The 144,179-nt window shown below is 41.5% G+C and overlaps 1 protein-coding gene across 2 annotated transcripts; it reads right to left on the reverse strand.

The window, feature by feature from the left end:
* Nucleotides 1–30,652: 30,652 nt before the first annotated feature.
* Nucleotides 30,653–32,371, reverse strand: LOC133798666 (two-component response regulator ORR9-like). Of its 2 annotated transcripts, XM_062237101.1 has the most exons (5): nucleotides 32,179–32,371; nucleotides 31,983–32,074; nucleotides 31,718–31,866; nucleotides 31,544–31,614; nucleotides 30,653–31,435 (listed from the first exon to the last, which is right to left on the reverse strand). In XM_062237101.1, the coding sequence occupies exons 2-5, from the start codon at nucleotides 32,068–32,070 to the stop codon at nucleotides 31,222–31,224; spliced, it is 522 nt and encodes a 173-aa protein (XP_062093085.1). In that variant the 5' UTR covers nucleotides 32,071–32,074; nucleotides 32,179–32,371; the 3' UTR covers nucleotides 30,653–31,221. The 2 variants fall into 2 exon arrangements, with proteins under 2 accessions (XP_062093085.1, XP_062093084.1); XM_062237100.1 differs by having other exon boundaries at nucleotides 31,983–32,367.
* Between the last annotated feature and the right edge of the window lie 111,808 nt (nucleotides 32,372–144,179).

Raw genomic sequence — 144,179 nt, forward strand, 5'->3', positions numbered from 1 at the left:
TAGCAGGCTCTTTTGACATGCCTGACTTTTTGGATGTCACATTGGTATTCTTGGGCGCCATTTCGATACGATATTCGTGTGTTTCTTCTCTTTAGGCTCTCAATGACGTGTAGACGTCAAAACGAAAATAAACCTTCAAGAGAAAAATACGACACAGACAATTTTTATAGTGGTTCAACCCCAATGTGTTGGTAATAGCCTAATCCACTTGGAGTTGTGATATATTTAGCCTACACTTAAGATCAGATGAACTTGAGCCAACTGAGTTTCTTAAGTGCAAGTAGAAAAATATAGAGTTTCTCTCTCTAGAGAATACAAGCTTTATCTCTCTCACCTCTCATAAAATGCCCCAAGAATGCCCCAAGTAACTGTCCCCAAAATCTCAAAACAAGAGAGCTTTCTCAGTCTAAAATGATTAGCCCCCTAAAATGATACCATGAGCCATTTATTTATAGGCTCATGGATGGTACATCAGATATTCCCTTTCACTGGGTCCTTTCTATTATTCTCACAATATTTAATTAATAATAATATTTAAAATACAACAATATGCGATTCCTTGGGATAATTCCCGTGCAGGTATGACCAATTCTAGCTGAAGCCATTACTGGGATCTCTTGCGTAGCAATGATCTATTTAGTCGGTCCACATCACACCTAGAAGGAAAATTGGAGAGCCAAAACACTTCACCGGTCGGCCAAACCCTCACTGGTCGGCCAAGACAAGTGACTGGTAGGCCAAACACCTTTCTGGTCGGCCAAACACTTGACTGGTCGGACAAGCACCTGACTGGTTGGACAAGCACCTGACTTGTCGGACAAACACCTGACTGGTCAGACAAGCACCTGACTGGTCAGACAAGCACCTGACTGGTCAGACAAGCACCTGACTAGTCGGTCATGACACTTCTCTGGTCTAACATGACACATCTCTGGTCTAGCATGACACTTGACTGGTCAATCAAAAATCTTCACCGGTCGGACAGAAATTCTATCAGATCGGTCAGAGCACTTTATCACAACTCCGAAGAGCCAACACATTTATTAAATATTAAAGTTCCTTTTACTGACCATGCATTGCCACTTGTCACTTCTGATTGCCACGTCATCGAACTAAAATTTTGGGGATAACAATAGGATTCTTAGCCAGTTTTGTTGACACCACTCAGGTCATGCCAGTGAGACCAGAAGAGACCAGACTAGTCTGTGAGTTTCTGAATGTATTTCCAGAAGATTTACCAGGGTTGCCACCACACAGAGAGATTGAATTTGTGATATCTGGCACCAGGGATGGAGCCAGTGTCTAGAGCATCTTACAGAATGGCCCCAGCTAAGTTAAAAGAATTGAAAGTACAGTTGTAAGAGCTGTTGGATTTGGGTTTTATCAGACCTAGTTTCTCACTTTGGGGTGCGCTAGTTCTGTTTGTGAAAAAGAAAGATGGTTCTCTGAGGATGTGTGTAATGCCCCGAATTCTCCGATGTGGTTTAGTGGCGGTTTAGTTGGCCGGGAGGGCCGTAATTGTTTAATTGCACCATTAAATGAATTTATGCATGTTTATGTGAATTATATTATGATATAATGATATATGCATGCATGTGGGTCCACATTTGATGTATTATGTTGTTTTGATAATTTGGCCCATTGAGGGTAATTTGTGTATTAGGGTGCATGATGTGATTTGTGAATGAGATTCCATTATTATGGAGATATATTCGACATGAGATGGTCATTTTTAGAGGATTAGCGGTTTTTTCATAACGGGGTCAATTTTGGGGTAATTGGAATGTTTATTCGATGATAAATTAGGAATATTTGAGATCAGGGTGAAATTTTGGAGGTTTTGACTATAATGTCCCCGGGGGTGTTTTCGGGACCCCGAGCATTAGGTTTTATTTGAGGTTACTTAAGCTTGAAGTAGCTGTCAGATAGAACGTACGATTAGAAAAACCTCTCATTCTCCTTCGTTAGTTCATTTTTGTCACCCGGAGCATATTTGAAGAAACCTCGAGTTCTAGGAGTCGGAATCGAGCGAGGATCCAGGCATAGCGATCCTAGGAAAGATTAGAAGCTTCTTGACTGAAGGATTTAATGGGAAACAACCTAATCGAAGGTAATCTAAGTTTAAAGTTTTGAGTTGTTAGAGTTTCTAAGCTTTGAATTGGACTTTGTGAATTGTTGGGTTTTCGATTCGTTTGAACCTTGGGTTTTGAGGGTTTTGATGCATTGGGAAGCTTGGGAACCTTGTTTTGATGATTGGGGAAGGTTTAGGGATGATTTTGGAGGATTTGAAAAGCTTAAAACGCGTTTGAGAATGGCCCAGGGTTGGGGGCCGCGGCTCTATTCTTGGGCGCCGCGGCCCTAGCTCGAGGTAGGGGAGAGGTTCTGTTTGCGCTGGGCGTCGCGGCCCTTGGGTTGGGCGCCGTGGCACTTGCCTCTGGAATTTCTGGGGGCTACGGCACAAGGTGCCAGGGCCGCGGCTCAGGTGTAGGGTTGAGCCCATTTGCATGTTTTGACCCCGGGATCATGGTTTTAGGCCTTGGGATCACTCCTACTACCCGGATTAGTGGGGATTGATGTCTCAGAGGCTAAATCTTGGTTTGTGAACCCTTGATTATCATGTTATTGATGGTATCCTATGATGTGTTATGATTAGGTAACTGCTAAAGGACTTAAAGCTAAATCGTTCTCAAGGGTCGTTCTTTTGTTCATTCAAGATCGAATCAGAGGTAAGAAAACTGCACCCCAGATGTTACATGCATGGTTATTCAGGAGGCATGTTGGTTGTATTAATGTGGACATGAATTGATTGTGGAATACTTAGCGAATGATGCTCACTTGTGCATGGTACTGACTCATTAGTCAGATTTGGCAAAGGTGCTAGTATCAACTGTTAAGCTGTGACTTCTTAGTCAGGTTCGGCAGTGGTACTGGGCACTGGTCACATTGGGCTGACTCATTAGTCAGAACGGCCTTAGCGTGTTAACGCAAGCCAACAAAGATTAGATCTAATCGACTTTCTGCATTGGATGACTCAAAGAGCATTAATGCCAATATTAAAAGCGTTTGTCTAGCCAAGGGCTAGCCATTTAGAGCCAGGGCTAGCGAGCCCCGTGACTGTTATGTCACATGGCTATGGGCACCGGCCCCACGGTGATGTGCTTGTCAGTCACTCAGTATGGTTTACCAGAACCTGTTGAAGGCTAGTGGCTTACCTAGTAGCCACTCTTCCATTTGAATTAGTGACTTGCTTGTCAGTCACTCAGTATGGTTTATCATAACCTCAAGTGATATTCACTCATCTGTTTGAAAGCTATGAGCTCTGTGTGATTATAATGATAATCATTTGATGATGTTTGCATATAATGTTATGTTTTCTTGCTGGGCTTTGGCTCATGGCTGTTATGTGGTGCAGGTAAAGGAAAAGAAAAGCTCACCTAGCCTTGAGTGGAGAGCTTAGGTGGTGATGTGTACATATGCAGTCGCTTGACCACCACGGCCAAGGAGTTCTCAGAGGAACTAGGGGGTTTACCCTATTTTGCCGCTTAGGTCGGTGGGGTTTGAAATTTTGGAACAGTAATGACCTTTTTGAGTTGTAAATAACTTGTAAATGTTCTTGTGGGCCCATGTACAGTTTTATGTATTAATAAAACATATCCTTTCCTTTTTATTGGTTTTCACCTTAACCTGTTAATGACACTTAGAACACATTTTTAACCAAAGGACTCAGGCAATGAGTCAAATTTCTGGTTCACCATAACTGTTCTGGGGTAACCAGGGCGTTACAATGTGTATTGATTACAGAGAACTGAATAAGTTAACAATTAGGAACAAGTATCCTCTGCCAAGGATAGATGATCTGTTTGATCAGTTGCAAGGTGAAAAGGTATTCTCAAAGATAGACCTTCGTTCTGGTTATCATCAGTTGAGGCTCAAGGAGGGAGATATACCAAAGATTGCTTTTCGCACTAGATATGGGCATTAAGAGTTCTTAGTCATGTCTTTTGGATTGACTAATGCCCCAGCTGCTTTTATGGATTTGATGAACAGAGTGTTCAAGGATTATTTGGACCAGTTTATGATCATCTTCATCGATGATATTCTAGTTTATTCTTAGTCAAGGATTATTTGGACCAGACTGTTTGCAAAATTCAAGAAATGTGAGTTATGGTTATCTCAGGTATCTTTCTTTGGGAACATTGTCAGTAAGGAGGGGATTAAAGTGGATCCAGCCAAGATTAAGGCAGTCAGCGATTGGCCAAGGCCAAAGAATGCTTCTGAAGTTAGAAGCTTCCTTGGATTGGCAAGTTATTACAAATATTTCATGGAAGGTTTCTTTAAGAATGCTACTTCATTGACTGAGCTGACACGCAAGAATCAGAAGTTTGTGTGGTCAGACAGGTGTGAGAACATCTTCCAATAACTGAAGCAAAGGTTGATTACAGCACCGGTTCTAAGTCTTCCAACCGATCAGGAGAAGTTTGTGATATACTGTGATGCCTCACATCAAGGTTTGGGCTGTGTTCTGATGTAGTCAGGGAAGGTGATTGCTTATGCCTCACATCATCTGAAGGAGTATGAACAGAGATATCCCACTCATGATATAGATTTGGCAGCTGTGGTCTTTGCTTAAAATGTATGGAGGCATTACCTTTATGGGGAGAAGTGTGAGATTTACACTAACCACAAGAGCCTGAAGTACTTCTTCACGTAGAAAGACCTGAATATGAGACAAAGGCATTGGCTGGAATTAGTAAAAGATTATGATTGTGAGATTTTGTTTCACCCAGGAAAGGCCAATGTGGTAGCTGATACTTTAAGCTGGAAGGGTCCAGGACAGATTTATAGTGCGAGGCTGATAGCCGGAGAATTAGCAGATGATATGACTAGAACTGATATAGAGTTGCTGGTGGGCCAGTTGACCAACATTACACTACAATCTACACTGTTGGAAAGAATCAAGGAAGGTCAGTTGGGTGATCCACAGCTGATCAAGATTAGAGAGGATATTTTGGTTGGAGCATCCAGAGATTATATAGTGTCTGAGTTGGGTTTGTTGAGAGACAAGGGTCGGATATGTGTTCCGTTAGACACTACTATGAGAAGGGAGATTATGGATGAATCTCATATCCTTACTCTTTGCATCCAGGCACCATGAAGATGTATCAGGATGTGAGATCATTGTATTGGTGGCTGAGGATGAAGAAGGATGTGATGGAATATGTGGCAAAGAGCTTGACGTGTCAACAAGTCAAGGCTGAGCATCAGAGGCCGGCAGGGCTATTGCAGCCTCTGGATATCCCAAAGTGGAAATGGGAGGACATCACGATGGATTTCATGGTGGGGTTACCCAGGACTGTTGTTCAACATGATTCAGTATGGGTTATTGTGGATCGCTACACCAAGTCAGCTCACTTCTTACAAGTGAGGACTACTTTTACAATTGACCAATATGTATATCTCTATGTGAGAGAGATCGTGCACCTCCATGGAGCACCGAGGTTGATCATGTTAGATCGGGACCCCACTTTTACTTCCAAGTTCTAGGGGAGTTTACAGAAGGCCATGGGAACATAGTTGAAGTTCAATACTACTTATCATCCTCAGACAGATGGACAATCTGAGACGACGATATAGATATTAGAAGACATGTTGCGAGCATGTGTGCTGGACATTGGTGGATCCTGGAGTAAGTATCTACCTTTGATGGAGTTTTCCAACAACAACCGTTATCAATCTACCATTGGGGTGGCACCTTATGAGATTTTGTAAGGTAGGATATGCAGATCTCCCATTCATTGGGATGAGACAGGTGAAAGGAGATACTTGGGTCCTGAGGCAATTCAGAGGACCAGTGAGGCCATTGAGAAGATTAGAGCTCGGATGCTCGCTTTTCAAAGTAGGCAGAAAAGTTATGCACATCCTAAGTGCAGGAACATGGAGAGTTCCAGGTAGGAGACTATGTCTTCCTTAGAGTCTTGTCGTGGAAAGGGGTGAGAAGATTTGGGTAGAAGGGCAAGTAGAGCCCTAGATATGTATGTCCATTTGAAATCTTGAAAAGGATTGGTCATGTGTCTTACAGGTTGGCCTTACCACCGGCATTGTTAGTCATGCATAACGTATTTCATGTTTCAGCTCTTCGGAGGTATGTATCAGATGTGACTCGTGTCTTGAGTTACAAAGACATGGAGCTTAAGGCGGAAGTCTCCTATGAGGAATAACCTGTCCAGATACTTGACAAAAAGGACAAGGTCCTCAAGAATAGAATGATACCTTTGGTTAAGGTACTATGGAGGAACATCAAGGTTGAGGAAACGACCTAGGAGCTGGAGTGAGATATGAAGAATCAGTATCCCGAGCTGTCCAGGTAAATTTCAAGGACGGAATTTCTATAAGGAGGGGATAGTTGTAATGCCCCAAAATCCCTAATGAGGTTTAATGGTTGGATTAGAAGAACGGGAGGGCCATAAATGATTTATTATGCCATTACATGATTATATGCATGTTTATGTGAATTATATTATTATATGATGATAAATGCATGCATGTGGGTCCACATTTCATTATAAGGATATTTTGGTAATTTGTCCCATTGAGGGCATAATTGTATATTTGCGTGCATGTTGGTGATTATTGACGAGGCCACATTATAATGTGGATTTGTTCAAGCTATTCGGCATGAGATGGTCTTTTAATGCAAGTTAGTGGTTTGGTCATAATGGGGTTAAATTCGGGGGTTGGGGTGAGTCTCGGGGTAATTTGGTGATTAGAACATTACTAGGAATTAAAGGGTAATGAGATTTGATTTATTAGCATTTGAGAATATTGGGAATAATGGGAATTGGAGGATGTTAGTTATAATTAACGAGATAGACGGGAAAGGACAATTTCGCCCATGGTGGCTGTTAAGGGTTTTACTTAAGCCTAGGGGTATTTTTGTCTTTTTACCTAAGGATTATATCAGCCATAGAAAGCTGTAGAAACTTGCAAAAAATAGAGCTTCTTTTTCTTCTTCTCCCGACCAAATTTCTTCTTCATTTCCTTTGAATTTTTTAACTTCATTTAAGGAATCAAGCTAGGGAACCAAGCCTTGAGGGTCTAGGGTTGTGTTCAACCATTGAAGAGGGTTCCATATTGAGCTTGAGGTAAGATTCTAACCATAGAAACTCTGGTTTTATACTCTGTTATAATTTGGTTTTCAGCTTGAATTTTAGATTGGATAGTTGAGAATAGATGGGAGATTTTGGCAAAGATTGATTGGGTTATGATACCTAGGACTTGTATGTATGGCTTTTGGGTTCTTTTGTGAGTTTGGGTGGAGTTTGGAATCAAGTTTTGAAGGTGGGAAAGTGGAGAAATCGAAGGAGGAAAAACCAGGGCAGATCAGCCTGGTTCTAGCGTTATAGTGCCCAAGGGAGGGCGCTATAGCACTAGCCAAGGCAAAGCTTCCTTGCTTGTAGCACCTAGGCGCTAGGGGGGCGCTACCCTATTTTTCCAGGGTCCTATTTTGGGCACTTTTGAGGGTTTTTGGCTCAGGGTTTCAATTCCTAAGGCTCGGGATCGAATCTACTAGCCGTTTGGGTACGATTCGAGGTCTCGGGAGTGAGGGTTAGGTCAGTAACCTTTTATTGTTGATTTTCATTGATGGAAGTTATATCTGGTTATGACTAGGTGACCGCTAAGGAATCAAAGGATCAATCGTTCTCAAGGGTCGTTCTTTTATTATTTCTCACTCGAACCAAAGGTAAGAAAACTGCACCCAGTATGTGACATGCATGGTTTTTGATGTAGCATGTTGAGTGCTCTATTTGTATATCTAGAATGCATATCAAATGCTTGGAAATTGGCTTATCTGTGAATGGTACTGACTTATTAGTCAGAATCGGAAATGGTGTCCGTATTAAATGTGAAGTTGTGACTTATTAGTCAAGTTCGACAGTAGTACTAAGCACTAGTCGTATGGTATTGGCTTATGAGTCAAGAACGGTATTAGCGTGTTTAACGCAAGCTGAAAACATTAGATCTAATCGACATAAGCATTATTGTCATAAGCATGAAATGCTTGACCGACCTTAAGTTCGATGAAAACAAAAGCGCTTGTCTAGTCTAAAGGCTAGTTACTTAGAGCCAGGGCCAGAAGGCCCAAGTAACTGCATTGTTACATGGCTATGGGTGCAGAGCCCAAGTTCGTGACTTACACATTAGTCACTTATCTGATTCAAGTTTGTGACTCCATAGACGCTCATCTAGTTTAAGTCTATGACTTACTCAACAGTCACCATCTGATTTGGGCTACATGCCCCAGCATGATTATTAGAATCTTGATACCATTTGATTAGGGCTACACGCCCCAACATGATTATTAGAATCTTGATATTATCTTTTTAGGGCTACAAGCCCCAGCATGGTTACTAGAATCTTGAAGTAATATTCACTTATCTGTTTTGGGCTATAAGCCTAATATGATTATCATAATCATCAACTGATATTGTATACATGCAGTAATGAGTTTTCTTGCTAAGCCTTGGCTCGCGAGTACTATGTGGTGCAGGTAAAGGGAAAGAAAAGCTCATTGAGCCTTGAGTGGAGAGCTTAGGTGGCAACGTGTACATATGTGGCCGCTTGACCACCACGGCCAAGGAGTTTCTAAGGGGAACTAGGGGTTAACCCTATTTTTCCGCTTAGGTCGGCGGGTTGTAATTTTTACACTGTAATGACCATTTTGGATTGTAAATAACTTGTAAACGTTTTTATGGGCCCATGTACAGTTTTATGTTTTAAATAAAATATATCATTTCCTTTTGATCGAGGTTTTCCACCTTAGCCTATTAATAACACCTAGATGCACGTTTATAACCAAATGACTCGTTTAGCGAGTTAAGCATGATTTAAAGTTCACAATAACAGTCTTGGAGTAACCAGGGCATTACAACTATCAACTGTAGCTACTCTATCAATCTTGATTGTTACTTTTTCTGACTTTACTGTAATCAGTAGCGTCTTATCCAAACTGGCACAAATCTTTCCAACTTAGGAGGTCAACTTCCATACTAATTTTCCCTTATGAAATCAAGGGTTTCCTATATGTATCAACCATTAATTTCCACTAGGGCTTGGTCTCAAGGTTATTCCTCTACAGATGACCAAATGCTTAAATCCTTTGTGCTAATACATTCACTTCTATTCCTTGGGTGCCAGCACTACCCCTTAACCATGGCTATCTACCATTAACGTCAACTTAACGCTCCATCTATAACATTTGTATTCTTATTCTTTCTTCTACCGTGAAAAACGAACAACCACCCTTTCAGTCTATACCTGGGCGGGTCTTAGCCTTTGATGCACCGCCTTATAGTTTCATGTCTCAAGCAAAGACAATATCCATCATATTGCCCTTTCGTATCCATCCATTGCATAAATATGCTAATACCATAGGGTGCTAACCAATCCTTATTCTATCTTCTGAAAATCTGATACAAAACTATCCATTCAGTCCAACTTTAGGCTCTTGTTTCATCCCAATCTTGGGTGTAGCTGTCTTCGAAGATGCTTCAAGTAGTAATTGACGTGTCTTACTAGTCTCTGTGGATGCTCAAAATTCAACACCGGTAAAGAACCCACATCTAATGCCTAAGGTCTCCGGAAGGTCCAAGGCAACCATGTTTGAAGTCCATTTGAACCCTCAAATTATTGCTCAAAATGACCCTGCTCAAATTGACCAAAATGACCCAAGCGTCTCGCGCACGCTGCCCGCGCGCGCACCCCACGCGCACGCCGCCTCGCGCCCGCGCGCCCCGCGCGCACGCCGCCTCGCGCCCGCGCGCCCCGCGCGCCTCACGCGCCTCGCGCCCGCGCGCCGCGTGCCCGCGCGCCTCGCGCCCGCGCGCCGCGCGCCCGCGCGCCTCGCGCCCGCGCGCCTCGCGCCCGCGCGCCTCGCGCCAGCGCGCCCGCGCGCCTCGCGCCAGCGCGCCCGCGCGCCCCGCGCGCCCGCGCGCCCCGCGCGCCTCACGCCCGCGCGCCCGCGCGCCCCGCGCGCACCAAGGGCTCGCAGTAAGGTCACCTCACCTCGCCCCCAAAGGCCTCGCCCAAGGGCCACGTGTGCCTCGCTTCGCTCACCGGCCACGTCAAAGGCCTCAAGAGACATAGCCTCCACTAAACACCCTTCGGCCATGTATCAGGAGCCTCGTAGTATGGGGGATGCAAAGTTATGGTTTCACAAGATAAGCCCCTCATCTCATTTGTAGGTGTCATGCCTCCTCACACACGCAGCAGGCCCCGTTGAAGAAGCCTTATCTCTTTTCCTTAGCTTCCCTACCCTTAGTAGGACGAGGAATAACCATTGGGTACATGGTACCCGTACGTATACGGGTGCATGACGCACAACCATGGGGAGGACAGGAGCATGACCCTGACACCTGTACCACACAGGTAGTGGAGGTACGGATCAGTCCAGAGAGTGGAGGCACTATATGCACGCCTCTGACTATGTACCAGGCTGACACTATGATCCTCTGCTCCACCACTCTTCCCACACCACTGCCACCTGTGCTATTACCCTGACAGGGTACTTTTGTACTATTTTGTCTCACGGGACCACCATGTATAAGGGGCCATTAGAGCCCAGCTATAAAAGGGGCTTGACCCCTCAGAATGAGGGGTTGGAAAATTCATTGTAAGGAGAGGCTATTGAGAAATATACCAGGACTTGCTCCATCATTTATCTGTGTTTACTTTTCCTTAAAGTTTATTCTTAGTTCTTATATAAACATCACATAACTTACCTTTGAGTTTTCCGATCTAATTTCGTTGACGAGATTTCACCATCAACAGTCTCACTGTACTTCTCACCCGTCAGGCATTTTTTAGTAATTTCTTTATGACTTCTGATTGAATTCCTTCATACATGAACCCATCACTTCCAATAACGTGACCTTGAATACCTTTGGAGAAATCGAAACTTACACTTTCTGGAACCTTACCTGAAACCTTGCTTTATCATTCTTAGTATTATCAATGCAATAGTCGTTCGGGTGCTGCTTTTAACTAGGAATAGACCAACACATTCCTAACCAATCTGGATGTGGCTCATCCAAGCCGTTCCTGTACTCTTTGCTTGTCAAACCTACCTGTGTCATTGAAGCATTGGACAGTTAAGAACCTTCACTGATAATCTATCATATCCTACTTGGCGGAAGATGTAATTCCTAAAATGTGTCTTTCCTTGATCCTCAGCTGGTAATAACTAGATCGAAGATCGATTCAACTAGACAGTTGAACCCTTCATCCATAATAGGAGATGTCGATGTGTCTCATGATACGATGCTCTGTCTGATCCATCCTCAAATCAAATACCTCTTCAACTGAACCATTAATTATTTCTGGCAGGCTAATATCATTCTTCATGACGTAGCTGATATCGAGTCTATCCATACCCAAAGTTCATAGCGTACCCAACAATTCTTTGTGCACCCATCTGAAACCTTACTGGCTAATCAAATTTCCATTCATTCTAACTAAATATTCTAGGTGATATCTACCCCAATGTCTAGGCATCCCGTAGATGCAATCGGGTCCTTCCCTTTCAAATCCAGACATCATTACCATCTCTTGGAATCCATGGTTGTCCCTTATTTAATCGATTAGCTCCTACTTAGACTCATATCAAAACTCTCATATGACGAGCTCAATCACTTTTACTATAAACCTTTTACCACTTGTATTCCAATTCTTCTCTTAAAAGCTACCAGCTCTTCCACAGCATGCACTAATATCTCAAGCCCCAATGTATAACAACTTTGAGGCATGTACTTCATATATGAATCGTTTCTGGGAGATAAGCAACATGAAATTCTTCCAACTCATTATATAACAAAGAATGAGGACTAACTAGTCAATCAGTCGCCTCCGAGGGACTATCCTCGAGCTCTGACTGTAACGAGGCAAACTAGTCCTCCCTTCTCTAATCTAGGAGAATCCGCCCTTACGTTCTTAACTATTCCATTTAGAAAGCATGCCTTCACTTAGCGACCTCCCAGATGACATCTTCTGCTTCTAGCACAAACTAAATAACTTTACTAGGCCTCATCTCTGCCCTGGCGGCTAACCTATAAATTATAATCCATTCTATCAAAACCAGGAGTAGTAGAACTATCAGGGGCCCTTTTCTGGTTATTGAGCCTCTGCCCTTACTTAATCCCGCAAAGGGTAATACCATTACCTACGCTTCTTGCCCTATGACTTTCACACTCCATGTCTCATTTCTTATGTCTTTAATAACAAGGTACTCCCTACTACCTGAGCATAGATAGAAGTCTCATGCACTAGAGCGACCCTAAGTCTCTAGGCCATCCCAGAGTTTAGACCTCATCAAACTAAAAGTGGATCTAACCATCCCACCAAATTCATTGACATACTCTGTCGCTGTCTTACCGTTCTGAACCGAGTTTGTAAACTCATTAGTCTTCGTAGTTCAAACTATATCGTAGTAGTCTCTTTTATCAAATCACTGTTTGAATTTCCTCCCAACCCATCATGACAACATTCCAAGCCTGGAGTATTGTTTCCCACCACATCAGGGCATCCTTCTACTGCATATGCATGGTGCAACTACTCTATCCTAGCCCACCATTCTCATATCATCAAGGACGGAGCTAAACACGCCCATCCACTAAACCTTCCTCGAAAACTAGAGGATCATGCTTCTAACGTCATTCGTACGATAATTCTTATCTATTTCCATCCTCAGGTTGAACCAAAACTGGTGCCCTTACTGTCAAGACATATGAAGCAGCATTTCCCCGATGAAGCCCACTGTCTCAACCATCCAATCTCCTTATCCTGATCTAGGAGCCTTACTCGCCTACCAGAACACATCTGCTGCAAATTCTAGAGGCGGATTGAGGGTTCTGACCCTAACTATCATCTTCAGCCCCCATTCTAACAATACCATGTCCAATTAACTATCTTCAATACATACATTCTGAATCAGTCTGCAATCACCGACTTAACCATTCAGCCCTGATGCTCATATCAAGAATCATCCCACAGGAAAATCCAGATAATCACAATAATCACACGCACAATATACATATCAAAGCACCAATCTACATTACTCATGTTTTAATTAGCAAATCCCATTACTACCAAATATACTCATACACATCATGCTTCCTATACTAGCATGCAAATAAGGCACATATGTTCAATTTAAACAAGTAACCACGTAATCATGTTATTAAATACCTAACCATGAGTTGAGCTTATCTTTAGCAGTGAGTGTACACGTCCAACCAGTCTTCATGAACCTTTAAACCTAGACCACTCTGATACCAAGTTGTAACGCCCTCGATAATCAAGACCGTCACACTATGTGTTTAAAATAGTGCTTAACCTGCTAAGCAAGTCGTTTGAACTTAAGTGTGTAATTAAAAACTAAGTCAAGGTCAAGTAATAAAATATTTGGTTAAAAAAATGATTATTTTTCATTAAAATATTAATTTTGTACACGGGATCCCAAAAATCAGTTTACAGACTTGTAAAAGATAAACAGATACAATTTAGCTGCCTAAGTGGCAAAATAGTGTTTAACCCTAGTTCCTCCCAAGTTATCCCGACCATGGCGATTGAACAGGCTGCATTTGTACACACCACCCCTGAAGTTCTCCAACTCATGGCTAGTCTAGCTATCAACTCCCTTACCTGCACCACGTAGCACCCGTAAGCCAAGGCCCAGCAAGAAAACTTAAAAACAACAAACATATATAGCACAAGAGTGATTAATAAACTTCAAACCAATTAATTAAATTAATCAACAGAATACAAGTATCAAGTTAGGTAATGATTAGTATATACTTTCACATATAACTCAAACTATAGACGAATACTTAGGTGTTGGCGCCATTGGGTCGAGGCCGCTGGTTACTTAGCTAACCCCGACTCGCTTACGCCGAGTCCTCTAATTATTTAGTTGACCCTGGATCGCTTAGGCTGAATCCTCTGATTATTTAGCTGACCCCGACTCACTTAGGTCGAGCTGCGTCCAATACGCTTATCGTCATTTGCCTTAAATGGCCCCAAGGGCAAAATCTTCATTTGTCACATTCCCCAATAATTCCTCGAGTAGACCTAAAAATTCCCAATTAATTCCAACATGCCCATTTAATCACCAATTACTTACCCATTACTCAATAAACCTCAAATACACATTAACTTTCCAAAATACCCCTAGGCTCGCCCCGAGCCGGGTATTAATCCCCGCGGTGACTATTCTGCCAATCTGCTCACTATGATTGCCTCGAGCCATATACTTCAAATATATTCACATAATAATGTGATCTCAATCATTTACTCACATATATTAACATTTATGCTTGCAACGAGCTAATATTACAAATATGCCCCAACTATCAAGAATGGGCCCACATGCATATTTAATACTCATAAACATGCATATAATCATACTCACATTATCATATATATATATGATGCATGCAACATAGTCACGCATTTAATCAGTTAATCACACATATATCCAGTTATGCCCTCCCGACACGCTAATCAAGGCACTAAACCCTATTAACATTTTTGGGATGTTACAACTGCGACCCTAATTGAGCAGCACCGCGATGCAAATAGAGGATTTGGCCAAGGAGGGTTTTCAGTGCGAGAACTCAAACCTAAGGGCCTGGGATCGATCCTACTACCCATTTTAGTAGAATTCGACGTCTCGAAGGCTAGGATTCGATCCGGAAGCCTTTATTCACTCATTATTGACGAGATTCTATACTTGGTTGTTACTAGGTTATCGCTAGGGGCTCAAAACCAGGATCATAATTGAGGGTCATTCTTGTTATAAAGTACACTCGGACCTGAGGTAAGAAAACTGCACCCAATACGTGATGTACGTGATTAGGGCTTGGCCTGAATGATGAATATAAATTTGATCAGGTCTTGGGCCTCTGAGAATGTGCATGATTATGATTATGATTATGCTTGTCATTGTTGATTATGCATGTTGAATTCTCTGTATTTGTATATTTCATATATGATATATTCTTTTTGCATTATCTGATTGAAAAGACTTGACATATAAGTTAAGAACGGCAATAGTGCACTGAGCGTTGGTCGAAAACATGGACTCATAAGTAGGGGCGTTGGTCAAATGGTTAAACTAACTAGGGGCACATCATATGCTTGTCCTACCTAATGGTCATGGAAAATTCAGCGGTAGGTACGTTGGGCCAGCTCTAAGGCTGGTTATACATAATATAGGGCAATGGACCTCGAGGTGACTTATTAGTCCCATATCATAGGGCTGGGCCCTGGACTTGACTTATAAGTCAAGAACGACAATAACGCTCGAGCACTGGTCGATATGGTTATGCCTAATTAGGAGCGCATCATACGCTTGACCGACCCATTGATCATGGAAAATTCAGCGTCAGGTACGCTGGGCCAGCTCCAAGGCTAGTTATATAGAGGATAGGGGAAAGGTCTCCGGAGTGAGTCATTAGTCCCATATCCTAAGGCGTTGATTCCTTGTATTATTCCTTAATCATGTATTTTGGGCAATGGGCCATGGTATGATTCATTAATCATTTAATTAGGGCAGCTGGCCCCATTTGACGTTGTAGTCATTTATATGAATTGTATGCATGCATGAGTAGGGTTATTACTGCTAGGCATGCTTATTATGTTTTGGTAATGTATTATTAACTGCTTATGAACATGTTTAAGTTTTCTTGTTGAGCCTTAGCTCACGAGTACTATGTGGTGCATGTAAGGGGAAAAGGAAGATGGATCATCCTTGAGTTGGAGAGGTTCAATGACGATGTGTACATATGCGGCTACTCGACCACCACAGCCAGGGTTTCTCAGAGGTACTAGGGCCAAACCCTATTTTGCTGCTTAGGTCTACTGGTTGTAACTTTTCAATTCTAGTTAACCTTTTTAAATGTTAGTTTGGGATCACATGTATTGAAGTAAACATTTTGTGAAATGGTCATACCTTTTGACCAAAAATTTTAAACCTAAACCATTAATCACGTTTAGTCACACAGTTATGGACAAATGACTTGTTTACCGATTCTAGCACTATTTACAAAACAAAGTGTAATGGTCCTTGATTAGGAGGACGTTACAGATACCCTCTGTTTTCTATTCATACATAGGATTGCAAAATCAGGCAGCGAGGCGGGTCACTGCGGTACCTTGACCCTAATGGGGCGGGTTTATAATGGTATACAAATACCTACAATCAAATGACCGTATTGGAAAACATAGCAAAAACAATACACTAAACTATTTCCATATCCAAAAGAGTCACCATGTCGCACCTCAAGATCTTGACCATCCACCAAACAAACACCCATCTCACCAATGCTGGAAAAGGCAGCTACTCCTAGATCTCGACCACAAAGCCCCCAAACTAAGAGACCTCTGACCACATAAGACAAGGACAACTACCGTAGACACCCACGCCACCATACAAACCCCAGCTCCACCACAAGAAAAACCAGATCCCTACTCTCCCTGACCCCCAAAACAAAAAGGCCCATGAAGTGCCTGAGATGAGAACAGGTCGTCAGATGAAGGTTTTCCCATCACCACGCACAGTAACACCACCAGAAAGGAAGGAGAGCTATCCTATCTCTTCTAGAAAGAGGCATGCCAGTGGCAGCCCCTGGCTGAGTAAAGAATAGAAAACGATATGAAAAAAAACCCTAGCGTAAGACGGAGAGAATTATGGCATAAAAAATAACATATTAGTCAAGGTAAATACACTTAATTTCTTATAAATTGAGGCGTTAATTGTAACAATATTAAACTTTATAACTTTACATTTCACAAAAAAAAAAAAAAAAAAACGGAAACAAAAACGGAAACAGAAAATCGATTGAATGTTAAGCTAAGAAAAACGATTTGATAGCCTCATTATATATTATCATATATAGTAGTTATTAATAACCTAAAAAACAATCGTGGGTTAGGTACTAATTTAAAAATACCACTTTTATGTTACCATTTAAAACACCTCATACAAAATTTAAGAAAAGATATTGATACATGTTTACCCAAAAACGGCTGTTGATGACGTGGCAAGGATTTCTCACACGTGGTTGACACGTGGCAGAGTCGAAATAAGGCGGTGCTGTTCAATTATCGACCAGCTGTACATTTCTTTATCAAGCCTGACTATTAGATACGACCAAGCAGGTTGTATGATTCAGTTTATTTCCTTCTAAGATTGTAATCTTGTAATAACTACGTTGATTATTTCCTCTTTATTGCCTTGATACACGGATATTAAGGATAGTTAAGGCCCATTGGCCCATGTAACCCTCCTTGAGCCTATAAATATGCATGAAATAGCTCAAGGAGGGGACTTTTGACCTTTGAATCTTTTTCCTGGATATTGAGAGAGAAAGCATATAGTGCGATTATCCATCGTCTTGTTGTAATTGTCCCAATGTCTGTGAAACTTAAGAACCCTAGTTCTTTGATCACGGCGTTGGAATTCAATATTAATAATAGCACTAAATGGACGTAGGTCATTACCATTCATTGGGGCCGAACCACTATACATCGTCTGTGTTTATTCTTTACCATTAGATTAAACTCCTAATCATCATCTCATTTCCTGTTGTATTTTTGACTCCGTGTCGTTGGCCAAATTGAGGGTCAACATTCTGGTGCTTTCATTGAGAGATTGATCAAAAAACTGTAAGAAAATCTAATTGCAAAGACATCCAAGAGAGCTGGACAGACCGTTGGCGTTGCATCATCCCAACCTCCTCCCCCAAATGTGGCTGAGAATGAACCACATTTAGAGTTTGAAGAGGAGAAGTTAGATTCAGAAACGTTGAGGGAGACACTGGGGGTGTTGCAGGACGAGTTAGCCAATCTGAGGGCCAATCAGAAGAATGCAACGGAGACAATGGCGTTACAGCAGAGAGAAATTGAACATCAGCGCCAGGAGCTGAGTGAGCGGCAAGCGGACATGGACCATCGGTAGAGGGATGCCATGGCCGCTCTCGAAACAGCCATCCAATTTGCTCGAAGTCAGGATGCGCCGGCCTCTTAGCTAGATCAGCCACTGAGTGCGCCACCTTAGAGGGCTCCCAATCCTAGTCCTCCATTCTAGCCAGCAAGCCCTCAAAAGCTAGAGCAGCCACCTGTGGCTCAGGATGATGTCCCAGCTAGGGATCCTGAGTAACATCCTCTATCTCAGGCTGGTTGAGGCAATCCCCAGAGCCAGAGGCAGAATAGGGCCGGGCAGCCGCCCTGCAGCCCTAGATGCCCAAGGGATGAAGAGCCAAATCCACCGAGCAGGGGGCAGCGTCCTTCTACAAACAGAAGGAACAACGAGCTAGGCTCTGCGGTTAGGGGCCCCCAACGGCATAATAATGCATGGGGACCCAACGACCAGCGCAGGCCTCCCCCTAATGCTCGGGAAATTCCAGCCCAAGGAGGAAATAGCGTGAATAGTAGGTAACACCGTAGTCGGCCCCAGTTTAGAGACAGCTACGATTACAATGAAGTTGACTCTGACAGAGGGAATGTTGATTGGAGGATCGAGGAAAGAGGTGGCGACAGGAGTCCCCTATCTAGAGAAAATAGGCCAGCTGGCCATAACGCTGGGGGGCAACCTAGGCAGCAGAACGTCTTTGTTCGGCTAGAAGTTAGCGAGCAGAGATGCAAGGATGATGATTTAAGGGACATACTCAAAGACCATCATGAGAGGCACGATGAGTACACTCCCCCGGCACCGGTCGCCCCAGCGGTCCCAGAAGTGATTCAGGCTCAGATTGATGCCTTGAACCAGGCAGTACAACAGCTGGTCGGGGGACGAACGTCCCACATAGAGTACGATAGGAGGAGGGGCACTCCATTTGTACAAAGGATTGCTGCGGCAGAAACCCCCAATAAATTCATGATGCCGACACTGCAAAAATTTGATGGGTACGAAGACCTAGTATCTCACGTTAACAAATTTGAGGTACAAATGGATATACAGAAAATGTTAGAAGATGCAGGATCTTCCCTGCGACACTATCTGACACTGCCCAGGAGTGGTTCTTTAAGTTCCCTCCTGCTAGTATAGTATCCTGGGAGATGTTCGTGAAGGAATTTTACGGACAATTCTATGAGGGTCGTATACACCCCACTGAGGCCAACCAGCTGGTCGAGATACGCCAAAAGGAGGGAGAGCCCTTAAAGGAGTATGTCCAGCGTTTCATGCGAGCAGCAGCTGGAGCCAAGACAGTGGTGATGAAGGCAAGATGACGGCCTTAACTGCTGGGGTTAGGCGCCATTCACCCCTCTGGAGTAGCCTAAGAAAGAATGGAGTAAGAAGCACCCAAGAGTTTTTGGATTGAGCTGATCGATATATCAAGCTCGAGGACGCGATTTCCAATGAGGGTAAATCGCCCACTAAGGACAAGGGGCCAAAGGGAGAACCCGCCAAGGCCGCCAACAGGTCAGAGAAACCCAATGGCAATAGCAAGGGCAACGAGAATGGCAATGGTAGGAACGGTGGAAAACGAACGAGCAATGAACTCAAAGCTTCTGAGAATAAATGCCCCAAAGGCAATCGATACGAGCTGAGATTCACCAACTACACGGCACTTGTCGAAATTCGAGCGGAGGTCTACCTGGCGACTAGCTCTAACCTACCTTATAAACGGCCCGCGCCTATAAGGAAGGATATCTCTAAGAGAGATACGACGAAATTCTGTCATTTTCACAACGACTATGGACACGACACTAACGAATGCAACCAGTTGAAAGATAAAATTGAGTTTCTGATTAGGCAGGGACATCTAAGGAGATATGTGCAAGACGCAGGAAGGTCTCAATGAGAGGCTCAAGGTGGAAACGAGCAAGCGCCTGCACGCCAGCGCTCGCCACCTTTACATCTAGCTCATGTGGCAGGCACTTTACTCACCATCTGCGGTGGCCCACACCTTGTAGGGGACAGTGGGAAGGCAAGGGAACGATACGCTCGAACCCTATGTCACGACCAGGACATCGAGACGGTGAGTGTGGAGGATCGAGCACCAAAGAAGGCTCGGACAGAGGAGGAACTGATAACCTTCTCTGAAGACAATGCTGAGCACGTACGATTCCCACACTCTAATCCGCTGGTCGCAGACGTGCAAATTGCCAACATGATGGTGAAAAGGGTGTTGGTTGACACAGGAAGCTCGGTCAACATCCTATACAAGTCTTCACTGGAGAGAATGAAACTCTCTGTCAAGGACCTGGAGCCATGCAACCAAACCATCTATGGTTTTTCCGGCGAAGGGCTCGCCCCAACTGGGTCGATTAGGCTTCCAATTATAGCGGGTACTGCGCCTGCTAACAGGACATTACTCACTACTTTCATAGTAGTTTATTGTCCTTCGGCATATAATGCTGTAATTAGGAGACCAATTCAGGTCCACCTGCAAGCCGTCACTTCAATATGGCACCTTGCCATGATATTCCCAATAGACGCAGGTATAGGATGTGTGTTGGGAAATCAGTGGGAAGCAAGGGAGTGCTACAACGCCTCGTAACTAAGGCGAAGAAAGGTGTATCGAGGGAAGTTCCGGGAAAAGAGTTGCAAATGGCAGTTGATGTACAAGCCCAATCAAGTGATAATGTCACCAAATAGGGCATTGCCCAAAGTGAGGATAGAGACTTGGATCCTCGCTTTGGGGATTTTGAGGAAGAGATAGGACCCATCGAGGACCTTGAAGAGGTCCAACTCGATGAAGAAAATTCGACCAGGGTTGTGAAAGTCGGGTAAAACTTAGAGACAACAACAAAACAAGCACTGGTGGAATTTTTTAAGGGAAATCAGGAGGTCTTTGCCTGGTCGCATAAAGACATGGTTGGAATAGACCCTGCAGTCATTAGCCATGTCCTTAATATAGACAAAAGTTTCCCACCGGTATAACAAAAAAGGAGGCTGCTCGACAAAGATAGATCAAAGGCCTTGAAAGAAGAAGTAAAGAAGCTTAAGGAAAATGGATTCATCAGGGTAGTGTTTTATCCATCATGGGTCTCTAATCCCGTGCTAGTTCCCAAGCCGAATGGCAAATGGCGAACATGCGTGGATTTCACAGACCTCAATAAAGCCTGCCCTAAGGATTGTTTCCCACTCCCCAGGATCGACCAACTGGTCGATGCCACTGCAGGGCACGAGATTATCTCATTCATGGATGCATACTCCGGGTAAAATCAGATTAGTATGCATCCTCTTGATGAGGATCACACTAGCTTTCGGACTGACACAGGGCTTTACTATTACAAAGTAATGCCCTTCGGTTTGAAAAATGCTGGTGCGACTTACCAGTGATTGGTCAACCACATGTTTAGGAGGCTGATCGGCACAAACATGGAAGTCTTCGTCGACAACATGCTGGTTAAGTCAGAGAAGGCAGAAAGGCATATAGAGGATTTGCAAGAGTGCTTCAACGTCTTGAACAAATATCAGATGAAGTTGAATCCCCTTAAGTGCTCCTTCGTGGTAGGATCAAGGAAGTTCTTGGGATTCATACTTAACTCGAGAGGAATTGAGGCCAATTCCGAGAAGATCAAAGCCTTGGTCAATATGAAATCGCCAGAAAAGATCAAAGATGTTCAAAGTTTGATAGGAAGAATTGCTGCTCTTAGTAGATTTATTTCCAAATCAACAGACAAGTGCGTCCCAGTTTTTAATCTATGTAGAGGCAGCAAGAAATTCAAATGGACGGAGGAGTGTGAGCAGGCTTTCCAAGCATTGAAGACTCACATGACGCAATGACCCATTCTATCGAAGCTGGTCGATAAGGAAACTTTGTTTGTCTACTTGGCGATCACAGAATACACTGCTAGTGCTGTCTTAGTAAGAGAAGAAGAATGGGTGCAGAAGGCTGTTTACTATGTAAGCAAAAGGCTAATTGGAGCGGAGCTGCGGTATCCACCCATTGAAAAGTTAGCTTATTGCTTCATTTTGGCCTCTAGGAAGCTGCGACCTTACTTTCAAGCTCACCCAATCACAATTCTTATCGATCAGCCTCTACGACAAGTTCTTCAAAAGCTAGAAGCCGCAGGGAGATTATTGAAATGGACGGTAGAACTTGGGCAGTTCGATATCTCTTACTTGCCATGAGCAGCGATAAAAGGGCAAGCCCTGGCTGACTTCATTGAAGAGTTCACTGGACTTCCAGATAGCAAGCTGCCCGAAGATCCTGAAGAGCCTGAGTCTCAAAACCGAGCTCCCTCATGGAAGTTATTTACAGACGGCTCCTCTAATGAGCATCGCGTAGGGGCAGATGTGATTCTAATTATGCCTGAGGGGCATCGATTTCACTGCGCAATCAGGTTTGACTTCACTGCTTCTAACAACGAGGCTGAGTATGAAGCGTTGCTCGCTGGGTTACGATTGGCCAGGGACATGAATATAAAAGTACTTGACATCTACACTGACTCTCAGCTGGTGGTAAATCAAGTGATGGGAGAATACCAGGCCCGAGGTTTAAAGATGGTTGCCTATTTAAAAAAAAACCAAGGATCTATTAGCACAGTTTGACAAGTACACCCTTCAGCAAGTACCTCGCGACCAGAATTCAAACGTTGATTCTTTAGCCAAGTTAGCAAGTGCGAAGGATGCTAATACTCTGAAGATAGTGCCAGTTGAACGGCTATCTGTGCCAAGCATCCAAGCAAAGGAGGCTACTCTGGTGATCCAGGTGGCAGATACATGGATGGCACCATACATAGAGTATCTGACACAAGGTGTGTTACCAACGGACAGAAACAAAGCCAGGACCCTTCAGTGGCAGGCTACTAGGTATATCCTGGTCGATGGAATCTTGTACCGTAGGGGATACTCGATGCCACTCCTCAGATGTATTTCGAAAGAGAAGGCCAAAGAATTGATGAAAGAGCTACACGAAGGTTTTTGTGGGGACCACGCTAGGGGAAAAGTTCATCAAAAAAGATCCTGAGGCAAAGGTACTTCTGGCCAACAATGAATGAATACTAGATGGAATTTGTGCGGAGGTGTGAAAAATGCCAGAGGTTCTCCAAAATCCCACTAGCAGCCCCTAATGAGCTGAAGCAGATGCAAAGTCTGTGGCCATTCGCAGTCTGGGGTATAGACTTGATTGGATCTCAACCCACAGAAAAGGGTGGCATCAAGTATGTTATGGTTTCCATCGATTACTTCACTAAATGGGCCGAAGTCAAGCCCATCGCAACCACAATGACCAAGAAAGTGCTGGATTTTGTGGTTAAAAACATCGTATGTCGCTATGGATTGCCAAGGATAATAGTCTAAGACAACAGCACGCAGTTTGATAGTGATCAATTCACGAATTTTTGCGAACGACATGGGATTATCAAGAGCTTTTCTTCAATTGCTCATCCCCAAGAAAATGGACAAGTTGAAGTAGTCAATAAAACGCTAAAGGATACTCTAAAGAAAAGACTTGAAGAAGATAAGGGGGCATGGCCAAAACGATTGCTCGAAGTCCTTTGGTCGTACAGAACTTCCCACTGAACAGCAACAGGTCATACCCCATTTTCCTTGGCTTATGGGTATGAAGCTATGTTTCTTGTTGAGTTAGATCCACCTTCGCATCGCAGAATAACATACGATCAAGGCTTTAATAGTCAACTATTGATGGAATCCCTGGACTTAATCGATGAGAAGCGTGAACAAGCCCAACTCTAAGTAGTGGCTTACCAGCAAAAAAGTCGCCAGGTATTTCAATTCTAAAGTGCGTGAAAGGAAGTTCAATGTCGGAGATCTGGTACTTCGAAGAGTTTTCCTAAACACCCGCAACCAGGCTGCTGGAGTACTCGGACCTAATTGGGAAGGACCATACTAGATTGAAGAAGTCCTCCATCCAGGCACCTATAAACTTGCTTGTTTAAATGGAGATCTCATTCTTCATAATTGGAATGGAGAACACCTACGCAAGTACTATCAATAAACAATTATTCTTAAAGAATTGGCTTGTATTAATTTTACTTTTTACAAGTTATGAAATAGGATTGGTCATTTTACATGACTAATCGCTTATAAGTGTAAGATCTTATTGATCACTCGTACATACATGTTTTGTCCATTTATTACGAGAAATATAAGGGACTGTGCGCAACCAGTCATTCTTGCCAATTATTGTATTTATTACAAGTATTTGCTCATTACGTGTGTTGTTTTGCTATATTATCATTTTAATTCCTTCGCTCCGAGCAGTAATGTTCGAACAGGTCTTGGTCAGGCAAGTGACTAAGGACCTAAAGCTCCTCAATCACTTGAGGGGCATATAAGGCATCTAGTAAGCAAAGCATATCGAAAGGTATGTAAACACATGAGCAAAATAAGTGAAAGAATGCTAAGGAACTTAGAGTATTTTTCAAAATTTTGTATTTTGTTAAATCAAACCAAAGTACTATGCTAGGTTCGGTCATGCGAATAGATGTTATGATAAAATGCAAATATTATAATATCTAGAGGAATTCCTTTACACCGTGAGCAGTCGCTGCTCGGATGTAATTGTTTGTTAAAAGGAAAAAGTAGCTGCCCGCGCAGCAATAAAAATTATATTGTCTTTACATCACGACCCGTAGGTCATGTATTTAAAAGATAAAAGAATAAAATAAAATTAACAGACTACGAGGCAGGAAGATCTTGAGGGGTGTCCTGATCGACAACAGTTGTAGTTTCATTTTCCACCCCTTCAACGCCAGTGGCCAAGGAAATTTCAGGCGAGGCAGGTATCTTTGCTTTCTCTTCTTCCGCCAGGCGAGCAATGCATCGGACTATCTCAACATGCCTCATGCGCTCAGGAAGATAGCTGAAGTTGGCCTTCTGGTTATGTTTCTAGAAGTCATAGAAACACTTAACCATGGCATTCTTGTACCTCTCTAGATTACTGGCATTGGCTTTTTACAGTTCCTCGATCCGGCCTTCCAGCGTTGCAGCCTCTTGTCTGCTCGCAATCAGGTCCTCCTTGAGCTTTTTAGTCTCGCGGTAGTTGATGCGGTTAGACTCCTTATAGTGGTCTCTTGACTCAATGACCTTGTCTAGAGCAGTCTGCTTCTCCCTTAACTCCGCAGCCAGCTTGTTTTTCTCCTCGAGCAATGCTGCGTTTGTCTTCTGAACTGCCTCAAGTTGCTTGACATGTTTTGCTTCGACAGCCTTGAGCTCCTCAGCGTGCCGTTGCTCGGATGTCTTTGACTACTCGGTGATAACTCCCGAGCGGTGCCGGCCAGCAGTAATGGTTAGCATTGTCTGCGATCGGCACAAAAATTAAAATTGACTGTAATATATAAAAGGATTTAGTCTCCACTGAAAAAGACAAATTACACTTGCAAACTCGTTTAGTGCGCGGGTTAAGATCTGGTCGACATCCATCGTCTTTGCCCCAGCCATCGCTTCTCGGCAACGCATGTGCCTTTGAATTTTTTCCATCCATTCTTTGGTCGATCTTAGGGCACGGCTCGTTATGTCGCCCCCTGTGGAAGTAGGGGCCCTGCTGAGTTTGCGGCTGGAACCGATGGGGAAGGTGTCAACCCGACCGGAGCAGGCGGAGTTTGCGGCTCGAGGGTAGAAGGAGGTGGTGTTGCATTTGTTGAAGGTCCGTCTGCCAGAGGGTCTGCAGTATGGGTTTTCTTGGCCGGAGGCACTTTACTGCTTTCCCCGGGATGCCGCCTGCTCACTTTCTTCTTGCTCGCAGGAGCTTCAGGAGCTTCAGGTGCACTGTACATATCGAACACGTTTTCGGATTCCATGTTTGGAAGAAAGCAAGTACACAAACAGTGAGATAGTACAAACAAATAAGTGTGTTATGTCAGAAAAAGAAACAAATAAAATTGTAAGTAAAATACCCGAGCTATCATTACTGGTCCCTACATTATATACGCTACTAGTGTTACACTCACTCTCTAGCATGAAGAAGTCTGAATCTAAATTGGGAGTGTACTTAAAATTGTTGTCCCCGTCAAACAAGTGACAGGGAATTGGCAAACTATCTAAGAGCGAGAGATTGGTACCGTTCTCATCCGAAGATTCATCGAGAGGCTCGAGGGGTTCGGTGGCTTTTTTTTTCCCTTTCCCAATGGGGCAGGGGGAGCAGTAGCTCGTGGGGTGTTGGAGGGTTCCCTGATTGTCACTCCAGTTGTCCTCCTCCTTTGAGGTTGTGACACGTCTGGGTGCTGCTCGGGAATCTCCTCGCCGGTGCCACTTCCCACTATTGACTCCCTCACATCCTAGTGAGCTGCCAAAAGCCTGACCAGCCTCAAGTTAGCCTCTATGACCAGATGCTTGACGCTCTTCTCAACGTTAGTCAGGCTGGCCAAGAGTGCTGATTGGATTTCCATGTCTGGAGTGGGATCCGATCGCAGCCATGGGCCTGAAATGCACTAAATTTCTAAGGGAAATACAAGGAGAATCAAAGGAAAATAATAAACGACCAAAGGTGCAAAGATATTACCTCCTTGTGTGAAGGCTAGGTTGTTAGAGACCGTGTCGGTAGTCAGAAAGTACTCCAGATGGTACTTCCCCACGTTTGATATGAAAGTAGTATCACTCAGGAAAGTGCGTGTCATTTCCTAGTGGCAGAAATGGAAGAACCCCGTGTTTTCTTGGTTGGGATTGGATTTTAGGTCGAACAAATAGTTGACCTCATGTGGTGTGGGGACCGGCCACTTCTTGTGACTATAAAGGATATAGAGTGCAGAGAGCATTCTATATCCATTTGGGGTTCTTTGAAAAGGAGCGACCCCAAAATAGTTGGCCACTCCTTGGAAAAAAGGATGGAGAGGAAGTATCGCTCCCGCCTCAATATGATACCTCGAACAGGCGCTGAAAGCGCCTTCACGAAAATTCGCCCGTTGGTCTCTGGTGAGTTGGACTAGGGTCACTCCAGGAAGTCCGTATTTTTTAATGTAATTTGCAATCATCCTAACCGTTACTCGTCTAGGAAAGGCAACGTACCATTCAACATCTGGTTGAATGGCGTTTCGAAGTTGGGCTTGAATTTGGATTCTAGGGTCACGGGTATTTCTTTCTCGACCACTGGTCAAGGGATTTTCAACCTTAGAAGTAGGCTAATTTGAAGGGTTGGAAGGTTTCTTTTTCTAGGCTTTAGACTTAACTCGACCCATAATTTGGCGCGGGGACGATGAAATTTTTGGGGTAGCTCGAGAAAAAGGAATTTCTAGTATCAACAGCGACAGTTGCTCCTCATCCTCAAGCAATTGGGCTAGCAAGTCGTCGTCGATAGGCCTCTCACCTCCCCACGGATCTTGCATGAAAAGCTGCGAACAGAGAAAGGGGGAGATGAGAACGTAAAGCCTAAAAACCTGTGTTGAGAGTTAGAATAACGTTGCTTGCGTATAAAAGTTAGGCTTTTATACGACCAGCAGCATTCTAGCAAACTAAATTTTATTCGAGCGGTTTGAGAAACAGAAAAAAAGCGAAAATAAATTTTTTTTCAGAAAAAGCTTTTTCGACTCCGAAAGGGCGGGCAAAACTCAGTTTTTCAGCTAGCTTAAAAATCAAATTTTTACTTTGATTTTATGCCCTAAATCTACAATCTCGAATACCAAACTACTTCCTAACTCCTATGAAACGTTATTTCACTACCCTATATTTACCACAAGAAAGTTTCGGTCAAGAACAGCCAAGAACTCAGATACGAAAAGAATAAAAAATGATTTTGCATGGAAACTCAAACGACTAAAAGGTTCGTAAAACTTACTTGGATGAAAGGTGGAGTATGAGCACGAAAGCTTTGAGCGTCTGAACGGAAGTTCCTTAGGTCAGCAGCAGGAGCTTTTGGGATTTTCTTGGCTCTAATGGTCGAAGTTCTTCAGAGTTATTGAAGAAGAGAAGGCAAGTGAAAAGTAAAAAGTGAAAATATGAATTTGGGGTATTATTTATAGTGATTGTGACACCATAAAAGGAGTAATCATGAGATTAACTTTTTCAAGGCATGGGGAAGTGTAGTAGTCGTCAGACAAGTTTTTGGGAAACTGAAAAAACTTAATTGGACATGATTGGTTACTTTTTTCGAGAAGGCATGGGTGGCTTTGACAAGTTTGGTGGGGTAAGCGAAGAGTCAGTTTCCTAAGTTTACTTTATGCTGGTCGCAGTTAAGTAAACTTGGGGGGCAAATGTTTACCCAAAAACGGTTGCTGATGACGTGGCAAGGATTTCTCACACGTAGTTGACACGTGGCAGAGTCGAGATAAGGCGATGTTGTTCGATTATCGACCAGCTATACATTGCTTCGTCAAGCCTGACTATTAGATATGACCAGGCTGGTTGTATGATTCGGTTTATTTCCTTCTAAGATTGTAATCTTGTAATAACTACGTTGATTATTTCCTCTTTATTGCCTTGATGCACGATATTAAGGATAATTAAGGCCCATTGGCCCATGTAACCCCCCTTGAGCCTATAAATTTTAGTTAAATCATAGGCGCGGTAAGCCATGAAAGTTCTAGCTAAAGTGCGATATCCGCCGTTCTTTTGCGCTAAAGCAAGAGAAGCCCACGGAGCGGTAGGAGTACGTCGCTTCCTTCTTTTTCATATCTGTTGTCCCAGCTGGGTTCCGCTATCAACTAATTATAGTCGCATAGCAAGCGATGAAATAAATCACTGAGATCTTTTTCATTTTATGTAAATCATAGATAAAGCATTAAGTAGGAGCGGTAGCTTTCTGCTTCGGTTGGCGCATTGCAGTAATGAAGAAAAGATTGAGATTGGTTCGGTCTTAAGTCTTTGGGCATGAAATAGCTCAAGGAGGGGACTTTTGACCTTTGAATCTTTTTCCTGGATATTGAGAGAGAGAGCATATAGTACGATTATCCATCGTCTTGTTGTAATTCTCCCAAGGTCTGTGAAACTCAAGAACCCTAGTTCTTTGATCACGGCGTTGGAATTCAATATAAATAATAGCACTAAGTGGATGTAGGTCATTACCATTCATTGAGGCCGAACCACTATAAATCATATGTGTTTATTCTTTACCATTAGATTAAACTCTTAATCATCATCTCATTTCCTGCCGTATTTTTGACTCCGTGTCATTGGCCAAATCGAGGGTTAACAATACAGCACATAATAAAAAATGTAGAACATATTGTTGTAAGAACTTATTATTAAAATCAACACTACTAGACATATAGGCTTTTACTTCAGTTTTTTTGTAAAAACTGAAGTAAAAGCCTTATTAAACTCTTTTACTTTGTTTTTGGATTTGGCGCTAAAAAAAATTGAAAACTACTTCACTTTCTAAATATATTACTCAGAACCTACAAATATATTCAATGTTGCATGTCCAAAATAACTACAAAGTCATGAATGTGGTTTTATGTGTTAAAGTACATTAGAGATCTTGTACGAACATAAAATGGAATAGAAACCCTAAAAGAAAAGGTAAGTTCGTTTTTTTATAACTTATGTTGATATCGATAACCTATAAAATAATCAATGTTGTTATTAATTAATTGATATTTATTAATTTTATAGTTTGATGGGAAGAAGGAATATTGTGAGATTGCAGACCTCTTACCAATCCAACACGAATAGTGAGGTCGATTGATGATATACATTTATTAGTAAGCCTATTTTGTTTATGAGTTCGTTTAGTTCTAAGTTTTGTTTTATGTGAATATATTAATGTTAAGCCTAGCTATCTTACTTAAGTACTTGTATTTATGCTTATGTATGACATTTCTAATTAATGAAAGTTAGCATATTTTCATTCAAAAAAAATCATAACTAATTCAAATTGCAAAAATCTATATAACTATAAATTCATATAATTAGATCATTTAAAAAAATTAATGCAAAATATATATATAAATTAAAAATTGGGTAATTTTAAAATAACCAAAAATAATTATTCCAAAAAAAATAGGGAGGAGCATTCTACTTTAGTGATTATGTAAAAATCGAAGTAGAATGTATCCAACAAGGAAGTGTACACAACTTTCTACTTCGGTTATTATGTAAAAACCGAAGTAGATTCTCCACTTTCCACTTTAGTTTTTACATAATAACCGGAGTAGAAAATCTATATTTCACTTCGGTTTTTATCTACATTTTACTTCGCCCAGAATTACTGCGATTGCGAATTTAAGCAAAAAACAAAGTAAATCTAGCATAAAAACTGAAGTAGAAACCTTCTTTTTAATTGTAATGCAAACTCTTTGAATATGATTAAGTGCGCACGCATTACCTGAATCCATGGCAAGAATGTACGAAGGGACGATGATATTCTGAAATTATATGGTCTCACTTGGCATGAAGAGCAATGGAAAGATCGAATAATATTAAACCAATGAATAATTAGCAATTAATATTTTAATAATTCAATTTGGCAACATTTTAATAGTATTAATTACTTCCACAAGTAGATAAGAAAAAAAATCATGAAATTTTATCGAGCCTATTTTTTTCCATTTGCAATTTTCAAAAGCCGGAAAAAGGCACTAGCAAAAAGGAAAATGAAAAAGAAAATGATTTCGTTGAAACTCGGAATCATTGTGGTATTGCATTCCTTAGGCAAAAGGATCTAAACCCACTTTCCCCTTGTAACAAATAGCAATTGGCAAACCTAATCTTGTTTCAGAACCCAAGAATATGAAAAGTACTTGATACAAACAATAAACAGAAAATAAAAATAAAAAATTAATTGGAATAATATGACAATTAAATGATAAAAAACACACACATTAATATATGTGAGTGTAAGTCCAGAGGCATTGTTCTAATGAATTTATCTTGAAATAGGCCTTACACAACGCTGGCTAGAAATAAAGCTAGCTTGAAACAGGTCATGTCCTCGTATAATTTCTCCCTAGTAGATCTCGAAATAAGTTCAACAAATTATGTGTTGAACATTGAAACTCTTGAATTCTTTGGCTTTGGCCTTTACCGGCGGCAAATAATCATATTAGGCAGCAACGTGTCAATTTATCAAATTTTCTTGAAAACTCAATGATTTCAAGTACTAATTAATGCCACCTGCTACATCCCAGGCTCCACAGATTCAGCTCAAGCTTTTGTTGAACATATATAAGACTTTGTTAAGGTCGACAACGTCATCTTCTTTGTAGCAGCATAGCTCTTTTCGAGTGAAGGTGCTGCTTCTCCCGCTTGGAAAGAGCTTGGGGGTATATATAATAAATATATAACTATATCCCAATTGGAAAACACATAAGAGTGTCTCATTCTTAGATCACTTCCAAAACCTTGCATATTTTTGTTGCTTTACTGGGTGAAAGGTTTTTTCTCATGCTACTGATGGTTTTTCTTTTGAAGATTTTGGGCTCTTCTTCTTCATGATTCTTTGTACTGCAACCCTTTAACACATGAGGCTTAAGCTTATTCACATCTGACAACTGCACTGGCTTCAAAAAGAATTCTTCCGCCCCTTCCTCCAAGCATCTGATCAACAACGCCCATTCATCACTATCATATATCAGTAAAAGAAAATCATTTCAAAATTTTCAAGCTAGAAAATAGGCCATAATTAATCTGTTTGAGATTTGTTACCTGTTGATTCTTGATGGAACATTCTCTGAAGACATAATAACAACTGGTACATCTTTGAGATTTTTAGACTTCTGCAGATCATACATATCAATCAAGTCAGTTTCTGAAACTATTGATGAAAAATTCTAACACAAATTTGCTACAAAGAAAAAAAATTTAACACCAACTTTTCACCTTGATCTTTCTGAGGAGATCATAGCCAGTCATTCCAGGCATAGAGTAATCTGTAATGATCAAACTTGGAATAACAACTGAACTATCATCTTCACTGTCACATAAACCCAGAAACTCTAAGGCCTTATTTCCTGAATCAACTGCTGTAACTGTTTGAAATATAAAAAGATTATTAGAATTCATAATCCAATCCAAGCAAATTACGAAGATTCAATTTTCAAAAGTGTAATCCAAAAACTCATGATGATGTAACTTAATTTATTACCTTGATAGGAAGAAGTCTTGAGAAGGGTCTCAATTAACTTTCTGTCAATGATGCTGTCATCAACCGCAAGCACATGAAATTGAGCCATGATTCTATGAAGAAGAAGAAGAAATTGACAAGTTCGGTTATGGAGAGATGAAAACAACCGAATGGTTGTGAGACTTTTAAATGAAAAGAGATAAGTTGGGGAAGATACGATTTTTGACAATCGGGAAAGCAAGATCTGACAGATCTCAACAAAGAATCTACATGATCTTCTAGGTAGATTTTACGATTGCCTAACAAGCAATGAAGCTGCACCTCTTTTTCTTTACATTATATATTTGATTTATTCGCTACTTTTTTATTTAAATTTTTAGTTATTATGACTATTGACCTTTCTTAATATTTTTTTATTATATTATAAGATACGGTCTATATTTTCTTTGAAACTCAGCAAAAGTATACCACTAGAATTGTATTTGTGCAGTGGTTTCTAGTTATCTCCACCACGTGCAAGAGGCGTTTTCCACTTCCTCAGAATATCTCATATAATGTGATACTACTTTTTCCTTTTGTTTTTTCAAAAGCATTTTGCAAGGAAGCCACAAATGTTAACTTATTAAGGAAAAGTTTTTTAAAATTTAAAAGCTAAAGTACTTAGGCCTCTGCAGAAAATGTTCTGCAACTAAAGTGTATGGTAATTATGAACGGATTTAAAAATTTATGGAGAAGTTATAACTAAAATGTAAAGATGGTATAGCCGAGTTTTTAGCTTTTCTAAATGGAGTTCTTTGAAAAAACTTTGGACTAAATGCATTTTTTATCTAAATATATATACTTTTTTTTATTATATATTACTCAAAATAAAAATATTTAAAAGTAAGGATAAATACTTTTGGACATTGTGTTGTGCAAAAGTTACATAATGGACCCTCTGTTTTGCTAAATGACAATTTGGACCATGCGTTTCGCAAAATAGAATAAAAGAGTACCCTCGACCAGATAATGATAATTTTTTTTAAATATGACCAAAATACCTTCAAATTTTAATTTTAATTGAATTTTCTAAATCATAATGTGTTTTGTTAATCATAACAAATAAAAACAATTTAAAAAATAATTTTCGAAAAACAAAATAAAAAGGTTAAAAATTAAATCAAATAAAAATATTATATGTTCTTTCTCTCGTGTTCATCTCTCTCTCTCTCCCCCCTCTTTATTTCTCGCAATAATTTTCACATATCTTCATCTCTCTCTCTTTCCTTCTCTTTCTCTCCCTCTCGTGTTCATCTCTCTCTCTCTCTCTCTCCTCTTTCTTTCTCACAACATTACTGACGATTTGCATGGAGCAAAGTAGATCTCGCTAGAGGCAAGAGATCTTAATCGTCTTCATGTTCTTCTTCATTTAGGTCGTCAAAGGCGGTTCTAGTTAGGCATGGAAGCTCTCGTGTCTGGCCTCCAAATCTAACGAGGATGGAATCGCAGACCCAACCTTGCTAATCTAGTCGTTCGCCAATCTAACTCCGCGAAGAGCTTTCCTCCCCAGTTCAAAGCCTCGCGACACCGTGACCTTGACCTCTGTTCTAAGCCCCACCATGACCTAGATCTGAAAAAGAGGAAGCCCCACCGCAACCCATCCCCATCACCGTTTGAATACCACATCTGAGATGGAGGGAGGAGGAAGCCCCACTATGGTCGAAGAAGGAACATAAGTTAGATCAAGAAAAAAGGCCCAATTTCGTGCAATAGAGCTTTAATTATCGTGGTGGCTGAGACTTCCAATCTGATGGGAACGGACAAGGACAGAGTGTTGACCATGGAAGCCAAAAGCCAATGTGTTGATCATGATTTTGGCCAACAACGAGTAGACGTCAAAATGACAATAAGCCTTGAATAGAAAATACGACACTTATAATTTTATAGTGGTTCAGCCCCAATTTATTGGTAATAGCCTAATCCACTTGGAGTTGTGATATATATATCATACACTTAAGATCAGATGAACTTGAGTCAACTGAGTTTCTTAAGTGTAAGTAGAAAAATACAGAGTTTCTCTCTCTAAACTCTCTCAGAAAATGCCCCAATAAAATATAAATGAATTTAAATTACAATAATATAGCTATTATTCTGGGATATCTGAGAGATTTCCGCGACAGTTGAGAATGATTCGGGTTGAAGCTGTTACTGAGGCTTTTCTGAAGAGTCACTAGACGGTAACTTTTGAGATTCTGATCCGTGGACCAACCAAATCCATCCCCGAAGTGACTGATCGGCCAAGACAACTCACCGGTCGACATAGGCAAGCACCTCTCGTCGAAATAGGCAAAGCATACCTCTAGCACACCTCTGGTTGGTATAGGCAAAGCAGTCCTCTAGCACACCTCTGGTCTAGCATGACACATCTCTGGTCTAGCATAACAAATGATTGGTCGACCAGTACATTTTACTGATCGCCCAGAATATTTTACTGGTCAGTCAAAAATCTTTACCGGTCAGACAAAAATTCTACCTGGTCAGTCAAATCACTTCTAAACCAGATAAATAATTTTCATGACCAGTAATATCACAACTCCGAAGAGCTAATACATGTATTGACTATTAATGTGCCATTTACTGACCATGCATTGTCACTTGTCACTTCTGATTGCCACTTCATCGAACTGAAATTTTGGGGATAACATTTTCCCCCCATGTTTATTATATGATTTACTCGTATGATAAACTTTTTCTCTAGCAAAATATTTTTGAGGTCATCCAAAAGCTTCCATCCGGTCAGTAACTTTCACTTTTGTAGTAAACCTACGATTGAACTTTTCTTTTGAATTCTTCTAATCCCATTTTTTGTTCTTGTTGTAGTACCCCATGAGTAAGAAAAACATGTTTGTGTCCCATGCCCTAAGATTTGTGGAAAGCATGTATATGGCCGATCGATCATCTTCTTTGAGAATCACCATGGGCAGCATAACACATGCCTCCCAAGCCGCTCGGGTATGCCACCGTCAGCTTGGATGTAATGGCACCATCACTCGGACACCAAGGCACCATCACTCGGACACCAGGGCACCATCACTCTGGCACCATGCATCTGCTCGGGCACCACACCATCTGCTCGAACCACGCCATCCGCTCAGACCAAAGCCTAGCCGATCTGACACTCTTCCATCCATTCAGAAACCACAAGAACAACTCGGACGCACGCCATCTACTCGGACCAGCGCCCAAATGATTGGACACCCATGCCTATTCGGACATGCTACTCCTCGGAGGCACCCCATCCGCTCGGACACTACCCCAGTCGCTCAGACAGCCGTGCCTATTCGGACATGCTGCTCCTCAGACGCACCCCAGCCTCTCAGACTTGTAGCCTCGAATGTGCCAAGCTCCTCTCGGCGTGCCTGTCTCCTCGGATGCACACCTACCCACTCGGACGCGCACTGAGCTGCTCAAACACACGCAGTTTCTCGGATGCATGTAGCCGCTCGGACATGGAGCTCCTCGGATGCGCACGCGCCAGCAGCTCATCGACGTGTCTATCGAGTCATCAGGACATGCAGCCTCAGAAATGCGGCACAACCGCTCGGGCATATGGCATAGCTACTTAAGCATATGCCTAAAACTTATCCCACTGAACACCATTAAAACACCTTATTCGAATCTCTCAAAAGTATTTTGAGAGATTGATTTCTCTCAATCAATCTTGGGGAAAATTGATTTCTCTTCTCAAAGAAATTTCTTCACTGTGTAGTAAATATTTTTACTTTGCATTCATTTGTTCATGTTTGTTTGGTTCACTCTAGGGACTCATCGCTATTAGTTATGCTCAACAACAGAGTTTCCTACTCGACCAGTGATATATGCTCAGCCGACCAGGGAAGTTGTATCTGCTCTCCCGACCAGGAAAACTTTGCACCTCATCAGCTAAACTTTGTACCTGGCCAGTAGTTTATTCTTTTTTCTTGTGAAGACAATTGTTGCTTAGCAGCTTAGATATTTTTCTCGTACAGCCGAGCTGTTGGCATTTATACTTTACTTTTCTTTGCTAACTTGAAACATTCTAAGTCTTTTTAGACTTAAAACATTATAAGTATTTTGTGAATATTAAAATCACTCTGATGTATGCCTTATATTTTCGCATGAGTGCTTAGTTTTCTAACTTAGAAATTCTAGATATTTCATAAGTCCCTACTAAGTATACTTTCTCACACTCTTATTGCTCTAACATTTTATGAGCATAATGTTTATTGTCACACGAATATATTCTTCTAACTTGATTTTTTTTTTTTAAATTCCAAGTTACTTAAGGTTTGTCAAACAAGTTAGCTTAATGGCCTTTCTTTATTTCAAAAATTTACAAGTCAGCCTAAAAACATATCTCTTAACTCGTGCTCTTATTTCCTGTGTTAAATTATATACCATTATACCCCATGTGCCTCCCAAGTGATCAAGGGTTGAAAGATCCTTGGTCACTTGCTACTTGACTGAATCTGTTCGAGTAGTTAATTTCTCGTGAAATACATACAATATATTGAAAATATTCGAGTAGTTGAACACTACTTGAACGTACCGACCAGTTGAACACTATTCGGATAATTAACACACATGCACATTTGTAGCAAGAATCGACCACGCTGCGCGTAATCTCTTTTATTACTCGTAAAAAAAAAAGGACAAAACGTGTCTAATAACGAGTCTTAAACAACAAAAATTGTTCAAAAATAAATAAATAACTGGTTAGCAAATAACCAGCTCATAAACCAAACTCAAATAACAAGTTAAACAACTTGAAATTAAGCTACCACTCTGAAAGCGGTATTTTAGTGATAATATATCATCAGATGCTCGCCATTCCAGTGGTTCCTGATCAGGCTCCGTTCACCAAATCTAATCCTAGCACTCCCGCTCATGTCGAAGTGTCTAGGCATACCTCTCCCTTGCTTTGTTGCTATCCTCAGCCAAGTGTGGACCTCCACATATAGTGTCTAAGGTAAAGTCCACAGGCCCGGGTTGCAAGGGTGGAGATCTTTGTCGTTTGAACCAAGGATTGGTGCTGCCTCCATCTCCTTGGGGTGTCTCTGCCCTGTACTTTTTCAACTGGCCCCACCAGTGAAGAAACTCTATCTCGTCTTTGAGGTGATTGCATTCATTCGTGTCGTGACCATGATCTCCATGGAAACGACAAAACTCCTTCATGTCTCTCTTACTCATCTCTTTCATGATGGGTGGAGGTTTCTTGTAGGGAACCTATTCATGACTAGTAAGATATATTTCCGCCCGGCTGGCCGAGAGAGTGGTGTAATTAATGAACTGAGGCTCATACTTGGTTGGCCTTTCCTTTGAAGTCGAATTAGCCTTCTTTTCTTCATGGTGGTCAGACCCGTTATTCCCACGTTTCTTTCCACCATTTTGATCGTTTCCACTATTCTTTGGAGGGCCAGCTGATCCTCTCGGATTGTTTATGCCATTCTCTTCTTTCTCAATTGTATCATCCAATTTCATATACTTGTCTGCTCGATCAAGAGATTGTTGAAGTGTTGAAATTGGATTTTTATGTATACTATCCCACAAAGGGCTCCGATAAGTGATTCCGGAGGATATGGCAACCATCTTCCCCTCGTCTCCGACAACAGTTGCTCTATTGGCTTCTCTCATGAATCTTTGTATATAATTCTTTATAGATTCATCCTTCCCTTGTTTGATATCAGCCAAGTGGTTGGCATAGACTAGTGGAATCCGAGCAACACTGAATTGTTTACAAAACTACTTCTTGAATGCTTCCCATGAGGTAATGGAGTTCAACCTAAACTTCCAATACCATTCGTGGGCAGTATTCAACAATGTGGTTGAGAAAACTCTACACCGATAATCATCACTTACCCTGAGCAGTTCCATCTGGTCCTCGAATTTCCCAACATGTCTAATGGGATCTGCCTTTTCTGTATATACTGGCAGCACCGGTGCTTTATATTTTGCCGGCGACTGGGCTGCTCTCTCCCACTACACTGCTTGCCGGGGTGTAGTGGAGGCTTTTCGGTACGTCCCAGTCAGTCTTTTCCTCCTTGTGGGTTGTTGTCTTCTTTATCCTTTTACTGGTCAGTGTGATGACTATAAGCCTCATCACGACAATGCCCATCTTTGAACTGTGAAGTCGTCTTATCTCGAGGAGTCCTGGTCTGATCCTATCTGGGTGAAGTCTTTTTGCTACCCGATCGGTGACTCCCTGATCTAGAAGTTTCTGATTAGTGGCTCCTGGAAGGGGTTCTAGAGTTCTCCCTTTGTGTCGAGGCAGTTCTGGATCGGACCCCCTCATCTTCTCGATCAAAGGGTTACTCCAGCTTCTGTCCGGTCCCTGAGAATCGGCTCTGTCAGTGGTCCTCTGACCAGCATTATTATTTCTTTCTCCCTGGGTGGCTGCTTGTGCCGCAGCTTGAGCATTGGCTTGGGACAATTGGGTAGCCGCTTCTAGAGCAAGTGCTGCTTCACGATGTCTCCGGTCGACTTCCTCATGTCGTTGTCTGATCTCTTTGCTTCTGGCCTCCATATCACGCCTTTGTTGCTCTAATGCAGCTCTCTGCCTGGCCATCTCTTCAGCGAAAGACTCCTGCCAAGCATTGAATTGCATCATCTCCTCTTGGAAAGCTCCTATTGTTTCCTGGAGTTGTTCAACTTCTGGAGTGGTCTCCTCGAGAAAGAACCTGGGCTTAGTCTCTGGGTTCTACGATCCAGGACCTTCTGATCTAGCAAGCTCTTTTGACGTGCCTGACTTTTTGGACCCCACATTGGTATTCTTAGGGGCCATCTTGATATGATAGGCGTGTGTTTCTTCTCTTCAGGCTCTCAACGAGAGCACCAAAATGTTGACCACGATTTTGGCCAACGACGAGTAGACGTCAAAATGACAATAAGCCTTGAATAGAAAATACGACACCTATAATTTTATAGTGGTTCAGCCCTAATTTATTGGTAATAGCCTAATCCACTTGGAGTTGTGATATATATATCATACACTTAAGATCAGATGAACTTGAGTCAACTGAGTTTCTTAAGTGTAAGTAGAAAAATACAGAGTTTCTATCTCTATACTCTCTCAGAAAATGCCCCAATAAAATATAAATGAATTTAAATTACAATAATATAGCTAATATTCCGGGATACCTGAGAGATTCCCGCGGCAGTTGAGAATGATTCGGGTTGAAGTTGTTACTGAGGCTTTTCTGAAGAGTCACTAGACGGTAACTTCTGAGATTCTGATCCGTGGACCAACCAAATCCATCCCCGAAGTGACTGATTGGCCAAGACAACTCACCGATCGACATAGGCAAGCACCTCTCGTCGACATAGGCAGAGCATACCTCTAGCACACCTCTGGTCGGTATAGGCAAAGCACTCCTCTAGCACACCTCTGGTCTAGCATGACACATCTCTGGTCTAGCATAACAAATGACTAGTCGGCCAAAATACTCCACTGGTCAGCCAGAACATTTTACTGATCGGCCAAAACATTTTACTGGTCAGTCAAAAATCTTTATCAGTCAGAAAAAAATTCTACCTGGTCGGTCAAATCACTTCCAAACCAGATAAATAATTTTCAAGACTAGTAATATCACAACTCTGAAGAGCCAATACATTTATTGACTATTAATGTGTCATTTACTGACCATACATTGCCACTTGTCACTTCTGATTGCCACATCATCGAACTGAAATTTTGGGGATAACACACTGTCATTTTTGTATTTTGAGAATTTTTTTTCGGTATTTTCATATTGATAATTGTGGGTTTGTTTGTTGTAATTTGTTATGATGGTGATGATAAACAAATAAAGAAGAGAAAATGTTTCATTTTGTATGGATGATTTCTGGTTTTGATGGTGATGAAGAAAAGAGATTAAGATTGTTGACGCGGTTCTTCGCCAACAGGTAATTAGGAAAAGAAGAGAAAGGGATTAGTGCTAATGTTGAATCGAAGCAGATAGATGATCTTAGAAATGAAAGGGTGACACAAGACACGCTTTTTAAGTGGTTCAAAGGTTAAAATCCTTCTACTCCACTAGTCAATATTATTGCTATATATTGGGCATTTGATTACAGGGTATATCTTACAAGAGATCATCCAACCCCTATTAATTCCCAGGGTCTCCATAATATATAGGAGAAGGCACTTGGGAGTTGGTAAGAAGGTCATCCTGTGACCTTCTTACCTATCATATCAACTCTGTGACATTCATGATTAATTCCTAAACCTGACACATAAGTGTGGTCAAATCAATAGGTAAGGAGATAATGGGCCGCACGGCCTAACCTAACCGTGGGTGTCTGAATGTTGTGTGTCCGAGAAGTCAGGGGCATATTAGACACGTGATGTCTGATATATGCACGTTTACCTTGCGTGCGTTGACTTTACAAAGGGTCACAGCCTCTAGATCCAGCCCGTACTGCGAGCTGGAGACTTGACTCGACCTTCGACCTTCAGAGCCTGGGCTCAGTCCTTTAGCAACCCGAGGTGAACACCTTGGGTTACCTCGAGCTAAGGAGGTACGATCTGACGAAGGCAGCTCCGATTTAGGGATGTCCACGAGATAATCATGATTCGGCCGCAGCTCAGCCCGAGGGAAAATCAGGGCGTACATCTGCCCCCCAAGCCCTTGCTCGTGGTATACGACGTCGGATAAGGCCACAGTAGGGACTTTTAGGCTTCTCCATGAACTCTTCACATTCCACATCTTACGCAGGCGCCTGATACGTGGAACATCGTGGTTGGTGACGGTACATCTTACGAGAACCGCATTTAATGGCCTAGCCTATGCCCAACCGTCGTTTCGTATTTCTAGTGGAGGGCCTTGGATCCCACATCAGAGCCATCCAACGGCCCTCTATACGTGACCCTTCACGTATATAAAAGGGGTGGCCACCCTATGCATGGGCCACCCTTTCATTTGAAATTTCTCAAAACTTCTTTCCTTCTTCTCTCTTCATCTCAGAAGAAAAAGAAACCCTCTTCTTTGCGACCTCCATTCTCAGTTGTTCAAGAAGCTCAGGCATAAGGACTCCTTCAAAGCTTTGGGAACAAACACTCCGACGAAGCTCCCACCTAGGCGACACCTTCATCCACCTCCCAGCCAAACATTGTAAGTCTCTTGACCATGTGTGTTTTGAAAATATTTTTCACTGTAGCTTAGGTAAATATTTACTATAGCCACATGCAAGGGTTTACTAGTTTTTGAGGGTATGAAGGGCGAAAGCCTTTTAGGTTAGGGTAGTTTTGCTGTAGGAAAACGTTTGGGAGTACGGTTTACAGGATGCATTTTCTGGGGAAAATTTCTGGGTAGGAATTTTGGTATTTTAGTTCAAAGATATCCAGGATTTAGGTGCAAAACCGGGTAGCTTAGGGGACACGCCTCACAGGCGGTTTTGCCTTCCTTGCCAATTGAAACTTTCCCCCCAAGGAAAATTCTATCCTGACCCTCCTGACACACGAATTCCGAGTAATCTGGGATTTGTTGGGAGCACAGACGCGTGTTCATAGAACCGCGTGGTCTCACTCTCCACGGGCTGGGCTTACATCAGCTCGTGCAAATAACACTTTGATTCTTCCTCATGCTTAGGTTGCCTTTTCTAAAATCTTTTCTTTTGTTCGCTAGGCGACCAGATGGCACCAAAGAGGAATGCCCCGCAGAAGACCGTCGGCAGCTCGGCCTCCCAGCAGGACAAAGGAAAAGCGATGATGCCTGACTCCCTGATCCCTCGCTTTGGGCCGGCAATGGAGAAGGAGGTCGAGGTGGCTCCTTATGCGTTTTTTGAGGCAGAGAGGATAATCTCCAAGATTACCGACCATACGAAGATCAATAAAATATTCCTCTCCCACAACATCGAGCTGGGGAGAGCATCAGTGGTTGTCCGACCTCCTGCAGAGGGCGAGCGGAGCTGCGCGCCGCTCGAAGATTCGTTTGCGGCCTGGAGCGGCGAGCATTTCAAGGCGGGGGCCTTCATCCCATTGGATCAGTATTTTGCTGACTTCCTCAATTATGTGGGGTTGGCCTCATTTCAGCTCCCCCACAACTCCTACCGCTTGCTGGCGGGGTTGAAATACTTGTTTCAGAAGCACGAGTGGGAGGTCCCCACTCCTGCGGACATTTTATACTTTTTCTGCCTCAAGGCCAGCCCGGATCAGCGGGGGCGAGGCAACGGGTTTTATTACTTAACCCGGTTTCCCAATACGGCTGCGGTCATCGAGCTGGCCAACCACCCCAATGACTTCAAAGATCAATTCTTTATGTCAACGGGGTTCCGGAGCTGCGAGCACCACTACTTCAATCGCCCTCGTAAGTTTTCTCCGACTTTAGCTCGTACGTTAAGTATCATACAGTTCCTCATGTATCCATTTCTGACTTAGAATAATCCTGCAGCCATCTTCGCGGGGACAGAGAAATCTGTGACCCTTGGGGCCCAATACGAGACACTGGCGGGCTTGCCCCCCAGTGAGAAAAATTATCGCGTGCTCGTGAAAGACGAGACGATGGTGGCCTGCAAGCTGATTTTCCCAAATCAGACTTTGAACCTAAAAAGGCCCCGGGGGCTTCCCCCAGCTCGCGACACCAGACCCATCATCGTGGAGGAGGTCGTGGGAGATGAAGATGAGGAGGACGAGGACAATGAAGTTCCGCTCATGAGGAATAGGAAGCAGGCTTTGGAGGTCGTCCCGGGGACGGGCGAGGAGAGGACCCAGTCCGGAGCAGCCGCGGGTCCTTCTGGCCAAGGTAACCCTTACATGTTTAGGAGTCTAGATAGGGCCACAGCAGACCCCCGGCTGGCTAGGTTCAATCCTAGGCAGCTCGTCCATCGTCACCGAAGTGATCCGGACCTGAACACAATCCTGCTCCATTGTGTTGACCGGCTTGTGCTGGACTACCAAGATAGTCGGCCTAGGGGTACCGTAGTAGTAGATGACACCCTAGACTTTAGGTCAATCCTATTCGATGAGTATGGGACCAACCTTCATACATGGCCATCACTCCGGAGGGGTGTCGTAGCTCCGGGGCTTAGGTAATATGTAAAGGAATCTAGCCCTGAGTCAGACTTGGACCCAGAACTTGCGCCAGCTCGGCAAGTAATCGACTTAGATTCTTCTTCTAGCTCGGGGGGTAGGATTCCCTTTAGTATACAGATACTTGACTTTCTCTACCCTTTTGTTTTTGTTTCTGCATGGTTGCTAACTCGTACTAACCATGTTTTTGTTTTGACAGAAGAGATGTCTTAGCCCGAGGAGAGCCTGCGAGGTGCGGTCTTCGGGGGGAACCCCCCAGCTGGGGCCGCTGGGCCAAGAATGAAGAGGCTCCGGACGTCCAAGCACGCCGTCGGGACCCCCACCAAGTCTCCTGCAAAGGAGAAGGAGCAAGCCCCAGCTGCCCAGGTCGCGGGAGTGGTTCTTCCTGCTGCAGGGGGAAGCAACATGCCTCCACCCCCTCCGCGAGCTCCGGCCGCCGCCCGGGACGCAGGAACGGAGCTCGGGACTTCGGCGATTGTACCCTCCGATGTACGCATCCCAGTCAATCCCCAGGGCCTGGGGAAGATCCCCGAGGCCTTTCGTGGAACGGTGTATGAGTTGGCTAACTACGCCGTTAGCCATATATACAAGTTCACCGAGAAGGAGCTCCGGGCCATCGAGACAATGAGCCCGGTGGGCGTGCTGGAGTCTTCACTGGGCATGGCCATGACGGTAAGCTAACCAACTATTTTGTGGTTTTTATCATTACACTTTGCCCTGCTTTTCTCTTTTTTCTAAGGAAATTGTCTTTTCACCTTCGCAGAGCACCGTTGCCCTTCATTGGAGCATCGCCAGGACCAAAACTCAGCTCGAGGACATGAGGAGCGAGCACCAGACTACTCTGCAGGTGGCTATGGATGCCTTGGCAGCCTCGCAGGTCGAGTTGGAAAAAACCCGCTCGAAGGTCCAAGAGCTCGAGACCTCCCTCGCCACCTCGCGGACATACCTAGATGCCGCGAAGGCTGAGGTCCAGGCCACCCAGGCTGCCCTAGAGGCTGAGCGGACAACTTCGGAATAGTCCTTGGAAGATCTATTCTATCATTGCTGGGCCTACAATCCAGACGCTTACTTCTCCTTCATGTCAGCGAGCCTTTGGGAGCGCTTGCTAGTGAAGTTCCAAGCTCGGCTTGATAAAGAGGCGCCCTCTGAGACCGGGGAAGGCTCTGGCGCAGCTGAGCAAGGCGAGACGTTGACCTCCAAGGGGCCACCTGGCAGAGCTTAGGGCGTTTCTTCTCTTGTGCCCTTCACTATTTTTTAATATTATATATATATATTTTTTATGTAACCCTTGCATGAGGTGCTTCCACCTCAAGACAATTTGATTCAATGCTTTCAATTGATCCTCTTTCTTGCCTTTATGCGTTTTGGTTACAATTTCTTGAAAAACTTAGTTCGCGCTAATCTTTATCCATATCTCGAGCTCTGTAGGAAGAACAACGATCAATAGATTTAAATCAACTTCTAAGTTTTACGACCCGGTTAGGACCAGGAACTTAATTTGAAAACATAGTTCGCGTTAACTTTTATCCATATCTCAAGCTCTTTAGGAAGAACAACGATCAATAGATTTAAATCAACTTCTATGTTTTATGACCTGGTTAGGACCAGGAACTTAATTTGAAAACTTAGTTCGCGCTAACTTTTATCCATATCTCGAGCTCTTTAGGAAGAACAACGATCAATAGATTTAAATCAACTTCTAAGTTTTATGACCCGGTTAGGACCAGGAACTTAATTTTAAAACTTAGTTCGCGTTAACTTTTATCCATATCTCGAGCTCTTTAGGAAGAACAACGATCAATAGATTTAAATCAACTTCTAAGTTTTATGACCTGGTTAGGACCAGGAACATAATTTGAAAACTTAGTTCGCGTTAAGTCTTATCCATATCTCGAGCTCTTTAGGAAGAACAACGATCAATAGATTTAAATCAACTTCTAAGTTTTATGACACGGTTATATCTAGGATACGACTTAGTTAGCGTTAATCTTTATCAATATCTCACATTTTTTAAGAAAAACAACAGTCAATCGATATGAATCAACTTCTAAGTCATTAAGGAGACCTGGTTATATCCAGGTACCATATGCCCCCTAAGTAACTTGGAAAGGGTCTTTCGTGGTTACTTTAGATCACACTTGAAAACATGTACAAAAAACAGATTCTCATTGCTTATTACATGAAAAATGGCCTTCCAGGCCTTACAAGTGAATCACTGATAATATTTCTTTAAATGGATGGCGTTCCAAGTCCGCGGGACTGCCCCTCCATCAAGCCGAGCTAACTTATAAGTTCCCTCCTTAATGACCTCAATGACTTGATATGGTCCTTCCCAGTTTGGTCCCAAGACTCCATCTTTGGGGTCCTTACTGGCTAAGAAGACTCTCCTTAGGACCAGGTCGCCAACGCTAAAGGCGTGCTTTTTGACTTTGGAGTTGAAATAGCGAGTGATCTTTTGCTGATAGTGGGCGAGCTGGAGTTGTGAATCTTCTCGCCTTTCATCAACTAAGTCAAGGGAATTGCACAGTAGTTGTGGTTGCGGTCCTAGTCATAAGACTGGACCCTATGCGAAAGCACCTTAATTTCCACGGAGAGGACTGCCTCACTCCCAAAGGTCAAGGAAAAAGGAGTATGACTTGTAGGAGTCCGATGCAAGGTCCGGTATGCCCATAGGACCTGGGGGAGCTGTTCTGGCCAGACCCCCTTCGCTTCATCTAATCTCTTCTTGAGGCTCGCCTTTAGAGTCTTGTTGACAACTTCGACCTGGCCATTCTCCTGAGGATAGGCCACGGAGGAGAAACTTTTCACAATTCCTTGCCTTTCACAAAACTCGGTGAACAGGTCGCTGTCGAACTGAGTGTCGTAATTGGAAACGATCTTCTTGGGCGGGCCGAATCGACAGATAATGCTTTTAACCATGAAGTCAAGAACTTTTTTGGATGTTATCGTTGCCAAAGGTTCTGCCTCAACCCACTTAGTAAAGTAGTCGATGGCTACCATGGCGTAACGGACCCCACCCTTTCCAGTGGGGAGGGCGCCAACCAAGTCTATCCCCCAAACGGCAAACGGCCATGGGGACGAGATCATCTTTAGCTCGACTGGAGGAGCTCGGGCAACTGCGGCGAACCGCTGGCATTTGTCGCACTTCTTCACGTATGAGATCGAGTCTTTGGACAGAGTTGGCCAGTAATATCCTTGTCTCAGGACCTTTAAGGCCAAACTTTTCCCCCCAATGTGGTCTTCGCAAAATCCTTCGTGCACTTCCTGCAGGATGGCCTTTGATTCATCTAGAAGAACACACCGGAGGAGAGGTAGGGAGTGCCCACGTCGGTACAACACCCCATCGACTATCGTATACCTAGGAGCTTGATACAGGACTCGACGTGCATCATTACGTCCTCCAGGCAGCTTGCCCTCGACAAGATATTCAAGGATGGGGGTCATCCAGGTCGGCTTGGTATCGATCATCTCGATCTCCGTCCTGACTTCTTCTATACTTGGTTTTTCCAAGAATTCTATTGGTACTAACCCCAAGGTCTCCGTCTCCCCAGAGGTGGCGAGCTTGGCAAGAGCATCTGCATTAGCGTTCTGCTCCCGAGGTATATGTTCGATCGAGCCTCGCTCAAACGTGGACATCTCAGCTTTTACCTTTGCTAGATAGGCGGCCATCTTGGGTCCCCATGCTTGATATTCGCCCAGAACCTGGTTTACCACGAGCTGGGAGTCACTGATGCATTGGACGGAGCTCGCCTTCAACTCCTGGGCTATCCTCAGCCCGGCCAGCAAAGCTTCGTATTCGGCCTCATTGTTGGAGGCTTTGAATCCGAATCTCAGCATCGAGTGGAATCTGTGTCCCTCGGGGGATATCAAAATGATTCCAGCTCTGGAGCCGCTCTCGTTGGATGAACCATCCACAAAGATCCTCCACAACAACTGGGGCGAGGTGACTCGGGGTGAGTCTTTTGCGGGATCCTCCTGGAATCCCGCGCATTCCGCCATAAAATCGGCCAGGGCCTGACTTTTGATAGCAGTTTGCAGAGTGTACAAAATCTCAAACTGACTGAGTTCGATTGCCCATTTCAACAAACGTCCCAATGCTTCAGGTTTTTGCAAAACCTGCCTTAGAGGCTGATCGGTCATGACGTGTATTGAGTGGGTTTGGAAGTACGGCCTGAGCTTTTGTGAGGCTGTGATAAGGCAGAACACCAATTTCTCCATCAATGGGTATCGGGATTCAGCCCCGAGAAGTCTCTTGCTGATGTAGTAGACTGGCTTCTGAACTCGGTCTTCTTCTCGGACTAACACAGCACTAGCTGCATCCTTAGTGGCAACTAGGTAGAGAAAGAGAGGCTCTCCTGCCTTTGGTTTGGATAGTACGGACAGCTCGGCCAGGTGTGCCTTCAGGTCGAGGAATGCATTTTCGCACTCTTCTGTCCATTCGAACTTCTTGTTTCCTCGGAGCAGGTTATAGAATGGCAAACACTTATCGGTGGACTTGGACATAAACCGATTGAGGGCTTCCACTCTCCCTGTCAGGCCTTGGACATCTTTTCGTGACCTAGGCGAAGGAAGCTCGAGCAGTGATCTGATCTTGTCGGGGTTCGCCTCGATTCCTCGTGTATTGACTATGAACCCAAGGAATTTCCCTGACGCGACTCCGAAAGTGCATTTCTATGGATTGAGCCTCATGCCATATTCCCGTAGTATCTTAAAACATTATTCTAGGTCGGAAACATGGTTATCGGAAGTCTTTGACTTGACTAGCATGTCATCAACGTACACTTCCATGTTTTTTCCGATCTGGTCTGTTAACATTCTATTTACTAACCTTTGGTAGGTAGCTCCGGCGTTCTTCAGCCCGAACGACATGACCTTGTAATAATAGACATTAGTCGGGGTCATGAAGCTGGTGTGTTCCTGGTCCGTTGGATTCATCGCGATCTGATTGTAGCCTGAGTATGTGTCCATAAAGGACATGAGCTCCTGCCCTGCCGTGGAATCCACCAACTGATCAATCCTTGGCAATGGAAAGCAATCCTTGGGGCAGGCTTTATTCAGATCGGAGAAGTCGATGTAGGTCTGCCATTTCCCGTTAGGCTTTGGAACTAGCACGGGGTTGGCGACCCAGATCAGAAACTTGGCTTCACGGATAAAGCCACATTTTTTGAGCCGGGCTACTTCTTCTTCTAAGGCTTCAGCCCGGGTTGTTCCTAAATGTCTTTGCTTCTGAGACTTGGCAGGAACGCTTTTATTCGGATGAAGTGTGTGCATGATGACACTCGGGCTAATTCCCACCATGTCCTCGTGTGACCATGCAAATACGTCCAGGTTATCCCGCAGAAACTTAGTCAGCTCCGCCTTCCTCTTGCTACAGAGGTATTTCCCGAGCTTGACCTTCTGACAAGGGTTCTGCGGATCGATACTCACCTCCTCAAGCTCCTCAATAGCCTGGAGCTCGGATCTGTCCTCGCCTACTCGGGGGTCAATATCCTCACTTAAGACGACATTTTCCCCCTTCATGGAAATGTTGTAGCATTCCCTGGCAGTGAGCTGATCGCCATGGATAGTGCAGATTCTTGTCGAAGTAGGGAATTTCATCGCGAGGTGGTGAATGGAAGTGACGACCTCGAAAGCTATGAGCGTAGGTTGTCCCAAAATGGCGTTGTAGGCAGCGGAGCAGTTAATGACCACGAACTCAAGGAGTTTGGAGACTGTCCAAGATCCTTCTCCTAGGGTGATCACCAGCTCGATCGTCCCTATCGTTGCTGATCCTTCTCCCGAAAAACCATACAACATCATGGAGGTAGCCTTCAGCTCGGCGACAGTCAAGCCCATCTTCTCTAAGGTGGATCGGAATAGGAGGTTCACCGAGCTCCCATTGTCTATCAACACCCTCCTTACTCTCCGGTTGGCGAGCTGGACTGCTACGACCAGAGGATCATTGTGAGGGAACTGGACATGGCCTGCATCTTCTTCTGTAAAAATGATTGGTTGCCTCTCCAATCGCTGCTGCTTTGGCAGGCGCTACTCCGGGACGAACTCTACTCCGTTATGAGCCTTTAGTTTGTTCATGTATCTCTTCTGGGCACCTCTGCTCGTGCCGGCCATGTGCGGACCTCCAGAGATGGTGGATATCTCTCCTCCTACCACGGGAGGAGGGAGATCCTGATCTATCCGAGGCCCTGGCTGACTGGTCGGGACTTCTGGAGCAGGTCGACTCGCTGGAACCCTGTTCCGTGCGTATTGAGCCAAGGGGTCGGCTCAAATGAGAGTCTCGATCTCATCTTTTAGATGCCTACAATCGTCGGTATTGTGGCCAACATCATTATAAAAACAGCAAAACTTTGAAGTGTCTCTCTTCCCCTTGTGGTGCTTTAATGGCTCCGGCCTCTTCCAGGGGACTCGAGTAGAGTTGGCTAGGAAGATATTCTCCCTAGACTGGGTGAGCTCGGTATAAGTCGCGAAGACGGGCTTAAACTTGTCTATGGACTTATTCTTCTTTTGACCGTGTTGGCTGCCTTCACCATTCCCCTTTCTTTTGCCTCCGCCGAGTTGGTTGTTCTGTGTGACGTTCTGGGCTGCCACGACCTCCGTCCCCACTCCAGCGGGCTGCTCAGGGACCTGGCTGGTTCCTGCAGAAAAAGCTTCGGCTTCTTACAAGTTGATCCATTCGTGGGCTCTGTTAAGGAATTGGTTAACCGAGCTGACTCCCTTCCTTTGTATATCCTTCCAGAGGTCTCCTCCGACGAGGATTCCAGTTCTCATGGCCATGAGCTTGGAGCTATCATCCTCGTCTCTGGCTCGAGCAGCAACGTTCGCAAATCTGCTCAGGTAGGCCTTCAGAGTCTCACCGGGCTGCTGCCTCACGTTAGCCAGGGAGTCGGCCTGAACACGGGCGGCCTGGGAGGCTCGGAATGCCCTTTTGAAGTCAGCTGAGAAGGTTTTCCAGGAACTGATTGACTGTCTTTTGCCTTGCTTGAACCACTGCCTGGCTGGTTTGGTCAGTGTGGAAGGGAAGATTAAACATCTCAGCTCGGGGCCAACGTTATGGGCCATCATGAGGGTTTTGAACATCCCCAGATGGTCATATGGGTTGCCGTCCCCATTGAACTTTGACAGGTGCGGCATACGGAAACCAGGTGGGTACGCCGTTTCCATTATGTTGGGGGCGAAGAGCTCCATCTCGTCCCCAGAATCATATTCATCTTTCTCCTTCTCCGATAGGAGCTTCCTCATTAGCTCCTCCATCTGAGCCAGACGTTCGAGGGTTTGGTCCTAATGTCCTTGGTTATTCCGGGGCTGTTCAACAGCTCCAGATCCGTTGTACATATTTGGTGGGTTATTGCCCCTCCTATCTTGAGATAGATTATTTGGGGCATTCCCTCCGTTACGTACTTCGGACAGGGCCCCCCCTGAGAGAGCATGGCTGTCTCCCCCCACTTGCTCCCCTCTATGAGAGTTGAGGCGATCTCGCAGGTCGCCTCCTTGGGTGGTTTGATGACTTTGTGCCGAACTCAAACGCTGACGCAGGTCTCCCCCAGAGAGATCATTCCGGTGACTGCCGGTCCAGTGGCTCCTGCTAGATAGGCTTGGAGTCCGCCTTTGACGGTGAGGATCTGGGCTTTCCCTCGGCGCCCTGCTACGCCGGGAAGGTCCAGCTGATGGCGGATCTCTCCTGATACTTCCGTAGGCAGGAATGTCTTGAATGGGCTGAGGAGGAGATGGATATCTGATTGGAGACGGAGGATGCCTGACTGGAGAGGCGATCTAGGTTCCGTTTGGATGGATCAAGTTCGGTGGCGGCCTTTCGGCCCTGCCAACCTGCTGGTCCCGCGCCTGCACGATCTGGACGAGGTGCAGGACGGTTGTTGGGGACGGGCTGATGTCGCGAGCCCTCCCCAGATCTCCTACGGGAATTTCTTTGAGCTCCTCTGGGCATTCTCGAGGATGGTTGGGAGCTAGGAGTCGACGTCCTGACCGAACGGTTGTACTGCTGTTGTCCAGCTCTAGGCATTTCCTTGAAGTTTGCCTCTTGATGGTGTGATGAAGGGGTGGAGTTGGCTATCAGAAGTCTGGCCAAATGGCTATGCCTGGACCGATTACCCCGGTGAGACTTAGGAGCCTCACCATGCCTCTCTCCGATGTTAGCGTCGGTTGTGAGAGGGGGTAGTCGGGCCAGCACATCCTTGATTTGTTGGTTAGCTGTTGCTAACTGGCTCCTCAGCTGAGCGTTCTCCATCTCCACCGCAGTATAATAACATGGGTTCGGATTAGGCGGCTGAGGCGCCGAACTTCCAGTGTCATCTTGGCCCGCCGGTTGTTTTGCTGACCGCTGCTGGACTTCAGGAACTTGTTCACCAGGGATGGCAGATGATGAGCCTCCTGCCCATCATGTTATTCTGTCTCCTTACTGTGCCTGGACCGAGTAGTCACCATAGTTGGATGTTTGCAACAGCACTAATCGAACTTTCCCTCAATGAAAGCACCAAACTGTTGACGCGGTTCTTCGCCAACAGGTAATTAGGAAAAGAAGAGAAAGGGATTAGTGCTAATGTTGAACCGAAGCAGATATATGATCTTAGAAATGAAAGGGTGACACAAGACACGCTTTTTAAGTGGTTCAAAGGTTAAAATCCTTCTACTCCACTAGTCAATATTATTGCTATATATTGGGTATTTGATTACAGGGTATATCTTACAAGAGATCATCCAACCCCTATTAATTCCCAGGGTCTCCATATTTATAGGAGAAGGCACCTGGGAGTTGGTAAGAAGGTCATCACGTGACCTTCTTACCTATCATATCAACTCTGTGACATTCATGATTAATTCCTAAACCTGACACATAAGTGTGGTCAAATCAATAGGTAAGGAGATAATGGGCCGCACGGCCCAACCCAGTCGTGGGTGTCTGAATGCGCACGTTCCTGCTGGGTGTCCGAGAAGTCAGGGGCATATCAGACACGTGATGTCTGATATATGCACGTTTACCTTGCGTGCGTTGACTTTACAAAGGGTCACAGCCTCTTGATCCAGCCCGTACCGCGAGCTGGAGACTTGACTCGACCTTCAACCTTCAGAGCCTAGGCTCAGTCCTTTAGCAACCCGAGGTGAACACCTTGGGTTACCTCGAGCTAAGGAGGTACGATCTTATGAAGACAGCTCCGGTTTGGGGATGTCCACGAGATAATCATGATTAGGCCCCAGCTCAGCCCGCTAATCAGCGCGAGGGAAAATCAGGACGTACAAAGATAAACAAAAAAAAAGTTGAATTGATTTTGTATTTTTATTTATGGTAGATATTGATTTTTAAATATTATTTTGTTTATTTTTAATTTTTTTTACTTAAATGTTGTTGAAATCTTTATCTGGTTTTATGTTACCGAAAAGAAGAATAAGAAGAAAGAAGGAAAAAATTGTTTAATTTAGTTTAGGTTAGATTTAGGGTTTCAATTATTTTAATTAGATATTTTAATTTTCTATTATTTAAAATTGTTTTTTTAATTTTTTTTTATTGAATGTTTTTTTAATTATTTTTATTTTAAAATATAATTTTCATTATTTAATAAAACTTGGGATATTTTGGTCATATTTAAAAAAGTTGTACTAAAATCTGGTCCAAGATACTCTTTTGTTCCATTTTGCAAAACATAAGGTCTAAATTGTCATTTAACTAAACATAGGGTATGATCGATAACTTTTGCAAAACTCATGGTCCAAAATAGAATTTACCCTAAAATAAATAATATTTAAATTTTAAATAGATTTTATTTTATAAATTTTCTATTAACAAAGCACTTCAATATAGAGTTTATTATACATTATAATATATATTTTTGCTTCTCATGGTATTTTGAAAATATAATTTATCAAACTTATATCAAATTCATGTTTTACAAAAACAAAATAAAGGGGTATTGACGGCCATAATACCCAAAAAAATTTCTAAAGTTACACTTTAATACCCAAATCTTTTTTTTTTTGCGACAATAATACATAATTCTACAATTTTGGTGCAACCGCTAGTACTCACCGTTAATTGTCATTAAGTATCCACGTGACACATTTTTATACTCATAAATTTAGGTATTAAAGTGTAACTTTATAAATGATTTGGGTATTATCGCCGCCAATATAAATTCTTTAGAAACTATAAAAATCATTTTAAATTATAAAAATCTAAAAGATTATTTGAAACTAATTAATAAAACTAAAATTTGCAAATTCGAAACAACCTGTTATCCCCGTTTCCTTCTGGGTGCCCGGGTCCACGCTTCAAGCTCGCGGGCCGCCCGAGTGAGTTTGGGCCCAGATCGGGCCTGTTTGGAAAAGAGTAAAATAGAGGTTGTCAGCCCAAGTCTAGATGAGGCCCAAAGGGCATCCGGGGAGTGTCATCCGGGACAGTTATACGGGAGATCGTACGAGCGTGGCTTCCGATAATGACAGTCAGGATCGCAGTGGATGATCTCATTAACGCCCCAACTACATAAAAACCTTGTCTTTATTCCATAAATCCTTTCTTCTAAGCTCTCTAATCTTTTATTATTCTAGTTTCTGAAAAACTCGGTAAACATGCTTTCATTGAGAGCCTGAGAAAGCTAGAGTTGATCTCCAACATCTGCGACAATGGTGAACACAAGACACACCACTTTTGATCCTACTAACCAAGAGCCGGGTAATGGAGAACCACTGCCCAGCCAGCCTCTTCCTCGGAGTCCACCTGGGGACACTCCCCATCAGATGTCCCAGCCCAACGAGTCGCAGAACTATGAAGGCGGAGGGGAATACGAAGAGGACTACTATGAGGAAGAGGGAAATGAGGGGGAATACCACGACCTAGAGCCTGAGGATCCCGAGATCCCAGAAGGAGTGGACCCCAACTAGGAGGATCCAGAGGTGACTAAACTGAGGCAGCAAGTTCTAGACCAAGAAGCCAGGATTGCTGAGCAGAAGGAGGCCACTCGGCGGACGCAGAAGTCCCTCCAAGCCTTACAAGCTTTCATAGCCGCCCAGAGTTCAGCGGCTAATCCCCCAGTTGTCCTGCCTCCGGGAACGCAACCGCCAGCTTCGCAGGCCAAAAATGGCGCCCCTGAGGATGCGAACTCGACCCCTCCTTAGGGACAAGCTCCCGAGCAAGGCTCGGGAAACCCGGACTGAGAGAAGAGGAAGACTGGGCCAATCCCCCATAGGAAAAACCCTCCCATCCAGAAAGCCAAGACCTGTCCCCAGCCGCTCCTTAGGAAAGAGAAGGTGCGCCCCGTTCCAGGACAGGGCCACCCGACCAATCCGCAAGGGACGTGGCCACAGGGTACCAGGCCCTGGTGTGCCCCAGGGCAGGCCGGACGGGAACAGTCTTTACATCCCAGCGCTTTAGTAAACAAAAGCCTCCGGGAGTGCCCACGTAACGACGAGCATCACACCCTCAACTCTGGGGACGATACATCCCGGGTAGACCTGCGCGACAGGCTAAATGCTCGAAAGGAGTGGGCCCGCAAGGAAAAGATCCGCCCCCGAGATGGCGACCTTAGAAATGACCTCAGCGACAGGAGGAACAAGAGGGTTCCCTTTGAAGATGGTGTGGCCAGGCAGCTTATGGAGCAGTTGGCCACCTTGAAAAAAGGTCACAGACCGCCTGGTCCTAAAACAGGAAGGAGCGGACACCCATTCCGACGAGGAGGATAAGGCACATTCTGGGCGCCGTGCTCCCCAAGGGATTCAAGATGCCGAGTCTAACCGCCTACACTGGGAACACCAACCCCAGGGATCATTTGTCCCAGTATAACCAATTAATGATCGTGGCCCATGTCAGTGACGACAACAAATGCCTCTGTTTTTCAATCACTCTAGGCGGGCCTGCAGAAGAATGGTGGAAGAGACTGAAACCAGGATCCATCCAATCCTGGTCAGGACTACAGTCGGCATTTTGCAAACAATTTGTGGGTGCCATTAGAATGGACATGCAAATCAGTACCCTCGCCAATATTAAACAGCTCCCCACGGAGACATTAAGAGCCTACATCCATCGTTTCACAAAAGAGGCCTCCAAGACCAAGGTGGACGATGGGCAACGCCTGCTGTCACTGCAATCTGGGATACGGATCGGATCCCCCCTCTAGGACGATATGCAGCATAGCAAGGCAGTTACCCTAAAGGAGTTCATAAGGAGGGCCCAAGGATTTATTAACTGGGAAGAGGCCCAAATCCAGGAGTTTAGATGGTAGCCGGCACCCGGGCCTGGAATGCCCTATCCGTCAGAGACCGCGCACCCCCGAGTAGATGGCCATGTGGCCACCATCTCAGGCGGACCTCATCTAGGAAGGACGTCCTGGAACGATAAAAAATGTTACCTTAGCGAGCTAAACCACGATCAAGAGGTATGCGCTCTGGTCCAGGCCCCGACTCAGTGTCCGAAGCTGATGAACCTCCCTATCACCTTCACGGAAGACGATGCCCATAACGTCCATTTCCCGCACCATGACCCTCTGGTCATAGATGCCCAGATCGCCAATAAATTGGTGTCCTAGGTGCTGGTGGATGACGGAAGCTCCGTCCATGTTCTGTTCAAGCCCGCCTTCGTCGCAATTGGCTTAACCAAAACAGATCTGGCCTCATGCGCAACCCAGATCTACAGCTTCAACGGGGATACAATACTCCCTATGGGAAAAATCCAGTTGCCCATAACTTTGGGGAACGAGATGCAATGTTCGTTCAAGTTCTGTACGTTCGTAGAAGTGGAATGTCCCACTGCTTATAATATCATTTCGGTCGGCCCGTATTGGTCGAGTTCGGGGCTATCACCTCCATCCGTCACCTATGCATGAAGTTCCCTTGCGATAACGGAGGAGTGGGAAAAATCCGGGGAGATCAGAAGAGCGCCCAAAAATTCTACCACCTGTCCGCCTAGCCTGTCTACATGGTCCAGGAAGAACCCCACGAGGGAGTCGTCGGCCCGGTTCCACCTCCTCTAGCTGGGAGGACTGTTCGGGAAGAGGACGAGCTGGACCCACGGATAGGAAATGACCGCGTACTGGAACCCATGGACGAGATTGAAGAGGTGTGCATTAGTGACAACGACCCGACCAGGGTAATCCCATTCGGGAAGAATCTGGCAGAATTCTGGGCCGCAATCATCACCAAGGTAAAGGAGAACCAGGATATCCTAGCCGGGTCTCATTCGGATATGAAGGGGATCGACCGCAACATCATCTGCCATGCCTTGAACATCGACAAAGATTTGACCTAGGTCTGGCAAAAATGAAGGCCCCAGGGAACGGAAAGGGCAGAGACCCTCAAGTTAGAAGTTGAAAAGCTGTCTACGATCAACTTCATCCATAGAGCTATATATCCCGTATGGTTGGCCAACCCAGTTCTGGCACCAAAGCCAAACAGGACTTGGAGGACATGCATCGATTTCACGGATCTCAACAAGGCTTGCCCTAAAGATTGCTTCCCGCTTCCTTGGATCGATTAGATGGTGGATGCAACGTCCGAGTACGAGATTTTGAGTTTCATGGATGCCTACTCAGGCTACAATCAGATCTCTATGCATGTAGCAGACCAGGAGCATACTAATTTCCAGACCGACAAAGGGGTATACTACGACATCGTCATGCCTTTCGGGCTCAAAAACGCTGGAGCCACCTATCAGAGGCTAGTCAACAGAATGTTCCGGGCCCAGCTGGGGCGGACACATGGAGGTCTATATTGACGACATGCTGGTCAAATCCAAAACCTCTGGCAAACATTCTGACGACTTGGTCGAGGCCTTCGCGATCATTCGAAGATATGGGATGAAGCTGAATCCCAAAAAATGCACTTTCGGCGTGGCATCCGGGAAGTTCCTGGGGTTCATAGTGAGTTTTCGGGGGATAGAAGCTAATCCGGACAAGATTAAGACACTGCTTGAAATGCCCTCTCCCCGGAAGCATAGAGAACTGCAAAGTCTGACTGGGTGGATAGCCGCTTTAAGCCGTTTCATCTCGAAGGCCACGGACAAATGCATCCGGTTCTTCAACGTTCTTCAGGGAAGCCAGCATTTTGAATGGTCAATCGAGTGCAAAGAAGCTTTTCAAAAGCTGAAGGAGCATCTTGCCCAAGCACCAATACTAGAAAAACTGGTGGATGGGGAGTTTCTATACCTCTATTTGGCTGTGACTGAACACACAATCAGCGCCGCACTAGTGCGGGAGGATGGGAAAATCCAACTCCCAGTGTACTACGTGAGAAAGAGGTTATTGGGGGCAGAGTCACGATATCCGAAAATTGAAAAATTGACATTTTTTCTACTAATGGCATCCTGGAAGCTCCGGCCTTACTTTCAGGCCCACGCCATAAAAGTTCTGACCAACCATCCTTTGCGGCAAGTGTTGCAGAAACTCGAATCATCAAGAAGACTCTTGAAGTGGGCTATGGAATTGAGTCAATTTGATATAGCTTACATACCTAGAGTCTCGATCAAGGGGCAGGCCCTAGCCGAATTCATTGTGGAGTGCTCCGGGATCACAGAAGGGGACGATCCCGCAGCCCCCGCGGCGCCCGTATGGAAGGTGTTCGTGGACGGAGCCTCGAATGAAAATGGAGCAGGGGCCGAAATCATCCTAGTGTCACAACAAGGGCACCAGTTACAAAATGCCTTGCGCTTCCATTTCAAGGCGTCGAACAATGAGGCTGAGCACGAGGCCATGCTGGCTGGATTGCGTCTAGCCCGGGAAGTAGAGGCCGCGAATCTGGAGATCTATAGCGATTCCCAGCTGGTTGTCAGACAAGTCTCGGGAGAATACCAAACCAAAGGGGAAAATATGGCTGCTTACATGACTCAGACGAGAGAAATTTTTGCAAATGTTCAAGAGTCACTCCATCCGCCAGATCCCCAGGGAACAAAACGTGTTCGCAGACAAGTTGGCAAAATTGGCCACCGATGCCGAGACAGAGCTGTCTAGGCTGGTCCCGACCAACCATCTCCCCATCCCTAGCATTCAAATCTCCGCGATCAACGCCATCGACCACTCCACATCCTGGATGAGACCCATTATCCACTACTTGAGAACTGGAGGGTTGCCAGTAGACAGGGCTGCAGCCAGGAAGCTTCAGTACCAGGTCCACAGATACGTCATGATGGACGGAAAGCTATACCGCAGAGGGTTATCCATGCCATACCGCGGATGCGTATCTGGGACCAAACTGAGCACAATCATGCATGAAGTGCACAAAGGCTTCTGCGGAGATCACACATCCAGACTCAGTTTCTCAATAAATATCCTGCGCCTAGGATATTTCTGGCCAACCATGAAGAAAGACTGTGCGATTACGTCACAAATCCGAGCAATGCCAAGGTACGCAAAGATCCCATGAGCCTCTCCAACCGAAATAATCTTGATGACGAGTCCCTGGCCTTTCGCGGTATGGGGAATCGACCTAGTAGGATCGCTCCCGACCGGGAAGGGAGGGGTGAAGTATGCCATTGTGGCCATCGAGTACTACACCAAGTGGGTTGAAGTGGAGCCCATGAATACAATCACCTCAAAGAAGGCCTTGGATTTTGTCATCAACAACATCATATGCCGGTACGGGCTCCCCTACAAGATTGTGTCCGACAACGGAAAGTAGTTCGACAGCATCCACTTCACAGATTTTTGTTAAAGACATGGTATCGTCAAAAGCTTCTCCATAGTCGCCAGGCCTCAAGTGAACAGGAAAGCAGAGGCCATCAACAAAATCTTGAAAAGAACATTGAAGAAAAAGCTCCAAGCCTGCAAGAGCAAGTGGCCCGAAGAGTTGCCCCGCGTGCTGTGGGCATACCAAACCACCGAAAGAACGTCCATCGGACACACTCCTTACTCCATGGTGTACAGGTGCGAAGCCGTCATCCCAGTAGAAACGGCCATCACGTCCCACAGAAGAGACACGTAATATCCCGCCCAGAACCACGCCTTACTCAAGGAATCCCTTGATCTCATCGAGGAGATTCGGGAAGAGTCAAAAGTTCAGTTGAAGATGTACCAAGGCAAGATCGCGCGACATTTTAACTCAAAGGTAAAAAGTCAAAGGTTCGAAACCCCTGATCTGGTCCTGCGAAGAGTCTTTCCTACAACCCAAGATCCGGGAGTGGGGGTTCTGGGCCTGAATTGGGAAGGGTCGTACAAAATGCAACACGAAGTATGTCCGGGAACATATCGTTTAAAACGGCTCGATGGCACGGAAGTCCCAAGGGTCTGGAACGCGGAACATCTCCGTAAGTACTATCAGTAGTCTGGAGAGCATGTTTCAGTTTTATATTTTCATTGTAAACAATGTACGCCTCAGGGAGATTCTTTGCATAATAAAAATGGTGTGTACAAAACGTCATAAAGAAATATTATCAAACAATGCAAATTCCAATCTGCTTCCCTAATCAAGTGACCCAACACCAGTCTTCGCTCACTTGGGGGGGGGGGGTATCTCCAGTATGAACTAATACGAGAACAAAAACAAAGCAGGAAATTAAAGGCTTAGGCCTAGTCCCGACCCAAACCGACAAGGTCTGGGGGTACAAATCCAGTAGGACCCAAGGCTCAGGCCTAGTCCCGACCCAGACCGACAAGGTCTGGGGGTTACCAACCCTGTTGTACACAAGGCTCAGGCCTAGTCCCGACCCAGACCAACAAGGTCCAGCGGGTAAGGCTCAGGCTAGTCCCGGCCCAGACGTACGCGGTCCAGGGGTACAATATATAGGGCCTAAGGCTTAGGCCTGGTCCCAGCCCAGACATGCATGTCCCAAGAATATAAAATATCTAAAACTTGGTTGACCGCACGCGGTCCCAAATAACTAAATACCCGTTCGCGTCATTCCTACAACAACATAAGATTATAAGGACGCAGACCCCCAGGTATAAGTTGTCTAAAATTAGTCTTAGAAATCGCCTAACTCATGGGAACCTAACCTAGGGTTCAAAATAAGCTAATCAACTAATCTTCGACGGTCCAGACCGTCAAACTTTCAACACAGGGAACTGGGCAAAGAAATTCAGGAATAATCATCAACTCCTTAATGGCCCAGGCCATTGGAACCTGAGCAGCGGGATTAAAGCAAGCTGATAGGTTAAAAGCATGAGTAATCTAGCCTAGGCCGTTAAGGTCCGAAGACGGATCACCAGGAGAGTCCCCAGCCGTTGGAACCGGGACCAAACACTTGGCTCATTCAAGCATAGTGGTAAAACACTTAGAGAAAGCTTAAACGAATGAGAACGGGAAAGAAATATAAAAAAATATATATAACGTGGGTAAGAACACAAAAATTGTCTTAGATGCACCCGCGTCCGTAAAAGTGTTACGAAATTAAAGAAAAAGAAAAACGAAAAGAGGTCCCGGGCCTAAGCTTCGCCCTGCCCTGACGTATCCGGGACAGCTTCATCCGTCTCTTCCTCGTCCAGGGGATCCACGTCTACTTTCTCCTTGGCCTCGAAAATGATCCCTCTTCGCGATAGGGTCAGGGTAGAGCAGGAGGTTCATATTCTTGTCCTGGATCCACACCATGTAGATGGCCTCATCGAAGGTGACCTCCAACATGGCATCCACCTTTTCTTTCTCGCGGTGAGTCTCGTCGTGCTCCTTCACCTCCTGCTGGAGCATTTCGTCCAATCCTTTGACCTGGGACTCCAGGTCGGTGATCCTCTCCCGATCCGGGGTAGATTAGGCTACTGTCACCTCCTGCAGATCCTTTACTTGGAGGAGCTCCACCTCTAGACTGGCCACTAGCTTGCCGGTCTCGGCTTCTCTTCGGGACATAATCTCTTCGATTTGAAACTTAGTCCGGGCGACATCTTCAACCTCCTTGGCCAGGGATTCCTTAATGGATTCCCGCTGGTTCACGGCCGTCTCCAACTCCAACTGGATCGTCTCTATCTTCATGGAAATCTCGGCCGCCAAGTTGACATTCTGATGAGCCAGTAGAGCATCCAGGAACAAAGCGAAGTTAGAAATAGTCCTAACTAAACAAGAAGAAGAAGAAGAAGAAAAAGAAGATGCAAAGAAAACTTACAGTGGTGGTCTGATGGCGGAGGGCCTAGGAGATGAACAACATGTCTTGGCTGGCGATGGTGGCGTACCGTTTCAACTGGAGGTTGGACACGGTATTCCCCACCTGGTCCAGTAAGTCCGTCGCGAACGGGGCCGTGTCCTGCCCCAATTTGGGGCAGAAACCCATCTCGGCGATCAGCCGATCAACAATTGGATGGGGGGCACTGAATGCTGCCAGACGCTCAACAAATTTGACCTGACGATGAATCACCAAGGCCTTGTAAACCTCCTCCCTTTTTTTCCTGACCACTCTCCTAGGTCCGGGTAACTAATTTGGCCTGCCCATCTTGTAGGACTGCCTCCCCCTCCTCAAGTAAGGCCGGATGGACAGGGAGAGGCAGTGCTACCGGGAGTTCCTTGGCGGTAGGGCGACTCTCCCTAGATGACTCCCCAGCCGAACTAGCATGTCTAGTCCTGGCCCTCTTGGTTCTGTCTCCACCGCGCCCAAGTCCGCAGCTTGTTTCCCGGAGCTCCAGCTCGCTGTGGGTTCCCGCTCCAAGTCAATCACCGGAGGGTGAGTGGGAAGATCGGGGACAGTTGCCAGGTCAACTGTCGTGATCAGAACCGCTGCCAGAGCCACCTCGGTGGATTGAAGCTCCAGCATTGGCGTCTGCTTAGGCGTATTCCTAGCGACTTTCTTGGCCGTGACCCTTTCCTTGGCGGCCCAGATCTCGAGGGCCTGCTTCATCTTGTCCACTGTGTTGGACATGTCAGAGTCTTCTGAAATATACACAAACAAAAAAGAGTTAGTAAAATGAATGAGCGAACAAGAAAATCAAGACTAAAAGTGATCTGGGACGCACCCTTATCTGCGCCTCGTACCCGACTTAATTCTCCTATGGCAAAAGAGTAGACTCAGTCCCCCATGTCATCCGGGTGTAGAAAGTTCCCGTATTGAAGGAACCCGGACGAATACATGAGGATCTCCGAGCCTATGGGAATGGGAGACGAAGGTCTCATTTCCCCTTCAACCCTGAACATGGGGCCTCGGTGTGCTAGCCTATCCCTAATAAAGTCCCCAACTTGGGGAGCATAAGTCAAAATTGAAGGTGAGTTACCTCGCCCTGATACGCTAGCTCTGGGGGTCTTCGCGTTCGGCTGTGCCTCATCGAAGAGGGCTTCCAGCTCCTTGGAAATGGCCGCCTCCCACTGCTGAGCTTGGTCCCTCTTTCGTTTGGCCGCGTCTGCCAGTTCTGCGGCCTCCACAGTCTTATGTGTTCCAGGGCCAGCTCCTCCCTCGGTGCGGGGTCTTTCTCGCATTGTATCCATCACAGGCTTGGGGTCTTGATTGTTTGATGGGTCGCGAGAATCCTGATCACTCAGAGGTTATCAGTGGTGTTGTAGCCCCCCACGTCCAAATCCTCCGCACTTACCTCGGAGTAAAATTTCTTCCTGTCCAAGATGAATTGGGTGAGGGGAGTCTGGGTATAGGGTCCTGCCAAGACAATGAGTTGAGAATGAGGAATGAAAAACCAAGACAAAAAAGAAAAAAGGGAAGCCAAGGATCGGGAAACCACTTACCCACTCACTGGAAGTCCAGCATCAGCATGGGGTTCTTTTCTATAAGAAACCCGGACGTCATGGACCAGTAATGTCTGATGTCCAGGGGATGCTTCCAGGTGTTAGTGGGAGTAGGGTAGTTGCCCCGCGGTTTAAGCTTGTGAAAAGTCGTCCAGGGTCTTGTCCTTGACTTTGACTTGCGGCTCCAGCTTGTAGAAGTACAAGACTTCTACTGGGGCCGGCTCCTAGATCCCCTTCGCGACATAGAAGATGCGCCATCCCACAAGCAGTCGGTATGCTTGGGGCAGAACCTGGAAAGGTGAAATCCCCACGAATGTCAGGAATTGCACGAAATAGTCATGGAGTGGGAGCGTGGCTCCCGCACTGATGTGGCCTACACTCCAGGCCCCGAATCCACCCATGGAGGTGTGGGCCTTCTCCTCTCTCCTGGCCAGGCAGTTATGAAATAGTCTGGGAGTTGACTCCATGCCCAAACGCTTCTCCAGGGCGTATAACATCAAGTAGTTCTGAAATAGGTTTGGCACCACGTCCATCTCCCATCTTTTGCCTTTGGGAGTCTTGGACCTGGGCAGAGTGATAGGGACCGCATTGACTTGCTCCTCTGAGTGAAGGGTGATGCCTGAGGTCATGGCTAATGATTTAGGAGCAAAATAGAATAAAACAAACAAACCAAGTAGTCAGTACCAGAACCCAAGAAGGTTGGTTAAGGTACGGGGGCTCTCCTATGAACTGCTTGAAAGAGTCCCCTCCACAAGATCCTAATCGGGAACGAAAAAGAAAGACTACACTCCTAAACCGGCCCACCGCCACTTGTCCGGAAACCACCAGAACCCGGAGGGGTTCAGAGCAGCCCGGACTAGGTGGCCTTTCCCTAACACTCTAATTCTAGGCATAGGCAAGGTCTAGCAGCCTAAGCGGATGGGAAACTTCGTGAACCTAGCCGACAAAATAGCTCTAGCCTAGTGACCCTTGAGGTATTTGCTGACCTTTCAGGATCAAGTGCCATCAATGCGACAATTGCTAGGGGACACACGTACCCCTCATCATGAACCGGGGCCTTGGTAAACAAATCTGGACCCTGGTAAATGGTCAGGGCTCGTTGCACGCGGTCCAGGTCAACTTAACAGGCGATAGCTCCACACTCGTCCAGTAGGCAGTGCCCCTAGCCATGGACCCGTCACTTTGGAAACGAACCGGGAAATTCCTGGAAGATCCGGGACTGAGGCAAGCCTCCACCGCGCAAGCCCAGATGAAGGCTTGCGGGTAAATGTTATCCCTATTTCCTTCTGGGCGCTCGGGTCCATGCTTCAAGCCCGCGGGCCGCTCGAGTGAGTTTGGGCCCAGACCGAGTCCGTTTGGCAAAGAGTAAAATAGACGTTGGCAGCCTAAGTCTAGATGAGGCCCGAAGGGCATCTAGGGAGTGTCGTCCGGGACGGTTATATGGGAGATGGTATGAGCATTGATTCCGGTAATGACAGTCGGGATCGCAGTGGATGATCCCGGAGCCTGGTAAACGGTTCGGCATCCTGGTGGAATAATCCGAGCACCTAGTAAACGTTCCGTGGTCCTGGTAAATGGTCTGGGCTCCTGGTAAATGATCCGGGCCCCTGTTAAACGATACGAGACCACGTAGAACGGAGGGGGACTTGGGTAAAGGAACTCGGGTCGGTTATCCGAGGTTGGCAAGGTAAAGTGTCCATGAGCCTGACTTCGTCCCATGACCCACACTTCACCTGCAGAAAAGGCTACCTTGGGATTATACGTTGTTGGTTCAGACCTGCGCTGCCACTACTCAGACCAATCTTGTCCCCTAAATCTGCCTCATAACCTGAGATGCCCAGACCAAAGCCCTAATTTGTCGGATGACAGATGTGGTTTGGGCTGGCCCAATGGGCTCAGATTAGTGTATTTTCTATGTTTTAATCCTTTGTATTGGGCTTCCATTAGAAAAGCCAGCAGTATTTATACCCTTATTGGGCTTGGGTCAGCCCGGTCCAAGCCCAATGCACATGTAAACCTATAAATACAGGTAGTGGGGCATTGAGAAAGGGGGATCCCTGGCTTGTACGTAGTTACTCTGCTGAAACTTGTAGAAAACTCCTTTGTTATAGATTCTCTAAGCTCTAATACAATTGTCTCGTGGACAAAGGCTCATTAACACCCCAACCACGTAAAATCCTTGTCTTTATTCCATAAATCCTTTTTTCTAAGCTCTCTAATATTTTATTATTCTAGTTTTTGAAAAACTCGGTAAGCACAACCTAAATTAAAATTGAAACTCAAAATAATTCCAAAATCCATATTATTAATTAGCTTTTAATAATGTTTATATTTTTTAAAATTAAAATTTATTTTTATAATATTTAAAGAATTTAAATGATTTAGTCTAAAATCATCCCAAAATCCATATGTGCCACATGGATACTTACCGAGCAGTTAACGGTGTGTACTAACGATTGCACCAAAATTGTAGATTTAGGTATTACCGCAAGAAGAAAGGTATTAAAGTGTAACTTTTGAAAAGATTTAGGTATTATTGCCGCCAATTAGACTAATGAAAATGTGTCACGTGGATAATTAATGGGCAGTTAACGGTGAGTACTAACGAATGCACCAAAATTATAGATTTATGTATTATTACCACAAAAAAAAAAGATTTGGGTATTAAAGTGCAACTTTTGAAAAAAATTGGGTATTATCGCCGCCAATATCCCTAAAATAAAAAATAAAATAATTTTAATTTCAACATGTTTTAAAAAATACAATATTTGTATTGAAAATCATTGGATATGTGTTAGTATTTGTGAATTTGTTATAATAAAATAAATATGATACCTATTTTGGTCTTTTAATATTTAACAATACTCTATTCATATGTATATATTTTACAAAACACTCTGCAGTTTTTCCCCACGACACAGCTGCATCTGCAACTGTTTTACCCCACAGCACAGCTACAACAACCTTTTCCCACAACACAGTTATACCAAACGGGTCCAACAAAAATTCAACCACATACAAAATAGCTTTTACATGTTAAAAGCCCAAAAACTGCTTTTATAAGCCCTCCCAACCAGGGCCTATACAAAAATGGTCATGTCGTCTCTTATCAAATCAAGTTTAATAGTCTCAAATAATTGATTTAATTATCAATTAGAAATATCAAATTGACTAGGTCAATTTAGTAATATTTACATGTAATAAGAATTTGGGAATAAAATATAATCTTTTCCAAAATTTATTAATATTGATAAATTGGTGTCAATATAAATAAATATTATTAATTCAAGTTTCAAATTATAATTAGTTAATTTAAATAAGGATTTAATTAATTAATTGAATGATCAAAAAAATCCCAGGGTTCTAAAGTTTCTAATCCTAACCACAACGGAAGAAAAGGGGGGGGGGGGGGGGGGGGCGCTTGATCACAGAGGGTTGGGGGCCTCGAAATTTTGCCTAGGCGCCGCAGTGTAGGGTGAGGCGCACCGCGACCCGTGTTCCTTTGATGAGAGCCCTAGGGCTCTCTGACTTCAGCGCGTCCCAGCCCTTAAGGGCTGGGCCTTGGCTCAAATAGAAAATGTTGGCCATTTAAAGGTTTTATGTTTGGGAACCCAAATGTTAAGGCTCGGGAAGGGTTTTACTACTCGATTTATTAGAATCTGTGGTCCCGAAGGCTAGTATTTTAATCCAAAGTTTTTAATTGGTTAGGGATTGATGGATATCTATTTATTATGATGTTGTGGATAGGTTTTACATTAAATCTCCGCTTTAGGGGATCGTGCTCAGGATCGCGTAAATCTATCAGCTCGAGACACAAGTAAGAAAATTGTTTGTGCCAGTAGATGTAACGTCCTGGTTCGCCAAGACCATCAAAATATGTATTTTAAATAGTGCTTAACCTGCTAAATAGGTATTTAGGCCATAAATGTGCATCTAAATGTAATTAATGGGCTAGGGTTAAAATCTTTGTCAAAAGGAATAGATATTTTCTTAAAAATGTTAAATTGTACATGGGATCCCATAATAATGTTTACAAAGTTGTTTACAGTTCAAAAATGGTCATTACAACTCTAAAGTTACAATCCGCCGACCTAAGCGGCAAAAAATAGGGTTTAACCGTAGTTCCTCAGAGAAATCTTGGCTGTGGTGGTCAAGCGGCCGCATATGTACACTTCGCCACCTAAGCTCTCCACTCATGGCTGGGTAAGCTTTTCTTTTCCTTTACCTGCACCAGATAGCACCTGTGAGCCAAGGTTCGGCAAGAAAACTTATTACTGTATGCGTACAAGTACAAGTAAATGATTATAGAATCACTTTGGGTCCTGCAGCCTTAATCAGATGATCATAGAATCAACCCGGGGTCATAATTAATGTCTAATAATTCTCGTCACTTCTAATATCCTCAAATAATTACCAAATCATTTCCCATTACCCGCTGAATCCCAGTAATGTACTAAGTACCAAATTACCTCTAGGCTCACCCCAAGCCCGGTATTTGACCCTGATATGACTAAGCCGCTAACTTGCTTCCTAGGATCGCCTCATGCCGAATAACTCAAATATACCCACATAATAATGTGGTCTCACCCATTTATCACACACATGCATATAAATATAAAAATATTCCCTCAACGAACCAAATATATGAAAATGCCCTTCTTATAAGAAACGACCTCATATATATGCAAATACATCCATATATAATAATACAACCCACATAATCATGCATTAATCATATAATAACACATTAAACCAATTATTTCCATCCTGGCCCCCTAATCGAGGCACTAAGCAATATTAGGGAATTTGGGACGTTATAGTATAGCAGGGCATGATCCTATTATTTGTGTTTTAGGGTGTGGCCCTAATATTTGTGTTTAATATATGTGTGAATACCTATAAATGTTATGCTATGTTGTCCATGATTATGAGTGAACAGTGAAGGCCGAGAGCAGCAAAGGTCAGGAACGGCGAAGGCTGAGAATGGCGAAGGCCAGGAATGGTGAAGGCCGGGTACGACAAGTGCTGGGATTGGCGTTAAGCACGATGAGTGTAGGCTGCTAGGGCGAGACCCTTTAGGGTGCAGTATTGACTCGCTCGGTGAAGATCGCGAACCCAGTGCTGTAAAGCACCTGGGTTGGCATAGGCCGCTATATGTTTAATCTAATGACTATTTATGTTGCATATTATTGGATTGAATTGAGATTTGTTATGCAGGAAGGGGCAAGAGAATGGTCGACCAACCATGAGTTGGAGAGCGTGGAGCAGCGTGTACATGTTCGACCTACCTTGCGGCCACGACCAAGGTTATTTTGAGGAATATGTTGTAAAGATTAGCTTTGTCGCTTAGGTCGAATGTATCTACATTTTTTACATGTAATAAATTTTAGAAACATTACTTTGGGATCCCAAATGTATAACTTTTACGATTTTAATGAATGTCCAAATCTTATACAATTAATGTTATCAAATAAGTTTTTATTTCAGTTTAATCACACTTTTCTACCTAAAACCATGATTAGCGAGCTAATGACACATTTAAAAATCACATGGTAATGACTCTAAGGTAGTAGGGAGTTACAAATATTTTCTTGTGAATATTCTTATTTTATGTTTAATGTGTATGTTTTCATTTCAAGACTTTTCAATCAATATACGACTTTTCTCAACAATGTTTGTTTTCGAATAGTTTCCAATGTATTACTGAAATTTTAATGTGGATGTCATACATTTTATAACTGATTTAAAGTTAACAATTATACAAACTATAAAGATATGCCTATTGTTGTTGCTCATTCTCATGGCGGTGATGGAGCGGGTGATCGTCCTTCAGATCCTACGCGGGTGCCTACTTCCTATGAGACAGGTAATATACTATAATTAGATTATGTTTTATCAATAAATGGCAAATTGTTATTATTTAATTCAATTTAATTTTATTGTTTAATTAAAATATGCCGCGGCTACCGCAAAAAGAAGAGGTCGGTGTTGATCCAAAAATTTGCAGCAGCTCGTCTATGACAATAAAGGTCCGCTGACTCTACAAATTGATCTGAAGGAGGGAACCTACAAAGTAGTTGGTGATTTTGGGACATTGTTCATAAGACTTATTGTAAACTTATTAGTCACCATGTGCCATTATACTATGATTTGTGGCAGTGTCCCAGATGAGCACAAGATAGGATTGATGCAAAAGATTGAGGTAAATTTATTAACCTATTCACACGTAATGTTTTCCATAATTTCAAAATTCTAACAATTTTTTATTTTTTTGAAGGAATTTTTCATTCTTCCTCGAGCTCTCCCAGAGTGGCAACTGATAGAGACTAGCATTGAGCAAGAGTTTCAGGATCGCTACAAGGATAGAAAAGGTCGCATGAAAAAACACTTCGATTAAAATGGAGGGTATATTGATATTGAGACAGCCAGAAAGAATCCACCTGAGGACATGGACAACGAGAGTTGGCAGAAGTTGGTTGACATTTTCACCACTCCACAGTTCATGGTACACTCAAAGGCAAATGCTACCAATAGAGCAAAACAAAAGTATCTGTAACGCCCTACTACCTTAGAGCCGTTACTAAGTGAGTTTAAAACGTGCAATCTCTTGCTAATCAAGGTTTTTAAAGCAAAAGTGTAATTAAGTCATAATCAGAGTAAAAACTTTAGAGATAACTCTATACCATTGAAAATCATAAAAGTTTAACACTTGGGATCCCAAAATATTGTTTAGAAATATTTACAACATATAAATACAACCAAGTTAGCTAAACGACAAAATCTAGGTTTTATTACAATCATCTCCCAAAATGTAACGCCATGGATAGCCAAGACCATTACACTGTGTGTCTATAAAGTGTTAGACTTGCTAATCAAGTCATTTAATTTAAAACGTGTTATAGAAACTATAAAGAAACTAGGGTTAAAATATTTTGGTCTCAAAAGCCACATTTTCATAAAGAAATGTTTCCAGTATACACGGGCTCCCAAAAATAATAAGATTTAAGACCGTTTACAAAAGACATAAGGTTTAAATACAATATCAAGCCATATTAAGGCAAAACAGACAGTTAGACAATCCCTGTCCTGATCCACTCCTCGACCATGGCGATCAAACAACTGGCTATGTACATTCAACCCCGCAGCTCTCCATCTCAAGATTGGTCCAACTTGCCCTTGCCTTTACCTGCACCACGTAGAACCCGTGAGCCAAGGCCCAGCAAGAAAACACAGCAACAAAGCATAAGCAATCAACAAACAATTCAATATCTCATATCGCATTACATATTCTCAACCATATAAGCATTCAGTATAATCAAGTATTCCACATACTAAACATATCAATTCATATCATACATCAGTTCACAAATGATAACTAGGGCTAGCGCCCTCAGGCCGCTCCCTCCGTTATCCCACTGACTCCGACCCGCTTAAACCGAGGTCAGTGAATATCAAGCTGTCCTTGGCTACCAGTGGCCAAGCCGCACCCTGTGCGCAAATATTGTGTACGACACCCTTAGGCCTCTATCACATGTCTCATGGCGTAATACCATCATTGACATAATACAAGAATCGAGAGCTCTTAGTCCCATCACAATCATATAACCAGGTGCAGTTTTCTCACCTTTCGATTTGCTAGCTTTGATCTCTCGACTCCTTGAGCACGATCCCTCTCGAGCCCTAGCGCTCACCTAAACACAACCATAGGCCAAAGTCATCGTCAAACCTCAAGTCCAAAACCTAGCCTCGGGACTAGTCCCGAACCCCCAGGACCACCAGTCCCGAGCCCCCGGGAAGTCCTAGTACCACCAAACAAGGTGGTGGAATCAAACCTCAAACCCTTGGTCAAAAACCCTTGCAAATAACCCTAAAACCCCTTTATGAAAACAGGGCAGCGCTACAGCGCTCATTGGAGGGCGCTACAGTGCTACAAACAGATGCAAAATCCCCTCAGCATGCATGGCCTAACGCTACAGCGCCCAAAGGCTAGCGCTGTAGCGCTAGTCACAGACATACACCACCTCAGTTTTCCTTCCTGCGATTTCCTCGAACCAAACTCAACCAAAACTTCTCCAAACCTTCACCAAACCCAAAAACAACCTTATGAACATACTCCACTCATCCCAAGCACCCCAAATACCCGAAACCCAAACACATGTATCCCTAATCTCAAAATTCACCATAGCTGACCCTAAGTTCAGAAACTCAGCTGAAATTAGTTAAAACATCAAAGTTACAAGCTTAGAATTCATACCTTTAATGGGATTTTGACTTTAATACAACCTCTACACCTCCTTAGCTTGCTCTTCCTCAACCTTTGCCCTGAATTCCCTAAAGTTCCCATCAAACTCAGCTTACACACCATAGTTCAAAAACCAAAACCAGAAACTGAATAAACTACAAAACCTTACCTCAAGTGTTAGGGTGTTCTTGCTAAATGTAACGCCCTACTCCCTTAGAGCTGTTACCAAGTGAGTTTTTAAAAGAAAATTTGTGCAAAGAACTCGTTAACCGAGGTTTTTAAAACCAAAGTGTGACTAAGCAAAAGTTAAGGCTGTATTCTTTTGAAAATGCTTTACTTTATTGAAAACTTCAAGTATATAACATCTGGGATCCCAAAATAAGGTTTGAAAACTATTTACAACTTAAAATAAGTTTACAGTTGATTAGTTATTAAAATCACAGATTATTACAGCCATTTTTCGTAAATACCCCCAACCAAAGCAGTTGGGCAGGCCAAACATGTACGCGTCGATTCATGCTCTCCGTACTCATGACTGGTTGACTCATTCTTTGCCCTTACCTGCAACATAGAGCACCCGTGAGCCGAACCCCAGCAAGAAAACTCATACAGTACATAACATGTGCAAATTATACAGTTAACATATCCGGTAATCCACAGATAAACATGTCAGCCATCAAACTAAGCGAACACGGCCATGCCGCCCCAGAAGCCTTACCAAAGCCTGGGGTTTCGGTCCTCACTGTAAGGATATCCCATTTATCCACTGGGTCCTACCCTGACTATAAGCATCCCATGTGCTAAGTGTTACTTCCGGCCCCGCTGCCGTTCTCGGCTTCCTTGCCGTTCTCGGCACCTTTGCCGTTCTCGCTACTATAATCACATATAGTATAATTCAAATAACATTCAAGCGTATATCAATTCAATCAAAACTATACCATAACATATAATACAGTTTAGGGCCGTGCCCTGCATTAATACTATGGGTCCATGCTCTGTCCTACGGGTGCTACAGTTTTCTTACCTGTACCTCGAGCTTTCCAATGCACCAAGGTCACAAGCACGGTCCTCTATCCCGAGCCTCTCAAAAATCCTAGTCACAGCACATATAAAACACTTTTAATACTAACCAATCCCAAAACCACTTCCCGGGACCAATCCCGTACTCTCGGGACCTCTAATTTCCTAAAACAATGTATTGGAACCATCCCCCGAGCCCCCGGGCAAAAGCACTAAAAATGCAAAATCACACTGTCAAAATTTGCCTAGGGCCTAGGCGCTCCCATCAAGGGCCTAGGTGCCCAGAAACTTTTCCTGATCCTGATGCAAGCCTGCGCCGCGGCACCAAAGAACAGGGCCGTGACGCCCCTACGCGAACCCAGAATTCTGGGTTTTTCTTATGCAATTTCCTGAACCAAAACACCTCTAAATCAACCCAAACAAATACTTAAACCCCAAGATCAATTTAAAACCTCAAATGAACCACCTAACAACCCATAAACACTAGCATCAAGATCAAACACACAATTACACCCAAAAATCCACACCTTTGATTTCAACTTCAGAAATTTAAACCCATAGCTCAAAACTTAAACCATGCTTCAATTCCTTAAACCAAAACAGAAACAAACCTTAAAATTGCATAAAATCCTTACCTCAAGTGGAGAATTCACCCCTAAGCTTCCTTGATTCATCTCCTAAGTCTCCAAATTTCAGCTCCTTCTACTCCTCTTCTTCTTCTTGCCCTAGCTTTTCCTTCTAGCTTTTCTTCTCTCTATTTTTAACAAAAACCAAAATATGACCAAGCCTAAACCGTGTACCCCTTTAACCCAGCTGAACTTTGTCTAAACCCCCTGCCAAATGACCATATTACCCCTCCTAATAATCCTTTCCTAACTAAACCTTCAAGGGCACTCTAGTCCATTCACTTCTATTTCAATTCTACCATTTTCCATCTAAACTTGTTACTCACAGCAGTAACTAATGGTTACTCAGGTTACTCAATCACCAATAACCATTAACCGCTAAATCTCAACTTAACCATAAAATTCCCAAGATACCCCCCCTAGGCTCCTCCCGAGCCGGGTATAAAATCCCGTTGTGACTTTTGAGTTAACTAGCTCTCTAAGACCGTCTTGGCACGTGCATCACAATAATAACACCACACTCACGTGGTACAAATCACATAATACAATTATCACATATATGCCCTCAGCGGCTAAAATTACCAATTTACCCCTATCATACAAACGGGGTCCACATCCATATTTATTTCACCTAAACATGCATACTAACCACATAGTCATGCATCTCGAATGTTCAATTAGTCATATAACATGCTTTAAATCATAATCATGCATTTACTCATGAAAATCACACATAAATCCCATTATGCCCTCCAGGCACACTAATCAAGGCCCTTAAGCCTTATTAGCGATTTTGGGTCGTTACACTAAACCTCTGCCAATTCTCCCAGCCTAGCTTAGGATTCTTGATGCTCAACCTAACTTAGCTCCTCCCTGAGCTTTGCCTCAAAAATACTCAAGAAACTGATGAAGAAAGCATAAACCGACCTTAGGAACTCTCTGTTTTCTCCCTTTCCTTTTTCTTCCTTTTCCTTCTTTTCTTTTCAGACTTCTATTACTTTCTACAATTCCCACTAACATAAAGCCTCAGCATATCTATCCCTTGCAAGCCAAATGACCTTACTGCCCTCCCCTTTAATCTCAAGTCCTTTAATCCACTTAAGGGCATTTTGGTCATTTCACCCTATTCTCGCTAGTACCTCAAGTGCCTCTAATATTTACCGCTTGATTCCCGATTCCTAATTAATCACCAATAATATTCCTCATTTTCAAGATAGACCCCAATATACTCACTAAATTCCCATTTATACCCCTAAGCTCACCCCGAGACGGGTATAAATCCCCGCCATGACTTTTTCGCTACTTTGCTCACTAGGATCGTCTCGAGTCACAGATAACAGATATATCCACATAATAATGTGGTCTCGACAATTATCACATATATCAATACAATTATGCCCATAATGGCCAAAATTACAATTACGCCCTTCTAACCCAATCAGGGCCTACATGCATACTAACACACATAGTCATGCATCTCAAATATTCAAATAGTCATATAACATGCTTTAAATCATAATCATGCATTTTACTCATTAAAATCACACTTAATTCCCATTATGCCCTCCAGGCACACTAATCAAGGCCCTTAAGCCTTATTAGTGAATTTGGGTCGTTACAACTATCCCCTCCTGATGAGAATTTCATCCTCGAAATTTACCTAAACAACTCGGGATACAGATCCCGCATCGCTGTCTCAAGCTCCCAGGTCGCCTCCTCGACCTTACTATTCCTCCAAAACACTTTAACAAGAGGAATCGTCTTATTTCGCAATACTTTATCTTTTTGATCTAAGATCTGAACTGGTTGCTCCTCATAAGCCAAATCTGTTTGTAATTCCAAATCTTCATACCTCAACACATGAGTCACATCTGAGACGTACTTCCGAAGCATGGAGACATGGAATATGTCATGAAATCCAGACAACGATGGTGGCAAAGCTAACCTGCAAGCCACCTGACTAATCATTTCCAGGATCTCAAAAGGTCCAATGAATCTTGGGCTTAGCTTGCCCTTCTTTCCAAACCTCCTCACCCCTCGCAGCGGTGAAACTCGGAGAAAAATGTGGTCCCCAACCTGGAACTCCACGTCCCTACGCTTAGGATCAGCGTAGCTTTTATGTCTGCTCTGAGATGCGAGCATTCTAGCCCGGATCTTCTCTATGGCTTCACTTGTCCTCTGAACCATGTCCGGTCCCAAATATCTCCTCTCACCCATTTCATCCCAATGAATGGGTGATCTACACTTCCTCCCATATAACATCTCATAGGGAGCAACTCCAATTGTTGACTGGTAACTATTGTTATATGAAAATTCAATCAACGGAAGATACTTACTCCATGAACCCTCAAAATCAATCACACATGCTCTGAGCATATCCTCTAATACCTGGATCATCCTCTCAGGTTGTCCATCAGTTTGAGGATGAAAGGATGTACTGAACTTCAACTGAGTCCCCAAAGCCTTCTGCAAACCACCCCAAAACTTGGAAGTGAAGATAGGATCCCGGTCTGACACTATAGACTTAGGAACCCCATGGAGACGTACAATCTCCCTCACATACAACTCAGCATACTGATCCACAGAATATGTCGACCTCACTAGAAGGAAATGGGCTGACTTGGTGTATCTATCCACTATCACCCACGCCGAATCATGAAGCCCACTGACCTGGGTAAACCTCCTACAAAATCCATAGTAATGTCCTCCCATTTCCACTCAGGATTACCCAAAGGCTGAAGCAACCCTGCTAGTCGCTGGTGCTCAGCTTTCACCTGCTGGCAGGTTAAGCATCTGGCAACGTACTCTACCACATCCTTCTTCATCCCGGGCCACCAATATAAAGTCCACAGATTCTGATACATCTTCGTGGTAACCGGATGAAGTGAGTACGGTGTTGTATGAGACTCATCCAGTATCTCTCGTTTGATCTCCTCATCAGCTGGAACACAAATCTGCCCCTGATACCGAAGTAATCCAACCTCAGAAACATAATAGTCCTTAGCTACTCCCGCTAGGACATCCTCTCTAACCCTCTGTAACTGAGCATTTGCCAACTGTCCCTCTCTGATCCGCTCTAGCAGAGACGACTGCAGAGTAATATTGGCCAACCGACCTACCACCAACTCTATCCCTGCTCTAACCATCTCATCAGCTAACTCCCTTGAGATTTGAAGAAAACTATACAACTGACCTGGACCTCTGCGGCTCAATGCATCTGCCACCACATTGGCTTTCCCCGGATGGTAAAGAATATCACAATCATAGTCCTTTACCAACTCTAGCCAACGCCTCTGTCTCATGTTCAGGTCCTTTTGTGTAAAGAAATACTTCAGACTCTTATGATCAGTGTATACCTTGCACTTTTCCCCATACAGATAGTGTCGCCAAATCTTCAGTGCGAATACCACTGCTGCCAGCACCAAATCATGGGTAGGATATCACTGCTCATATTCCTTTAGTTGCCGTGATGCATAAGCTATTACCTTCTCATTCTGCATCAACACACAACCTAAGCCCAACCTCGATGCATCACAGTAAACAACAAACTTCCCTTCCCCCGAAGGAAGACTCAACACTGGGGCTGTAATAAGTAGTCGCTTCAACTCCTGGAAACTGTCTTCACACTTGTCTGACCAGATAAACTTCAGATTCTTCCTTGTCAATTCCGTCATTGGTGCTGCTATCTTCGAAAAGCCCTCTACAAACCGTCTGTAGTAACCTACCAACCCAAGGAAACTCCGCACCTCCGAGGCATTCCTTGGCCTCGGCCAATCCCTAACTGCCTCCACCTTAATCCCATCTGCACCTACGATATGTCCAAGGAATGTGTCTTCGGGTAACCAAAATTCACACTTCATAAACTTGGCATACAACTGATGCTCCCTCATCCTCTGAAGAACCTGTCGAAGATGAAACTCGTGCTCTGCCTCTGAACTGGAATACACCAAGATGTCGTCGATGAAGACAATAACGAACTGATCTAAGAAATACTTGAACACCTTGTTCATTAGATCCATAAAGGCTGCTGGGGCATTGGTCAAACCAAAAGACATGACCAAGAACTCATAGTGCCCATATCGCGTTCAGAAGGTCGTCTTAGGTATGTCCTCATCCTTGATCCTCAACTGGTGATAACTAGATTGAAGATCAATCTTTGAGAACACCGTCTTACCCTGTAGCTGATCGAACAAGTCATCAATCCTTGGTAGGCCATACTTATTCTTGATAGTCAACTTGTTCAATTCCTGGTAGTCGATACACATTCTCAAAGTCCCGTCCTTCTTCTTTACAAACAAAACAGGAGCGCCCCATGGCGAGTAACTAGGTCTGATGAACCCCAAATCCAGAAGCTCTTGCAGCTGTATCTTTAATTATTTCAGTTCCGCCGGTGCCATCCTATATGGTTTCCTCGACACTGGCTTTGTCCCTGGTGACAAACTGAATCTCTCTACGCGGCGGCAACCCAGGCAAATCCTCAGGAAACACATCCAAGAACTCGCAAACCAATCTGGTCTCCTCCGGTCTTACTGGTGAAACCCTGGTGGTATCCGCCACACTAGCCAGAAAGCCTATACATTCACCCTGTAACAAGTCTCTGGCTCTCAACACAGATATCCTTGGTACACGGGGTCCATGCACCGCTCCCACAAAAACAAAGGGATCCTCGCCCTCTGGCTCAAAAGTCACCATCTTCTTCCTACAGTCAATGGTAGCTCCATATCTAACCAACCAATCCATACCTAGGATCATATCAAAATCCTCCATACTCAACTCAATCAAATCTACTGACAACTCTCTACCATCAACTATCACTGGAAATGCTCTAATCCACCTCCTAGATACTACCAGTTCTCCTGTAGGCAAAATAGTCCTAAACCCTGAAGTACTATACTCACTAGGTCTACACAACCTATCAATCACCTTATCAGATACAAACGAATGCGTAGCACCAGAATCAATCAACACAATAAAAGAAGTGCCAGCACTAGAAAGCTGACCTGTCACTACCGAGGGACTAGCCTCAGCCTCTGCCTTCGTCAGGGTGAACACTCGAGCTGGAGTCAAGCTGTCCACCTTCCCTGTCTCTCCCTTCTTCACTGTCGGGCAATCCTTCCTGAGGTGTCCCACCACCCCGCACACATAGCAGGCCTTAGCCCGACACTCACCCAGATGGCGTCTCTTGCACCTCGTGCACTCCGGATAAGTCCTCCATGCATCACCGCCTCCCTGGCGGCCACCCTGAGTACCCCGACCTCTCCTATCAGGATCGAAAACGGTCGAAGCCTCAGGCGTCTTCCTCTTCAAATCACTGGGGCCTCCACCCCTACCTGAACCAGAATATGGAGGCACCGCCCTGCAGCCCTCCCTCCTCATAGCACTCTCTCTCCATATCTTATTCTTCGCTTCGTCAGTAGTAAGAGCCTTCTCCATAGCCTGGGCATAAGTTGTTCCTCCAGGAACTGTGGTAATTATCACATCTCGGGCTATCATAGCATTCAGCCCTCTAATGAACCTGTCCTGCCTAGCTACATCAGTAGGCACAAGATCCGGTGCGAACTTCGCAAGTCTGTCGAACTTCAAGGAATATTCTGTAACTGTTATACCACCCTGAACCAGCCCCACGAACTCATTCACTTTCACTGCCCTGATGGCAACATTGTAATACTTCTAACTGAACAAATCTTTAAACCCTTCCCAAGTCAATGCAGTAACATCTCTAGTCTGTGATGCCACCTCCCACCAGATTCGGGCATCCTCCCTCAGCATATAAGTGGCACATGCCACCCTGTCATGTTCTTCCAACCTTATAAAATCAAGAATGGTGGTAATCATGGTCATCCACTGTTCAGCCTACAATGGATCTGGTCCCGCCTCAAAGATCGGGGGTTGTTGCTTCCTGAACCACTCATACAACAGTTCCCATTTGTTCCCAACCTCAACTGGCTGTACTACAGGTACCACTGCAGGTGGCACAACAGGGGCAACACTCCCAGATGGAGCCTGCTACAGAATTCGAATCTGTTCATCTTGGCTCTGAAGTCAAGCCTGCATGTCGTCCATTAACTGCTGCCAGTTCTCAGGGACTGCCGGCTAGTCGCGTGGATTTTCTTGAACGCATAACTATTCAAGTCAATCTGCAATCAACGACTCGGCAATTAGGCTATGATGACAGGGTAATAATCCTTTCATGATCCATCACTGGAACTCCAATCATTCACAAGCAATCAAAATATAGCAATTTATTAAGATATTCATTCACATGCACAGCAGTGCTAATAAGCATGCCTCAATAGCATCATGCAATAGTCAAGGGCCAGGCCCTATCAGTATCTCATGCTTCTTATTCATCAAACAGATATCAACAATCATATCCCACTCAAATCATTTAAGCACATAATCATGTATACACAATTACCAAACCATGAGTTGAGCTTGTCTCTCGCGGCGAATGTACATACCCAGCCAGTCTTCAGAACCCATAAACCTAGGACGCTCTGATACCAAGTTGTATCGCCCTGGATAGCCAAGACCATTACACTGTGTGTTTATAAAGTGCTAGACTTGCTAATCAAGTCATTTAATTTAAAATGTGTTATTGAAACTATAAAGGAACTAGGGTTAAAATAATTTGCTCTCAAAAGCCACATTTTCATAAAGAAATGTTTCCTGTATACATGGGATCCCAAAAATAATAAGATTTAAGACCGTTTACAAAAGACATAAGGTTTAAATACAATATCAAGCCATATTAAGGCAAAACAAATAGTTAGGCAATCCCTGTCCTGATCCACTCCTCGACCATGGTGATCGAACAACTGGCTATGTACATTCAACCCTGCAGCTCTCCATCTCAAGATTGGTCCAACTTGCCCTTGCCTTTACCTGCACCACGTATCACCCGTGAGCCAAGGCCCAGCAAGAAAACACAACAACAAAGCATAAGCAATCAATAGACAATTCAGTATCTCATATCGCATTACATATTCTTAACCATATAAGATTTCAGTATAATCAAGTATTCCACATACTAAACATATCAATTCATATCACACATCAGTTCACAAATGATAACTAGGGCTAGCGCCCTCAGGCCGCTCCCTCCGTTATCCCACTGACTCCGGCCCGCTTAAACCGAGCTCAGTGAATATTAAGTTGTCCTTGGCTACCAGTGGCCAAGCCGCGCCGTGTGCGCAAATATTGTGTATGGCACCCTTAGGCCGCTATCACATGTCCCATGGCGTAATACCATCATTGACATAATACAAGTATCGAGAGCACTTAGTCCCATCACAATCATATAACCGGGTGCAGTTTTCTCACCTTTCGATTTGCTAGCTTTGATCTCTCGACTCCTTGAGCACGATCCTTCTCGAGCCCTAGCGCTCACCTAAACACAACCATAGGCCAAAGTCATCGTCAAACCTCAAGTCCAAAACCTAGCCTCGGGACCTGTGACGCCCCACGTCACTATGGCTGCTTTCTGGAATGATGACTGGCCCTACAAACCAACCCGAGTCTATTCAGCGTGCTTTTTCCTCACTCACATGCTTCCTAGGAAAACTTCCCAGGAGGTCACCCATCCCTAGATTACCCCAGGTCAAGCACGCTTAACTTTGGAGTTCTCAAGTGATGGGCTACCGAAAAGAAGATCCATCTTGTTGATATAGGTAGTACCCATCAATCCATTTAAGCCCTCTTCAACTGTGTAGTCCCATACCTACACAGTCTTAGAATCATCATACTTGACCTTCCCAAGCGGTGTGGGATTGCACAGCTTACCCGGTCTTTCCCCTTACGAATCACAGGATTCTGACTGTCATAATCACCCCCCCTTACGGGCCCGACGTCCCTGTCGGCCACACTTCCGGCTGGGTCAAGGCTCTGATACCATTTGCTCATATGCTAGCGGACATCTCCGAACTTTCAGGGTAGATGGAAATTTCCAACCCCAATTATCATCTGCAACTCTCCTGTTTTACGATGCCAGCTCTTCTTAACCATCCCGGATGCAAACCATCTGAATTCATCCGCCACTTGAGGTTCACACTCCGAACCAAACCACATCCAAGTCCAAAAATCACAATATTCATACACACATAAAGCATATTAAGCCAAATCCACAATACCAAACATTTAATTAACCAATTATACCACAACTAAGTATACCCATGTTTCACTATGCCTCCTACAGGCCAATAAACAGATATTACATATGGATTCAATTTAGGCAGTTAACCACACACACTCAGTATACAAACCATTATCCCAATATTCATCCAGATGCATTAACAACACTATTCAGCATACTTCAATCTCTTCATGCAATAATCAAGGGCCAGGCCCTATCAGTATCTCATGCATATGTGAATTCATTCATCATGCTCTATATATAAAATAAGCAAGCAAACAAGGCATTCAAATACATATTCAAACATATTAACCAATCTTACCAACCAACCCTGAGTTAAGCCTGTCACTGACTGCGTGTGTACATGTTCGGTCAATCTCCAGAACCAATAACCTTGGCTCGCTCTGATACCAAGTTGTGACGCCCCACGTCACTATGGCTGCTTTCTGGAATGACGACTGGCCCTACAAACCAACACGAGTCTTTTTAGCGTGCTTTGTCCTCACTCACATGCTTCCTAGGAAAACTTCCCACGAGGTCACCAATCCCCAGATTACCCCAGGTCAAGCACGCTTAACTTTGGAGTTCCCAAGTGATGGGCTACCGAAAAGAAGATCCATCTTGTTGATATAGGTAGTACCCATCACTCCATTTAAGCCATCTTCAACTGTGTAGTCCCATACCTACACAATCTTAGAATCATCACACTTGACCTTCCCCAGGCGGTGTGGGACTGCACAGCTTACCCGGTCTTTCCCCTTACAGATCACGAGATTCTGACTGTCACAAGACCAGTCCCGAGCTCCCAGGAAGTCCTAGTTCCACCAAACAAGGTGGTGGAATCAAACCCCAAACCCTTGCAAATAACCCTAAAATCCCTTTATGAAAACAGGGCAGCGCTACATCGCTCATTGGAGGGCGCTACAACGCTACAAACAGAAGCAAAATCCCTTGAGCATGCATGGCCTAGCGCTACATTGCCCAAAGGCTAGCGTTGTAGCGCTAGTCACAGACATACACCACCTCAGTTTTCCTTCCTGCGATTTCCTCGAACCAAACTCAACCAAAACTTCTACAAACCTTCACCAAACCCAAAAACAACCTTATGAACATACTCCACTCATCCCAAGCACCCCAAATACCCAAAACCCAAACACATGCATCCCTAATCTCAAAATTCACCATAGCTGACCCTAAGTTCAGAAACTCAGCTAAAATCAGTCAAAACATCAGAGTTACAAGCTTAGAATTCATACCTTTAATGGGATTTCGACTCTAATACAACCTCTACACCTCCTTAGCTTGCTCTTCCTCAACCTTTGCCCTGAATTCCCTAAAGTTCCCATCAAACTCAGCTTACACACCATAGTTCAAAAACCAAAACCAGAAACTGAAGAAACTACAAAACCTTACCTCAAGTGTTAGGGTGTTCTTGCTAAACCTCTGCCAATTCTCCTAGCCTAACTTAGGATTCTTGATGCTCAACCTAACTTAGCTCCTCCCTGAGCTTTGCCTCAAAAATACTCAAGAAACTGATGAAGAAAGCATAAACCGACCTTAGGAACTCTCTGTTTTCTCCCTTTCCTTTTTCTTCCTTTTCCTTCTTTTCTTTTCAGACTTCTATTACTTTCTACAATTCCCACTAACATAAAGCCTCAGCATATCTATCCCTTGCAAGCCAAATGACCTTACTACCCTCCCCTTTAATCTCAAGTCCTTTAATCCACTTAAGGGCATTTTGGTCATTTCACCCTATTCTCGCTAGTACCTCAAGTGCCTCTAATATTTATCGCTTGATTCCCGATTCCTAATTAATCACCAATAATATTCCTCAATGTCAAGATAGACCCCAATATACTCACTAAATTCCCATTTATACCCTTAGGCTCACCCCGAGCCGGGTATAAATCCCCGCCATGACTTTTTCGCTACTTTGCTCACTAGGATCGTCTCGAGTCACAGATAACAGATATATCCACATAATAATGTGGTCTCGACAATTATCACATATATCAATACAATTATGCCCATAATGGCCAAAATTACAATTATGCCCTTCTAACCCAATCAGGGCCTACATGTATACTAACACACATAGTCATGCATCTCAAATATTCAAATAGTCATATAACATGCTTTAAATCATAATTAAGCATTTTACTCATTAAAATCACACTTAATTCCCATTATGCCCTCCAGGCACACTAATCAAAGCCCTTAAGCCTTATTAGCGAATTTGGGTCATTACAAAAAATCCACTGGCTGTGGCAGCCAGGTAGACCAAACATGTACACGCCACTTCATGCCTGCTACACTCATGGTTGGTTGCCCTTCTCCTTGCCTTTACCTACACCACAGAGCATCCGTGAGCCGAAGCCCTGCAAGAAAACCCACAAACAGATAACATATGCAAAACATACACCAGACATATAATCAGGCCATGAATAGGCTAAACACATACGACCAAGCCGTCCCAGACGCTTTACTAGGCCCTGGGTTCGCGGTCTACACCGTGAGGATATCCCAGGTATCCTTTAGGGTCCCGCCCTGGCAGCTCACACTCCATGCGCTCAACACTGTTCCCGGCCCCTTGCCATTCTTGGCCTTGCGCTCAACGTGCCCAACGCCGTTCTTGGCCCCTGCCGACCTCGGCCTACACCGTTCTCGGCTCTTGCCGATCATTTACACAATTGCATTCATAGTATAATAAACAAGTATTGAACACTAACAAATTCAATCAAAGGGCTACGCCCTGCAATTCAGACATATTGGTCTTAGCCCTACATACAAGCTCTATGGGAACAAGGGTTCTCTTACCTGAGTCCTGAGCTTCCCGAGCACCGCTATCCCGAGCACAGTCCCTTAACTTAAGCCTTGCCGAACCCTAGTCACAACACATAATAATATTCATCCATCAAGTTCCAACTCATTAACTAGCTTTAAATCACAATTCTAGACTCCAGATCATTGAGTTTCACCAAACATGGTAAAAGATTCAATCCCGGGCACCCTAGGCTAAATTCCCAAGCCTAGAATCTCAAAATCCCAAAATGCCTTAAGGGCCGCGGCACTAGCTGTAACGCCCTACTTCCTTAGAGCTGTTACTACGTGAGTTTTAAGACAAAACAGTGTGCAATGATCTCGCTGACCGAGGTTTTGAAACGAAAGTGTGACTAATTGAAAGTTAAGGCTGTAACCTTTGAAAATGCGTTGATTCAATAAAAACTAATTAAAAGTTAAGGCTGTAACCTTTGCAATGATCTCTCCGTACTCATGGTTGGTTGTCTCAGTCTTTTCCCTTACCTGCAACACAGAGCACCCGTGAGCCGAAGCCCAACAAGAAAACTCATGCAGAACATAACATATGCAAATATACAGTTAATCATATCAGATAGTCCACAGATAAACAAGTCAACCATTAGACTAAGCAAACACGGCCATGCCGCCCCAGAAGCCTTACCGAAGCCTGGAGTCTCGGTCCTCACCGTAGGGATATCACATGTATCCCCTGGGTCCTACCCTGACTATAAGCATCCCATGTGCTAAGTGTTACTTCTGGCCCCGCTGCCGTTCTCGGCCTTGCCGCCCTCGGCCATAGCCGTTCATTTCACTATAAACATATATAGCATAAATCAAACAACATTCAAACAAATATCAATTCTTTTAAATCTGCACCCTAACATGTAATGTAATATAGGGCCGTGCCCGGCAATCATCTCATCATGCAACATGCAATATAGGGCCGTGCCCCGCAATCACACTATGGGCCCACGCCCTATCCTACGGGTGTTATAGTTTTCTTACCTTTAGCTTTCAAATGAGCTAGCTACGGGCGATACACCTTGAGCGCGATCTGATCCTCAAGCCCTAGCTTAACACCTAGTCACAACCATGAAGAAAGACACCGTTATCAACCTTAAATGAGCTTCCAAGCCAAGTTCTAGTACTCGGAACGTTGAACTTCACCAAATATGGTAAAAGACTCAACCCCGAGCACCCTAGGTTAAATTCCCAAGCCTAAATTCTCAAAATCCCAAAATTCCTTAAGCGCCGCGGCATAGGCCACCCATGCCGCGGCATGGCCCCCAAACGGAACTCCCAAAGGCCCAAAAACAGGTAAGGGCCGCGGCATTGCTTGGGCCATGCCGCGGCCCGCCCTTCTTCTTCAGCATGTAACTTCTTCGAAGGGCCGCGGCTCACCAAGAACCTTTCCGCGGCTCGACCCTTCGAACCCAGAAAAAACCACCATTTAACTCTCTAAACCTCACCTTAAACCATCCCAAACACATATCTCGACCCCAAAAAATCATAACCCAACTCAATAACACAATCATACTCAAAATCCACCCATTTGATCTCAACTTAAGAAATCTAAACCCATAAACCAAAAACATAAACCAAAGCTTGAAAAGCTTAAACCATGCTTCAAATTTCACAAATCAAAACATAAATCAAACTTAATTATGCATAAATTCCTTACCTTAAGTAGAGAATCCAACCCTAAGCTTCCTTCATCCCCTAAGTCTCCAATTTCATCTCCTCCACTCATCTTCTTCTTCTTCATGCCCTAGCTTTTCCCTCTCCTTTTTCTTCCCTTCCATTTATCAAAGCATCAAATGACCAAGCCCCAAACTGTGTACCCCTTAATACCCAGCTGCCATAAATCAAATTCCCAGCCAAATGACAATTTTACCCCTCCTTGCCTATCCTTTCCTAACTAAACCTCAAGGGCACTTAAGTCCTTTTACTTCTATTTCATTTCTACCATTTTCTACCTAGAACTTGTTACTCACAGCAGTAACTAATGGTTACCCAGGTTACTCAATCACCAATAACCATTACCCGCTAAATCTCAATTTAACCATAAAATTCCCAAGGTACCCCTAGGCTCCTCCCGAGTCGGGTACAACTTCCCGTTGTGACTCTTAAGTTAATTTGCTCTCTCTCGGACCGTCTCGGCACGTGTATCACAATAATAACACCACACTCACGTGGTACAATTCACAGAATACATTTATCACATAGAAATACAGCTGTGCCCAATCATGGCCAAAATTACAATTATGCCCTTCAAACACAATCAGGGCCTACATGCATACTAATACACATAGTCATGCATCTCAGATAAATAAATAGTCAAATAACATGCTTTAAATCATAACCATGCATTTAACTAATAAAATCACACATAAATCCCGACATGCCCTCCTGGCACACCAATCAAGGCCCTTAAACCTTATTAGTGATTTTGGGTCGTTACACTAGCCAACCATGCCACAACATGGCCCCAACCAGAGGCCTACAAATGCCCAAAAAATAGGTAAGGGCCGTGACATTACTCAGGCCATGCCGCAGCCCGCCCTCCTTCCTCAGCATGCAACCGATGCAAAGGGTCGTGGCTCAGCAAGAACAATGTCGCGGCCTGACCCTTCGAACCCAGAAAAATCCTCAATTTTTGACACCCAAACCTCTCTCAAAAACACCCACAATCATCCCATTTTTACAACTCAATTATCCACAAACTTTCCACAAGGTCCCAGCAACAAAACCTAGTTGAAATCTAGACTAATATCCCATTAAAAATCCATTTCAATCTCTAAGATTTTCTAACTCAAAATCTCAAAACTCAGCCATGGAAACACTATAATTCAACCTTCAAAATTTAAATTAAAGCTTACCTCAGCTGCAGAACCAATCCTCCAAGTGTTTTCTGGCTTAATTCCCAAAGTTCCAGCCTCAATTCACTCTTCAAATTCAAAACCCAAAAACCACAAAGAACATACTCAATTTCACGGAATTTTCAACACAGATAATGAGAATCAATCCTTACCTTAATCCTGGTCGAATTCCTCTACTTAAGTTGAGCTAATCCCTCAAAATTCAAGCCTAAACTGCAGAGCCCTCAGCTGAATTCCTTAGCTTCCAAGAGTTTCCTTTGTTTTGCCTTAGAGAAAATAGAGAAAGAGAGAGAAAAGAGGAAGACTTAGGTCGGTTTCTACAAGTCTCTAAGAATTTCTTTCTTTTTGTTTTATTTAACTTAGTCTATTTGGTTACCTCAAGGCTCGGGGTACCAAAACATCCCCGAGGGCAAAATGGTAAATTTCCCCAATATTCCCTCATAAACATTCTAACCTCAATTATATCTCGGAATATTTATTTTCTTATCCCGATAACCAAATAAAATCTCTAATTCCATACATACCCCTCGACTCAACCCGAGTCGAATTCTTAACCCCGTTGTGACTTTCTGGCTAATCGCTCCCCAGGACTGTCTCGGATCATGCTGCACAGATATATCACATATATATCACATTTATCACATTTATACCCCTAATATCCAAACGGCGCTCACATGCACATTTAGCTCAACTAAACATGCATCATTATCATATATTCACGCAAATTCACATATTAACATATTAATTCATTTATTGCCCTCCAGGCACGCTAATCAAGGCCCTAAGCCTTATTAGCAAATCCGAGTCGTTACAACTATCCCTTCTTTACAGAAATTTCATCCTCGAAATTACTTGAATAACTCGGGATACCGCTCCCTCATCTCTGACTCAAGTTCCCACGTCGCCTTCTCAACCTTGCTGTTCCTCCACAGCACTTTCACCAAGGCTATGGTCTTGCTCTGCAAGACTTTATCTTTCCAGTCAAGAACCTAAACTGGCTTCTCCTCATCGGACAAATCCTGATCAAGCTCCAGATTCTCATAACTTATAACGTGCGTCGAATGTGACACATACTTCCGGAGCATGGATACATGGAAGACATTATGAACCCCTGATAAAGCTGGAGGCATCACTAGTCTGTAAGCTACCTCTCCAACTCATTCCAGAATCTCGAAAGGGCCAACAAACCTAGGGCTCAGCTTGCCCCGAACACCAAACCGTTTCACTCCCCTCAAGAGTGAAACCCTAAGGAACACATGATCACAAACCTGAAATTCCACGCCCCTGCGTTTCAGGTCTGAATAACTTTTTTGTTGACTCTGGAGGCGAGCATACACGCTCTAATCGTCTCAATTGCCTCATTGGTCCTTTGAACCATCTCTGGACCCAGATATCTCCTCTCACTTGTCTCATCCCAATGGATTGGTGACCTACACTTCCTTCCGTAAAGCATTTCATACGGAGCCACTCCGATGGTCGCCTGATAACTATTGTTGTAAGAGAACTCGATCAGAGGGAGATACTTACTCCATAATCCCTCAAAATCTATCACATAGGCTCGCAGCATATCCTCCAATATCTGAATCGTCCTCTCAGACTGTCCGTCTGTCTGAGGATGATAAGCGGTACTAAACTGCAGCTGCGTGTCCATAGCCTTTTACAAACTCTCCCAAAACTTGGAAGTGAAGGTGGGGTCTCTGCCGAATACTATCGACCTCGGAGCCCCATGAAGTCGAACAATCTCCTTCACATACAACTCAGCATACTGCTCCACAGTATAGCTTGTCCTAGCAGGCAAAAAGTGGGCGGACTTGGTATACCTATCCACAATCTCCCACACCGAGTCATGCTGTCCCATGGTCCTCGGTAAACCAACCACAAAGTCCATAGTAATATCTTCCCACTTTAATTCTGCGATCCCCAGAGGCTGCAGCAACCCCGCTGGCCTCTGATGCTCAGCCTTGACCTACTGACAAGTTAAGCACTTGGCCACATAATCCACCACATCCCTCTTCATGCCCGACCACCAGTACAGAGCTCTCAAGTCCTGGTACATCTTCATTGTACCCGGGTGCAAATAATAGGGAGTGGTATGCGATTCATCTAAGATCTCTCGCCAGATGTTAGAATCCATTGGAACGCAGATCTGACCCATGTACTTTAGTAAACCCATCTCTGATATAGAAAAGTCCTTAGTCGCTCCGACTAAGACATTCTCTCTGTGACCTTTCAACTAAGAATCTTTCCCCTGCGCCTCCTTGATCCTCTCAAGGAGTATAGACTGAAGAGTGATGTTGGCCAACTGACCAACCACCAACTCTATACCTGCTCTAGTCATCTCCTCGGCTAGCTTATCAGATATCTTCCTCGAACTAAACAACTATCCTGGGCCTTTCCGACTCAATGCATCAGCCACCACATTAGCCTTCCCAGGATGGTATAGGATATCGCAGTCATAATTCTTAACCAACTCTAGCCACCACCTCTGGCGCATATTCAGGTCCTTCTGAGTAAAGAAATACTTTAGGCTCTTATGGTCGGTGTATATCTCGCACTTCTCACCATAAAGATAATGCCTCCAAATCTTAAGTGCAAACACCACCGCTGCCAACTCCAGATCATTCGTGGAATACCTCTGCTCATATTTCTTTAACTGTCTTGATGCATAGGCTACCGCCTTACCAGCTTGCATCAACATGCACACCAAACCCTATCTGGATGCATCACAATAAACCACAAACTTTTCATTATCTGTCGGCAAACTTAACACTGGCGCGGTAACCAATTGCCGCTTCAACTCCCTAAAACTGTTCTCACATCTATCCGTCCAAACATACCTTGTCTTCTTCTTTGTCAGCTCTGTCAATGGCGTAGCTATTCTGGAAAACCCATCAACGAACCGCCGATAGTACCCTGCTAAGCCCAGAAAGCTTCTCACTTCAGAAACATTGCTCAGTCTAGGCCAATCTCTGATTGCCTCAATCTTACTTGGGTCAACTAGAATCCCCTCCTTACTAACAATATGGCCTAGAAATGTAACTTGTGGCAACCAGAACTCACACTCACTAAACTTAGCATATAACTTATGCTCTCTCAACCGTTGTAGAACCAACCGCAGATGTTGCTCATGTTCTGCCTCTGACTGAGAGTACACCAGGATGTCGTCGATGAACACAATCACAAACTTGTCCAAATAATCCTTGAAAACCCTATTCATCATGTCCATAATGGCTGCTAGGGCATTGGTTAATCCAAAGGACATAACCAGGAATTCATAATGTCCATACCTCGTTCGGAAAGCGGTCTTCAGTATGTCCTCCACCTTAATCCTTAACTAATGGTAACCTGATTGGAGGTCTATCTTGGAAAACACTGTTCTTCCCTGTAGCTGATCAAACAAATCGTCGATCCTAGGCAGTGGATACTTGTTCTTAATGGTTAACTTGTGTAATTCCCTGTAATCAATGCACATCCTAAGGGACCCATCCTTCTTCTTAACAAACAATACTGGAGCACCCTATGACGAGAAACTCGGTCTAATGAACCCCAAATCAAGTAACTCATGCAACTAAATCTTCAAATCCTTCAACTCCGCTGGAGCCATTCTGTAAGGTGTCCTAGATACTGGCTCCAATCCTGGTACCAATTCTATAACAAAGTCAATCTCCCGCTGTAGTGGCAACCCTGGAAAATCTGCTTGAAACAAATCCAGGAACTCACACACCAATCTGTTCTCCCCCGGTCCAACCGACACCACCCTAGAGGTATCCACAACGCTCGCTAAGAATCCCATGCAACCCTCCTGCATCAGGTCTCTAGCCTTCAATGCTGAAATCATTGGTACTCGATGTCCACTAACCGTCCCCACAAACACAAAGGGTACCTCCCCTTCCGGTTCAAAAGTCACCATTCTGCGCTTGCAGTCAATCGTTGCCCCATACTTTAATAACCAATCTATCCCTAGAATCATATCAAAGTCATCCATCTCTAATTCAATCAAATCAACAGACAGTTCCCTACCATATACCTCTACTGGCAATGCTCTAATCCATTTCCTAGAGACTACCAGTTCTCTTGTTGGCAACAAAGTCTGAAATCCCCTAGCACACACACCACTAGGTCCACAAAGCTGATCTATCACTCTAGCAGATACAAATGAATGGGTAGCCCCTGAATCAAATAATGCAGTATACAAAGAACCAGCACTAGAGATCTGACCTGTCACAACTGAGGGACTAGCCTTTGCCTCAGTCTATGTCAAAGCAAATACCCTGGCAGGAGTAAGACTGTCACTCTGCTTCTGCACCTCTTTCTTGACTTAAGGGAAATCCCTCTTTAGATGACTGGCACTCCCACAAACAAAGCAGGCCCTAATCCTGCACTCACCCTGGTGTCATCACCTACATCGCGGACACACTGGAAAACTCCTCCAGTTGTCCCTGCCACCCTGACGGCCTGTGGAAGCACGCCGCGCCCTCCTATCTAAACTAAGAGGAACAAGGGAATCTGAGACCTTCCTCTTCTGCTCACTAGAGCCACCACCACGTCTGGACCCAACAAAATGAGGCAATGTTCTCCTGGCATCGCGCCTAACAGCGTTCTCTCTCCATATCTGATCTTCGGCCCTCTCAGCTGTAAGGGCTTTGTCCACTACCTGGGCATAAGTAGTAGTCTTTGGATCCAAAGTAATGTTCACATCGCGGGCGCTCATAACGTTCAACCCCCGCAAAAACCTGTCCCTTCTTGCCGCATCAGTCGGCACTAAATCTGGCGCAAACTTCGCCAATCTGTCAAACCATAAAGCATACTCTATCACTGTCGATTGGTTCTGAGTCAGGTTGAGAAACTCATCAACCTTCACAGCTCGAACTGCCACACTATAATACTTTTCATTAAACAAGTTTCTGAACTCTTCCCAAGTCATAACTGATACATCCCTTCTCTGAACTACCACGTCCCACAAGATTCGGGCATCATCTCTAAACATGTAGCTAGCACAAGCTACCCTCTCATTCCCCTGAACTTTCATAAAATCAAGTATTGAGGAAATCATATTTACTGCTCTGCTCGCAGTGGGTTTGGGCCACCCTCGAAGGTGGGAGGATGTTGTTTCCTGAACCTCTCATACAAAGGTTCCCACCTGTTCTCCATAACAGGTTGAACCAGCACTGGCGCTGCAACCTGCTAAACTGGCAGCCCAGTAACCTGAGGTGGGGCCTGCTGCCTCAACTGTCGCAACTCTTCCTCTGTTCGCTGCAGTCTCGCTTCCATCTCTGCAAACATTTCTTGCCAATTCTGTGGGGCAGGTGGAGGGTCCTGACCCTGGTTTTCATCCTCGGCCCTACTGCCGCGGAGTCTAGATGATTGTCGAGGCATCTCAACAAATATGCCTGCAACCAACGACGCTGCTCATTAGGCATGATAACAACATCCAAAACCACCTCCCAAACACATTATCCATCCACAAACAATAATTCATATAGCATACAGATAGCATATAACACACAGCAGACCATGCCCTGGCATCATGCATATGTTAACTCATTCATCATGCTCTGTATAAGATAAGCAACCAAACAGGACATTCAAGCATATTAGTAAATCATACCAACCAACCGTGAGTCGAGCTTGTCATTGACAGCGAGCGTACATGTTCGGTCAATCTCCAGAACCAATAACCTTGGCTCACTCTGATACCAAGTTGTAATGCCCTACTACCTTAGAGCCGTTACTAAGTGAGTTTAAAACGTGCAATCTCTCGCTAATCGAGGTTTTTAAAGAAAAAGTGTAATTGTGTCATAATCATAGTAAAAACTTTAGAGATAACTCTATACCATTGAAAATCATAAAAGTTTAACACTTGGGATCCCAAAATACTGTTTAGAAATATTTACAACATATAAATACAACCAAGTCAGCTAAAATACAAAATCTAGGTTTTATTACAATCATCTCCCAAAATCCACTGGCTGTGGCAGCTAGGCAGACCAAACCTGTACACGGCGCTTCATGCCTGCTACACTCATGGTTGGTTGGCCTTCTCCTTGCCCTTACCTGCACCACAGAGCATCCGTGAGCCGAAGCCCAGCAAGAAAACCCACAAATAGATACCATATGCAAAACATACACCAGACATATAATCATGCCATCAATAGGCTAAACACATACGGTCAAGCCGTCTCAGGCGCTTTACCAGGCCCTGGGTTTGCGGTCTACACCGTGAGGATATCCTAGGTATCCTTTAGGGTCCCGCACTGACAACTCGCACTCAACGTGCTCAACACTACTCCCGGCCCCTTTCCGTTCTCAGCCTTGCACTCAATGTGCCCAATGCCGTTCCCGGCCTCTGCCGATCTCGCCCTACACCGTTCCCGGCTCTTGCCGATCATTTACACAATAGCATTCATAGTATAATAAACAAGTACTGAACACTAACAAATTCAACCAAAGAGCTACGCTCTGCAATTCAGACATATTGGGCTTAGCCCTGCATACAAGCTCTATGGGAACAATGGTTCTCTTACCTGAGTCCCGAGCTTCCCGAACACCGCTATCCTGAGCAAAGTCCCTTCACTTGAGCCTTGTCGAACCCTAGTCACAACACATAATAATATTCATCCATCAAGTTTCAACCCATTAACTAGCTTTAAATCACAATTCTAGTCTCCGGATCATTGAGTTTCACCAAACATGGTAAGAGATTCAATCCCGAGCACCCTAGGTTAAATTCCCAAGCCTAAAATCTCAAAATCTCAAAATACCTTAAGGGTTGCGGCACTAGCCAAATATGCCACAACATGACCCCAACCAGAGGCCTCCAAATGCCCAAAAAATAGGTAAGGGTCGCGGCATTACTCAGGCCATGCCGCAGCCCGCCCTCCTTTCTCAACATGCAACAGATTCAAAGGGCCGCAGCTCAGCAAGAACAATGCCGCGGGCCGACCCTTCGATCCCAGAAAAATCCTCAATTTTTGACTCCCAAACCTCTCTCAAAACCACCCACAATCATCCCATTTTCACAACTCAATTATCCACAAGGTTCCAGCAACAAAACCTAGCTGAAATCTAGACTAAAATCCCATTAAAAATCCATTTCAATCTCTGAGATTTTCTAACTCAAAAACTCAAAACTCAGCCATGGAAACACTATAATTCAACCTTCAAACTTTAAATTAAAGCTTACCTCAGCTTCAGAACCAATCCTCCAAGTGTTTTCTGGCTTAATTCCCAAAGTCCAGCCTCAATTCACTCTTCAAATTCAAAACCCAAAAACCACTTAGAACATACTCAATTTCACAGAATTTTCAACACAGATAATGAGAATCAATCCTTACCTTAATCCTGGTCGAATTCCTCTACTTAAGTTGAGCTAATCCCTCAAAATTCAAGCCTAAGCTGCAGAGCCCTCAGCTGAATTCCTTAGCTTCCAAGAGTTTCCTTTGTTTTGCCTTAGAGAAAATAGAGAGAGAGAGAGAGAGAGAAAAGAGGAAGACTTAGGTCGGTTTCTACAAGTCTCTAAGTATTTCTTTTTTTTTATTATTATTTAACTTAGTCTATGTGGTTACCTCAAGGCTCGGGGTACCAAAACGTCCCCGAGGGAAAAATGGTAAATTTCCCCAATATTCCATCCTAGACATTCTAACCTCAATTATATCTCCGAATATTTATTTTCTTATCCCGATAACCCAATAAAATCTCTAATTCCAGACATACCCCTCGACTCAACCCGAGTCGAATTCCTAACCCCGTTGTGACTTTCTGGCTAACCGCTCCCCAGGACTCTCTCGGATCATGCTGCACAGATATATCACATTTATCACATTTATACCCCTAATATCCAAACGGCGCTCACATGCACATTTAGCTCAACTAAACATGCATCATTATCATATATTCACGCAAATTCACATATTAACATATTAATTCATTTATTGCCCTCCAGGCACGCTAATCAAGGCCCTAAGCCTTATTAGCAAATTCGGGTCGTTGCAATACCCAAGTCTCCATGCATCAATCTCTTATGCTTCTGCTCGATTTAAGAAGGAAAATAAAAATATGTAGATGATTTGAAATATTTTCAGTTATCTTGAAAATAATTTCAATATTTAATCGATATTTTGTTACATTTTGTTTTCTAAAGATGAATCTTCATACTAGGGAATCGTCCAACATTATTGATATGTTACATGACATGCACAATTATCCGACATGTGGATGGGTGAACACGAATGCTAATTATGCATATGTAAGTAACATTCTATGTTTTGTATATATGTAAATTATTTAATTATATTATGTACTAATTGTCTTGTTTCTAAACTGCAAGATGCCTTGCAGAAGGAAGTTCAAACACAATTCCAATCCTAATCCCAATCTGAATCTTCAGTAAGAAGTTCCTTTATCGATGAGACACAAGTCCTCTCGAAGGTACTTTGTCAACGTCGTGGCCCAACCGAGGTATTGGATGCAAGTTTAAGGGTACTAGCACCTTTGCCTTAGGCTCCACCATATCCTCTTCACAGTCAGAGGCATCACCATTTACGCCCACCACAGTCAGCCCTCCAATGGCACCAGCTGATGTTTTCAAGTCAATGGTACAACACTTCAGTCAAGCCATTATGACCCAGAACAACAACTTCTAGCAAGTGCAACAATTTATGCAAACTAAAAATCCAAACATCCAAGCTCCACAATTTCATGATGGTGAACTTTCCAGGCTCGAGCCAATTTTCACCACAACATCTACAACCACCACAATAGCCACAGCCACCACAACCACCACAACAACCTGGCGATGATAACTTTGAGATTAATTTAGATGACATTTAGTTTGGTTATATTATTCTCTTAAATTTATTAATATTTTGTGTTGTTTTTTACATTTTGGAGACTATACTAATGTTTTGTTTTTTACATTTTGGAGAATATACTAATTTTAAATTTATTTTATTATTTAATTAAATAAATTGATTTTATTTATCTAATCAATATTTAATATATTATTAAAAAATTAATTAATATAACTAATAATTTTTTAAAACAATTATATACCTATAGACACGACATGTCGTTGCAGTAGGGTGCTCGTTGAACAATAAAATTTGAGATTTTGTGACCCTACAACAATGACATGTTGTAATTGCAGGTATATAAACTCATCCACTCCAAAGCGACGACTTGTCGTCGCTGTAGATGCTGGCGATCCATGGACCTACAGCGACGACATGTGGTCGCTGTAGGAGTTTTTGATATTCAAATTTTCAAAATTTACAACCACCTACAGCGATGACATGTCGTCACAATATCCCACTTCAAAAAAAAAAAAAAAAGGATTTCCTACTATGACAGACATGTCATCGCTGTAGTAAAATCCTAATGCGATGACTGAGTTTTGTCGTCGCTGTAGGTTGCTACACATACGGAAATATAGCGACGTCATTTTGGCGACGACATGTCATCGCTGTAGACCTACAACAACGACTTATGGATCTACAACAACGACAAAAGTCGTCCTTGTAGTCCTATTTTCCTGTAGTGTAGATTACTTTTAAGTGCTAGCTCGTTGAGTAAACAAGGCATCAAAGCAGTGTTTGTGTAATGACTCAACTATTTCTAAGACCTTGGATCATTAAAACTACTAGACATAGCTACTACTTTGAAAATAATAATCACTTTATTAAAATTCCAAAAAAAACAAATATTACAAAATAGAATGTACAACATGGTATGGGTACCCATTATTTAATACATAAAAATATTATTTGACAAAACATAAAAAACATAAACTTTAAATACTAGTTGCAGAATTACATCAGAACATAATTTTTTTAAAAGAATAAAATAACGTCATCCTCGATCGACATGCAGTCCACTCAGTCCGTTCATCCTCAACACACATGTCAAGCTTACAAGAAACCTTCTGCCCTCCATATTTAATTTCCTGCATCACACTAAAAATAAAGGAATGAGCCTAATGCCTAGCAAGGAAAACCTACTAAAAACATACATCACATAAATGAGCATAAAACTACATCATATACTATAAAACATAATACTATCTAAAATATACATAATAAATCATAAGCATACACTAAAAACATATGACTATAAAAACATATATCATAAACATAAACATAAACATATGAACATATGACTATAAAGACGTATACCATATATGACTACACTATTAATGGCCATTAAGACATGTGATAAACCATCTATGTCCCCTGTCTAATATCTGAGGTAGGTTAGATCACATGATAGTATATGATAACCCATCTAGGTCCCCTGTCTAATATCTGAGGTAGGGTAGATCACATGATAGTATATGATAACCCATCTAGGTCCCCTGTCTAATATCTGAGGTAGGGTAAATCATAACTATAAACATAAAAATGATAAACACTAGGGTACTAAGCAACTATGAGCCCCAGATAAACATAACATAGTGTACTATAGCATAAACATACACATAAGCATATAGAAACTATCTTTTTTTCCTTACCAAAACCGGGATATGAGAACAAATGCGAGACTTGGAACACTCCTAAAACCAACAATAAAAATGGTGAGTATTTCTAAAGGAAAGAGATGAAAGGAATAGAGCTAAACCACCATGAGGAAACTTACCGAAAAGACACCTTAAGTTCAATGAACTTAACAACCTAACCACAAGATCATAACAAAAGTTAGAACCTGAATGAAAACTAAAGAAACTAAGGAATCAAACAGAATTGAACTTAAGAATAAGAGTACCTTAGTTGACCTTATGGATTGGTCTAACTCCAATACCGAAATACACTAAACCTCACTTCCCAAAGTGTTTTATAAAGCTTAAGAATGACAAAGCTTTTTCTTTTCCAACCCAAGTGTATCACTCTTATGTTCTCACTAGCACCTTGGAGTATGATCGCAGATGAAGAGTAAGTGAAAGGGCTGGGTACTAGGTCCTATTTATAGAGTTTGAGGAGTGAAATTATCCTATTAAAAAAATACTTAAATCCTCAAATAAACATGATTATGACAAGTGTCATGCTCTTAGTGGTTCTGGAAGGTTCTAGAGTTTCTAGATATTTCTTCTATTTAAAAAAAAAATACTTAATTTCATTATAACTATAATCCAAATTTAAATTTAAATAAAATAGAATCATAACTTCTAACTTTCTAAATCTCGTAACTCTAAACTCACCTGTAGTAAATCAATATAATTGGAGCTATAGAACTCCGATTTAGACCATCTTTATACCGTTAGAAAGATAATTCAATCATCTACAACTTTATAGAAATACTATTTTTCGAAATTCATAACATAATGGGGTCAAAAATAAGTCGGAAGTTACAGTACCTTAAAGTTACGAAAAATCTATTTAATTATCTTAATAACAATATAATCCACAAATAAACAAGATTGTGACAAATGTCATGCTCCTAATGGTCTTGAAAGATTCTAGAGCTTTCTTGTACTTTCTTTTATTTAAAATATAATTAAATCCTTAAATAAACATACACACGACAAGTGTCATGATCTTATTAATTCTATCTAAACCTTAGGAATAATCATTCTCATGACAAGTGTCATATTCTTATTGGCTCTATCTAAACCTTAGGTTATAATAATTATCATATTAATAACCAGAAATATTAATCAAACCTTATGTTATAATTAATATTCTTAAACTATAGGTTAAACTTATAAAATTCATAACTATTGCTAGGAGTTTCCAACTAAGTCCCAGTTTGAACCAAAATCCATGAAATCTAACACACTACAAACTAATGCTAGATATTGCTACTACTACTACTATCTAACTAGCTAAGTAAAATTCTGGGACTCTACAGTTTGAGTCTGGTAAACTTATTTTGTCCAAAATGAACAATTTTGTAGAAAAGAGCTATGCTTGTGATGGATATCCGGTGTGGGAGAAAACCTCTCCACAACCAGTTGGGGTGTCATACTTGGTGGGGGTGTGGTTTCTTGGGGATTGGTAAAACAAATGTGTATTTCTCACTCAATCATGGAATCTGAGTTTATAGCTATAGCAGCAACCAGTAAAAAGGTCGAGCGGCTTAGAGATTTGATATTGGAGATACCTTTAATCGAAGTTAATGTATCTACGATTTTGATACAATGTGATAACCAAGCCACAATGGCTAGACCATATAGTAAAGTGTATAATAGGAAGTATAGATATATAAGTCTAAGGCACGACTATGTGAGATAATTGATTCAAGGAGGAATCATATCAATCTCCTATAGGTAACTTGTTTACCATATGTGCAGCAGAAAGCATGGGGTGGTGGACCCAAAAATTTCAAAAAAAATATATTTAAACAATCTTTAAATAACAGATCCATTAATATACGAAACATTAATCATAGAGAAAGGAAAATATGAGGATTTACCACTTGTAGAACAATCAAGAATCATTGCTATCTTTTAGTACCTCCAACGGACATCCAATCCAAAGTAGCCTTTTGAGTACTTAGAAAGATCTTCCAAGATGTATCTCTACACCTCAAGACGTGTCTGGGTATGTAGAGTAATGGTGGAAATTTTTTTGATTCACAAGATGTACTCAACTCCTGAGATCTTTGAATATTAGGTCTGAGACAGTTTTCAGGGAAAGAGAAAAGTACTACAATATATTTTTCTCTCTGTGAAAAACTTATTAGAATTTTCTCTGTAGAATTTTTTTTTGATAAGCGTGTATTATTAAACAATTCTATCTGATAGATTTATAAATAAATAAATTTAATTTAAATTTCAAAATTCAAATTATTAACCAATTATTAAACAAATAAAAGAAATATCCAAGCTCCAATCTTGGACCTTGTCACTGTAGTTGGCGTGTAACACATCCCTGATTTTTAGAGATGTGTTCCAACAACATTCTTTTAATTATTATTTATTCAAAAATATATATATTTATTTATTAATTAATTTATTTGTCTAAATTACATATTTGACCCTAAAGAACAAATTTATTCCAATATGTCATTTTCCTCATTTTTCTCAATTTTAAATCTTACCTTGAATAGTGTTTATAAAGCCATCTCGGGGATCTATGGACCTATAATTTCAAGCTCCAATAATTTTAGATTATTAATTAAAACTATTTAATATAATTGTTAGGATTAATGTCCTAAAAGAATGTAAAGACATTTTATTAGTTTTAAATAAAAGTACAATTTTATTATATTTGAATGTTATAATTATTGTTTGAATTAGTTATATGATATTATCAAGAAAATTCCCTATTCATTCATAAGAATATGATCTTGTATTAGTACAGGAGAATTAAGATCATATATAATGAATAAAATAGCCAGTAACATATTAAACTGTGGAATCTTTAACAAATGGTTACTAGTACAGTTTGCTAAGCATGAGATGTGAGTGATCTAGATTCAGATTACTAATGTGGATAGACATCTTAGTAAATGTTCTGTATATAATAGAGATTATATATGACAAGACTGATGGGAATCAATTATCTTTATAAACTTGTCGTTTGACATAAAGATGTAATTATTAACATAATAGATGATCATTTGTAGTTTAGTCTAAATCATGAATATTCATTAACTCTTGTTTGTGTTTATTGGATCTTTTGAATCACTCATTAAAGTCTCTTAGAATAATGAGGCTAATGACTTTTGTTTTGGAGATTCAATATCATGGATGGCTGGGAACATGAATTATAATATTGGAATCCATGCTTTCCTAATAGATTGAATATTGGTTCCCTTAAGGATTAATTCTGGAACTGAATAGTTATTGAACTCAAATCTAAAATTAGATTATAGATTAGTTATTCGCTAGTGAATTAATGGTACTCAAGAATCAAGAGTTAATTAGAAGGGTAAAACGATAATTTTGACCAGCTCTAATTAGCGAACCAATAATAGAGGACAAAACTACATATATTGATTATATCAATGGATTACAAGAGAAAACTCTGTAAATATTATTCTATATTAGAGTGAAATTCCATATTTATAGTGGAGTAATCATGGAATTAATAAATAAGATTATTAGATTAAAGATTTTGATTCATAATATGGTTTATTTGAGCTTCGTATTATAGGTCCATGGTCCCTAGATCACCTCTGTCCTACACTATCAAAGGGTAAGTATATCAAAAGAAATATTTGTAGGGAAAATGACTAAATTGCAAAAGAATTAATTTTCTAGGGCAAGGAAATAATTATGTGATAATTATGGGTAATTTATTAATTGTGAAATAATTAATTATTTAACTATATACTTTTTATTTTGAAAAAATTTAGGTTAAAATTAAAATTAATCTTGTTTTCATTAATATAAAGAGAGAAAATAATAAATATCTTATTTAGAATATGATATTTATTTTATTTAATTTAAAACTGATATTTAAGATAAAGTTAATTTTGAATTAACTGATATTTATGTTAGGATAAATATATTGTCCTAAAAGTTTATTAAATAAAAAAATTAGAAAATTATGGAAACCCTAATACGGATGTGCGACACACACTGTCTAGTATAGTGTGTGACGCCTAACTCAGGGATTTTTATCTGGAATTTGAATTTTTAATTTCAAATAAGTTTGTTAATAAATTATTTAATTATTCTTCATAAATATCATTTAAATAAATAATTAAATATAAATATCATATCAGTTTTAATTTGAATTTGAATTTAAATTTTAATAAAACAAAGATTATTTAATTAGATTATATAATTTTATATAAGTATGATAGTATGTGACTTTCAGAATGAGCTTTAAATTTATTTTTATGAGATTAAAAAATATAGACTTTCTTTCTAAAGCGATAGTTGTCTCTAAACTTGAAAACTATTATAAACCTCTTCTCTTTGTCAAACCTCTCTAGATGTCATGTGTTGAGAACATCTAGAGAGTCACATAAATCAACCTTTTGAATCCTACATGCCCACACACATTTTTGTGTGTTTGAGGATTGGTCTGGAAGATCAAGGTGTGAGCTTTTAGATTAGTGGATAGGAAGATCATTGATTTTATACAAAATGACTCAAGGACACTTGATAGGCTACAAGAGGTAATCCCTGATCTATTTTGTATATGATTTAATGATTATATATATGATCCTAACTAGTATTAATATTTATTATAATGGGTCCATATATTCCGCTACATACCTTTAATTTGATCATTTAATAGCAACAATTGGTACTAGGGTAATTTATACAAATATATATATATATATATTAAATACTGTGTGGGTTTCTCGCATTTGATATATGTATGTTGATATGTATATTGAATGGATGGATATATTTTTGGAATGTATGGTTGAATGATGGATCGTTAATTATATGGTGCTATTGGGTTAGGAATTCGAGCTTCTAGATCTTGTGTAACCCATAAAGGGCCTAGGATTTTTTGTAAACTTTATTTTTGAAATATGTAATTTAAAAAATAATCTGCACAGAAGAGAAGAGGAGGAGCCAAGCCACTAGCCAAGCTAGCGGCCCGAGCCCTCCCCAGCTAGCTGCGTGCCTCGTCTTGCCTGCGCCCGCACACCTGGCCCTTGTCCTTCCATATGTACACCAGCCTTGCCCCTGTGCCTGGGCACTTGCGCGCGGTCCCGCTAGCCCAGGCTGCTACCAGTTGTGTGCGCTCCTGCCTGCCCATGCCCCTGGCTTGTGCACCTGCACAACGCACCAGCCCTGCAACCCCTGCTCGAGCCTCTGTTGTGCATGCCCTTGCTGCATGCAGCAGCCACCATCCCGAGCCTTTGAGGCTCCATGTGCCGTCAGCCCTAGTGGTCTAGGCACCAATCTTGTTACCCAAAAGCATAGATCCTAATTTTGTGCAATATCTTTTATTTTATTAATTTTAAATTATTTAATTTACAAGTTTAATTATCTTCTTTTATTAGAAAATAAAATATCTTTTACATAGTTAAGATTTTATCTTAAGTTTAAATAATTATTTTAATTTGATTATTAAATTATTTAAATTCAACTAAATTAAAAAGATGAAAAAATGTTTATTTAATTAAAAGTTAGTTTAAATTAAATAAATTAATTAGAAAATATGTTTCTAATTAATAGGATGGGCAGAACAAAGTTCCTAAAGATTTGCAAAAAGCCTAAAGGAGAGAAAAAACATTCTTGGAGAGTCTTGAAAGCTACATAAGCTTAGATTGTAATTTTATTTCTAGTTTTTCCAAGGGTTGTAAATTTTAGAAATACCCAATAGTACTTGGTTCATCATTTATTATTTATTTATTCTATTTATTTAAATAAATGTTCATTGATGTTTGATTGATAACATGATCATGCATTACTCAATTACATGCCATTAATGAAGCCCCACACAATTTCTCATTAACCATGCATCTTTTAGAAATATGATTATTTAGGATTGTCCTATTTTTTTTTATATGAATTGTTTTGGAGAAATCATGTAGCGCCCTGGATAACCAAGACCATTACACTGTGTGTTTAAAATAGTGCTTAACCTGCTAAGCAAGTCATTTGAACTTAAATGTGTAATTAAAGACTAAGTCAACATCAAGTAATAAAAGATTTGGTCAACAAAATATTTATTTTTCATAAAAATATTATGTTCGTACATGGGATCTCAAAAATCAGTTTACAAATTGGTAAAAGATAAACATATAGAATTTAGCCATCCTAAGCGGAAAAAACAAGATTTAACTCTAGTTCCTCCCAAGCTACCCCGACCATGGCGATCGAACAGGCTACATATGTACACACCACCTCTGAACCTCTCAAACTCATGGCTTGTCCAGCTATCAACTCCCTTTCCTGCACCACATAGCACCCGTGAGCCAAGGCCTAGCAAGAAAACTTATAAAACATGCACAAATAGGCAACGGTATAAAGACAGTAAATATAATTCACCAGATTCAATTACTCAACAGAGTACAAGCATTAAGCTACACAACGACAAACATATATTCTCAAACATACATTTCAATCAATAATACAAATATTCAAGGTCGGCGCCCTTAGGCCGAGCCCCTTGTTTACTTAAATGACCCCGGCTCGCTTAGGCTGAGTCCATTATTTATTTAGCTGACCCTGGCTCACAGTGGCCAAGCCGCGTCCAATGCGCTAATCATCAGCCCCGGCTCCCTTAGGTCGTACTTTCACATTTCACATAATAACAATACAGTTACACAACACATATATACAAATACAGGGAACCTTAGTCCCAAACTCAACCATATGGGTGCAGTTTTCTTACCTCGGATTCCGAGCAGCAAGCGTATGGCAACCTCGAGCTGAATCCCTAATCCTTGAGCCCTTGCGATAGAACCTAGTAACAGTGCGATAATAAATAACCATAAGATTCTAGATCATTTAAAAGCTTTGGATTAAGACACTAGCCTCTGGGACCTCAATTTCCACTAAATCGGGTAGTAGAAATTGTCTCGAGCATTTAAGTTTAGATCTCCGAGCCTCCCCAAACTTGAAACCATCCCCAGATCAGGATTGCCTAGGTGGGTCGTGATCTGGCCCTAAGGGTCGCAGCGCGCCTCAATTCAGAGGTGCAACCTTTGTGTCTGAGGGGAGGCAAGCTGCAACTTGCCCCCTAGGGTTGTGATGCACAACCCTCCCAGGGCATCTGGGGCACGTGGGCCACGACGCCCATGAACTAGGTCAGGACGCGCCCCCGCGAACCCAGGGACTATAGAAGTAACCGCCTCTTGTTTCTGGATCATAGCTCATGAAAATGCATACTTCTGTCCTTTAACCAAGTTTCCTTGATCTAGGTCTAAGAAGATAAGCAAGACAACCTCAAATGCGGAAATGGTGCAAACTAGGTTTGTTTCCATTCCATTGTTATAGTAGTATTTTTCTTATTGTCTTAAATTTGAGCACATTCAAAATGTAAGTCACCATTTGAAGTGCATATCCTAATAATGAGAGAGAAATTAAAGAGTACCTTAACATAGACCTTACCATGTCCAACAAGGTCCTGTTTCTTCTTTCTGAAACACCATTTTTCTGTGGCATTACAAGTGTTGGGAGGTGGGATAAAATACCATTCTCTAGCATGAAATCTTTGAATTCTAAATCCAAATATTCAACACCTTGATTTGATCAAATTGTTTTAAGAGTCTTACCTAATTGCTTCTCAGCCTTAACTTTGAACTCTTGAAACTTACCAAATGTTTCAGATTTCCTAGCATTAAGTAAGTATGACCACATCTAGTGTAATCATCAATAAAGGTGACGAAGTACTCATACACACCTCTTGATTGTACATTTATTGTACATTGATTGGACCACAGACATCGTCGTGTACAAGCTCCAAAGGTTCTTTAGCTCTATTACCTTTTGCTGAGAAAGGGCGTTTGGTCATTTTTTATTCTAGACAAGATTCACAAACCAGAAGAGTTTCAACTCTTAGTTCTGTCAAAGGTCCATCTTTTATTAACCGGTTTATTCTATCTCGCCATACATGACCAAGTCTAAGATGCCAAAGATATGTGTCATCCTCATTTGAAACCTTTTGTCTTTTGTTTCCTTGTGGTTTTGCTACTTTAAATACTTTCGAGTTATTTAGCGTTCATTCATTAAGTTTGAGAATATAACGTCCGTTTGTATGTTTTTCTTGACAAATTTTGAAACCATTCTTCGAAATAACAATCAAATTATTATTAATATAAATATCAGAAGATTGTTAATGGAACATAGATAAAGAAACTAAGTTTCTACACAATCCAGGAATAAAATAAACATTATTCAAAATAAGATAATTGTTCCCAAAATATAAAACGGTCTCTTCCCTTTGCTCTAGCCAAAACAAGCGCTCCACTTCCGACTCGCATAGTCGCCTCGCCACAGCAAGTTCCCTTGATGACTCAAGTATCTACATAGAAGAACAAACATGGTTAATGGATCCTGAATCTAAAACCTAGGATGATGTATCGTCTTCCACTATACAAGCTTCTAGTACAAGCAAATGAAATTTACCTTTCTTTTTCAGGTCAACGAGATACTTTTTACAGTTTCTCTTCTAGTGACCTTCAACTCCACAGTGGAAACACTTTCCCTTTGGTTATTTCTTCTTAGAGTTATTGTCATTCTTGTTCACCTAGGCCTTTGGTGTCTTCTTGCCTTTCTTGGACTTCTTGCCCTGACCTTTATCCTTGTCATTGTTCTTCTTCCACTTCCTCTTCTTGGTTTAATCTTTAGAGGTCAAAGGTTTCTTTGGTTATGGTTTTGTTAAGAGACTCAGCAGTTCACTCTACAACTGGGCCATGTTGAACTCCAACTTATTCATAATATAGTTGGTTGTGAACGCAGAGAAAGTAGGAGTGAGAGATTCTAGAATGATGCTTACTTTCTACGCTCATCAATGACGGCCCCATGTATTTATGCTTCATGCATCACATTAATCATGCTCAAGACATGTTCACGCACAGAAACACCTTTCTTCATCTTACTAGTCATGTAGATTCTAGTAGCCTTATGTGTACTTTGATTAGATTGTTCCCCAAACATAGCCTGCGGAGATTCCATTATCTCAAAAGCAGTTTCCATGGGTTCATGCTTTATTCTCAGAACATCATTCATGCTCACAAGCATGTAACACTTAGCCTTATTGTTGGATTCAGTCTAGGCATCATATTTGTCCCGAATATTCTTCGAGGCATTGGCAGCAGGCTCTTTAGGACATTCCTCAGTTAGAACAAATTTATGGTTCTCACATATTAACATCAGAATCAGATTCGATTTCCATCTTATAAAATTATCACCATTAAGTTTTTCAAGTGAAAGTAAAGCAGTTATTGGATTACCACCATTTGACATTATTGAAAGAAATAAAATATAATAATATTACTATTTGATAAATATCAATAATTTCGATAGTAAATATGATGCATGAATGCAACAATTAAAACACAAAAGCTAACATTTACTATTCCACGATAAAACTACACAATAAATAAACTGCTGCCCTAGGGCCGATCAAGTTAAATTCAGATAGCTTATAAGACATTCTTATCTTTATTATTTAAAACTTAAAATAACTCTTTATTTTTGCTTTGTAAAAAATAAAGTAACGCTGGTTTTGTCAAGATGTAATTATCTACCGCAAAATGTTAATTGCATCTTTATAAGTAAACCCATTATATTCAGAATTCATGACTTAAGTTAGAGAGTGCTGCCTTAGGGTCGGTCAAGCCTAAATACATCACTCCTTCCTATCTTCGTAAGAAGCCAACATTGGTATTAATATGTCTAGAAACCTTCCTTAAGGGGATGCAAATAAAGCCGCCTCAATGCCCTATTCTTATCTCACGATGTTGTACTAATTATGGGGACCATAGGTCACATTGAGATGTTCACATTCTCTCACTTACTATTTTAGAAAAAATGTGTTTATTAAACTAATCAATTAATTCCAAATTATTTAATTGTTTATTAATAACCCTATGAACATAATTAATTAGAAAATACATTTTATTATAAAAGAGTCTGTTTCTACAATTATTGTGATCTAAATAATTAGCCATTACATTCATCTAACTTTTTAAAATAAAGTTGGTTATCTTAAAGGCCTATAAAAACCATTGCCTTAATTATGGTGTGACTTACCAAGTTTTAACAAATTTAATACTTAGTTATGGTGTGACTTACCAAGTTTTAACAATTCGCATAAGAAATTAGGACAATCATAAATAATCATGTTCCTAAAAGATGTATGATTAATGAAAATTGTGTGGGGTTTCATGAATGACGTGTAATTGACTAATGCATGATCATGTTATCAATAAAATATTAATTAACACTTATTTAAATAAATATATAAAATATAAATGATGAACCATGTACTATTGGGTATTTCTAAATTTACAAGTAATTGAAAAAATAGAATTAAGTTATAAAATAGGCCTTTAGTTGTTTGCAAGACTCCAAGAATGTTTCTCCTCTGTTTTAGACTTTCTTTATAATTCTTAGGAATTTGTTAGGCCAACTAATTAATTAGAAACTAACTTTCTAACTAATTTATTTAATTAAAACTAACTTATAATTAAATAACAATTTTTTTCATCTTTTTAATTTAGCTGAATTTAAATAATTAAAAAATCAAATTCTAATAATTATTTAAACTTAAGATAAGATCTTAACCAACTAAAATATATTTTATTTTTCCAGCAAAAATAAAATGAGATAATTAATCTTTTAAATTCAAAAAATTAATTAAATAAAAGATTAATTATACAAAAATAGGATCTAACTTGGGCACAAATATTGGCGCCCTAGATCACTAGTGCCTACGGCTGGTGGAGCCACTAGGGCTCGGCAGGGAGGTACGACACAGAGACTCGAAAGCAGGGTGCGTGCTACTAGGGCGCTGGGCGATGCGCGCGCAGGGGGGAGGTGAGCGGGTGCGAGGCCGATGGCGCGAGTTAGGTGCGACTGAGGCTGGGGACGTGTCCCTGGGCGCCTGGGCTTGCGCGTGGGGGAGCAAGGGCTCGAACCGTTGGTTGCGAAAGCGGCTGGTGGGGGGGGGGGGGGGGGGGTGGAGCCATTGGCTTGGTGGCTGGTGGCTTGAGTCCTCCTCTTTTATTTGTGTAAAGAATTTTCAAAATACAAATTTCAAAAATAAAACTTACAAACACTACTACAAAAAAAGTTTTCCTCTGTGGTTTTTTTCCTTAATACACTGCAGTTTTTGGGAGTACCAAGAACCACAATGTTTGAGACTGCAGAGAAAAGTGTTATTTTTCTCTGTAGTTTTGTGAGAAATCATTTGACTTCCTTTTTTCAAAATCTCACATTTGAAGGTTTGAGGAATGTTGTGACCACCCTGAGTGTAACGCCCTACTGCCTTAGATTCGTTACTAGGTGAGTTTCAAACGTGCAATTAACTTGCTAACCGGGGTTTAGATTAAAAATGTAGCTAAACTATAATAAAAATCACATAATTTGAAAATGTAACCATTCATTGAAAATTGTAAAGCGTTTAACATTTGGGATCCCAAAATTGTAACGCCCTGTATAGCCAAGACCGCTACACTGTGTACTTATAAAGGTGCAGGACTTGCTAATCAAGTCATTAATTTAAAAATGTGTCACTAAACATGAATGAACTAGGGTTAAAAAGGTTTTGGTCTCAAAAGTTACACTTTATATAATTAAACAGTTTTATACATGGGATCCCAAAAAGAAGCAAAGTTTGAAAGTTGGTTTACAGAATCTCCAAAATATAGACAACCATCAGCCATACTAAGGCAAAATAGACATTTCTGGTTCTCACGTCCCTGCCTAATCCCCAAACGTGGCGGCTGAGTAGCTGGTCATGTACATTCAGCTCACAAAGCTCTCAAAGTCAGGGCTGATCAAGCTTGCCCTTGCCTTTACCTGCACCATGTAGCACCCGTGAGCCAAGGCCCAGGAAGAAAACATAATATGCAACACAAACAACAATAATAGATAATCAACTCTTTAAGCATGTTCAAACACTTAATACTTCACATTAACCACTCAGCACTTATACATAACCAATAATGCAATTAATCGCAATTAACAAATAGGTCACATAATAGTCAGGGCTGACAACTTAGGCCGCACCCTCTATTTACCCCACTGACTCCGGCCCGCTTAAACCAAGCTCAGCGCATAATAAGCTGTCCTCGGCTACCAGTGGCCAAGCCGTGCCTTGTCTGCTAGTGTAACCCTTGGCACTCTTAGGCCGTTGGTTCACTGTCTATATGGCATAATACCATTCTTTCAAGCATACATATTAGGGAACCCTTAGTCCCATTACAAATATACAATCGGGTGCAGTTTTCTTACCTTTAGTTTCTACGTTCACTGATTACGAGCGACGTTCCTCGAGCACGATTCGTTTCCCGAGCCCTAGCTTTAACACCTATTCACAACCAAGGTATTGGATTCCATTAATATTCAAATAATAGTTTCCGGGTACAATACTAGCTTCCGGGACATCGAATTCCATCAAGCACGGTGGTGAAATCGATCCCGAGCACCCTAGGCTAGATTCCCGCGCTTAAAATCCCCAAATGATCAAGAATGTACCTAAGGGCTGCGGCCCTTGAACCCTAGCTGCGACCAACCCCTAAAATAGAGCCCAAGGCCCCCAGCAAGCAAACACGCACCACAGCCCTGCCCAAGGGCGTTGCGGCGCTCTCCCCTGGCCGAGCCTCCCTGGCTCTCTTTCTTCGTAAGGCCGTAGCGCTCTAGAACAGAGTTGCGGCCCTCCCTTTTGTGCCTAGAAAAATCCACCATTTCTAGCATCCTAACCCCATCCAAAACCATCCCAAAACACCCTAACTCAAAACCCATTAATCACAAAGCCTTTAATATGACTCTAACAACATAAACCAACATAAATCCAGCCTAAAAACCAACTAAAATTCCATTTTTGATTTATGAAACCCAATAACTCAAACACCAAAACCAGTCATGCAATACTCAAATTTAAACCTCTAAATTACGAGTTGAAGCTTATCTCTTTTGCTGAACCACTTCCTTGACAATCTCTGAGCTAAAACCCAAGCACTTATCTTCAATTCAGCCCTTAAACATCAAAATCATAATCACCTTAATATTCAGCCAAAAACTTAAAGTTCTAACACACAAAAACACAATTCAACTCTTACCTTAATCTTGAGTGAGTGTCCCTTAGTCTGAACTAAGCTAAGCCTTCATGAATTCAACTCAAACACAGAGTTTTCCCCAGCTGATTCCCTTAGGTTTTCGGTAGTTTCTTGGGAGAGAAAAGAGAAGAGAAGAGGAGAGAGAGCATGGGTTAGTTTATGTTTTATTCCCCTGTTTTTCATTAACTTAGTATAATCCTAGCCAGTTAAGTCAATCCCAAGGCTCGGGGTACTGGAAACATCCCCGAGTGCAAAACAGTAAATTTCCCCAATATTCCCGCCTAAGCTTTCTATTCTTAAATATATCTCCATATATTTATTTCCATAACCCGATAGCCTAAATAACTACCTGATACCTACAATATCCTGACTTATCCAAAGTCAAATACTAAGCCCCGTTGTGACTGCCCACTAACTGGCTCCCTAGGATAGCCTCAAGTCGCACGCTGCAGATTTACCCACATAATAATGTGGTTCACACAGATATAACATTTAACCACATTTACATTCATATAATCATACAAGCATGCCTATCATATAATCATGCATTAAATCAATAAATTCACTCATAAGCCAATTATGCCTTCCCGGCACACTAATCAGGGCCCTTAGGCCATATTAGTGATTTTGGGTCGTTACAAAAATACTGTTAGAAATATTTACAACTCAAAATATAATTAAAGTCGACTAATTGAAAAAATCTAGTTTAATACAAAACATCTCCCAAAACTACCCCTGGCTGTGGCAGCTAGGCAGGCCAAACATGTACACGTCGCTTCACGCTCTTCGTACTCATGGCTAGTCGACCTTCCCTTGCCCTTACCTGCACCATCGAGCACCCGTGATCCAAAACCCAGCAAGAAAACTCCACACAAACAAACAACAAATGCATATCTATCATTTAGCATATAATAAAATCACCAACAAGCTAAACATATAACGGCCATGCCATCCCAGGCGCTTTACCAGGCCCTAGGTTCACGGTCTACACCGTGAGGATATCTCAGGTATCCTATAGGGGTCTCACCCTGGCAACTCGCACTCCGCGTGCTTAACGCTGCACTCGGCCCCTTGCCATACTCGGCCTTGCCGTTCTCGGCCTTTGCCATTTTTGACCCTCGCCGTTCTTGGTCTTCACCGTTCTCGGCCCTTGCCGTTCATTCACAAATATGCACACATAGCATAATTTAACAAATACTTAAACATACATAAACATAATCAATGGGGCTACGCCCTGCATCACAATCACAAAGGGGCGTGCTCTGCAATATGAACTATAGGGCCATGACCTTCTCTATGGGTACAACAGTTTTTTTACCTGTGTCCCTAGCTTTCCAAGCACCGATGTCCCGAGTACAGTCCCCTAGTCCAAGCCTCGCTGAAAATCTAGTCACAATGCATCAACAACATCCATCCATCAAGTTATAATCCATTAAATAACTTTGGGTTATAATTCTAGTCTCCGGGACTTTGAATTCTATCAATATGGGTGATAAAATCCATCCCGAGCCTTAACTATTTGAATAAATATCAATATTTTAAATTCAAATCCAATTTGAACTTATCAGATAATTATCTCCCACTCAAATAAAGATATTTAATTAATTCTACCAATTAATTAAATCCAATAATTTTGAAAATAAATATATAATTTATTATAATTTCAAAAATTATAATTAATTAATTATTTAATTAAATTTCAAAAATTAAATAAATTATTTAATATAATTTCGAAAATTATATTATAAAGAAATATTAATTAATTTTGTTAATTACAACTAATTTTGTAATTAATTTATTAATCAATATTATCATATAATTGCATATTTGGCCCGAAGAACATATTTCTTCTTAAATATGTCTTTCAACCATTTTTCCCTTTATATCAATTCTTGCCATGAATAGTGTTGATAGAGTCGCTGTGGGGACCTATGGACCTATAATTCCAAGCTCCAATAAATTTGAGATTATTAATTAAATAATCTTAATTTATCAATCTCATGATTACTCCACTATAAATATGAGATTGCACTCTTGCGATTATAGACATTTCATTTACTTAGTAGTTTATAAAATAAAGCGTCCATTGATATAATCATTACATAGAAATTCACCCTCTAATAATGGTTCATTATTAATCGGGAATAAAATTACCGTTTTACCCTTTGAATTATCTCTTGTTTCCTTAAGTGCCATTGACATTAATAGTGAAGGTTAAGTCATAACTAAATTATGAATTTGAGCTCAATAACCTTTCAGTCCCAAAAGTCAACCCTTAAGAGAACCATTATTCAATCTCTGATGAGAAGGTATAGATTCCACATCTGTATACTATGTCCCCAGTCATTTACATTAATGAATTCCCAAAACAAAAGTTTCTAGCCTGATCATTCTAACAGACCATAACGAGTGAATCGAAGAACTCATTTAACATAAACAGAAGTTCATAGTACTTCAGGATTAAGATCTATTTGTATATGATCATCGGTTGATATATTTAATTAATACTTTGAAATGGTATTTAACTAAGTATTAATAAACATATCTAGACCAGTTTTATATATTCTCTAATATATAAAGTACCTGCACTAAAGTGTACTACTACACTAGTAATTCAGATCTAGATCACATGTATTCATAATTCTAGTGGACAGTACTTGCAGTAATTAATCTAAAGATTCCATAACTTTATTTTACTGCGAACTTTTCAAGTTCATTTATCTCAAACACAATCTTACTATACCAATATGTGTTTGAGATCACATATATGAACTTGGGAATTTTTCTTATATTTACATAATATTATCACAGAATAATATAGTCCATAAAATATATACATAACAAATTCAATTTATTTATTTATTTCTTAAAACAATGTCTACTACATATGCTTCCAGGGCACAATTCCCAACAATCTCCCATTTGCCCTAGAGAAAATGAGGCATCTCTCTCATTCCCATGTTTCTTACATGCTCCTTAAAAAATTTTATGGATAAAGTATTTGTGAAAGGATCTGCAAGATTATGCTCTGATGCTATCTTCATAATTGTAACATCTCCTCGATGAACTATCTCTCTAAGCAAGTGATACTTCCTCTATATGTGCTTTCCCCTCTTGTGACTCTGTGGTTCCTTTGAGTTAGCTACTTCCCCATTGTTATCTGAGTATAGGACTAGTGGCTTATCCGCATTTGGCACTACTTCCAGATCAGAATAGAACTTTTTGAGCCACACAGCCTCCTTAGCTGCTTCACAAGCCGCTATATACTCGGCTTCCATGGTGGAGTCTACAATGGTGGTTTGTTTAATACTTTTCCAGACTACCGCTCCTCCTCCAAGAGTAAACACAGATCCAGAAGTCGAATTCTAACTATCTCTGTCTGATTGAAAATCAGAATCAGTGTAACCAGTGGGGAATAGGTCTCCACCTGAATATACAAGAATATAATCTCTAGTATTTCTAAGATGCTCGAGAATATTCTTCACTGCAGTTGAATGACTCAATCCAGGATTGGATTGATAATGACTGACTATCCCTACTGCATAACAAATGTCAGGTCTTGTACACAACATGACATACATTAGACTGCCTACTGTTGAGGCATAGGGATATTGTCTCATGTCTTCCTCTTCCTGAGGTGTTTTGGGATACTGCTCCTCGGAAAGGAATACTCTAAAACGGGTTGTCATATCACCCTTTTTGGAGTTATGCATATTAAAGCGTTCTAGCACCTTATCAATATAAGTTGCTTGAGACAGTGCCAAAATCTTGTTCTGTCTATCTCTAAGAATCTTAATGCCCAGAACATACTTGGCTTCTCCCAAATCTTTCATTTGGAATTGTTCAGCTAACCAGTTCTTTACCATTGATAATGATGTTACGCCATTTCCAATCAGTAATATATCATCAACATAAAGAATGAGGAATACTACTACACCATCTTTGATTTATTTATAGACACAAGGTTTGTCAACGATTTGTTAAAATCCAAACGTTTTAATTGTGTCATCAAATCTAAGATTCCAAGATCTAGAAGCTTGTTTGAGTCCATAAATGGACCTAAGAAGCTTGCAAACTTTTTTCTCTTTACCTGTTAATTCGAACCCTTTTGGTTGAGACATGTAAATGGTTTTGTCAAGGTAGCCATTTAGAAAAGTTGTTTTGACACCCATTTGCCAAATCTCATAATCCATGCACGCAGCAATGGACAAGAGTATACGAATGGATTTTAGCATGGCTACAGGAGAAAAGGTTTCTTCATAATCAACCCCTTATTTCTGTGTGTAACCTTTGGCTACAAGCCTTGCTTTCAAAGTCTCTACTTTCCCATCCGCTCCTCTTTTCTTCTTGAATATCTACTTGCAACCAATGGGTTTGATATTCTCAGGTGGATCTTCAAGAACCCAGACAGAATTGGAATACATTGATTCCAATTCTGGGTTCATGGCTTCTTGCCATTTGTCCTTGTTAGAATCATTGATTGCATCTTTAAAAGTCAATGGTTCGTCTTTTTTTGTGTTAGACACAAGCTTTTGAACTTCGTGTTCATAGCGTGTGGGTTGCGTACTAACCCTCCCACTACATCGAGGCTCTCTACTATTCTAACTAGAACTAGCAGTTTCCTCTTGCCGTTTTTCATTGGTTGTTGCTGGTGACTTTGCAACTTCATTCGAGACCATCTCCTCCAGTACAACCTTACTACGAGGTTTGTGGTTATTAACATAGTCATGTTCAAGAAAAGTTGCATTTGTCGATACAAATGTTTTATTTTCTTTTGGACTATAGAAAATTCCACATATAGTCTCTTTGGAATATCCGACAAACATGCACACTTCAAAGCGTGATTCCAACTTCCCGGTCTTTCCTCTAAGCACGTGTGTAGGACATCCCCAAATTCGAAAGTGGTATAAACTATGTTTACAACCATTCTATAATTCCATGGGTTTCTTTTGGATAGACTTAGATGGAACAACATTCAATATGTATAGAGCACATTGAATCGCATGGCCCCAAAATGACAGTGGTAATGATGAGAAACTCATCATTGATCTAACCATATCTAATATTGTTCTGTTCTGTCTTTTTGAAACACCATTTTGCTGTGGCATTCCAGGTGTTGTGAGTTGGGCTTGAATGCCATGCTCACATAGATGGTCCTCGAATTCAAAATCCAAGTACTCTCCTCCTCAATCAGATCGAAGAACTTTCAATGATTCACCTAATTGCTTTTCAACCTCTGCTTGAAATTCTTTGAACTTTCCAAAAGTTTCAGATTTTCTTTGCATTAAGTATAGGTAACCATATCTTGAATAATCGTCAATAAAAGTGATGAAGTATTCATATTCTCCTCTTGCTTGTACATTAAGTGGACCGCAAACATCCGTATGTACTAGGTGAAGTGATTCTTTGGCTCTTGAACCTTTAGCAGAGAAAAGTCTCTTGTCATCTTGCCTTCTAGACATGATTCACAAATAGGGAGAGATCCAATAGATAGTTCTCTTAAAGGACCATCCTTTACAAGCCTATTTATTCTATTTAGACCAATATGACCCAATCTCAAGTGCCACAGATATGTTTCACTATCAGAATCAGTCTTTTGTCGTTTAATAGATCTAGGATTAGCTGCTTTAAATAATTCAGAATTATAAATAGATATATATATATATTTAACTTGCAGTTTATGAAGCCCATCTATACATTTTGCATAATATATCTTAAAAACATATCTTGAAATAACAATCGAATTATTATTAAAAGAAATTTTAAAACTTTGTTCATGCAACATAGTAACATAAATTAAGCTTCTAGAAAATCAAGGAATAAAATAAACGTTCTCTAAAATAAGAAATTTATTCTTCTCAAATTCCAAACGGGCTGTTCCAACTACTGCTGCAGAGACAATATGATCACTGCCTACCCTCATAGTCACCACTCCATTAGAAAGTTTCCTCGTCGAACTAAGAATCTGTAGAGAAAAACAAACATGGTTAGTGGCTCCTGAGTCTACTATCTAGGATGAGGAATTGTCTTCCACTAAACAAGATTATAAGACATGTAAATCAAATTTACCTTTCTTTTTCTCTTTCAGGCCAGCGAGATACTTTGGACAGTTTCTCTTCCAGTGACCATCTTCTCTATAGTGAAAGCTAGTCCCTTTTGGGGTCTTCTTTTTGGAGTTTTTTGTGTTCTTGTTCTCTTTGCCTTTGGATGATTTTTTAGGCTTCTTTGTATTCTTGTCTTTCTCCTTGTCCTTGCCATTTCCATTTTTCCTCTTATTGGTTTTAGACTTTGAAGAGGATGGGTTAGAATCATCAACATTTGCTTCTCCTTCTATCTCAGAACCTTTGTTAAGAGATTCATAAGTTTGCAACTCATTCAACAATTGTGTCGTGTTATATGATAATTTGTTCATGACATAATTGGTTGTGAAACCTTTAAAAACTAGAGAAAGCGATTCAAGTATAATGCTTACTTGACTCCTTTCATCAATGATTTCCCCATGGATAATGGCATCTTGTAGTATATTGATCATGTCTAATACATTTTCTCTGACAGAAACTCCTTTCTTCATTTTCTTGGTCATGTAGGATCTGGTGGCCTCATGCCTGCACTGGTCAGACTGCTGTCCAAACATATCTTGAATGGATTCCCAGATATCAAAAGCATTTTCAGTGTTCTCAAACTTCTTTCTGAGAATATCGCTCATACTCGCAAGCATATAACACTTTGCTTTGTTGTTTGATAAAATCCAATTATCAAACTTTTCCCTTGCAGTTTGGGCAACAGTAGCGGGGGGGACTTCATGACATTTCCCCGTCAAGAAAAATTTGTGGTTCTCACATATTAATACAATGTTCAAGTTTGATTTCCATTTCATGTAGTTTTCACCAGTCAACTTTTCATTAGCAAGTAAAGAAGATACATGATTTGAGCTAGACATAATTGCTGAAGATAAATAAATAAACAAAATGAATTTATGCATATAGTAAATATTAGTCATTTTTGGAATAGTAAGCGTGATGCATGAATGCAACAATTAAAGAACACATAAAAAATAATTACTAATTTTACGATTAATTAATTTGAACATTAATGAACCAGCCTTAGGGTAGGCCAGACTAATTACAAATTAATTTTGAGACAAGTTCTCAAATTTATAAGTGAAAACTTAAATCAATATTTCTCTTTTGACTTATAAACAACCGCTTGTTTGGTCAAGAATACACTAGTCCGCTCGAAAGCCTAATGTACCTTGTGAGTGTAACCCATTATTTTAGATCGATGACTTAACTCAAGAGTGTGCCTTAAGGTTAGTCAAACTTGAAATACATAATTAAATCCTATTCTTGAAAAAGAAGTTCGCCTTGAGAATAACACAATCGGAAGCCTTCCTTAGGGGGACACAAGAAATGGTGCCGGGAGGCCCTTTCCATGCTACCTCGGCGCCAACTTATTGTCATAACTCCCTCTCCCACTCACTATTTTAGAGTATGTGTTTTCTCAAAACATCCTATGCTTTTTAATTGGTTTTAAAAATAAAGTGATCTATTTTTACCAAATGATATTCTAATAATTACTAATCAAATTAAGCAAAATTAAAATTATAGAACTATGCCCTAATTAATTCAATTTTACTTTGCTATAATTACTAAGAATATCATTTATTTATTTAATAAAACAATTTTATTAAATACTAGAAATTAAACAACTTTTAAAATCTATTTCCACTCTTGAACTAGTTAAAACTAGATTTATTATTATATGGCGCATCACATAAATCATATAATCACATAGGACAATCCTAAAGCATGTTTCTACTCATATGAGATGCATGCACAATTTTAAATACTGTGTGGGTTATATGTATGGCATGTCAAAAATGCATGATAAAGTATTAAATAATTTAATCACATTCAAACATTTAAATAAATAAATACTAACTGAATAAATAAATAAATGTGGGCCGGGTGTCTTGGGTATTTCTAGAAAAAATTACAACACTTGCAAAAATATACAAAAAAATGTAAGAAACTAAATAAGACCTAAAGAGATCTCTATCTTCAACTTTGGGCATTCACAAGTAGTCTTGATCCATTAAGCCATTTATGCATTTAATTATGAATTAAAATAACTTTTAGTTATCTTAAACGAATTTTAAGAATAATTAACTTGGGCTTTAATGCCCAATAAGTTATTAGGCTCAGTTTTGAATTTGGGCTCATACAATTAATTCAAAATAAAATAATTTTAATTATCGAATAAAATTAATTAGGCCCATAATTTAAATGAATAACAATGTGCAAACCCTACGATTAAAAACCCTAGGGTTGGCGGTGCAAGAAGGCTCGGCATGGGGCATGGGGCATGAGGCATGCGGCTGGGAGCTAGGAGGTGCGACTGGGGCACACGAGCAGCTGCTGATGCCACGACATAGGCGTGCGGGGATGCTTATATCTGTACAAGAGAACACATAAAGACAAATTCTTATCCATCTCTATGCCTACACCAAATTTCTCCTCTTTATAGATTTTACTTTTTTTTAAAATTGTTTTATATAACTATTCCCATTCATTAGTTTATTAAAGTTCTCATTTCTTACAATATATATATATGTATAAATGTATATATTTATCGAGAGAGAGAGATGTGAACAGTGCGAAGTTTTCTACTTAGTACTCTCAGTGTCGACATTTATAATCTTGTCCTTGAAGATCAATGCATATTTGCATATCCATCTAATTTATTTTTGTTTTTTTCTTTTTGGTTTGTTCTACCAAACTTTTTCACTCGCATGCACGTTTTTGGTTCCCATTATAAAAAAAATAAATCGACTATCGTCATTTACTTTTCTCTCCATATTATTTTTAATCTTTTGCACTAAAATTAAATCTCTGTGGATGACAGGTTGGAGGGTTTGAAAAAGTTTATGAGATTGGTCGAATATTCAGAAATGAAGGGATTTCAAATCGTCACAATCCAGAATTTAAAGCAATGAAATGGAGCATAAGATTAAGGCCTGGAAGATTTTTCACAGTTCCTGTAAGATTGGAGGCTTTTTTATTTCCTTTTTTCTTGGACTAGGAAACTTGAGACTTACAGTTTTTCTTAACTTACAAGTTGTCCTCTTATTGGCATGGATATCTGAACCCTCATTTGTTTTTTAATTTAGGAGGAACTGAGAGCACCGTATAAGTCAATACAGTGAGATATCTTTAGTCATTGAGTGCAGGATTAGACAAGTAGAAAAGTACAGGACAGCTTTATTATTTACAATGAAATGGGGAAGGACTTGGATTGATGGTATGTGAGACTAATAGAAACAATGTTGAATGGCTGATACATTTTATTGAATTTTTTGATGTGAAATCTGATATTGATGATATTGATTGGGTGGGGATGTTTGCGTTATTATTACTTAGTATGTAATGGATTATATTGCAGAGAAGTATATAATATATCTAATACAGATTGTGCCTCATAAGATATAATAGCTAATTATGTATTAAATGCCAAGTAAGATCAAAGGTATTTAAGATAATCTCTTACCCCATTTCACATTTCCTTGTCTAGTGCCTAATAATTGTCAAAGGTAGAAGAGAGTGAAGAGAGGAAATCTGAATAATTTGTACTGTATATATTTACACGCACTACAAATGTATATTCTCTTTCAAGTCTTGAGAATAAAATTAATAACTTAAGATTATTTTTTATGGGAGAAAATGAGTGTTGGAAAGATAAATAGGCTTCTGATTATGATGACTTTTACATTGTTTTTTTTATTGGTCAGTTGCCCTTCATATGTTTCTGCAGCAGCTGTTAAGGCAAATTTATTTGATGTGGCTTTAAATACAAATATTCTTGATACTATCTCTAATGGTTCCTTGAGGTAAGGCCTTTAGTTTGATTTGCCAAGTTTAATATAGTTCTACACATCAGAGGTCAATATTTTAAAGACTGGTTGTTCTTTACAGGCTAGTCTGATTTTCTTTCTTTTTAAAAAAATCTATTTTAGGTGCTTAAATTGATTAAAAGCATTTTTTCTTGTAGTATCTTTTCCGTGCAAATTGTTGATGTGTGCTATCACCTTCTTTCCCGGGCTTGTGATTAACTGCTATGTATGATTTATGCTGTTTTCCAGCCTAATGTTTTAAATTAATTGGCAGTCATACTTGACAGAGGAGTACAAATTGATGGACTGGGTATGAAGAGCTTCATGACATATGAAAGCAATGTTCTATTTGCTCTTCGCTTTATGATTGATTGCAACATAGTTGGTGGCAACTGGATTGAAGTACCTGCTGGAAAATATAAGAAGACAGCTAAACATTTGTCATACTGTCAGCTAGAGTTTGATTGCCTGTATCCTTATAGATGTGAGGAGCACTTATACTTCACATGTAATTTTTTTCTTTCTTTGTTCACCTTGTATAGTAATGTTACTGTAGCCGCAAGACTTCAAGTGCTTTAGATGGTACTTAGCTTGTGATTATTAAGATAATTATGCTTACCTATTACCTTCCTGGTGTGGTCACAAGAATAATAGCGTTGATGATTAATTTTGGTCCCTAAAAGGGGCTGAAAATGTGGGGTACATAGATTTACTAGAGAGATAGGTTTGACAGGGATTTCTTCAACGTTGTAAATTAGTTCATCGTAATGATGATTGGTTTATGTTGAGGTTATAGGGTGAAGTTGTTTTGGAAATGTGGTGGTGCTTTTTGGGTTGTGGCACAAATCTTGAAAATATACGCCAAGTTGGAAGAACAATTTTGATTTGTTTATTTAGTTTTTAGTTCTTTCTCTGATTTGTTTATTCAGTTTTAATTGAAATTTTTACTTTCTTGTCTTTATATTTTTTTTTCTGAGAAAAGATATTTTTTTTCCTAGATAACCATTTCCTTTACAAATGTCTTTAGATATTCAGAACTTATCAGTCATGCACCAGAAGGAGAATTTTCCAAGATGGCTCCATTTCGCATACTGAGTTTTGACATTGAATGTGCTGGTCGTAAAGGTCATTTTCCCGAGCCTGGCCATGATCCTGTTATCGAGGTCGGACATGTTCATCTTTTATAGTTTATATAAAATGTACTGACTTTTAATTATTTATTTAAAAAAAAATTTATTGGTCATTCTGTTTATAAGAAAAATGATAATTGATATTGCTCTTTTATTTATTGATTGCAAATCTGTTAACTTTACAGGGAAATACTGAGCCATTAATCCGTAATGTCATGACCCTTAAGTCATGTTCTCCTATAGTTGGTGTCGACGTGATGTCCTTTGATACAGAAAGAGAAGTCTTATTAGCTTGGAGGGTATTAGTTTTGCATTGCTTTTCTTTTATGAAAATGAAAAGTGTTTGTTAATACTGTTAAGGTGCATTTGTTATGAATCTGTTCTCAATATTTATATCTTATTTTTTATACTTTTAGGGATTTTCATTTATAGGTTCCTTTTCATTTCACTCTTATGGTGGGAGCTCTAGCTTCAGAAAACTATTTCTCTTGCCATAGTGAAACATAATTTTCATTATAGTCTGGAAAAGCAATCAGACAAGCAAGCAAGTTTTGGGGATTAACTTGAACTTGAACCCACCAAGCAAGTTTTGGGGATTTATGCTGGGATATTAGAGCACACATGTGTGTGTATATGAAATTATTTTCGTTATATATTATAACAACTTTAGTTTGTTAAGATATTGTCTGTAAGTCAAAGGCAACCAGCCAAATTCTATTTTCATTTTCAAATGGTAATGCATAGTATTGAACCTTTTACCATGTGTGATTATTTGCATCAATAACTTGTCTTATCTTGCATTTTAGCTTAAATTATTTTGTTCTCAGTAATGGTTTTCTAATTTATATTAATAGGGGACATTATACACCATCTGAACAAACTAGCATCGATATTGCTATGGTAAACCTTAATAGATTACATTTCTTGATTGTAAAAATAAATTTGGTGATTCGTTGATAAAATTCTAGCTAATTTTACAAAAAAATGTATTATTTTATCATTCACAATCATGAGCATAGTTGCAAGGTTCTTTGTGTTGGAGCAAAATCCTCTGCTGGTTCGGTCCCTGAAAAACTCATGCAATTGATTCCAAAGGTGATGCTTTTAATGTTTCTGGCTGATTCATTATGTAATACATAAGCCACAAATGGAGGCTTATTCATTCCGTGTACCATGCTTTTGCTTGAAAGTTTTATTTCGAGCTCTGGTGTATATACTAATATGTTGTTGTCAAAATTTTCAGGACTGTGGTTGGAAAGGATGGGGTGAGATATCTTATGGAGGATATGAATGTGTTAAACGTGCAACTGACTCTTTTTATTAACATATTTACTAATTTTCTAAGTGCAATATCCCTGTTTCTATAAGTTTTCCACTTTCATTTTTCGCTTTAAGGGGAAATGAGTTTTTTTCCTTAAGCAACTCTCATATTGGCTTCTTCTCGTTACTGGTGAGCTTTTGGCATTTTTCTTATCTCATAATTTTTAAACATTTTTGTTTTTGGACTTGCATTTCTGAGCACTGAGATATATAAATGATAAGAAGGCATAATTTTGTAAGTGTATTTTTTATTTGTCTTGGCTTATTTATTTATTTTTTTTGATTTGAAATGGGAAAGAACTAAAATTGTTTGATGGCCAAAGACAGAATAATCTATATATACATTCATATACTATATATATATATATACTACAGTACTCTCTTGCATATCCTCAAAGTTGGTCAGCCATAGATTTTGATGGCTAGAATTTGCCACTAATATGAATTGCTATGTGTTTTTTGACTTTGGATTGAAGTTTTAGTGCCATATTGTGGATACATTCCTCTGTTTTTATGTGATTTATTTTTTATGCATCTAGTTTAAATTTCAATTCTATTACTATTGATCCTAAATTAAGTTTATGATTTCATGGGTTGTGTTGAAATGCCTATTCTCAAGTGTTCCCTCATTTGCTTCTGCCTTATTTTTGTGCATGCATATTTAATACTTATTTCTAATCCTGCTTGTTAATTTATTGGAACATATATAATACAGTACTAATTGAATATATATATTTATATATATTGTTCTGAGAACACTCCTTGCACTCATGTCCATGGTATATATAGTTTCTCATTATTTTAAACATTGATTTATGTTTTTGCTTGTGTATTTCTCTCTTGTTTTGGACATTTAGCATTAGCTAGTTAGATTAAGTTTATTTTTCATTAAAAATATTAATTTATAATAGAAAAACTTGTTTTAAATAATTGGGTGAATATTTTATAATGTTATCTAATGGTGATCATATTTTATTTTCTCTGTTTATGACATTTTAAATATGTTTTTTCTTCTTCTATTTGTTTAGTGTACATTATTCTATATTAAAAATATCCCCTTTCCATTTTCTTTATTGTGATTTTAAAAGAAATTGTAGAAGTTATGGAAGGATTGGTGCCAATTACCATTTAGCTTTCATTCATATTTGGGCTTGCAGCAATCTTGAAATAACAACCACATGGAACTAATGATTTGATCTGACCCAATGATTTTGATCCCTTATTGGGGTGCTTTTGGTGCACTTTTCATCAACTAAAACTTGTTATGGATTCACTTATATGGGTATTTTGGCTAACAGTAAGCAATATTGAAGAAACTGGGCTAAAACCTTTAACTGATTAAAATGCTAAAGAAATTTTTTAGGTGCATTTTTTTTATTGTTATTTTTCTATATGATTATGTTGGATAATAAGCAAGTGTAGATAATTCTCTTATCTTGTTGGTACATATTGACAGAGTTTCAAGTTCTGCAATCAATTCTTCTAAACATGCATTTTGACCATTGAGCATACAAACACATTTCACAACTTGTTTTAAGTGGCATATTTTGGTTCTTTAGTAGTTGGTTTATATGGTAGTACATCATGTACCCCACTTTTTCTCTGCTTTTTCCCTGAAAGTTTAGGAGTTATTTTAATTTCAACTTAATGGATTCTTGTTCATCTAATGCCTGCTCTGCTACTTTGTTTTGCAGAAAATCAGCAAATGAGTAAATAAATTAATGTTTTGTAGTTTCATTTTCCTTGTGAATAATTTTGGTTGTGTGGTGCATGACTTGTGTATTAATTTTATTGTAGGTTCATTGTGAGTTTAATACATCGATGGGTACTGGACTTCTTGCATGGTAAAGAGCATTTTATTTCTAATCTTTCGATGTTGTTGCAATGGTCTCCTTTTGCGACAGAAGCACAGCTTCTGAAGCAAGTAAGATTTTACACTATCATTATCTTATTCTTTTCTAATCATTTGCTTGTTCCTTTTTTAACACACGCGTACTGATTTTATTTCTAACTTTTACTTGCATGATACTAATTTCTTCACTGTGAACTTTTGAATCTTGATTCATCAAATTGTCAATGATTTGAACAAAGTTCATCTTGATACATACCGTAGTCTCATTAAGAGGCATGCTTGCTATTAATCATCTTGTGTCTATAAATACTAAGAAATAATCATGGATTGATGCGGCCCATTTTTCATGTTTTAGAGAATTAGGAAATTCCAGCTAGTCATGGGAAAGATGTGACAGATCCCTTCACTATACGAGGTTGTTAGGGTAAGATGCAATACTATAAAACTGATTTGCAATGTTATTTAAGTTATTTTGATTCGGATATGGCTTTGTACCACTATTTTTTTGTATCAATTGTTCTATAACCTTTGATTATGTTTATATGATCAGCTTCAGTGGTAAAACTGCTAAAAAGTATCATGTAGTATATATAAATTTTGTTGTCTAATTTATTTAATTTTCTTGCTCTGTTAGGCTCTGATCTGATATGTGTGCTGATTATTGCTATTCATATATGGACTAAACAAGTCTTTTTTAGAAATGTGGTGTAAATCCTACACCCTTAAAGAACAGCAAATCAAGAAAGAGTAATGCAGAAACATAGAATAAAAAATGATAAGACTTTAAAACAAAAAATACACCAAACACATTACTTGGTTCAACTCAATTAAAAGCCTACATCCATGGTAGAATAGCCCCAAATAATGGCTGATTAGACTTTATTCTTTCTTGAGTATCAAGTACAAAATTACACAAAGGGAGACTTGCTCCATGTACAAACACTCTAAAAAAATGCTTTAAAAGATAGAACAAAAAACACTGAAAAAAATCTCTACTAATTCTCTCTTATTTTATTGTTCATCTGAAAATTCCGTAGCTCTTTCTTGATAGCTCTCTTATTTTATTGAACTAACACAGATAAGTATTTATCTTAGTTTTCCATTTTCTTCTTTTGAAGTTTTCAATGTATCATTTAAGAAAAGACTGTAAGTTTGTTGTTGTGGTGGCAAGAACTTTTGTTCTTAATAATAAAAGGACTTTTTTTTTTTTACAATGTGCAGGTATATTGAGATGATTTCTTTGGAGCAATTCTTGACAACATTTGTAGTTGAGGCCTTTAGAATGGAAGAATGTATTTCACTAATTTTTGTATACATTTCTTGTTTTGTATTTAGTGATAAAGGAATCTGAATTGGGCATAAATTATGTTGTAATATGATTTCTTAAGCCTAGACTAGTAGACTAAATATTGTAATTACATTTCAGTAATTAATAAAAATCTATTTATGTTACCTTATTTGGCTTCAACTTTTATATTTGTTTTCCTAGTATTGTGTAAGTAAAAAAAGATTATGTTTCTCTAAGCTAATATAACACATGTGTTATACTAAAGTGTAGTATAACACAAAAAATGTGTTATACTAAAGTGTAGTATAACACAAAAAATATGTTATACTAAAGTGTAGTCTAACACAAAAAAAGTGTTATACTGAAGTGTAGTATAACACAAATTTATAAGTATTGAAATATGTTATATAATCGACTATAAATAACATAATTAAACACTTATCTATTTATTAAAATGACACAGAAATTGTGTTATCGTTGACAGTATAATAACACATCTGTATAACAATGATAAAGTGTTATGTAAAGTACCCTGACCTACGATAACATAGTCGCTCTTAACACATCAAAAAGTGTTATGGTATGTTTTGATAACACATTTTCAGTGTTATTAAAATCATTTTTTCTTGTAGTGCGTAATCAAGGCACTTAGCCTTAATAGTGAATTCGGGACGTTACAGTTCATGGCCTAATTCTATGGCATATTTCTCTCTTGTGTTGCTGCTTTCTCCAGCGAGATGAGGACCTCTGAATATGGTGATCACATCCGCTATCACATCGAGCACTTCACCAACATAGTTTGGTTATCTTTGGCAAATAGAGAAAGATCACTTCCATTGTTGGCATATGTTGTTCTGAAGGTGATTCTAGTTCTTAGCTTCGTGATTATCCACAAATAATCTAAGGTGGATTTTTAGAATAAGGATTTTGATCTCATCCTTCAATTGGAGACACTCATTTGTGTAATGTTTTTTTATCTCGGTATAATCAACAAAAATTGACCTAGTCTCGTTTACTTGCATCTTTTTTCATGGGAGGAGGTCATCAATAAGGAGCCTGGTTCTTTATGGCTATAAGGATTTCCTCACAAGTCTGGATCAGGGTGGTATAATTCGTGAACTTTGGTTCATACTTGAATTATTTTCATCATGCTTGGGCTTTTTTTTATTACCTTTCCCTTGATTGACTTGCGATTTTTGATTATTTTTCCTGTTTCCACTGATGTTGTTGTCATTGTGACCACCGACATTTCTGAAATTGGTATGAGTGACTGACTTGGGGTCGCTCAAATTCTTTCTTGCACCCTCAAACTTGATGAATTTTTTCGCTCTATCTAGAAATGATTGCATGGAGTATACCAACCTCTTGTGAAGGTTCTCCTAAAACTGGCCTCCCTCCTGAATTTTTCCCATGATCACCATCAATTTTCCTTCTTCACTTATTGACTTGGAATGACTTACCTCCTCCTGAAAACTAAGGATGTAGTCTTTGAGTGACTCGTTGGCTTCTTGCTTGAGGTTAGCAAGGTGGTTGCCTCAGGTGGGTAAACGTAGGGTGCAAAAAAATGTTGATGGAAATCATTTACCACCTATTCCCACGAGGTGATGGACCTTGTTAGGTATTTCCAAAACCATTGTTTTGCGATGCCAACGAGGGTTACAAGAAGCATTGAACATTCTCGAAGACACTTGAAAATTTCATTTGGATTTCAAAGTTGTTGACATGCTCTAGGGAGTCTCCTTTCCCATTATAGATCACCATCAATGGCACCCTGAAGTGTTTAGGTGTTTCACCATTGGTGTTCTTGGCGGTGAAAGGACATACCCGTTTAGCGCTATTTTTTGGTTCTTCCTATTTCCTTCCATTCATTTCCCTTATTTCCCTATCCAGGGATTCTCTTTGGGCTGAAATGGGATCTATAGAGGACTGTTGTACGGGATCAGGCACAACATGAGTCGTAGGGGTCTCTAGTCGCCTACCTGGATCACATATGACCTCTAGAGCTACTCGTCAATCGCACCTAGCATTTAAGCAATCGGGAAACTTGGCTCCTTTGTTATTTAGGTGGTAACAAAGATTAGGATCATTTCTCACATGTACTCTTTCTCCCAGGGGATCGAAAACATTACTATTGTCAGCTTCGTCATCGCCTCGGGGAGCATGATTGTGTATCGAATGACTTCTGATTGTTTCCAGCCATCAGCGGGTAGAATTGAGCGAGCTCCAAGATTTAGATGTGGAATTGGCCTGTTTTTAGCCACATAAGGGCAGTCTTCTCTACTCCTTAGATGAACTGAACATCTCCATGATTAATGTTCCTCTAGCAATGCGCAAGGCAACCTCGTAGGCCAACGTCGCTGCCCTCTACCTTTGTGCAACCTCTCACTGGATTTGCTCATTTTCTTAGCGTTGCGTCACCATTGCAATAGCATTTTCAACTCGCATCTAAGTCATTTCAACATGAAGGGTGACTAGGGCCCTCGTACATCTTGGGGGTCATTATCCGCTTGAAAATCATCATCTTCAACGAATTCCACGTGGAGCTCCTCATGCATCTTTTCCCCACATCACAAATATTTTTCTCTACAACACATCTGTACCAAACTAGCCCCAAATATTATTGCACTTAAATTCAAATTTCAATTTAAATAGTATGTAGTGTGTGGGTGTTTAACCAAAATTTACAAAAATTGAATATTCGGTGGTCTCCATATTAAATGATAAATATATTTTAAGGCTTTGGAACCATTGAAAGCAGAACTCGTACCCTTATGCACCCGGATCTAAGCTCAATTAATTAACTAGTATCTATTATTGTGGTGTTGAAGAAAAACCAAGACTAATGTGAAGCAGATTTATTTAGTATATGCATATACATTTGTAAGTGTTATTTTTGTCATGCATTGTTTTTCATGTTTAAACATTGTTTTCATGTTATAACACTGAAATTTCAGTAGAACGTGATTTCTATTTCAGCACATGACTTGCTTAGCTGGTTTTCTAATTTTAGCCCTAACATATATATTCATTTGGTACATGTTTCCCTTACTTTTTTTAGTAGCTAAAAAGTGTCTTTCCCAAGAAACATTCTCTGTAAAAGGTCTGAAGCTATTGATGCTTCATTGTTCATTGCCCATGGAATTTTGGTGTTTCCTCAATATTTATCTCAAGTTTTCTGGTGTAAAGCTTTAAGGGATTTCAAGATAAGTCTCAAGGGGAGCTTGAGCAGTAGCTGGAGAAAGTCCAGAAACGTACAAAATCAGTGGGAGACCAGTTGCTTGAAAACTTTCACAAAATAGGGAGTTGTTTGATGTTTGTAAACCAAATTAGAAGGGAGTTTTAATTTGTGTTTTTGTTGTTTGTATTTATAATAACTCTCATTATTTTAGCGTATTTGCTTCACCTCTTGACTATGTCCCATGGACTACGTTGTGAGAAATCATGGTTGAACCATGTAAAAAAGATTGTGTCATTTTCATTATTCTTGCACTTAATCATGATTCAAATCTAATTTTAATTTGATAAATTGATTGTGTAATTGATTGAGTAGTTTGAGTAGTAGTAGTTAACTGACTTTCATTTTGGTACCAAAGCTTGTGTATTTATCCTTGCTTGTCTTTAGTTAGTTTATTGGCTTCTACTCTAGTTAATGTGTGAGTTGGTTCCTTAGGGGCTGCGTGTGTGTGTTATTTTTGTTGCTGTGTTCTGTATTTTCTTGGTGTTTTTTTTTTTTGCTGCTGTGTTTGTATTGATGGATTGCTTCAAAGAAGGCGGGTCTACTACTAGACCCCCCATGCTTGATGGAACCAACTGTGCTTGTTGGAAAGCTCGAATGAGAGCTTTTCTCAAAGCTATGGATGAGCATGTTTGGAGTGTCATGGTTGACGATTGGACTCCACCTACCATCAAGGATGGTGAGGACACTAAACAAAAGCCTGTGTCAGAATGGACAATGGTTGAGATTGAAAAGGCTAATTGGAACTCTAAAGGAGTTCATGCTATATTTAATGCATTCTTTGTGAGTCAAATGAAGGCAATAGCCAAGGATGCATGGGATAAGTTGCAAACTAAAAATGAAGGAATAAAAAATGTGAAAAAATCTAGATTGAGATCTCTCACTACTGAATTTGAAAATTTAACTATGAGAGATGATGAATTTATCACTGAGTGTCATGCTATATTATGTGATATTACTAATGAATCTTTTGCTCTAGGTGAAACTTATTTGGACTCCAAGCTTGTAAGGAAGGTGCTCGAAGCTCTCCCTAGGAAGTTTAAGTCAAAAGTTACTTCCATTGAGGAATGCCATGATGTTGATATCCTTGATTTGGATGAGCTGATTGGATCATTGCAGAACAATGAACTCACTATGAGTGGAGTTGCTTTATCTCACAAAGTTGCTGAAAATATTTTTGTCGGAGATTCTCTTGAAAATTTAGATGAGGAGAAGGTTGCACTGCTCACCAAAAATTATGCTAAGTTTCTGAGGAACAATATGAAAAAAGGCAGAAATGATTTCAGAGGAGAAAACTCAAGAAAACCACTAAATTTTCCTCGAAAAACTACTCATATGGGAGAAAAGAGAAATCAAAAGGGTATTCAATGTTGTGAGTGTGAAGGCTTAGGGCATATACATGCTGAGTGTGCAAACACTTTGAAGAAAAAGTGGGGAGCTCTGGCATCAACCTGGAGTGACGACGAAGAGGATCAAAAAGCTGCAGAAGAGGATAGTTCAAATTTGGAAGAAAACTTTGTTGCTTTCACTGTTAAGATATCAGAATCACCATGTTCAGACACTGACTTAGATGGAGTGTGTAGTGAAGAGGATGACTTGGACCAGCAAACTGCCTATGAAAAAATGTATAATTAGTGGGTTAGTGTGATAAAGAAGGCTAAAAGTATGGAGGTTAAAGTGGGAGAACTCGAAGAAGAAAGGAGAAACTTGTTAGGAAAAGTTGATTTTCTCACTTTGGACAATGAAGAGAAGAGGGTTTCTCTAGAAGAAATGTAGGAGAAGCTGGACTATGCTAATAAAACCATTGAGACATACAATGTTGGTAAAGATTTATTTGACAACATGATTGGAATTGGTCAGTTTGATAGAAAGAAACATGCAGTTTGTAATGCCCTTCTACCTTAGAGCCATTACCAAGTGAGTTTTTAAAAAAAAATGTGTAGTCACTCGCTAATCGAGGCTTTTTAAGCAAAAGTGTAATTAAGTCATAAACAAAAGAGAAATTTTAGAAATAACTATATTTCATTGAAAATCATAAAAGTTTTACACCTGGGATCCCAAAATACAGTTTAGAAATATTTACAACATATACACGCCGCCTCATGCTTGCTACACTCAAGGTTGGTTGACTTTCTCCTTTCCTTTACCTGTACCACAGAGCATCTGTGAGCCAAAGCCCAGCAAGAAAACCCACAAACAGAAAACATATGCAAAAGTCAACACGTAGCATATAAATAGGCCATCAATAGGCTAAACACATACGGCCAAGCCGACCCAGGCGCTTTACCAGGCCCTGGGTTTGCGGTCCACACCGTGAGGATATCCCAGGTATCCTTTAGGGTCCTGCCCTGGCAGCTCGCCCACCATGCACTCAATACTGCATCCGGCCCCTTGCTGTACCCGGCCTTGCACTCAACGTGCCCAACGCCGTTCCCGGCCCTTTCCCATTCCCGACCCCTGCCGATCCCGGCCTACACCGTTCTCGACTCTTGCCGATCATTCACATAATTGCACTCATATCATAATAAACATATACTAAACACTAACAAATTCAATCAAAGGGATGCGCCCTACAATTCAAACATATTGGGCTTAGCCCTGCATACAAGCTCTATAGGAACAAGGGTTTTCTTACCTGAGTCCCAAGCTCTCCGAACACCGTTATCCCGAGCACAATCCTCTAACTTGAGCCTCGGCAAAACCCAAGTCACAACACATTAACAATATCCATCCATCAAGTTCTAATCCATTAAGTAACTTTGACCCATAACTCTAACCTCTGGGACCTTGAATTCTATCAATCCGGGTGATAAAATCCATCCCGAGCCTTAACCACTAAGTTCCCAAGCCTAAACACACTTAAAAACTCAAACTGGCACTAAGAGCCGCGACCCTACCCACAAGTACCGCAGCTAGCCTCGAGAAAGAGGCTGGCACTTCCCTACAACACACACGGGCCGCGGCGCGCATCACAAAGCGTCACGGCACCCCTCAAGCTTCTCGGCCTCCCATGGTCGCGCGCGTACACGGGCCGCGGCATGCCCCTCCTAGGGCCGCGACTCTCACCTCCAAACCCAGAATTATTCATCCTTTTCCTGAATTTTCCTCAAACCAATTCACCTAAAACTAAACTAACAGTCCCAGTTTATCACCATAAAAGCTCTAACACAGAATTAGCTTCAAAACCCCACAGAGTCTACCACCAAATTCAGCAAAGCCATCAAGAACAAATTACAAACTTAGCTAACATGCAACCTCAGACATTCAACCTTAAAACCAGCTAATAAATTAATACAATTCAACACATTAGGAACTCACCTTGTTGAATTGAACCTCATAACCAGCTCCCTAAGCACCAAGCCTCAAGCTCCCCTAAATCCCCAGCTGAAATCCTTGGTCTTGATTGATAGGCACCCAAACCTTTCCTTGCTTAACTTAGAGAGGAGATGAAGAGAAAGGAAAACCCAGTGATGAGGAAAGATATGGGTCAGTTTCTGAATGTTCTAAACTATTCCAAGTTTTGTTTTATTCAACTTTAGTCTATAGGGTTACCTCAAGGCTCGGGGTGCCAAAACGTCGCCGAGGGCAAAATGGTCAATTTTCCCAATATTCCCTCCTAGACATTCTAACCTCAAATATATCTCCAAATATTTATTTTTATAACCCGATAACCCCATAATACATCTAATACCCAGAGTACCCTTCGACTCGCCCCGAGTTGGATTCTCAACCCCGTTGTTACTTTTTGGCTAACCGCTCCCCAAGACTGTCTCGGGTCGTGTTATATAGATAAATCACATACATATCGCATTTATCACAGTTATACCCCTACTATCCCAAACGGGGCCCACATGCACATTTATCTCAACTAAACATGCATCTTTATCATATGTTCACATAAATTCACATATTAGCATATTAATTCATTTATTGCCCTCCAGGCACGCTAATCAAGGCCCTAAGCCCTATTAGAAAATTCGGGTCATTACAACTATCCCCTCCGTACGAAAATTTCATCCTCGAAATTACCTGAAAAACTCGGGATACCGCTCCCTCATCTCTGGCTCAAGTTCCCACGTTGCCTCCTCAACCTTGTTGTTTCTCCACAGCACCTTCACCAAGGCGATGGTCTTGCTCCGCAAGACTTTATCTTTTTGGTCAAGAACCTGAACCGGCTTCTCCTCATAGGAAAAATCCTGATCAAGCTCCAGATTCTCATAACTTAGAACGTGCGTCGAATCTGACACGTATTTCCGGAGCATGGATACATGGAAAACATTATCAACCCCTGATAAAGCTGGAGGCATCGCTAGTCTGTAAGCTACCTCTCCAACCCTTTCCAGAACCTCGAAGGGGCCAACAAACCTAGGGCTTAACTTTCCCCGAACACTGAACCATTTCACTCCCCTCAAAGGTGAAACCCTAAGAAACACCTGATCACCAACCTGAAATTCCACGCCCCTGCGTTTCAGGTCTAAATAGCTCTTTTGACAACTCTGGGAGGCGAGCATTCGCGCTCTAATCTTCTCAATCACCTCATTGGTCCTCTAAACCATCTTTGGACCTAGATACCTTCTCTCACGTGTCTCATCCCAATGAATAGGTGATCTACACTTCCTTCCATAAAGCATCTCATATGGAGCCACTCCAATGGTCGCCTGATAACTGTTGTTATGCGATAACTCAATCAAAGGGAGATACTTACTCCACGATCCCCCAAAATCTAACACACAGGCTCGCAACATGTCCTCCAGTATCTGAATCGTCCTCTCAGACTATCCATCTATCTGAGGATGATAAGCGGTAATAAACCGTAACTGTGTGCCCATGGCCTTCTGCAGACTCTCCCAGAACTTGGAAGTGAAAGTGGGGTCTCTGTCGGATACTATCGACCCCGGAGCCCCATGAAGTTGAACAATCTCCTTCACATACAACTCAGCATACTGCTCTACAGTATAAGTTGTCCTAACAGGTAAAAAGTGGGCGGACTTGGTATACCTATCCACAATCACCCACACTGAGTCATGCTGTCCTACGGTCCTCGGTAAACCAACCACAAAGTCCACCGTGATATATTTCCACTTCCATTCTGGGATCCCCAGAGGCTGCAGCAACCCCACTGGCCTCTGGTGCTCATCCTTAACCTGCTGACACGTTAAGCACTTGGCCACATAATCCACCACATCCTTTTTCATGCCGACCACCAATATAGAGCTCTCAAATCCTAATACATATTTATTGTACCTGGATGCAAGGAATAGGGAGTAGTATGCGATTCATCTAAGATCTCCTGCTGGATATCAGAATCCATCGGAACACAGATCCAGCCCTTGTACTTCAGTAGTCCCATCTCTGAAATAGAAAAGCCCTTAGTCGCTCCGACTAAGGCATTCTCTCTGTGACCTCTCAACTGGGAATCTTTCCCCTGCGCCTCCTTGATCCTCTCAAGGAGTGTAGACTGAAGGGTAATGTTGGCCAACTGTCCAACCACCAACTCTATACCTACCCTGGTCATCTCCTCAGCCAGCTTATCAGATATCTGCCTCAAACTAAACAACTTTCCTGAGCCTTTCTGACTCAATGCATCAGCCACCACATTAGCCTTCCCAGGATGGTATAGGATATCGCAATCATAATCCTTAACCAATTCTAGTCACCGCCTCTGGCGCATATTCAGGTCCTTCTGAGTAAAGAAATACTTTAGGCTCTTATGGTCGGTGTATATCTCGCACTTCTCACCATAAAGATAATGCCTCCAAATCTTAAGTGCGAACACCACCGCTGCCAACTCCAGATCATGTGTGGGATACCTCTACTCATATTCCTTCAACTCTCTCGATGCATAGGCTATCACCTTACCATCTTGCATCAGCACGCACCCCAAACCCTGTCTGGATGCATCACAGTAAATCGCAAACTTTTCATTATCTGTCGGCAAGCTTAAGACTGGCGCGGTGATCAGTCACCGCTTCAACTCCTTGAAACTGTTCTCACATCTGTCCGTTCAGACATACCTTGCCTTCTTCTTTGTCAGTCCTGTCAATGGCGTAGCTATTCTGGAAAGCCCCTCAACGAACCGCCGATAGTACCCTGCTAAGTCCAGAAAGCTTCTCACTTCAGGAACATTGTTCGGTCTAGGCCAATCTCTAAGTGCCTCAATCTTACTTGGGTCAACCAGAATCCCCTCCTTACTGACAATGTGGCCCAGAAATGTAACTTGTGGTAACCAGAACTCACACTTACTGAAGTTAGCATATAACTTATGCTCTCTCAACCGCTGTAGAACCAACCACAGATGCTGCTCATGTTCTGTCTCCGATGGAGAATACACCAGGATGTCGTTGATGAACACAATCACAAACTTGCCCAGATAATCCTTGAAAACCCTATTCATCATGTCCATAATGGCTGCTGGGGCATTGGTTAATCCAAAGGACATAACCAGGAATTCATAGTGTCCATATCTCGTTCGGAAAGCGGTCTTTGGTATGTCCTCCTCTTTAATCCTTAACTGATGGTAACGTGATCAAAGGTCTATCTTGGAAAACACTGCTCTTCCTTGTAGCTGATCAAACAAATCGTCCATCCTAGGCAGTGGATACTTGTTCTTAATGGTTAACTTGTTTAGCTCCCTGTAATCAATACACATTCTAAGGGATCCATCCTTCTTCTTAACAAACAATACTGGAGCACCCCATGGTGAGAAACTCGGTCTGATAAACCCCAAATCAAGTAACTCCTACAACTGAATCTTCAACTCCTTTAACTCCGCTGGAGCCATTCTATAAGGTGTCCTAGATACTGGCTCCGCTCCTGGTGCCAACTCTATAACAAAGTCAATCTCCCGCTGCGGCGGTACCCTGGCAAATCTGCTGGAAACAAATCTGGAAACTCACACACCAACCTGATCTCCCCCGGTACAACTGACAGCACCTTAGAGGTATCCACAATGCTCCATAGGAATCCCATGCAACCCTCCTGCATCAGGTCTCTAGCCTTTAATGCTGAAATTATTGGTACTCGCGGTCCACTAACCGTCCCCACCAACACAAAGGGTACATCTCCTTCCGGTTCAAAAGTCACCATTTTGCGCTTGCAGTCAATCGTTGCCCCATACTTCGATAACCAATCCATCACTAGAATCATATCAAAGTCATCCATCCGCAACTCAATCAAATCAACAAACAATTCCCTACCATCTACCTCTACTGGCAATGCTCTAATCCATTTCCTAGAGACTACTAGTTCTCCCGTTGGCAACAAAGTCTAAAATCCCCTAGCATACATACCGCTAGGTCTACAGAGCTGATCTATCACGCTAGCAGATACAAATGAATGGGTAGCCCCTGAATCAAACAATGCAGTATACAAAGAACCAACACTAGAGATCTGACCTGTCACAACTGAAGGACTAGCCTCCACCTCAGTCTGTATCAAAGTAAATACCCTGGTAGGAGCAAGACTGTCACTCTGCTTCTGCTCCTCTTTCTTGACTTAAGGGCAATCCCTCTTCAGATGACTGGCACTCCCACAAAAAAAAACAGGTCCTGATCCTGCACTCACCCTGGTGTCATCGCCTGCATCGCGGACACACTAGAAATCTCCTCCAGTTGTCATTTCCACCCTAATGGCCTATAGAAGCACCCCGCGCCCTCCTATCTGAACTGGGAGGAACAAAGGAATTTGAGGCCTTCCTCTTCTACTCACTAGAACCACCACCCCGGCTGGATCCAACAAAAGGAGGCACTGTCCTCCTGGCATTGCGCCTAGTAGCGCTTTCCTTCCAAATCTGATCTTCGGCCCTCTCAACTGTAAGGGCCTTGTCCACTACCTGGGCATAATTAGTAGTCTCTGAATCCAAAGTAATATTCACATCGCAGGCAATCATAATGTTCAACCCCCGCACAATCCTATCCCTTCTTGCCGTATCTGTCAGCACTAAGTCTGGCGCAAACTTCGCCAATCTGTCAAACTTTAAAGCATACTCTGTCACTGTCGATCGGTTCTGAGTCAGGTTGATAAACTCATCAACCTTTGCAGCTCGAACTGCCACACTACAATACTTCTCATTAAATAAGTTCCTAAACTCTTCCCAGGTCATAACTGATATATCCCTTCTTTGAACCACCACGTCCCACCAGATGCGGGCATCCTCTATAAACATGTAGCTAGCACAAGCTACCCTTTCAATTCCCTGAACCCTCATAAAATCCTGAATTGAGGAGATCATATTCATCCACTACTCTGCCCGCAGTGGGTCTGTTCCACCCTCAAAGTTGGGAGGATGTTGCTTCCTAAACCTCTCATACAGAGGTTCCCACTTGTTCTCCACAGTAGACTGAACTGGCACTGGCGCCACTACCTGCTGAACTGGCAGCCCAGTAACTTGAGGTGGGGCCTGCTGCCTCAACTGTCGAAGCTCTTCCTCTGTTCGCTGCAGTCTCGCTTCCATCTCAGCAAACATCTCTTGCCAATTCTGTGGGGTAGGTGGAGGGTGGTGACCCTGGTTGTCATCCTTGGCCCTACTGCCACGGAGTCTAGCTGATTGTCGAGGCATCTCAACAAATATGATTGCAACCAACGACACCGCTCATCAGGCATGATAACAACATCCCAAAACCACCTCCCAAACACATTAGCCATCCACAAACAATAACTCATATAGAACACAGATAGCATATAACACACAACGGGCCATGCCCTGGCATCATGCATATGTTAACTCATTCATCATGCGCTATATAAGATAAGCAGGCAAACAGGGCATTCAAGCACATATTCAGGCATACTAATCAATCATACCAACCAACCCTGAGTCAAGCTTGTCTCTGACAGCGAGCGTACATGTTTGGCCAATCCCCAGAACTAATAACCTTGGCTCTCTCTCATACCAAGTTGTAATGCCCTACTACCTTAGAGCCGTTACCGAGTGATTTTTAAAAAAAATGTGCAGTCACTCGCTAATCGAGGCTTTTTAAGAAAATGTTTAATTAAGTCATAAACAAAGTATAAATTTTAGAAATAACTCTATTTCATTGAAAATCATAAAAATTTTACACCTGGGATCCCAAAATACAGTTTAGAAATATTTACAACATATACACGCCGCCTCATGCTTGCTACACTCAATGTTGGTTGACTTTCTCCTTGCCTTTACCTGCACCACAGAGCATCTATGAGCCGAAGCCCAAGAAGAAAACCCACAAACAGATAACATATGCAAAAGTCAACACATAGCATATAAACAGGCCATCAATAGGCTAAACACATATGGCCAAGCTGACCCAGGCGCTTTTACAGGCTCTGGGTTTGCGGTCCACACCGTGAGGATATCCCAGGTATCCTTTAGGGTCCCGCCCTGGGAGCTCGCATTCCACGCGCTCAATATTGTTCCCAGTCTCTTGCCGTACCCGGCCTTGCACTCAACATGCCCAGCGCCGTTCCCAGCCCTTTGCCGTTCCCGGCCCCTGCCGACCCCAGCCAACACCGTTCCCTGCTCTTTTTTATCATTCACATAATTGCACTCATAGCATAATAAACATATACTAAACACTAAAAAATTCAATCAAAGGGTTGCGCCCTACAATTCAAACATGTTGGGCTCAGCCCTGCATACAAGCTCTATGGGAACAAGGGTTTTCTTACCTGAGTCCCGAGCTCTCCGAGCACCGCTATCCCAAGCACAGTCCTCTAACTTGAGCCTCGCCGAAACCCTAGTCACAACACATTAACAATATCCATCCATCAAGTTCTAATCCATTAAGTAACTTTGAGCCATAACTCTAACCTCCAGGACCTTGAATTCTATCAATCCGGATGATAAAATCCATCCCGAGCCTTAACCACTGAGTTCCCAAGCCCAAACACACTTAAAAACTAAAACTGGCACTAAGAGTCGTGGCCCTACCCATAAGCGCCGCGGCTAGCCTCGAGACAGAGGCTAGCATTTCCCTACAACACACACGGGCCGCGGCGCGCATCACTAAGCACCACAGCACGCCTCAAGCTTCTCGGCCTCCCATGGCCGTGCGCACACACGGGCTACGGCATGTCCCTCCTAGGGCTGTGGCCCTCACCTCCAAACCCAGAATTCTTCATCCTTTTCCTGCATTTTCCTCAAACCAATTCACCCAAAACTAAACTAACAGTCCCAGTTTATCACCATAAAAGCTCTAACACAGAATTAGCTTCGAAACCCCACAGAGTCTAGCACCAAATTCAGCCAAGCCATCAAGAACAAATTACAAACTTAGCTAACATGCAACCTCAGACATTCAACCTTAAAACCAGCTAATAAATGAATAAAATTCAACACATTAGGAACTCACCTTGTTGAACTGAACCTCAGAACCAGATCCCTATGCTCCAAGCCTCAAGCTCCCCTAAATCCCCAGATGAAATCCTTGGTCTTGATTGATAGGCACCCAAACCTTTCCTTGCTTAACTTAGAGAGGAGATGAAGTGAAAGGAAAACCCAGTGATGAGGAAAGATATGGGTCAATTTCTGAATGTTCTAAACTATTCCAAGTTTTGTTTTATTCAACTTAAGTCTATAGGGATACCTCAAGGCTCGGGGTGCCAAAACGTCCCCGAGGGCAAAATGGTAAATTTCCCCAATATTCCCTCCTAAACATTCTAACCTCAAATATATCTCCAAATATTTATTTCCATAACCCGATAACCCCATAATACATCTAATACCCAGAGTACCCTTCGACTCGCCCTGAGTCGGATTCTCAACCCCGTTCTAACCGCTCCCCAAGACTGTCTCGGGCCGTACTACATAGATAAATCACATACATATCGCATTTATCCCATTTATCACAATTATACCCCTACTATCCCAAACGGGGCCCACATGCACATTTAACTCAACTAAACATGCATCTTTATCATATGTTCACATAAATTCACATATTAGCATATTAATTCATTTATTGCCCTCCAGGGACGCTAATCAAGGCCCTAAGCCCTATTAGCAAATTCTGGTCATTACAAATTTGGTTTCAATCAACCATTGGTTATCAAAAAGAAAGATCTTCCAAGTTCATCTCAAAAAGTGCCTCCCATTCGCCCTTCACATCTTGCTACTCCTACAAATTCTCTAGCCACAACAAAATTTATTTCTATTTGCCATTTTTTGTGGGAAAAGGGTCATATTCGTCCTAGATGTCACAAGTTGAATTTCTACTTGTCCCGTCTTATAAACATTTCTAAAGATAAGCCTCAAGTCTCTCTTGTTGGAAGAAAATAGTGGAGACCAAAGAATGCTCATACTAAGGCTCTTGTGGTTCATACTTCTCTACTGGCTTGTAACAGTGACCAGTGGTGCTTTGACAGCGGTTGATCTCACCACATGACCTGAAACAAGCATCTTCTCACTAATCTTTTGTATTATGTTGAGGGATATATCACCTTTAGTGATGGTAGCCAAGGTCGGATCATGGGAAGAGGGAAGTTGCATTTACATGGTTTACCTCCTCTGGAAAATGTATTCTACGTTGAAGGTTTGAAGGCTAACTTGATAAGTGTTAGTCAAATTTGTGATGAAGGGTGCACGGTTCGTTTCTCCAAGACTGATTGCACTATTGTTTCAACATCTGGAATCCATGTCTTAATAGGTATTAGATCTAATGACAATTGTTATCTCTTGAGCACTAACTTAGTGTGTAATGCTACAAAGAAGGATGAAACCGAATTGTGGCACTGCAAGTTAGCTCATCTGAATTATGGAGATCTCAGTAAACTTGTGAAATTAAAAGCGGTTAGAGGTGTTCCAAATTGGCTCCATTGAAAGACAAAGTGTGTGGTCCTTGTTAACTCAGTAAACATGTCAAAAGTAGTCATCCTCCCTTGAAGTTTTTGGTTACTTCCCAAGCTTTAGAGCTGCTTCATGTTGATTAGATGGGTCCTATGCAAATAGAAAGTTTGAGTGGCAAAAGATACGTTATGGTGTGCGTGGATGATTACAATAGATTCTCTTGGGTTAGATTTCTTAGAGAAAAATCTGACTCTTTTGAAAATTTCAAGGGATTGTGCCTCTCTTTGCAAGCTAGAAATGGTGAAAAGGTTAAGAAAGTGATTCGTCTTAGAAATGACCATGGCAAGGAATTTGAGAACAACATCTTTGCTAATTTTTTCAACCAAGAAGGGATAGCTCATGACTTCTTAATGCCGAAAACTCCTCAACATAATGGGGTTTTGGAAAGGAAAAATTGAACTTTTCAAGAGATGGCTCGGGTTATGTTAAATGCCAAGAGACTTTGGGCTGAAGCGGTGAATACATCTTGCTACATTAGCAATAGAGTGCATCTTCACCCTAGTACTTTTTAATGCCCCACATTTCCTAATAAGGTTTAGGACCTTGATTAGGAGGCCGAGAGGGCCATAATTGATTTATTATGCAATTAAATGATTATATGCATGTTTAGGTGTATTAAATATGCATGTGAAACCATTTCCAATTAATTGGGTGATTTTCATATTTTGGCCATTTTGGGCATATTTGGCTTATATGCGGCGTGTGTGTGGTGCTTCATAATTATTTGGTTATGCTAGGGATACTCAGCACGAGACGATCCTAGGAGGTAAGCTAGTGGAAAAGTCACAACGAGATTTATACTTGATTCAGAGTGAGTCAAGGTGTATTTAGCACATTACCGAGTTATTGGGTAATGGGAATAAGTATATGATGATAAATTGGGAGTTAATAAGATTAGGGGGAAATTCCAGAAGTTTTGACTATTTTACCCCCGGGGGCGTTTTCGGGACCCCGAGCATTAGGATTTGTTTGAGGCTACTTAAGCTTGAAGTAACCTATTAAGAAATAAAAAGAACGTTCAGAACGTTCTCTCTCCTTCAAAGTTCCATTTTCGTCTCCCGATAGCATTTGCGAAGGAAACTTGAATTCTAGGACTCGGATTCAAGCGAGGATCAAGGCATAGCGATTCTAGGGAAGATTAGAAGCTTATTAGCTGGAGGATTTAGTTGGGAAACAACATAATCGAAGGTAATTTAAGTTTTAAGTTCTATGTTTTTAAAGTTTTTAAGTTTGGATTGGATTTTGTGTTTTGATGAGTTTTTGGATGAATTGAAGCTTGGGTTTTGTTGATTTTGGATCATGGGGATGTTTGGGAACTTTGATTTTGGGATTTGGAGATGTTTCGGTAGGTTTTTGAATGTTTTAAAATGTAAAAAATGAGGTTTTTAGGCTGGTTCGAGGTTGGGCCGCGGACCTATTCAAGGGCACCGCGGCCCAAGCTTGCAGAAGGAGGACGCAGGCTTTGTCTGGGGGCAGGGCGCGGCATGGTGTCTGGAGGGCCGTGGAGCTTAAGGGGAAAGTTTGCCAGATTTGGTTTTTAGTCGCGGGAACTTAACTCTTAGGGCCTGGGATCGATCCAACTACCCAGTTGAGTGGGATTCGATGTCCTGAAGGCTTGGGTTGGGTTTGGAAGTATTTATTTACTCATTTTGATGAGGTTTTATATTATGGTTGTGACTAGGTTATAGCTAGGGGCTTGGAATCAGGATCATGCTTGTGGCTCGTTTATTGGTATCCTGTACTTGGACTAGAGGTAAGAAAACTGCACCCAGTATGTGATGCATGCGATGCACGAGAAACATATGGTTAGGGCATGCCATGAATGTTGAATATGAGATTGATTAGAGCTTGAGTCTCTGTGTTTGTCCATAATCCTAATTATGCTAGCAATTGTTAAGTAAGCATGTTGAATGCCCTATATTTGGATATTTGACATATGATATATGCTTGGAAGCATTGCTTACTTGTGCGTGGCACTGACTTACTAGTCAAAATCTACAATGGTGTCAGAACTAACTATGAAGCTGTGACTTACTAGTCAAGTTCGATAGTAGTACTAAGCATTGGTCGTGTGTTATTGACCTATGAGTTAAGAGTGGCATAAGCATCATGAACGCAGAGCCGAAAAGATTAGATCTAATCGATATATGCATTGAATGACTCATCATGAGCATTAATGCCGGACCGACCTCAAGTTCGATGAAAACTAAAAGCACTTGTCTAGTTTTATGACTAGTTACTCAGAGCTAGGGCCAAAAGGTCCAGGTCACCACATCGTCACATGGCTAAGGGTACGGAACCCACACTAGTGACTCCATGGTCACTCATTTGGTTCATGTTAGTGACTTGCTTATCAGTCACTCATCTTAAGGTGCAGATCCTATGTTAGTGACTTGCTTATCAGTCACTCATCTCAAGGTGCAGATCCCATGTTAGGGACTTGCTTATCAGTCACTCATCTAAGGGTGCGGATCCCATGTTAGTGACTTTGATTAGGGCTATAAGCCCAGCATGGTTATCGGAACCTCAAGTGTTAATCACTCATCTGTGTAGGTTTGACTTAATAGTCATCCATACAGGAGGGAAGGGCCCACAACCATCATTATTTGAACTTATTTGCATGCGTGATTAAGGCTATTATTGCTAGGCATGCACATTGTGTTCTGATGACATGTTATTACTGTTCATGAGCATATTGTGTTTTCTTGTTGGGCTTCAGCTCACGGATGCTATGTGGTGTAGGTAAAGGCAAAAGAAAGCTGGACCATCCTTGAGTTGGAGAGCTTAGGTGACGATGTGTACATATGCGGCTGCTCGACTGCCATGGCTGAGGGTTGAAAGAGGAACTAAGGTTAAACCTTATTTTGCCACTCAGATCGGCTGATTGTAAATATTTTCTTGTAATTGACCTTTAAATTATATTTTTCTTGGGATCCCAATGTATATAGTAAATGTTCTAGTGAAACATTATATCTTAACCAAAAAAATTAATCCTAATTCGCTAATGATACATAGATACACGATTATGGCCAAATGACTCGATTAGCGAGTTTATCACTGTTTAAAATGCACACCGTAATGGTCCCTGGAGTTTAGGGCGTTACAGTACTAAACAAAGCTCTTATGAGCTGTGGAAAGGCAGAACACCAAATTTGGCTTATATTCATGTGTTTGGTTGCAAGTGCTTCATTCTTAATGATAGAGAAAAGCTTGGTAAGTTTGCCAAAAGTGATGAAGGATTGTTTTTGGGGTAATCTACAAACATTCGTGCCTACATAATATACAACATGAGAAGCCAGGTTGTCATAGAATCTATCAATGTTGTGTTTAGTGACTTAGAAGAAGAAGAAGAAGAAGAAATACACTCTTATTGACACATCCATTCTGCCTGTTGCATCACGGACTACAGATGAACCAAGTGGATCTAAACTTGAGGAGATTTATGCTACCACTGAAACTTCTGAGGCTTTCGATGTGACTTCCATTCTAGAAAATATTGTTTCCTCTGACTTAGAAATTCATTAGAAGAACGGACCACCCACATGGATACCCAAAGTTCATCCTCTATCCTCCATTGTAGGCAATTCAAATGAGGTGATGGTGACTAGGAAGAAACTAGAAAATGAAATTGCTAATGCTTGTTATCTTTCTTCAATGGAGCCTAAATTAGTCAAGGACGCCCTTAAATATGAAAACTGGATATCTGGCATGCAAGATGAGCTTCAACAATTTG

Source organism: Humulus lupulus, chromosome 8 (assembly GCF_963169125.1).
Source record: "Humulus lupulus chromosome 8, drHumLupu1.1, whole genome shotgun sequence".
Taxonomy (NCBI): domain Eukaryota; kingdom Viridiplantae; phylum Streptophyta; class Magnoliopsida; order Rosales; family Cannabaceae; genus Humulus; species Humulus lupulus.

Bases quoted from the DNA above. Each gene is read 5' to 3' on its own strand.
- LOC133798666 (XM_062237101.1), bottom strand. From the start codon at position 32,070: ATGGCTCAATTTCATGTGCTTGCGGTTGATGACAGCATCATTGACAGA. The intron at 31,867-31,982 runs GTAATAAATTAA...TATTTCAAACAG, and splicing joins CAAGACTTCTTCCTATCAAG to TTACAGCAGTTGATTCAGGA. The intron at 31,615-31,717 runs GTGAAAAGTTGG...TATGATCTGCAG, and splicing joins ATCTCCTCAGAAAGATCAAG to AAGTCTAAAAATCTCAAAGA.